This window comes from Littorina saxatilis, linkage group LG3, assembly GCF_037325665.1.
Source record: "Littorina saxatilis isolate snail1 linkage group LG3, US_GU_Lsax_2.0, whole genome shotgun sequence".
NCBI lineage: Eukaryota > Metazoa > Mollusca > Gastropoda > Littorinimorpha > Littorinidae > Littorina > Littorina saxatilis.
In genome coordinates, this window is record NC_090247.1 from 20219629 (window position 1) to 20363807 (window position 144179).

The window sequence follows — 144179 nt, forward strand, 5'->3', positions numbered from 1 at the left end:
ACCAGAAATTCTTGTCTTACATATATAGCATTGTTTCTGGTTTAATTTCACCAGAAATACATATATTGTTTCTGGTTCTGGTATTCTTTCTAGCTGATTCTGGTACTGGTAAATACCAGGATTCATAATTTCTAGTTCTGGTCTATATTAGAGTTCTGTTCATTATTTCTAAATTATAACTTATAGCATTGTCTCTGGTTGCTACCAGATTTAGCTAAACTGTTTTGGAACATTTCTGATTTAGATAAGCAACCTGAGTGGTTATTTCTAGTTACATTTTGCTTTAATAAAAGATACGTTAAAGCAACCTCTGTCTTCGGTGTCTTAATTGTATGCTCCTCTGCCTGTGCTATATATCCTTGTCCTTCCACCCGACATTCCCACAATGAAAAAAGAATTCCTTTATGATTTAAGAATTGTTGAGTAACAAGCTGTCAATTTATCATTGAGATTTTAAAAGTTAGGTCTATAGCACCAAAACGAGGCGTCCGATTGGTCTCACAGACAATCCGGCTGGCCACACACACAAAAATTCTTTGAAAATTGCTCGCTCTTTGCGGAGGGCACCTAGGTTGTTCTCAGACTTCTCAAGCGGTGAGTGTTTAAACGAAAGGGTGTTTGTACTGTGTGTAAAAGCCTGACAGTGTCTGTGTCCAGAAACTGATGGTTTACGGGCAGCTGAGTGTGCCTTTAACTTGCATTTGCGCTTCTGGAAAGATGTAGTGCTTACGAACTTTAAAGGCATTACTCCGCCTCATTAAAACAGTTCGCCTCGCAATATGAAATCTAACCCAGGTCATGCTTTTACGTGGGATTAGGATATCCCTCCACTTGGTAATAAAATAAACAGCCTAATCATTTAGATCACAATCACAAAAACTTTTTTTTTTTTTCTTTTTCTTTTTTTCCTTATTTTTCACATAGGATAACGAAAATAGCAAATGTCTAATGGAAACCGTCTCAACCATATCATTTACACACGCGCATATAAACAGACAATACAAAAAGATAAAGAGAAAAGAGAGAGAAAGAAAGAGGAGTGACAGAGGAGAATAGAGATCAGGGAAAGAAGAGAAAGAGGATAGCGAGCGGTGACCTTTGCAGTTTACCTACACAAATAATTTTACACACACAAAAATAAAAATAAAAAAAATAAAAAAATATCATTCAAACGCATGCCTGTACAGACTCCAGTTTCTGTTGAAAGAAGTTAACTTATTGTTAACCAATGCATTGTGCTTCTCTGCCAAAAATCTTTGTTTTAGAGTTAAAACAAGAACCTGAAAATGGGGGCAGGTCGCACGTATTTTAGATGTATAAATGTGGTATTTTGCGATTAGAAGGAACAAATCAAAGGTTTTGTCCGTCACACAGTTTGTTTGGTAGCCACAGATAATAAGTTGCTTATACAGTCTAACATTAGTACAATGTACAAAATTGTCTCGCATCCACTGAAGGAAATCATTCCAAAAAGCCTGTGTTTTTGTACAGTCCCAAAAAAGATGTTCTAGCGTTTCCTCCTGCTGTCCGCAGAAAGTACAAATAGGAGATTCAACAATTTTTCTCAGATGCAAAAAACGCTGGGTGGGTATAATTCTATATATCAGTCTATATTGAAACCATCTGAGACGTACGTCCTCAGTTGTTCTTTTAATTTTTAGAAAAACCTTATTGACATCTACATTACAGTTCAGTGCAGCTGACCACTTTTCAATACATTTCAGAGGATCAGTACTCTTAATCAAATATCCATAGACATGTTTAGAACCACCACTAGCCAAGCACTGCCAAACACATGGGTCACTTACCAAAAAGTTATCACAAAAGTCAATTTCTAGCTTATATTGATACTTCTTAACAGCCCGTACTATTCCTTGATATAACAAAAAATTAACAGTCACATTTGGGTATTTTCTGCTAAATTCATCATAGGTCAAAAATCCATCTTCCTTCAGCAAGTGACCAACAGAAACAATACCACATTGTGCCCAGCTTCTAAGAAACAACACCTTCTTGTCTCTGCATATATTGATATTATAAAAAAGACATTCAGATACAAAGTCATGAAAAGAGGATGGAATACATTTGTTACACACTTTTTTATAATGTTTAAAAACATCAACCCAAAAAGGATTAACAATTCTTTGTATCAGTACATTTGCAAACTCGCCCCCACGTTGTTTCACAACTCGGACAGCAGGACATAATGCATAGAGAATTTGTGTAATTTTTCCATCATCATGAAAAACTTTCATTAGCCAGGTTATCTTCAATGACGACAGAAAAACTCTCACGTTACCCATTTTAAGTCCCCCCTCTTCGTATGCCTGATACATAGAGGTTCTTTTGATTTTGTCAATTTTCCCGTCCCAAACAAAATTAAACAGTAGTTTCTGTAGATTAGCTAGAAAATCCTCATCTGGGTCCGGCAAATTCATAAATAGGTAGGTAAGTTTGGACAATGCCAAAGTCTTAATGACTGTTATTTTCCCGAAAGGGGTTAAATTCCTTCTGGACCACGAGTTGAAAATTCTCTTAATCTCCACAAACTTGTTTTCATAGTTTAATGGAACAATTTCCTCGATGTTTGTCGAAAACCAGATACCCAAAACTCTGAAAACAGTGGGATTCCAAGCAAAGTTATACTCTGGCATAAACTTAACGTTAGAATTTTTAGAGGCTCCTATCCACACTGCTGACGACTTGTCATAGTTAATAACTAGACCTGACAAAGAAGCAAACGTCTGTAGTGTTTTTACACATGCACAAAAAGAATCTTTGGTGCCATCAAGAAAAAAGGTAGTGTCATCAGCATATTGTGACAATAAAATTTCGACATCAAAAAAATTCAGTCCCTTGATTTTTGGATTCTGACGCATCATTATTGCCATAATTTCGGCACAAATTAGAAAAATATAAGGAGACAAAGGGTCCCCTTGACGGGTTCCTCTCTCCAGGTTAAACCACTCTGAATATTGTCCGTTTACTGCTACACATGATTTACTATTTCTGTAAAAAGTTAATATCCATTTTTTTATATCATTTCCGAAGTCAAATTTATTCAGTGCTTTTTGTATAAACGACCATGCAATGCTATCGAAAGCTTTTTCAAAGTCTACCATTAACAGAAGGCCATCAGCTTGTCGTTCATTAGCATAAATAATAGAATCATAGAGTAAACGAATATTTTCGCCTATATTCCTACCTTGCATAAACCCTTTTTGATCTTCATGAATTATGGTTGGGAGAACACGTTTCAGCCTTTCAGCAATGCAGGTGGAAGCTATTTTGTAGACAGTATTTAAAAGAGTAATAGGACGCCAATTTTTTAGAAACCTTTTATCTTTCCCTTCTTTGGGTATACAGGTGATCACACCTTGACGTTGTGTTACCGACATTTCACCTTTTCTAAAACCTTCATTAATTGAACGAAGCAAGAAAGCACCTAGATCAATAAAGAAAAATTAAAAAAATTCTGCTGAATATCCATCCGATCCGGGGCTTTTATCGTTTTTAAGTTGTTTTACTGCTTTGACTAATTCTTCTTTACAAATAATACCTTCAAGTCCATCACGTTCTTCCTCAGTCAAATCAGGATGTTCTAAGTTATTAGGAATGTCTTCATTCGTTATATTATGTTCCCTTGAAGCATACAACTGTGCATAGAAGGATTTAACTTCTTTAGTAATCTCATCACTGTCACATAAAAGTTCGCCATTGTCCTTTTCAATAAAGCACATAGCCTTTTTGACAAAGTTTCTTTTTTCAAGACTACAGAAATATTTAGAATTTTTTTCACCATCTGCAATCCATTTTGCTCTTGATCTAACAATCAACCCGTCTACTTTTTTCTGTCTTAACTGAAACAACTCTTGCCGCTTCTGTTCCAAAATAATTACATTCTCATCATTTAGATTACTTTCTAAAACCTTAATCTCATCCATCAGATCAATCTCCCTTCTGCAATTTTCTCTCTTTTTCTGCGCTGCAAACGACATAGTTTTACTTCTTATCTCTAAAAGTAGCATTTCGAAAAATAGTTGATCGTCAATAGTTAACTGTAACTCCTCATCATCAATCTCTGCAATGTTAACTGTATCATACACAAGAACAGCATACTTTTTAACCTCTAAAATACATTCCTTAATTAAGCGAACATAATCAATATCTTTTAATAAACCATTATTAAATTTCCAAAAGGATCTATGCCTTTTAACAACATCAGTTTTAAAACTCATAGATACAACAGAATGATCTGAGCAATATCCAGGTGAGATATTAACATCATCCACAACAAGACCAAGTTGTTCAGAGACAGCAAAATAATCAAGCCGGCTTCTCTGTGTGCTATTAGTTCTTCTCCAAGTATACTTTCTCACATCACCATGAATAGCTCTAAAAATGTCAACAACATCATGCTGTTCAAAAAAATCAGTTATTTCTTTTCTACTCCTATTTCTATACACATTGTTTGGATTGTTAGAGTCCAGTTTTGGATTCAAAGGAACATTCCAATCCCCCCCCATTACTATCAGTTCATTATCTAACAAAATAACACTGTTGAACAGATCAAGAAAAAACTCAGGATGATCTCCACTACTGGGACCATAGACATTCACCACTGTCATGCGTTTATTTAGAAGTTCAATATCCAACAAAATGTACCGCCCCGATTCATCTTTTATGGTATTGTGTAATTTGTATTCAAAATTATTTTTAAACAAAATCGCTACTCCCCTACTAGCTGAACTATCTCCGTTAACTACAACATCAAATCCCCACAGTGATCGGATGAAATTTTCATCTTCTGTTTTCCAATGTGTTTCTTGCAACATAAAGATATTATTATCAGAATTTCTCAAAAAGTCAAATAAATCTTTTCTTTTCTTATAATCATTTAGTCCATTTACATTGAAAGTGCAGATTCTCAGTTTTTCACAATTGCTTGCCATCATATTTCATAATCGGGTCTAGCCAACAATAACAGAGAATATTTATATAAAAAAAAAAGCAAAGACAGTATACTCCTGCACTCACATAAAGAAAATAGAGCATACACGCTATGTAATGCACTTCTGCAAACACAACCCTGTAATAGATTAAACCAGCAGTCAGCGTACAAACACACACATGAATGATTTGACCTAGTAAACGAATAATGTGTAAACTTGCACTCACACAGATCTGGAAAAACAAACAAGTCAAATATACTTTCACAAGCACAGCACTGCAACAGAAATAAACCATGATCAGAGTGTACATGCACACCTAAATATTCAGACCTGGACAACAAATAATGTAGACATTTGCCCATATGCTCTAAGGAAAAGTCACACCTGCCATACACACATTCACAGAAACAAGCCTGCAACAGAAGTAAGCCTTGATAAAGATAACTTAGTTTCTTTACAAACAGATTGCCAAAGAATGAAGCTGTACACATAAGACAAGCAAAACAAAGTGTGAACAGCAGTTGAACCCTTTACAGAGTTCATAACACACATTCATTTGTCATCTCAAAATTCACGGCGGTCTCCTGTAGTGCATCGCCCATATAGTCAAGGGTCAACCCGACGGGGTTGGGTTAGAGATGATGTTTTTTCAGAAAGCTTATTCAGTTTACAGCCGATGTTCAGTAAACGAAAAATGGCTCCGTTGTACCGCTTGTGAGTGAGGAGCGTCTTTGTAACCTAACCCATATTCTGCAAAAAAAACGCAGTTTTGACGCAGGGGGAATGTTACAAATAAACGTCGTATACTTCGTTTCGGTAAACGAACATTTGTAAATTATACATTAAACAAAAGCTAAGGCTTTGTTCTATCAGGCAATATACAAACAACATTCTTCCTATTTATACTTTTAGACATTAACCTGCGAGTACAACATCGTGTTGAGAAAATCAAAATATGTCATTCTTCCAAACGATAAGTAAAGATAATTCAGTCCCAGGTTAATATTGCAATCATAAATACACACACAAGTCGATTTTTCTTATAGATGAACTGACTTGGCATCATAATGGTTAGTTCCATTTGGCAGACACCAGCCATATGAAACAAAATTGAGTCAATGTGCATCAGCTGCAAAAAAGAGAAAAAGATCGACTGGGGAAAAAAGCTGACATAAACACAGCCCTGGAAGAAGATTGTTTTGTCCTGCCAGATGTCATTTGATGCATCATACGAAAGATGAAACTGTTGTAAATAAATATGTGTTTGATAAACGGATAATGTCGATTTCTAATTGTTCACTTCCGGTTTTGCCTCATAATGTCGAATTCTTTGTCTAAAATAAGTATTTTGTATTTCATAAAAATCGTATTTAATATATAGTGACCTTTTTTTTGGAACAAAAGTAATCTTTTATGAAGCTTTATGCATCTGTTTATTAAAGGTAACCGTTTTAAACTTTTGACATGCCGTTTCGTTATGTACAAATTGTCGTTTTGCACCCTACCCGTTTGGAAAACATGACCAAAAACGACTTATATATTATTAGAAAGAGACTCATTCACTGCTGTGACGACCATTGTATGTAAAATTCTATGCTCACAATGTAATTAGAGTAAATGATAAGTGATTGTAGCATTAGGTATATTTGGCATACCTGTTGTTCATTGCGCCAGCTTCAAATCTCAGAAAACGGTCATACATGTCTCAATGTCTGCATTTACTATGACAAAACAAGCTAAACTCCCCACAGCATGCATCCAACGGGTATGTAAGCAAATTACATTACACTAAAGTAAGCTAGGATCTTTCTTAGTTCTTAATTTGCCTTTTGGAAATGGAAGAAATAGACTTCTTATAAAGTGCAACCCTCAGTCTTGGGGTACCGATTGTTAAAAACATTATTTCTTTTTTTCAGGACTGGGTGGCCGAGTGGTAACGCACTTGCGCTCGGAAGCGAGAGGTTGCGAGTTCGACCCTGGGTCAGGGCGTTAGCAATTTTCTCCCCCCTTTCCTAACCTTGGTGGTGGGTTCAAGTGCTAGTCTTTCGGATGAGACGAAAAATCGAGGTCCCTTCGTGTACACTACATTGGGGTGTGCACGTTAAAGATCCCACGATTGACAAAAGGGTCTTTCCTGGTAAAATTGTATAGGCATAGATAAAAATGTCCACCAAAATACCCGTGTGACTTGGAATAAAGGCCGTGAAAGGTGAATGCTCGCCCTAATAGGCTTGAGGTTTGCTGGTCGATGTGAATGCGTGATATATTGTGTAAAAACTTCCATCTCACACGGCAGTAATATTGTAAAGCGCATTGAGCATATATATGATTATGCGCTATAGCAAATGTCCATTATTATTATTATTAAATTAATCCTGGACGTATCCCGGTTTCTTCAAAAAGTGCAAGTCTTCTGTTCGTAGTAGGCACTGCCATTGTTAAGTTAATTACATTGTACGTTGGAGTGTATGCATTTGAAATTGCCGAAAACGCTGGATAAAAGTTATTTTCGATTAAATCGCAACCTACCCTTTACTGTAAATTACGTCCTATGATTAGGGGGTATAGTTAAAGATTAAGGCATATGAGCTCTCCTTTGCCACTTATCTCATCAAAAAATATATATATGAGTAGGTAAGCCATACGAGATAAAAACCAGGAACTCTCAGAACGGTGTCACATTCGCATTTTATTTAACTTCCGGTTATCTACTAGCTGAAGCGCAATTTTCAGCTGTTCACACGTTATCTCAGGAAAAGCGTTTTCGCACAAAAGTGCATATGATTATGAAAAAAAGTACAATTTCTTTTTGAATCTTATGTAATGCATCGTCAATTCATATAGGTTTTAACTGACCGAAAATGTTATTGTCAGGGTTTCATGTATCCGGAATGTACTTTTGTTGCATAGTGTTCGTAGAATGTATATTTAGATTAAACCTAAATGACATCATTGTACGGTCAAAAGTAAATGTTTTAATGATCACACAAAGTTTGAGAATGTTTTAACAGCAATAAGCTACCGTATATATATGATTGCAAGCAGTGATTGAGTTCTACTTCCGGTTTCTTGAGTCTTCTTATCCTATTTCGTTTGTTTTTTCTAAGACTGGCGCTTAGTAAAGGCGTGTTTTCAAAGAAATGCAAAGTAATGTAATCACTGTATCATACTGACGTTTTGTCTGTTTATTCGGCATCAAAAGATATTCATTTCATATGGCAGAAAATCCTAGTGTACGCGATACGCACGTTACTGAGACCCTACCCTGCATAAACACACGTCAACACAGACCGGGGGTTGTTAGCTATAAAAAAAACGCTGGCGCTGGACCCGAGTACTCTTCAGACTGGCTCGCTCCCCCAGTATGAAAGTTTTTGTCTTGTGCACGTGGATTTAAAAAAAATTAAAAATTAAAAAAAAAAATTTATTTATTTTACACAATTAAAAAAATTATTATAGTAAAATAAAACATTAAAACGTTCATAATAAACAATAGTAAACAAGAATTTAACAACAACAAACAAAACAAAAATAGACCGCCCATGCCGGGAATCGAACCCGGATCACTTTGCCTTTTGGCCACCAAGCCACCAACTCTGACAATTTTGCCAGTGAACTCAAATGCCTAGGGTGCTAAAATTAGGTCCGCACAGCACGCGAAGTCAGTGGCTGACGCACGCAAAGCCTGGTGTCGCTGGCTTGGCGGTTCTTTTTGCCGAACTGCCTCCCACCGCCAAAACTCCCACCGTTAAGAGTCGTTTTTGTGATTTATTTCGCATTTAGGTCCCAGGTAACATTATGAAGTTTTAATACGATCAATCGGACCTATTATCAAGTTAGTGTATCAACTTTTGAACGAACTGCGCCCAGTAGTTTCCCAGCAATAAGCTGTTAAGTCGAGACAGACTCACACACAGACAGACAGACACACAATTAAAGTCTGCTGGACCCTCCAACTGCGTACTCGGGGATAAAAAACGCTGGCGCTGGACCCGAGTACTCTTCAGACTGGCTCGCTCCCCCAGTATGAAAGTTTTTGTCTTGTGCACGTGGATTTAAAAAAAAAAAATATTTATTTTACACAATTAAAAAATTTATTAGAGTAAAATAAAACATTAAAACGTTCATAATAAACAATAGTAAACAAGAATTTAAAAAAAATAAATAAAAAATAAAAAAATAGACCGCCCATGCCGGGAATCGAACCCGGATCACTTTGGCCACCAAGCCACCAACTCTGACAATTTTGCCAGTGAACTCAAATGCCTAGGGTGCTAAAATTAGGTCCGCACAGCACGCGAAGTCAGTGGCTGACGCACGCAAAGCCCGGTGTCGCTGGCTTGGCGGTTCTTTTTGCCGAACTGCCTCCCACCGCCAAAACTCCCACCGTTAAGAGTCGTTTTTGTAGATTATTTCGCATTTAGGTCCCAGGTAACATTATGAAGTTTTAATACGATCAATCGGACCTATTATCAAGTTAGTGTATCAACTTTTGAACGAACTGCGCCCAGTAGTTTCCCAGCAATAAGCTGTTAAGTCGAGACAGACACACACACACACACACACACACACACACACAGATACACACACAGACACACAATTAAAGTCTGCTGGACCCTCCAACTGCGTACTCGGGGATAAAAAACGCTGGCGCTGGACCCGAGTACTCTTCAGACTGGCTCGCTCCCCCAGTATGAAAGTTTTTGTCTTGTGGACGTATATTTAAAAAAAAAAAATTATTTATTTTACACAATTAAAAAAAATTACTAGAGTAAAATAAAACATTAAAACGTTCATAATAAACAATAGTAACCAAGAATTTAAAAAAAAAAAAAATAGACCGCCCATGCCGGGAATCGAACCCGTATTCCTTTGGCCATAGTCGGAAACGCTTTCCTCCAAGCCAACAAATCTGACATTCGCCAGTGAACTCAAATGCCTATAGTCCTCGCGCAGTGGTACACGCACGCAAAGCACGCACGCACGCAAAGCCTGGTACGGTGTCGTTGGCTTGGCTGGGCGGTTTATCAGCCGAACGGCTGTTCTGACCCACCGCGAATTGCGCCCTCCGTTAAGAGTCGTTTTTGTGGTTTAGTTGGCATTTAGGTCCCAGGTAACATTATGAAGTTTTAATACGATCAATCGGACCTATTATCAAGTTAGTGTATCAACTTTTGAACGAACTGCGCCCAGTAGTTTCCCAGCAATAAGCTGTTAAGTCGAGACAGACAGACACACAGACACTGGACCCTCCTACTGCGTACTCGGGGATAAAAAACGCTGGCGTTGGCCCCGAGTACTCTTCAGACTGGCTCGCTCCCCCAGTATGAAAGTTTTTGTCTTGTGCACGTGGATTTAAAAAAAAAAATTTTATTTATTTATTTATTTATTTTACACAATAAAAAAAATTATTAGAGTAAAATAAAACATTAAAACGTTCATAATAAACAATAGTAAACAAGAATTAAAAAAAAAAATTAAAAAAAATAGACCACCCATGCCGGGAATCGAATCCGGGTCACTTTGGCCATAGGCGGACGTGCTACCACCAAGCCACCAACTCTGACAATTCTGTCAGTGAAATTAAGGCTATTTGGCGCTGGCTGGCTGTTCTATGAGGCTGCCTGGCTGGCTGTTGCTCCGTTTGAATTCGTCCTGCGCCAAGTCGTTTTTGTGGTTTATTTCGCATTTAGGTCCCAGGTAACATTATGAAGTTTTAATACGATCAATCGGACCTATTATCAAGTTAGTGTATTAACTTTTGAACGAACTGCGCCCAGTAGTTTCCCAGCAATAAGCTGTTAAGTCGAGACAGACACACACACACACACACACACACACACACATACACAGTTAATAGACAGACACACAGACACTGGAATACAAAAATAATTTAACCAGAATACAAAAATATCGTGTCTACTGTATGCAGATGATCTAGTACTTCTTTCAAAATCAAATATAGGATTACAAAATAAGTTAGATTATCTGAATAACTATTGCCTACAGTGGGGTTTGAAAATTAACATAGAAAAAACAAAAATCATAGTATTTTGTCATATAAATCCAAAAATGCACACAATATTTAAATGTGGAACTGATGTAATCAAAGTAACAGATCAATATAAATATTTAGGGGTCATATTCAACAAGAATGGAAATTTTGATACAGCTCAAGATCATTTAAGTAAACAAGGTAATAAAGCAGCACATTCCCTCCGCAGAATTTTCAGCAATCAAAACGTGCAAATAGACACAATGATACAATTATTTGATTCACTTGTAAATCCGATATTAACATATGGCGCTGAAATCTGGTATCCGTTTACGTTTAATAATAAAATAAAACAAACAAATACTGATCATTTCTTTGGATCATGTTTATCTAGCAAAAATCCTCATGAATTTGTTTATATCAAATTTTGTCGATTCCTTCTTGGAGTTCATAGAAAAGCTATGTGGATACCTGTACTGGGGGAATTAGGAAGGTTCCCTTTAGGATTAAAAATGTTATCACAAACAATAGCATTCTGGGCGCATATTCTAGACTCCAAACAAGATTCGTATATACATCAATTATATGACTCAATGTTGCACCACCGACAGAAACGCCATGGCTACAATTTGTTAGACAATCTCTTTGTAACTTAGGTTTTAGTCACGTTTGGCATAACCAATCTACATTAAATGTACACAAATTAAAGTTTGCCATTGACAAAAAACAACAAGAGGAATATATAAGATACTGGACAAAAGAAAAATCAGATGCATATTCCAGACTTAAGTTTTATTCTATGATCAGTAAATCTTACGAAATGCAGTCATACTTAATACAAATTAAGAATAATAAACACAGAAAGATGTTAAGCAGATTAAGGACTAGCACACATTGTCTAAAAATTGAAAGTGGAAGACATCAGAATATCCCTAAAGAAAATCGTCTTTGTATTGAATGCAATGTCATAGAAGATGAAATACATTTTCTAGATAAATGCAATAAATATGTTAAATTAAGGGATGAATTTAAAGAAGATGCTTCACATATCAATATGAAATATGCTAACAAAAATCCAAGTAACTTATTTTTAGAAGACGAAGTTCAAGTTCGTCTTGGCAAATTTGTTATGGATTGTTTTAGCATTGTATAATGCATTATTTGTTGTTTGTTGTGTCAATAACTTTACTGGTTCATGACAATAAACATTATTCTATTCTATTATTCTATTCTATTCTATTCTATTCTACACACACAGACACACAATTAAAGTCTGCTGAGCCCAAGTACTAGCGTACTCGGGGATAAGTGCTTGTATACACCAATGGTTTTCACAAAGTGCGATTTTTATTATTAATAAAGAAATAAACATATTTTCCCCGAGTACGCAGTACCAGGGTCCAGCAGACTTTAATTGTGTGTCTGTGTATCTGTCTGTGTGTCTGTCTCGACTTAACAGCTTATTGCTGGGAAACTACTGGGCGCAGTTCGTTCAAAAGTTGATACACTAACTTGATAATAGGTCCGATTGATCGTATTAAAACTTCATAATGTTACCTGGGACCTAAATGCCAAATAATCCACAAAAACGACTCTTAACGGTGGGCGCGATTCGCGGTGGGATAGAACAGCCGTTCGGCTGATAGAACCGCCGAACACGTCACACAGTGACGAGAAAAGCATGATTTGCAAGCCAGCCAGCGGGTGGGGATTTGGTCTCGGCAAAGAAACTACAATGCAGTGTTTGGTCTCGGTGAGACTGAAAGAGAGACAGAGAGCACGAGAGAGAGCGACAGGGACACACAGTGATTCAAGGCGCACAACTCTAGTAAAGTTGTCGTAGCACGTCCGCCTATGGCCAAAGTGATCCGGGTTCGATTCCCGGCATGGGCGGTCTATGTTTTTTGTGTTTTTACATTTAGTCAAGTTTTGACTAAATGTTTTAACATAGAGGGGGAATCGAAACGAGGGTCGTGGTGTATGTGTGTGTGTGTGTGTGCGTGCGTGTGTGCGTGTTTTTTGTTAAATTCTTGTTTACTATTGTTTATTATGAACGTTTTAATGTTTTATTTTACTCTAATTTTGTTAATTGTGTAAAATAAATTTAAAAATTTTTTTTTTTTTTTTTTTTTTTTTTAAATCCACGTGCACAAGACAAAAACTTTCATACTGGGGGAGCGAGCCAGCGTTTTTTATTACATCATTGCAACATCCAATTTGGCTTTGAGGAAATGTTATTTCCGTCCTTTGCTTTTCTAAGCAGTCACAAAAGACATACGATTCAGCAGAATTAGGTCGTGCCAATGGATGTCTGTAGACTTAGTAATTTTACAATGATGTTTTGTTGAACATTTTGTAACAAGAGCGGACATCACATGCAACAGGTTAATCACACTTTTTACATGAAGAAACGGAGACGGATATCTGAAACGATATAATTATGTACATGCGTAAGGTGTGGTTGTGTGAGTGTGAGCGTGTGCGCGCGCGTGTGTGTGTGTGTGTATGTGTGTGTGTGTGTGTGTGTGTGTGTGTGTGTGAGGGTTCCTCTCTCTCTCTTTCTCTTTCTTATTGTTGTTGGAGACAAACCAGACTTACTTTTGGATGTTTCAGATCTAACACAGTTTGGATTCAGCTTTTCGCGACACGCCGCCAGAATACTAGCGTTGACTGATCATGCCGTTGTCAGCACGCCGCCAGAATCCGTGCGTTAGGTGCGTGAGTCACTTCGCCACACACCGCCATAATAGTAGCGTTGGAAGTGGAAAATACCACGCTGGGGATTTTCCATACGAAAACCCACGTGATAGGTTCAGAGGTCGGCTGCATTATCATACGCGACAAATAACTCCCAGAACAGTTGATTTCATTGGTTAGTTTGGATACTACAGGTCATTGACGGCACCAACCCATGCCTTAGTTTCATATTTAGGATTCCAAAATGTCGCGAGTTGTCAGTGTTGTTGTTGCGAAGCGAAGCGGCGTGCGGAAGGCAGGCAGTGTGCATCAAACAGTGTTGTTGTGATGGATGGATAAGTGAGTGATGAGGGTGAATGAGTTAGCCAAATCAAGAGCTCGAGGTGTCGATGCTACTTTGGCCAAAACCCAATGCAAGCGGACGGACGCGATTCTGGTGCCGGGAATGTGCTGTGGCCACATGGCTGTGGCGCTTTGTGTTGAGCCGTGCTTCGAAGTGTGGCACACAAAGAAGGATGTTCTCCGTGCATAAACCGAGTTCTAAACAAGTCATTTATACAAAAACTGTAAATACTGTGACAGCAAGTGTTTCTTTTCTTCTATGGATAAAACCCAACGCAATGGGACTCGATTCTGGTGCCTGGAATGTGGTGTGGCGTTTTGCGTTGAGCTGTGCTTCCAAGTGTGGCACTGTAAATACTGTGACAGCAAGTGTTTCTTTTCTTCTACATGGATATATTCATCATAGTCATCACCCAGTCATCTCATTGTCTCATTCAGGTTAGTAAATTCTTTTTTGAGTATTCACGAACAACATTTTGTGCATATTTTCAAACATGTCTGTAGTATTTATGTGGTGCCTCTGGACTTTTTTTTATTTAAATTGTTGACATTTTCAATAGCATACCACACAAACACAACAAGCCTTTTGACAAATACAAAGTACATTTCTGAAACAATGAAAGATCTTTCTTTAATTGTGTGCAAAAAGTAAGTCTCCACATGTACTAGTTTTTTTACAATATTTTTTTCAAAATACAATATTTTTTTCAAAATGTTCCAATTTTGGTTGTCAGCAGGCTATTTATTGACATTTTCAATAGCATACCACACAAACACAACAAGCCTTTTGACAAATACAAAGTACATTTCTGAAACAATGAAAGATCTTTCTTTAATTGTGTGCAAAAAGTAAATCTCCACATGTACTAGTTTTTTTACAGTATTTTTTTCAAAATACAATATTTTTTTCAAAATTTCCCAATTTTGGTTGTCAGCAGGCTATTTATATGCTTTGGCTCAGGCGTTCTGAGTGTATAGTCATGTCATAGGGTGGACGTGTTGAATGAGTAGGCTTGAAAACTGTCAGGCCCACCTTATAAATAAGATCGGGGCAGGCTTTTACATAAAATAAGAACATCCCTCCACTCTGTCACATACCAAAGAAACAAACAGTCTAAATGCTACCTGTGCACATAAGTAATTGTTTTGATGAATGAAGTGTTTAAATGCAACAAGTAACATTTGAAATGTAGTCACAAAAACAATTAAACTCACCGCGAAAAGCAGCCAGGGTGCTGTGTTTTGGCATGAGACAAATTGAAGGAATGGTCTTACCCCGAGTAAAAGCCTGGTCAGATCTAAGATGATAAGCCAGTTTTGATGTGATCATTAGTGTGCCTGTAAGACGGTAAATTATACTGAAAACTCTTTATTTCAGGGCTGTTTTTTGTTCGGGGATGAGTGATATATTGCTAAGAGAAGTAGACTTTTGGCGTCTTTGGTGTTGGTTTCTTCTCTGTTGTTCTAAGAACGTGTGTCTGATGACACGCCCTTTAGCTCCGACCCTTTCTAATTATGTACACTCGTGTAAATGTGCCACAGAAAAAACAACATGAAAACTGTCATCACTCACAGTATTATTTGCTATCCACTGATTTTTAAAGAACTGCTTCTGCACACACTGACTGCATGACGATTATTAAATAACTTGATTCACACCTTTGTGTGTATAGTATACATTATAAACCTTCACGTCAACTTACTTACGAAGAAACAAACCTGGGGAAAAGTCAAAATAAACTGGCTGTGGTGTGATAATAGCGTTGAAACACGTCATCACTTGAATCATTTGCAGCAAAGTTGTTGTCATTTTATCTCACTTAATTAACAATTATGGTACCTCTGATCATTTGCATTCGGCAGGTGTGCTTCCAATAAGCACATTGCTAAACGGGAAAAAGAAGTAAAAGAATGAGGGAATATTTGTATTCGTCCCAAAGAAGTTTCCCCCAATAACTCACAATCCAAACATGAGTTTTTTGGGGATAAAATGTCGACAACCATTACTGAAATACTGATTTCCCGAGATCAGCTTTTAGCACACCTTCCAAAGCACCAGTGCAGTCAAGATTAAGAAGGTGTGTATGTTTGTGACGTCACACGTAAACGTGCAAATTATAGGGGAAGGGCTCCTAATATGGACCACCTTTCGTTCTGGCAAACTGACGGTGCTAGAGCGCTCAGAACATTTTGCTCAGTTTCATTCGCTGCATGTATCCTCTCTTAATATGTAGAACAATTTGCGGACGCACAACGCACAAAACCGTTAGGTTTTGTTCTCTTTTTACATTTAGTCAAGTTATGACTAAATGTTTTAACATCGAGGGGGGAATCGAGACGAGGGTCGTGGTGTATGTACGTGTGTCTGTGTGTGTGTGTGTGTGTGTGTGTGTGTAGAGCGATTCAGACTAAACTACTGGACCGATCTTTATGAAATTTGACATGAGAGTTCCTGGGTATGAAATCTCCGAACGTTTTTTTCATTTTTTTGATAAATGTCTTTGATGACGTCATATCCGGCTTTTCGTGAAAGTTGAGGCGGCACTGTCACGCCCTCATTTTTCAACCAAATTGGTTCAAATTTTGGTCAAGTAATCTTCGACAAAGCCCGGACTTCGGTATTGCATTTCAGCTTGGTGGCTTAAAAATTAATTTATGACTTTGGTCATTATTGTAAAATTGTAAAAAAAAATACAAATTTATAAAACGATCCAAATTTACGTTCATCCTATTCTCCATCATTTTCTGATTCCAAAAACATATAAATATGTTATATTTGGATTAAAAACAAGCTCTGAAAATTAAATATATAAAAATTATTATCAAAATTAAATTGTCGAAATCAATTTAAAAACACTTTCATCTTATTTCTTGTCGGGTCCTGATTCCAAAAACATATAGATATGATATGTTTGGATTAAAAACACGCTCAGAAAGTTAAAACAAAGAGAGGTACGAAAAGCGTGCTATCCTTCTTAGCGCAACTACTACCCCGCTCTTCTTGTCAATAACACTGCCTTTGCCATGAGCGGTGGACTGACGATGCTACGAGTATACGGTCTTGCTGAAAAATGACATTGCGTTCAGTTTCATTCTGTGAGTTCGACAGCTATTTGACTAAATGTTGTATTTTCGCCTTACGCGACTTGTTTCTTTGTGTTGTGGTCTTGCATGGCCAACATCATGGGAAAACCGGAAACCCTTAGGCGTTTAACGATGACATTTAACCTTTGCCGGATGCCGCTTTTGATTACACACGCCCGACGATGCGGGTTTGTCTGAACCCATACATTTGAAAGAGGGTTTTTACCGTTTATTTCTCTAACGACGATGCCGGTTTGTCTGAACCCATACATTTGAAAGAGGGTTTTTACCGTTTATTTCTCTAACGACGGGGTGGGTTCAGGGAAACCCACAGCGCTACTTCAGTGGGTGCATCGAGTTTCTCCCTTCACCGACTTCTTGCAGGGGAGGGAGAGGGGGAGGGAGAGACTGAGAGAGACTGAGAGACTAAGAAAGAGAGAGAGAGAGAGAGAGAGAGAGAGAGACTAAGAAAGAGAGAGAGACTAAGAAAGAGAGAGAGAGAGAGACTAAGAAAGAGAGAGAGAGACTAAGAAAGAGAGAGAGAAAGAGAGAGAGAGACTAAGAAAGAGAGAGAGAGAGACTAAGAAAGAGAGAGAGACTAAGAAAGAGAGAGAGAGAGACTAAGAAAGAGAGAAAGAGAGAGACTAAGAAAGAGAGAGAGAGACTAAGAAAGAGAGAGACTAAGAAAGAGAGAGAGAGAGAGAGAGACTAAGAAAGAGAGAGAGACTAAGAAAGAGAGAGAGAGACAAAGAAAGAGAGAGAGAGAGACTAAGAAAGAGAGAGAGAGAGAGAGACTAAGAAAGAGAGAGAGAGAGACTAAGAAAGAGAGAGAGAGATTAAGAAAGAGAGAGAGAGAGAGACTAAGAAAGAGAGAGAGAGACTAAGAAAGAGAGAGAGAGAGACACTAAGAAAGAGAGAGAGAGACTAAGAAAGAGAGATAGAGAGACTAAGAAAGAGAGAGAGAGAGAGACAAAGAAAGAGAGAGAGAGAGACTACGAAAGAGAGAGAGAGAGAGACTAAGAGAGAGAGAGAGAGAGAGAGACTAAGAAAGAGAGAGAGAGAGACAAAGAAAGAGAGAGAGAGACTAAGAAAGAGAGAGAGAGACTAAGAGAGAGAGAATAAGAAAGAGAGAGAGAGACTAAGAGAGAGAGAGAGACTAACAAAGAGAGAGAGAGAGACTAAGAAAGAGAGAGTGAGAGACTAAGAAAGAGAGAGAGAGAGACTAAGAAAGAGAGAGAGAGAGACTAAGAAAGAGAGAGAGAGAGAGACTAAGAAAGAGAGAGAGAGAGAGACTAAGAAAGAGAGAGAGAGACTAAGAAAGAGAGAGAGAGACTAAGAAAGAGAGAGAGAGAGAGAGAGAGAGACTAAGAAAGAGAGAGAGAGAGACTAAGAAAGAGAGAGAGAGAGAGACTAAGAAAGAGAGAGAGAGACTAAGAAAGAGAGAGAGAGAGAGAGAGAGATTAAGAAAGAAAGAGAGAGAGAGACTAAGAAAGAGAGAGAGAGACTAAGAAAGAGAGACAGAGAGAGAGAGAGAGACTAAGAGAGAGAGACAGAGAGAGAGACTAAGAGAGAGAGACAGAGAGAGACAGAGAGAGAGAGACAGAGAGAGAGACAGAGAGAGAGAGACAGAGACAGACAGTCAGATAGACGGATAGACAGATAGACGGATAGACAGACAGACAGACAGTGGAACTGACAACAGACATACAGACAGAGAGATACGGACAGACAGACAGAGAGACAGACAGTCTCTTGGAGACAAACAGGCAGACAGACACTGTTCCGCCGCTTTCGTAATTATGGGTGTAGCAGAACCTGCGCCGTCGGCAGAGGGATAGTTACAATCACTACTACTCTTTAAAAGTATGGGTTTGTGTGAACCCGCGCCATCGGTAGTGTGTATGTAAATTATCATAATCAATTAATTTTAATGTTTTGTCATGTACACACTAAAAATTTGCAGACAGCGAGAAAATTAGGTGTGTGAGAGATACTTAAAATTTCAAAACGATACCTTTAATGGTTCCAGAGTTACAATGATTTTAGTGTGTCTCTGGGTACAGGTGAACCCAGGAAGCACGGCAAAGGTTAACAAAGAGAAGATTCTCTATTTATTGGAACTTGTAAAATTCTTAGATATAAGCTCAATGTCCTAGATTAACTCTCTTCTTGAACAGTCCGCTGTGTAGTTATTCCCCTTGAACATAAATGTACGGTTTACGGAAGGAATCGAACTAAAATACGAAACTATCGCGCTTTTTTACATTTAGTCAAGTTTTGTTTCTCCTTGTATGCAGGCACTGTAACTTAGAATATAAAGTATAGAGGTTGATTGTTCAAGGTACTTAGTGTCACAGCAGCGTTGAAATATCTTCAGAAAGAGTTGTAAATAGCCTTGTTTCTTCGACACGCTGTACTACGCACAGACTTACGACAGGGGAGGAGCTATCGTAGCGTTACGCTGAACGTTGAACACTTCGACACGCTGTACTACGCACAGACTTACGACAGGGGAGGAGCTATCGTAGCGTTACGCTGAACGTTGCACACTTCGCTCGCGTCATGACAGGCATGTTTTGAGGTTACGCTGTTCGTAGGCTCTGCGCATATTCTTCAAGATCTCGGCCCCATGTCAGTCATACGTGGCAAGGCATCGGTGAAGACTGTCCTATAAACTCCGCTTTGAAAGGTCTTTGTGGCCTCTACCTCTCATCGACACCAGACAAAGGCGTCACGTTTTCAACAACTTGAATTGCTGTACGTTTGTCTCCGGTTTTTGACGTTGTCGTCGTCGTCGTCGTCGTTGTTGTTGCTTTTGTTTTATTGAACACACAGAGTGTGAGTATGCGTGTTAAGTATATTGCCCGCGCGCAGGTGTGTGTTAGTGTGTGTGTGTTTGTGTGTGTGTGTGTGTGTGTGTGCGTGTGTGTGTGTGTGTGTGTGTGCGCGCGTGTGTGTGTGTGTGTGTTTGTGTGTGTGTGTGTATGTGTGTGTGTGTGTGTGTGTGTGTGTGTGTGTGTGTGTGTGTGTGTGTGTGTGTGTGTGCGTGTGTGCCAGTATTTGCTGTTTTGATATAATTGCTATTTTAGATAGAGTCGAACTAGCAGTGGCTACCATTTCTCCATGACAACCATTTGTCTATTACGACCACACAAAGGATCCCTTTTGGAACACCCTTAATGGCGGAGTCACACCAAGACGACGCACGGCCAGCGCACTGAAAATATCGCGAAAAATTGCGATTTTGGCCAGTGCGTTGTCGTTCGCTGGGTGTGCGTCAATATGCGTTACTCGTTCGTCGAGCGCGCTAGACCAACGCTACGCATTCGTTGTCATTCGCTGTGTGCGTTGGGATTTTTTGAGCATGCACAAAAATGTGCTTCTACAAAACCGCGGTCACACAACGACGCACTGATCATTATTTTCCATTTTTGATTCATTTTCAGTGCGCTGGCCGTGAGAGAAAGGGAGAATGTACGTTCTGGCTCACCGATTCCGACAGACCCTAAATATTAACGCAAAATAGGCTTCTGGACTAAACTTTTACTAAAATGAAACATGCGACAAAATCAGAAAATTACTGCATAAATCCATACAAAAAAAAATACAGTAAAGTAAGGTTGTTTTGAACCAATGCCGGGTCTGTCGGAATCAGTAACCCAGAACGTACATTCTCCCTTTCTCTTATACAACATTCTTAAGCTCAATACGCTCTCTCATTTACAAACTTTACTTCATATGTTCTTTCACTGTTAGAATTATATCTGATACATGCAATGTGACTGTCTAAACGAATAGTTAACTCTTTACAAGTGATTCTATTTTTACTTTTTCTTCCCGTCCTATTTGAATCCCCTTTTTTAAAAACTGCTTTTTCAGATCTTCTATATCGAGTGGCTTGTTATATTCAGCTCGTGTTTTTGTTTGAATACTTGCTTTCTTACTTTTGTAGTCATCAAAGTCTGTTTGTATCTGTTTGAATTCTTCGTCAGAAACTTTTGAATCTTCAAGTGCTTTACTGATAGACAGTTTTAGGCTAGACAATTTTGATGATGCAAGAGTGGAAATGGATTCGTGTTTTTCAAGCTTTTTCACAATTTTTTTCATTATAGCTGATGCTATAAATGATAAACCACCAACTGCTGCTGCGACACCACCTAGGATTAGAGAAACTGGAGTCCCTACTCCGGTAGCTAACAGAATTGTTCCCGTTACACCTGCAGCTGATGCAAGGATAGTAGAACCAGTGCTGGCATTAGAAAGGCTGTTGTAAGTTGTTGAGTACTTACGTCTAGCGCGAGAATATTTTTCTAATTCATCTTCTAGTTGTTTTTGTATATTACTAATGTGTGCCAGTCTGAATTGTTGACTTTCTGCTGCACTTTCATTAATATTAGGATAAAGCTTCACACTGCTAGTCATCTTTTAATGCAAAATATAAAATATTTATCTTAATTCTCACTGGCCAGTGTTTCTGCTAAGCTTTGAAGCTGTTCATTGCTTAACACCTTATCTGTATAGTAGAAAGCAATCAAATCAAGATAAGTAAGATTAATACTTCTTATTTCTGTTAAATTATTTATATCTGCGTTAACAACAACATTTTGGTTTGACGTCTGTTTTTTTATTGTGTTAGAATCCTTTTGAACAGCAATAAATACTCTGACTTCTTCAACATTTAATGGTCTCCAGTTGAGATTTATTCCTCTCATTAGAACAGTGTTTGTGGTTTCTTCCCTTTTCCTGACAACTATATCAAATATCATAGTTGCATTCTGCCCTATTGGAAGCTTGGGTATAAAATCGACAATGGTGTCAGCGTCCTTTTCAACACTTTGTTTTCTGTGAATGAGATAGTTGTTCTTATGGAAAGGTTTAACTGCAACTTCTCCCCTGCTGTTAATCGCAGGAACAAGGCTAACAATTAGTGGTTTAGCATTGATTGACTTACGGAATGTGTCGTCTTTTCCAACAAGAGTGTATGGACTCACAAATTCAAACTTCATTTCCCAGTCAATCTTTTTCATAACAGGACTAAGTACCCATTTTTTATTCTGATGTTTCCACATGTAGAATGTGTCATCGACAATTGGATCAGGTACATTAACATCACGGATTTGACCTAGTTTGAGGAATCTTGGTTTCTTTTCATCGTCGATTTCCTTTCTCTTGTAATAACCGGTGTCTGTAAACTCGAATGCATACACTGCACCAACTTCAGCATTGCTCTCAAAGTCGATAGCGTCTGCTAAATCTTTCAACTCTATAGTTGAACATGCAACAGGATAAGCTATTGTAGGTCCACTCGACATTTTAATACTCAATATTTTATGGAACTATTTCCAATGTAATGTTAAACAAACAATCAACTGGTTGTCCACTTTGATTTTTCAGATCAATGTGTAGGAATTCATGACACCCTTCCTCCAAGTCCTTGAACTGAAGTGTCTTAAATGTTGGCACGTGCATTTTACAAAAAGAGGCATCACTCGGTGGAAGAATCCTAAGCAGATCAGAACGCTGATCATTAAACAGATTATAGGATGTGTTAAGCTCTCTCATGTGAACAAACAGTACACTGTTAACATCCATGTCAATGGGACGTGTTCCCTTGTATATTTTTGTAATTCCAAGCATATCAAGGAGTTTGGTTGGAAAGTAAACGTTTACTTCTCTAGTTTTGGGCATAGTAAGAGTAGCAATGAGACTTGCATGATTTAAACTCGCTGTAATACCTACTGGAGCAAACAATTCTTTCTCTAAAGTGCAGAAGTCATAGTAACCATCTTCTACAGAATGTGTTTTACCATTAATTCTAACCCAGTTGTTATTCTTTTTTTTACTGATATTATACCAAGTAACCTTGTACATAATTTCATGCAGTGCAACTTTCATTCCTCCATTTTGATTGTTGATAGGGGTTGCAAGTTTAACTGGCACACCAGTCTTCACATTTGTTAGTGTGATAAACATTTTTTATTCAACAACAAAAATGAGTCAGTATAAATTCAACAAAGACGTTAAATACAAAACTGGACCATATTACAATCCAAAGACTATTTCTTTCCATGAGTTGGACTTTGCTGTAACAGAAACAGAATCCATTCGCGTTAAAGTGCCTGACCCATTCCATTCTTACCTAAATCCCCCAATCAAAAATGATAGTGTTCCAAAGATGTGGAACTCTCACCCAATTCAGTTCTATCAGAATCAGTTAAACTTTGCAATATTCTGTGCAACCACAGGATGTGGAGTGTCCTATGCAGACCACATGAATAATTCAAACTTACTGACAAAGTGTGTGTACACATTTCACGTTTACTATCAGTGCAGGAGAATCTTGTCTGAACTTCAGGCACCAATGCCGCATGAAAAGAGCTGGAACCCATTCAACAATAGGATAAACATGAAAGTGTATGAGCGTCTCTGCAATGAATTCAATATAGATTTTAAGACCGACTTTAGGCAAAAGCAAGACAAAAACCATGGCATGGGAACACTATATTTATGGGGTGTCCACAGGAGGTATAATTTTGATTACTGGCCAGGTCATACATCTTTTTCTTCAAATGTGCAGGTACAGTTAGGATCAATAGAACAACAGCACCACAATGCATGGACTACTTTTATATTAGACACCGGCAAAGGTTTCACTGGATCAGGTGTTGAAAGGATCAATGAATCTATCCGAACATATGCGTGGTGCTTGCTAGGCTCGCAGGCACAGACACGATCAAACATAATGAGAACAAGCACAGGGTTTGGTGCACAGAAACAGTTGTTATCAAATTTAGAAGATGTCATAAACTCTGCAGTTGATCTGCCTTCCAGCATCAAAAGGTATCAAGACTCTCTCCGTTATGCAAGATCAAAAGTTGACTTTGCTGTTGGTAACGGCCTTTACATGTTACCTTCTGATCTCCAGCTGCAGATTGGAACAATAACAAATTATAACAATGAAATCATTATTGCTAGTGACACCCAGCCGCTTGGAAAGGGTGAAGAACTGAATTCAGAAATCAGAACGATGTTACAGCCATATCACAATGAACAGAAACAAAGCGTGACAAGTGAAGATCACGCTGCAGGTGAAGATCATTCTGTCACTAGTGATGATCAAGCTGTTAGTATTAGTGATGATCATGAATCGCAGAAGACTGCTCTAGTAATTGGTGGAGTGGGTGTAGGCTTACTTTTGCTTTATTCTCGTTAGCAGAACACCTGCAATTAAAACTATTAGAGTCCAGAGATGTTCAGCCATGAAACCAACAACTTTACCTGCAAAAGATAACAGCCAGCTAACAATTGAACCAATGATTCCTGGAAGTGCATCCAAAGCTTTTGCTGCTAGTTTCTTTAATAGTTCTGCAATGTGTTTGAGTTGTTTCTTTACCCATCCCGGATCAGATGGAGGTGAAGGTGAAGGTGGAGGTGGAGGTGTGACAGTGCCACCTGTGAGTGTTAACACTAATGTGCTTATTGCAAATCCTAACGCAGTTAGTATACTAGCTATTGTGATTCCCTGCTCTCTGAAAAGCGTTCTAATTCTTTCAGCAAGAGTTGTGTCTTCGTAAAGGATTCTTTGAATTGTATTTTTTATTCTGCTGACCTGTGTTCTCAGTTGTTCTCTATTGTTACTTAGAACTTCTAACCTTATGGCTTTCTCCTCCTGCAAATCTTTTAAACGCTTAGAAATTCTGTTTTTTACTTCTTGTTCTAGGTTCAAATCATCAGCATCAGCAAGTTTTTGTTTCTCTTTGTTTATATCTTCATCCAGCTGACCTAGTTTTGACAGATTATTTGCTATTTCACCTCTGATGGTTTGTAGTGATTGATTAAGGGCTTCTATTTCTCTCATAGGTAATAGTTCCTGTGGAGTCTTCAGTGAAGTTTCCTCAGAAAAAGAAGTCTCTATCTCTTGTATAAGTTGATCAGCCTCATCTGCAAGTTTATTAAGATCTTGCAATGGAACAGATTCTATTTGAGTAGCAGTTGGTAGTCCTAGTTCTGCTTGTTGAAGTAAGGAAACAACATGGGAAGATGATGACCGTGTGCTAGGCACAATATCTAATTGCCTAAGTCGATTAGCAGTAAGTTTTTGTTTTAGTGAAACTTTTGATAGAAACTTAGCAGGATTAGATTTATATGTAAGTTGGACTTTTTCTCCTTTATCGCTAGTTGTATATAAATGATTTGCTTCCATTTTGAACTGGTTTGGATCTAAAACATCAGGTTCTTCTCCTAAACTTTTGTAGAAATCTCTAACTTTACCTTCCAGAAGTTCATGTCGTGCCACCTCATAATGCAGTGAATGATGGTAGGGAACCAAAGGGATTGCTTCGCTCATGTCGTCCGCTGGCTCAAATAAATCTTCAAATCCACCTTCTGCCATTTGTAACTTATTTTTTATTTTGAAAATAAAAAAAGATGGCACAATCGTTCGGTTCTGTTCTTGATCCTTACAGAAGGCTGAAAGAACCTCTCGGGGTAAAAGGAATAAGGCAAACAGTTATAGTTACAAATAATCCTTCTACTATTGATCAGAATGAAATACTTACTGTTAGGTTTCCTAATCTGGGTAAGAACGATGTTATTGTACCAGGCACTGTAAGACTATCATTCAAATTAGAATTAGAATCTGGCTCAGATGAAAATAGGACTTTGGCTTATAATGTAGGAAGAGCAATTGTGAGGAAGATTACTGTCAAACTGGAAGGGCGGGAAGTGATGTCATTGAATAATGCAGATGTATTTTTAGTTTATGCAGATAATTGGTTGACTGACAATGAAAAGAAAAACAGAGTGTTTCAAGGGATTCAGTCAGACAATGGGATAAAAGTTAGAATAGGAGCAGGAGATAAAGCTGACAACAAAAAAGATAACGCTGTCAATGTTGCTTTTGGAAACAAATTTTGTATTCCACTTGACTTTGAACTCATAAATTCACATCCTCCCTTCTATCAAGGAGCATTGCGTGACAGGCTGTCATACGACCTGACTTTCAATAGTTATGATCGTGTTATGCTTTCACAAGACCCGGAAGCAAAGTATAAGGTGTCTGGAATTTCTTTAGAGTTTGATGTTGTAAACCATCCTGAACTGGCTAGACTTATAGAAAATCAGTACAGTTCTAAGCTGCCTATCTATTATGAAAGAGTGTTGAATCACAGTACACTTTCAAAAAGCCAGGCTGATCCAATCTGGAACATTAACTTGAATACACCAGCTAGGTCAATGAAGGGAATACTTATGTTGTTTGAGGAACCAAAAGATCCATATGAAAGGCAAATAGAAAAGTTTTACAATCCACTAATCAATAGAGTATATTGCACAATTGAAGGGCAGCCAAACCAAATATTTGCATCTGGCATGCTGCCATACCAACACTATGATGAAGCAAGAAAGTACTTTACTGGAGGAAGATTGAAAGACCCAACATCTGATCTTGTGGCTAAAGATCTACATTTACACGGTGTTGGCGTAGAAGATTTCTTGACAAATAAATATGCGTTATGGCTGGATCTCAGAACAACTGACGACAACAAACTGCATGGAAGTGGAAGGCGAATTGAAAACGGATCAGAAGGAATCACAATACAAATTGAAAAGGAAGTAGGGAGTAGTAGTAAATCAGTTAAGATCTACGTGTTTGTTGTGTCAGATGCGCAGTTAAACATCTCTGAAAGCAGATTACAGGATATTGTTTATTGAACGTGTTAAAATGAAGTATCTAGATTTTCTTCCAAAAGATCCACACTGTTCTTTGATTTGTGGGGCAACAGGTTGCGGCAAAACAAGATATGTTTTGGATTTATTACAGACTGTTTACATAAATCACTTTGAACACATAGTCATATTCTGTCCAACCATAAAGCATAACAGAACATACAAGGAGAGAAAATTCATATGGTCTGATCAAAATATATTTATTGTAAATCCTTCTGATCGTCTAAATGTTTGCTTGGAGCATTATTTCGATCTTTTTCAGAACACGCCAACACTGTTTATTATTGATGACTGTGCAGCAGAACGTGACATTGTTAGAAAGAAAAGTGCACTAGCAAAGCTTGCATTCAGTGGACGACATGCATTAATATCAGTTTGGATATTAACACAAAAATACAATGCAGTTCTGAAAGACTTTAGAGAGCAACTCAAAACAATAACATTGTTCTATTCAAAGGACCGTGACAGTTTTGAAGAGTGTCTTCGAGAAAATGATGTCATTGAAAACAAACAGGAGAGAGAAAGAATAAAGAATAATCTGAAATCTTCTAAGCACTCGAAACTGGTTTTAAAAACTGATCAACCAGTTCAGTATGTATGTTTGTAGAAATCCTTGCTAAGTTCTTGTCAAGTTCTTACTCAAGTTCTTACTCAAGTTCTTACTCAAGTTCTTGTCAAGTTCTTGTCAAGTTCTTGTCAAGTTCTTACTCAAGTTCTTGTTAAGTTCCTACCTAAGTTCTTACTCAAGTTCCTACCTAAGTTCTTGTTAAGTTCCTACCCAAGTTCTTACTCAAGTTTAATTACTAGATTTTAATTTTATTCTGCATCAAAATAAAATGAACTGTGATGAATTGCTGATGCAGACTGCTACAGATATTGAAATCTGTGACAGTAGGACTATACCTGATAAAAAAGAAAGATTGTATTCACTTGCTGTTTGTGGAAAAACAAAACACTACCTTGGGCAGCAGTTAACTGTGGAAGAAGTACAACATCTTTCCTCAGAAGATATAGAAAAGTATCATGGACGGTATGAATCAGTGCTTGGTTCTAAGATGGTTAGAAGTATTGGACAGACTGTTATAGGTTTGTACACAAAGATTTTTGGACATTTTACACCTCTCGACTCGGAGGAAGACTTAACACATGATCTAACTCATGACCCTGTTGTTTCCAAGTCCCTCGAATCTCTTGCCTGTGGCCTGTATTATCGATTTGGTGCTTTATTAGTACCATTTGTTGCTGGATTAATTACTTTCAAACACATTAATTTTCAGAATAAAAAAGATGACGGATCAGTTGAAGCAGACAGTGGAGCAGACGAAAATACCAGAAGTGAACACAGTGACAAAGAAACCTGGTAGAGTAGAAGCAGGAAAAAAACTAGCCGAATGGAACAGACAAAAAAAGTTAAATCAAAAGGCAAAGCAGAACATTATGTCTGAAGTTGAGCAGACACCAGACATTCCTGAAGTGACTAAGGTCACACAAACTGATCAAGAATTAAAATCTTCATTTCTATCATACAGAAAAGTAGCTGTAGCAGCTGTTGTTGGAGGAGGTGGATACTTGCTTTACAAACTTTGGCAAGGCAAATATAAAGTGTCAGAAACACCAAAATCAGAAACACCAAAACCAACAAACAAAGCAGTACAAACAATAACAAAGCCCACAGTAGTACCTGCAGTGGATTCATTTCATATGGAATAATTTTAATATTTTAATTTTGATAACATAAAAATGAGTTCTGAAAAGACAATAGTTAATCTAGTTTATCACGCTGCAGTGATTGGAGGCTTGAGTGTAGGTTACACAATGCTGGGTAAAAGTCTCCTCAGAATGAAACCAGCCGACTTGGGAAAGTTAGACTTCGAAGACGGTGCTAAACTAATTGGTGTTGTGACAGCTTCCTTTGCAACAAAAGACTTTTTGGTGAAGCAAGGAATTATTCCAGAAAATATAAACATGTAAGACAATAAAATGGCTAGCTTGGTTATGATGGTGGGAGGTGCGATTGTAAATGCGCTTGCATTTTCTGGCAGCAACTATTTGTTTTCTAAACTGCAAAATGGTGAAGAGAGGGAAAGGCACAACAAAGCCATGGAACAACTGGCGAAAGCACAGGATGAATACGAGAAGAAACGAATTGCGCAGTTAGACTTTATGAATGATAAACTCAGGCAGCAAGGACATGCAAACAAAACCTTTGCCAATGTTGATGCAGCCATTCAAGAATACTATCTTGTAACTGGAAAGAAAATGAAGACAAGTGCTCCTCCAAAACTGGGTGACTTTTATCAGCCTTCAGAAGAGCAGAAGGTGGGCGAGATTGTTTTCATTGTTATTGGTATGGCTGTTGTTTACTTTATTGCGCGTGCTGTCAAATCTTAATATTCTGTCATTTAAAAAACCATGAGTGATGCTTTGTTATCTAAAATATATTATTCCCCAAAAGGATACTGGAAAGGAAGAACTGCTATTGACAAGCTCAGTGACGCAGCAGGTGTTTCTCAAGATATAGCAAAGAAATGGTTGTCAAAGCAGGCAGTTTGGCAGATCTATTTACCTGCACCAAGAAAAATTACACGACCACACTTTGTTAACATTAAACCGAATGACACTCATCAAATAGACCTGCTGTATTTACCGCATGACACAGTCAGAAGGAAGAAATATAAGTATGCACTGACTGTAGTTGATGTTGCAACAAGATACAAAGATGCTGAACCGTTGACAGAGAAAAGTGCTATAGCTACAGCTGTTGCCCTGCAAGAAATTTACAGACGTGGACCACTAAAGTATCCCAGAATGATTCAGTGCGATGATGGTAAGGAGTTTAAAGGAGCTGTCAACCAGCTTCTGTTAAAACATCATGTTACAGTGAAGAGAGGTATTCCAGGAAACCACAGGTCACAGGCTATTGTTGAGAGCTTTAACAAACAGTTGGCAGAAAAACTGTTTTCATATCAGTACCATCAGGAATTTTTGGACACAGAAAGTAAATTGCGTAACACTGAATGGGTCAAAAGATTACCATCAGTACTTAGAGCAATGAATCTGGAGGTATTTAAAGCTACAGGGTTAAGACCAGTTGATGCAATCAAACAGAAAACAATACCTGTTGCTCCAAAGTCAACAACACCAGTGGCATTACTACCTTTCAATCAGAAAGTCAGATATTTATATGCACCCGGTGAAGCTGAGGGTGACAGCAGGAAGCGTGCAACGGATCCAATCTGGAGTATTGACATTCATGAAATCAAGAGAGTAGTAGAGACAAATCCACCTATATATTACTTGAGAGAACCAGCACCGCAAAGAGCCTTTGTAAAAGAGGAATTACAATTAGTTCCACGTGGTACAGATGTTAAATGATTTTTTATTTCAGATTTTATAGTGTTAACAAAAATGGAAGCTCTGAGAAAGAATTCTAAGCAACTTCATTTTTTTGATTTATATTTTTATTTTGAGTTATAAAATCAAACTCACAGCGATGGAAGACTCTGTATTAGAATCTTTATCGACAGTATTTGACACCGTTGAATTACAAGTAACGGATCCTCAAAATGTGCAGTCCAGTGTGCAAGACGCCATTGAACAAATTCCAAACAATTTGTTGATTGAACCTCCAGTAAAAGTGCAGATAGTCAGTTTAATAAAATACAAAACAGTCAGTGATGAGGTGCTAGAAGTTCATGTTTCAACCAGACAACTAGCACTTAATTCTATGGCAGAATTGAATGGAAACTGGGCAGATGAAATGATGAAACGGTTTGAGCAAGCTGCAGAGGATGCAAAGATGAAAGGATCCGGATGGTCAGAAGGTGAAATTATAAAAATAGAATTGAAGCTAAGTAAATTTGCCCCCATCAGAGGTAGAAGTTACATACCTTTACCTCCTGCTCTTGTCAAAAAACGTGCTGTGCTGAACATAAAGAATGATGATGACAAATGTTTTATGTGGTGTGTTCTGGCAAGACTGTACAGTGTAAAGAAAAATGCAGAAAGAGTGTCTAACTATCATGCATACAGAAATAAACTAAACTTTACTGGTATTGAATTTCCTGTCAGCATTACAAGCATTGACAAATTTGAACAGCAAAACAAACCCATCACCGTAAATGTTTACACGTGGGATGAGGAAGATGAACTGAAACCAGTCAGAATATCAAAGAACTCACCAACGATTGGTGATTGTGATACTAACCATGTTGACATGTTACTAATGACTGATGGTGTAAAATATCATTACACTTTGATTCGTACAATGAGTAGACTGATGGCGAGCACAAGCAATCACAATAGTAAACAAGACTTTTGTAGGCGATGTCTCTTGCGTATTCCATCAATTCATGCAGCACTTATACACAAGCAACATTGTAAGAGCGTTGATGATGCGGTTGTGAAGTTAACAACACCACCGCCAGACAGCAAAGTGTATTTTAAGAATGTATGCAAACTACAGAAAAGTCCTTATGTTGTTTATGCTGACTTTGAATCTATCATTGTGCCATATGAAGGACCTTTACCAAAAGACCTACCTAAAACAGTAACTCTAAGTAATCATCAAGTCTGTTCATATGCATTTATTGTTGTTAGTTCAGATGGTAAACATTCTAAACCGCAATTGTACAGAGGACCTAATGCAGCAAAGAACTTCTTACAGCAAATGAACCAAGTGCGAAATGACTGCTCCAAACAACTGAATCTTTCAGACATTGTTATGAAACCTGAAGACCAAGAACAGTTTAACTCTACCACACAGTGTTGGATATGCGAACAAAGTCTAACACCAAACACAGACAATCCAATAGTAAGAGATCATGATCATGTAAGTGGGCAGTTCCGAGGAGCAGCACACAGCAAATGTAATCTACAATTAAAGTTTGATCCTAAGACTTGGAAGCTTCCAATCTTCTTCCATAACTTGCGCGGTTATGATTCACATCTGATCATGCAGGCAGTAACTGATGAATACAAAGCAAGATGCATTGCGCAGTCTTCAGAAAAGTACATGGCCTTTACTCTGAATAGTTTACACTTCTACGATTCTGCTCAACATCTGATGGGAACACTTGAGTCTTTATCTTCATCACTAACTGCTTTCCCAATCACATGTAAGTACTTTGACAGTGACTTAGTTAGAAAGGGAGTCTATCCATATGAATACATGGATTCGTGGGAGAGGTTTGATGAAGATGAGTTACCACCAAAGGATGCTTACTTCTCACGGCTGAAGGGTAAAGGTATAAGTGACGAAGACTATGAACACGCTAAGACTGCATGGAATAAATTAGGATGTAATACAATGGGTGATTATCATGATCAATATTTGTTGGCTGATGTTTGTTTACTTGCAGATATATTTGAGAATTACAGAAGAACATGTATGAAGCACTACAATCTAGATCCTTCACATTACATATCTGCACCAGGCATGAGCTGGGATGCATTTCTTAGATTTACAGGAGTAAAGATTGACTTGCTATCAGATCTACCTACACTTCAGATGATTGAAAATGGACTACGTGGAGGAATCAGTATGGCTTCACACAATTACTGCAAAGCCAACAACAAATACTTGGACGACTTTGATCCTATGAAACCTTCTAATTACATCATGTATCTAGATGCAAACAATTTGTATGGTTGGGCAATGTGTCAGACGCTTCCACTTCGGAACTTTAAGATCTATTCAGGACCATTTTCACAATGTGTTGTGCTGACAATATTAAAAGCAGGCCCAGACAGTCGAAAGGGATGGATACTAGAAGTTGACTTAGACTATCCACTATCACTTCATGATCTACATAATGATTATCCTTTAGCGGCTGAGAGGTTAAAAGTAAACCCAAGAGAACCTCCAAAGCTGGTGCCCAATCTGTTTCACAAAAAGAAGTATGTGTGTCACTACAGACTGTTACAGTTTTACATTAGACATGGATTAATTTTGAAGGCTGTTCATCGTATAATTTTATTTGATCAAGAACAGTTTATGAAACCTTACATCATGAAAAACACAGAACTGAGAACCAAAGCCGCTGATGCATCAGAGAAAGACTTTTTTAAACTGATGAACAACAGTTGCTTTGGTAAGACAATGGAAAACCCACACAAGAGAAAGGATGTTAGACTTGTTACAAGAGAAAATGAGGCCATCAAGCTGACATCCAAACCACAGTATCAAGACTTTAAATACTTTCATGAACAGCTGTATGGTATCTTAATGAAAAAACTTGTAGTCAAGCTTGACAAACCAGTATTCATAGGCTTTACTGTGCTAGAGTTGTCAAAACTGTTGATGCTTGAGTTTTTGTATGATTATTTGAAACCAAGATATCCCAAATCGAGAGTACTTTACACAGACACAGATTCATTCTTACTTGACATTCCAGCGGATGACATTTACAAAGATCTAGAAGCTGAAAGTCCTGCAGTAAAAGGAAAAGATTCTTTTTATGACACTTGCGACTACCCTAAAGAATCACCATTGCACTCAAATGTTAACAAGAAGGTTATTGGAAAGATGAAAGATGAAATGAATGGGAAGATAATTAAGGAGTATGTTGGATTGCGTGCAAAGATGTACAGTGTTGCAAGTGAGAAAGGGGTGGTTAAAAAAGCAAAGGGTGTAAGCAAACAGGTTGTAAAGTCGAGCATATCGCATGATAACTACAAGGAAGCACTGTTTCAGAAGCGAGTGTTTCACCATGACAACCCTAAGATCAGTTCCGCGCTTCATCAGATCAACACAACTATTGTAAACAAGAAATCTTTAGATGCTAATGACACAAAGCGCGTTTATTCATCACCAGAATATTCTTATGCAATTGGGCACTGGAGAACAAACGCGGCTCCAAATAGTCTGAGTGTGTAATAAGAATTTTTGTCAATCGGGAAAACCCACTATGACAGCTTTGTTTTGACTGCAGCGGGGAACAGGACGTTGCTTGCGTTAGGGAAGTGTTTGTGAAAGGGGAGTATGCTTTGTTGAGTTTCAAAGCAGCCACCAAGTACACTTGTCAAAGCTTGATTCAATAAACAAGTCATTTGCATAAAGTGCACTCGGCGGCCGCCCGAAGGCAGCCTTTGAAGCGAAGTAGAGCAGTGAAGCAGGGTGTTGACCTATTTTGGCGCAACTGGCAGTTGCGTGACCTGATTGCAGTGTTAGCTCTAACTCTTTTTTCCTACTCTTGTGATTGCTGTTGATGTATATTTGGAACCATTGACGTCACTTTCTCAGCCCAATAAAGCCTGATATCCTCATTCTTTTCAAACATGGTTTTGAGTTCTTTTCTCATGTTGAAGACTTCATAAAAAGACATCCCAACTGTGCTGAATTTGGCTCTGTATGGAAATAGTAAACGGGCAATCTCCCTCAATCTCCGTGCATACGTAGAAGAAATTTTAACGTTTCTTTCCAACCAGCCATCCCAGGTCTCATTATGAATGCCTTTCCCTTGTTCTGCTTCATAAAACTTAAATGCGATTTCTAGAACCATTCCATATTGCAAATTGAAGCCCATTGAAGTTGCCTCCTGCCTTTGTATGTGTCTATATCCCTCAACTAACTTTTCAATGGCACTTGCTGATGATGTGATATCTTCCGGATTAAAAAAGAACACTTCCTTCCTAACTTTCATGCTTACATCAACAATTTTTGACTTTAAATATTCGTGGAGTTCATTTAACGTCATTGTTGTTTTGGTTTTCTTTGGTTTTCCTCCATACAAATCTGAAAGTTTCCGTTTTGGGCGTGAAGGAAATTTAGGTAGTTTTCCACTCTGAGATGGCCCTTCATTTTTCATTTGCGATAATACTTCAACAAAATTGTTGAGGTAACTGAGGTGCTCTTCAATAGTTAAAAACTGCTCAGAATTCCATTCACTCAATGATTCCGGTATATCCATAGTTGGTGAATGTAAAATTAAAGTTGATGACTGTGTTGAAAAATCTAATAGATTTTGATGAGCAACTTGTGATTCAAGAATTTCTCTCTCTAATTCTTCAGAAATGCTATCTTGAGACATAAATATTTAGCAAATATAGTGACAGTAAAAACACTTCTCTCACAGAAAACACAACTGCACGGTAGGCGACTCCGGAATGAAATGACAAAATCACTAGGCTATGTTACTATCAACACACAGTGGTGGGCGGAAGTGACGTAACTGTTGCTATCACATGATTTAATCTTGTCTTGCCATTGGAGGAATATAGAAGACAAGCTTGCAGGCTGGCCTGGATCAAAACACACGCTGGCTGTTTGTCTTTACCAGATCAATACGACGGGCAGATTGGATTAATATTTCAATGGAAACTAAATTTAGCGTTGTATAAGAGAAAGGGGGAATGTACGTTCTGGGTTACTGATTCCGACAGACCCGGCATTGGTTCAAAACAACCTTACTTTACTGTATTTTTTTTGTATGGATTTATGCAGTATTTTTCTGATTTTGTCGCATGTTTCATTTTAGTAAAAGTTTAGTCCAGAAGCCTATTTTTGGTTAATATTTAGGGTCTGTCGGAATCGGTGAGCCAGAACGTACATTCCCCCTTTCTCTCCGTGCGTTGTCTTCTGGATCTGGATCTGGATCTGGATTCGTTACGTTGCAGGAACCACTTAGGGTCTTGGTGTGACTCCGCCATTAGCGTAGCAATGTGTGCACGTTCGTAGCATGCTGCTCCAAAATCCTAGCAGTTGGTAGCTTTGTTTTGGGTATCTATCTATTCATTCGTCATGCAGTTTTCTGTTGCAGTGATTGAGTCTGCTGTGTTACAAGGGATTTTTTTGACTGCTAATTGTTCATGTTTTTCAGTTGCTGATCAGTATATGGCATTTTCAACGATGGGGCTGACTACTACTGTGATGCTGTTGCTGGTGGTAACGATTGCACACGGGTGGAGCAGCAAGCAAGTCTGCAGGAGGAATGGTTGGTGTCATTTTCTGTAAATGTTCTTGATCAAATTCAAGACCACTGTCGATTATCTTCATTTTCATTTTCATTTTCATTTTAATTACTTAATTGTCTCATCGCTGGTAAACTCGGGTCGCTTCCCTGTGAAAAAACTGCAGCAACAGAGTCGCGCTGCCCAGGTGTATATAGAGAATACTAAACTTGGCCAAAACATTATTGCAACAAACTTCAAACCCAAATTAAAGCATTAATCCCCGTGTCAATTCATTAAAACTGTATATGCCAGGGAAGGCCGTTCATTCAACCTTCAGGATCACCTTTTGGATTAAATATTTATTTTACAGGGATTACGTGACCGCCGCTCAAGTAAGGCTACCCTCAAAATCGACGAGACAAAAACGGAAGAGCCGAATGAAAAATCGAGAAAAAAAAATCACAATAGGCAAACCTTTGCAACTTTGACATACGAGAGAAAGTCAACCCAATTATCTACTCTGAACAGATTGTTTTGTTTTGCTACCTTGCGTATTTCGCGTGCTATGCCATTCCTACTGATGCAGGTGTCGATCGCAAGAGCGGTCAAAAACGGGACTGTTTGCGTCATTTGTTAGCTGTTCACTATTTGAAAAAACAAGGAGTGTGTGTGTGTGTGTGTGTGTGTGTGTGTGTGTGTGTGTGTGTGTGTGTGTGTGTGTGTGTCTGTGTCTGTGTCTGTGTGCATGTGCGTGCGTGCGTGCGTGCGTGCGTGCGTGTGTGTGTGTGTGTGTGTGTGTGTGTGTGTGGAGGGATTACCAGAAAAACTCCTCCGACGATCTTGATAAAACTTTACATGAGAATTCCTACACATTCCGTAACTTAAATTGTATCTAAAAGACATTTTACGCTTACAAGAGCAGGTTCTGCCAAAATCCAAGGCTTAGATTGCAGGAAAAAGAAAACGTTCCTGAATTTAAAATCCTAAAATTCAACATCATAGTATGGTATCATTGCATGAAGGAACAACTTACAACTTCATTTAGAGAGAGAGAAAATAAGGAGAACAACAGTCTTTCATTGACCTCGGAGAGAAGGACCGTAAACTCACGTAGCAGAGGCCAACATCGCTATACCAAGGAGCGGCGGGCTAGAAATACCAAAATTAATAACTTACCAAAAACACATGCCACACGTAAATGCTAATAACTTCTGGATCTGTTCAACGAATGACACTTTGTTTAAATTTGGCGAGTGTGGCTACCGTTAAATGTCAAACCTCCTCCTGTTGAGTCGATCCCCGAATTTCAAGAGAGCGCACAAGTCAAACCACTTGACCTACAAACGTGACACTTTGTGAACTAATCATGTATAAGCTGAAGTTAATGCACACCAAATATATAAGATGCAGAAGGTATAAGCATTTTGTCTAGGTGTTTCTTTGTTGGGGGGTCACGCTGGAGACCACCATGTAAGCTGAGAAAGGAAACAAACTTGCATTGGTCCTCAAAAGCCTACAAGGTTAAAGAGATGTTTAAAAACAGCAACACGGCAGAAAGAAATGTTTGGTCTGGAGGCATTTCTGGATGTGACCAAGGTTAAAGAGATGTTTAAAAACAGCAACACGGCAGAAAGAAATGTTTGGTCTGGAGGCATTTCTGGATGTGACCAAGGTTAAAGAGATGTTTAAAAACAGCAACACGGCAGAAAGAAATGTTTGGTCTGGAGGCATTTCTGGATGTGACCAAGGTTAAAGAGATGTTTAAAAACAGCAACACGGCAGAAAGAAATGTTTGGTCTGGAGGCATTTCTGGATGTGACCAAGGTTAAAGGCACAGTAAGCCTCCCGTAAACACCCTTTCATTTAAACACTCACCGATTGAGAACATCCTCCGTAAAGAGCGAACAATTTTCAAAGAATTTATTTTTGCGTGGTTTATCTTACCCCTGAGCCATCGTGAACCCGTGTGATCCAGTTTCCCTTTTTCACAATGTAGTCGTCAGTTAGTCATTTGAATGCGACTCGATGTGAGCTTATCTACAATAGCACGTTTTTATGCACAAAACAAACGGCTGTGGTTCACAAGAACTCTAGGGATGGCTTTTGACTGTTGAGAGGAACGGCGATATGCATAACCCGTCGTCTGCTACGACCCTTGCGTGACCCTGCTTCCGGGCTTTTCTTTTTTCAAACTTTCACAACTTCGAATTGGACTGATCTGGTCTTGATGAAAAAAGAATTCTTTTATGATTAAAGAATGTTTGTGTAACAAGCTGTCAATTTATAATTTAGATTTTAAAAGTTAGGTCTAGCGCAGAAACGCACCACGGTCCAAAAACATTCTGATAATCATCGATCCACGGCTATCGCCAGTTTACATCGATAGAATGAGACCCGAAGGGAAGTAACTCATTTTTGACCTAAGTTCAGGATGGGTCCAAAAAGTGTTCGAGACAATCTGCAAAATTAATTCTTTACAAATTGCTCGCTCTTTACGTAGGGCACCTAGGATGTTCCCGTTTGGTGAGCGTTCAAATGGAATGGTGTTTGTACTGTGTGTAAAAGCCTGACAGTATCTGTGAAGGGAGGTTTACTGTCCGGGCGTGATTTCCGGTATTGAATATTCATAACAGCCGTCCAGCACCAAAACGAGGCGCCATTGTTGTAGAGGAGCAAGTCCACGAAAATAAATTCTTTGAACATTTCTCACGCTCGACAGAAAGCAGCCAGGATGTTACCGTTCGGTGAGCGTTCAAATGGAAGTATGCTTGTACTGTATGTAGACGCTCGGGGAGCTCTGTGATGGTTTACGGGAGGCTTACTGTGCCTTTAAAGAGATGTTTAAAAACAGCAACACGGCAGAAAGAAGTGTTTGGTTTGGCGGCATTTCTGGATGTGACCAAGTTTAAAGAGATGTTTAAAAACAGCAACACGGCAGAAAGAAATGTTTGGTTTGGAGGCATTTCTGGATGTGACCAAGGTTAAAGAGATGTTTAACAACAGCAACACGACAGAAAGAAATGTTTGGTCTGGAGGCATTTCTGGATGTGACCAAGGTCAAAGAGATGTTTAAAAACAGCAACACGGCAGAAAGAAATGTTTGGTCTGGAGGCATTTCTGGATGTGACCAAGGTCAAAGAGATGTTTAACAACAGCAACACGACAGAAAGAAATGTTTGGTCTGGAGGCATTTCTGGATGTGACCAAGGTCAAAGAGATGTTTAACAACAGCAACACGGCAGAAAGAAGTGTTTGGTTTGGCGGCATTTCTGGATGTGACCAAGTGCAAACTAAACTCGAAGCAAGTTTAAGGGCAAAGATAACCAAAAAGAAGTTGTCGGGTTTTTAAAAAGTAACACCAAAAAATAAACACCAACATTTCTCAAACTCAAAATCAACACCCTTCAAGGGTGCAATTTGGTGCAATCTGGGGCTATCTGAGCCTTAAAATTGGATTCAAACATGGCCCCAAAATACATACAAAATGAAGCAATCTGGTGCTCATTTGAAAGCAAATCTACTTCTTTTTCAGGCATTAAAAAGGGATTACAACAAGCTGGTATTGTCATGAAATATATATATATAGATATATATATAATTTTATATCACTGTCAGACTACTAGGGGAGGGGGGGTCCAGGGGCATGCTGCCCCGGGAAAAAAATGTCAGTGGGTGCAATAGAGAGAGAGAGAGAGAGAGAGAGAGAGAGAGAGAGAGAGAGAGAGAGAGAGAGAGAGAGAGAGAGAGAGAGAGAGTGTCAACAATCTACGACACGACTGCCAACTAGTCTCGGCCCGCTCAAAAAACAATGACCGAGACTTTCAGGCCTGACCATACTTAATGTTTTTTCCGCAACACACGCACTTCACCACGCCTTCCTCGTCCAATTTTCGGATAACGTCCCCAATTCGAACATCATCGATGTGTTTGTCCATCCAATCCCATCGGAATTTGTTATTGGAGCAGGTCCGGACTACCGGGGGGGTTATGGGGGTTGCGCAACCCCCCCCCCCCCCCACCCCTAGCCTAAACATGTACCTCACTTATTTAAAACATTTTTTATTATTGTTTATTTTATGCCGTTTCGTGCAAGGAGCGTCCATTTTCCTATCTCAGAATATGACCTACCCATCAGCTTCAGGGGGCAAAGCCCCCTGACCCCCACAAGGGGCTCTGCCCCTTGACCCCGCCAGGGGGAACACCCCCCTCGAACACCGCTGGCAACCCCCTCTCTCCTCTTAGCCTAGTCCGGCCCTGTGGAGCATGAATCGGGAAGTCGAACCTTGTCACGTTGGAGAACTTTCGCGCTCGCCATTTTGTTTGAGAAGGATGAGACTGTTCGTCTTTAAACAGAAACCGTACCGTAAAAAAACCGGAATCGCACAAATAAATCGGATGGCCCATTGAAACTAATCGGAAAAGTCGGAAAAAACGGAGAATTTTCATCCCTGTGACTGCTTGCTGGGGTGAGTTTCAATTTTTGTTTAAATGAATTAATAGCTCTTCTTCTTCTTCTTCTTCTTCTTCTTCTTCTTCTTCTTCTTCTTCTCCTTTGTTCATGGGCTTAGACTCCCACGTTCACTCATGTTTTTAGCACGAGTGGATGTTTACGTGTATGACCGTTTTTACCCCGCCATTCAGGCAGCATACGTCGGTTTCGGGGGAGGCATGCTAGGTATTTTCGTGTTTTTAGGACCCACCGAACTCTGACATGGATTACAGGATCTTTTCCGTGCGCACTTGGTCTTGTGCTTGCGAAGGGGGTTAAGTCACTAGCAGGTCTGCACATAAGTTGACCTGGGAGATCGGAAAAATCTCCACTCTTAACCCGCCAGGCGGCAGCGACCGGGTTTCGAACTCACGACCTTCCGATTAGGCCCAAAAAAAAATTGTCTGTTTAGGGTAACCCGACCGACCCTATCGATTTGGCGCCGACCCAAAAACTTTTTTTTGATTTCAAAAAAAAAAAAAAAAAAAAAGAGGTAAAAATGCTAAAAAGAGACATTTGGCGTTTCTTTCTCTCCCTTTCTCTCTGTTTTATTTATACGTTAGTTTTGAAACATGTATTCATCAAATATAAGAAGTGAATGTTCAGCCAACATAGCATTTACACACACACACACACACACACACACACACACACACACACACACAAAACCTACCTACCTACCGACCCTACTTTTTTTGGTCATGTTACCCTAAACAGACAATTTTTTTTTTTTGGCCTTAGCAGGCCGACGTCTTACCACCACGCCACTGCGCCCGTCGTTTAATAGTTAATCAATCAACAAAAACACAAATGTGCGCAGAGAGCACCTGACCAGATCTGAGACGAGGTTGGCTATGAGGTTTGTATTCTGTGTGATTGCAGCGTGGCTGGAGAAGCCGTGTGCGGCGCCAGAAGACTGCAAGGTGAAGATGTCGGAATGCTTCAAAGGACGATGTCTGTGCACACCTGGATTTTACTATTCCATCCGTAGCAACACCTGTGTCACACGTACGTTTTTCATTTGATTTACTCTATGATCCCAATGCTGGGGCATTCGGGTCGCTTCCTCCCAGTGGAAAGCTAGCAGCAACAAGACTCGCACTACCCAAGTGTGTGTGTGTGTGTGTGTTTAGGTGTAATCATTCGACAGCATTTATGGCAGAATTACTGAGGTCTTTTGCGTGCCACTGTGGTGACACGGGGGGTGGGACATGGATATCGTCTCTGAGTCTGCACATAAAGTTGACCCTTCTCCGTCCATGCCTGGATTCGAACCCGTGACCTCAGGATCAAATGTCCAGTGCTCTACCAACTGAGCTAACCCCCCTCCCTCCCACGCCACCCCTTGATGAATACGCTGCGTATTCCATGGGTACCGGAGCGTAATCAATGGGTACAGAGCCTCGTTTTCGTGTCACATGTCACCTGACGTTGGGCACATTTAAACCTTAGACGATAGATGAAGTTAGGAAATAATTCTTGTTTTTTTGTGGTCTGTGGAAGGGTTGTATTCCTTCAAGGCGTGGTTATCTATCCAAACTCTGCCAAAAAAATGAAACGGTCAAAAACGGGAGGTTTTTGCGACAATGTTGAGGGGTACCTTGACAAAAAGCGCTCTCTTTTAGCAAGAACACGGTAGCTTGCTTCGAAACTTTCAGGAGCGCATGCCTACATACGAGATGTACTTCGGTCAAAAGTTTGCATACTTTTTTTTTAATTGGTACCTGACGTTTTTGTCAGGTCGATTGATTGCTTGACCAAATTTTCAATCAATTTGATCTCAAATGAGGGTGTGACAGTGCCGCCTCAACTTTCACAAAAAGCCGGATATGACGTCATCAAAGATATTTATCACAAACATGAAAAACCTTCTGCGGATACCATTCTCAGGAACTCTCCTGTAAAGTTTCATGAAGGTTGGTCCAGTAGTTTTCTCTGTATCGCTCTACACTGGCACACACACACAGATACAAAGCAACACATACACCACGACCCTCCCGCCCTGATAGAAAGCTGTTTGGCTAATAACCATTACACGTGTAATAAATAATTCATACACGTGTAATAAATAATGTATACACGTGTATTTATTTCTTACACGTGTATAAATCATTTACTGCACGTGTAATTTATCTTTATATTTAGTCAAGTTTTGACTAAATATCTTAACGTAGAGGGGGGAATCGAGACGAGGGTCGTGGTGTATGTGTGTGTGTGTGTGTGTGTGTCTGTGTGTGTGTGTAGAGCGATTCAGACTAAACTACTGGACCGATCTTTATGAAATTTGACATGAGAGTTCCTGGGTATGAAATCCCCAAACGTTTTTTTCATTTTTTTGATAAATGTCTTTGATGACGTCATATCCGGCTTTTCGTGAAAGTTGAGGCGGCACTGTCACGCCCTCATTTTTCAACCAAATTGGTTGAAATTTTGGTCAAGTAATCTTCGACGAAGCCCGGGGTTCGGTATTGCATTTCAGCTTGGTGGCTTAAAAATTAATTAATGACTTTGGTCATTAAAAATCGGAAAATTGTAAAAAAAAATAAAAATTTATAAAACGATCCAAATTTACGTTTATCTTATTCTCCATCATTTGCTGATTCCAAAAACATATAAATATGTTATATTCGGATTAAAAACAAGCTCTGAAAATTAAATATATAAAAATTATTATCAAAATTAAATTGTCCAAATCAATTTAAAAACACTTTCATCTTATTCCTTGTCGGTTCCTGATTCCAAAAACATATAGATATGATATGTTTGGATTAAAAACACGCTCAGAAAGTTAAAACAAAGAGAGGTACAGAAAAGCGTGCTATCCTTCTTAGCGCAACTACTACCCCGCTCTTCTTGTCAATTTCACTGCCTTTGCCGTGAGCGGTGGACTGACGATGCTACGAGTATACGGTCTTGCTGAAAAATGGCAGCTACTTGACTAAATATTGTATTTTCGCCTTACGCGACTTGTTTTTCTTATGCTATGGAAAAGCCGTTTGGCTCATAACCATTACACGTGCAATAAATAATTCATACACGTGTATTTCATCATTTCTTACACGTGCATGAAATAATTATTTCTTACACGTGTATTTAATCATTTCTTACTCGTGTATTAATCATTTATTACACGCGCATTAATCATTTATTACACGTGTATTAATCATTTATTACACGTGCTTTAATCATTTATTACACGCGTATTTAATCCTTTAGTACACGTGTATTTAATCATTTCTTACACGTGCATGAAATATTTATTACACGTGTATTTAATCATTTTTTACACGTGCATGAAATATTTATTACACGTGTATTTAATCATTTGTTACACGTGTATGAATTATTTATTACACGTGTATTTATCATTTATTACACGTGTATTCATTATTTATTACACGTGTAAGAATCATTTCTTACAAGCGTTTAAAATGCAAGAGTCACGAGGTTAAGCGACTTAAAAACTCGGACTGGGAATCCACATGAAAAACACTAAAGTTGGCCAAAAAATTATTGCAACAAATTTCAAACCCAAATTAAAGCATTAATTCCTGTGTCATATAATTAAAACTGTATATGCCAGTTAAGGCCGTTTACTTAACCTTCAGGATCACCTTTTGGATTAAATATTTCTTGCACAGGGATCACGTGACCATCGCTCAAGTAAGGGTACCGTCAAAATCGACCAGACAAAAACGGAAGAGCCGAATGAAAAATCGACAAAAAATCACAATAGGCAAAACTTTGCAACTTTGACATACGAGAAGAAATTCAAACCAATTATCTACCCTGAACAGATTGTTTTGATTTGCTACCTTGCGTATTTCGCGTGATATGCTATTCCTACTGATGCAGGTGTCGATCGCAAGAGCGGTCAAAAACGGAACGTTTTACGTCAGTTTTTATGGGTATCTTGTCAAAAAGCGCTACATTTTAGCAATGACTTGGTGGATTGCTTTGAAACTTTCAGAATATTTTACCAACATACTAGAGATACTTCGTGCGAAAGTTTGGATCGTTACGGTTATTTATCCAGATGTGACGCAATGTTTCGAAAACTGTTGTTAAACTTGTCATAGGATTGTTCACTTGTGTCCAAAAAATTCATGACTTTGCATATCTACAGATAAATGATTGATACAGATTCTCTCCAAGTTTCATGTGCGTGTAGCCGCTGGCGTTAATTTACTAGTCATGCAAACACATGAGGAAAAAATGGAACGTTCACGCTGTTTCGCCCACAAGCCCGTCCTTAATTGAGCCCGTAGTCGACTACACGAAGCTTCGCGAAGTCTTTATACCAAAAACCCGCAGCTACGGCGTGATACTTTGACCCCAACATCGCTTCTCAAGTTTTGACATGCGAAGCTTCGCCGTAGCTCGCAACGAAGTTGGTTTTTTTGTAAGAAGAGTGCTTTTCGATTCAAGATGGACGACGAAATCAGACTCAATACCATAGTGAAGAATGCATTTATCGACTTTGGTTGACCCAAAGTACAAGAACTAACCTCCTACCTGTATTATTTCATACTGCGATGCATTGACATGTCGAATGAAACTCAAAATCCCAGCGCTCACGCCAACTGGTCCCGGCCGTGCTCAGTCAACGAAATAGAACACATACAATTAACTCATATGTTACGTCATCATCAAGTACGTAAAGTACAATTTGTGACGTAAAGTACTCAGAAAGAAGCACACCACGCGCTGGTCGAGACTACGCGCATTTGAGACGCCAAGACATGAAAAGATAACTCTCTTTTCCGCCATAGTGCCTTCTCTTGGACTGCGACGAAGTCTAGTTCCGGTAGCTTCGCGAAGTGAGCTACGCGTAGTCGACTTCGTCCAATTAAGGACCGGCTTAACAGCTGTTATTGCTGCGTGCCTCTTAAAACATGGTACGGTCACGCTTGGCTGGGCATCGCTGTGGTACCAGAATCATCGCTTAAATATGTACCGTGTTTAAAGGCCCAGCAAATTTGCGTCAGTGCTTACACGCACATAAAACTTTAGCAGTGTGTGTATCAATCATATTTCTAAAGACATGCAAAGTCATGAATGTTTTGGACCCAAGGGAACAGTCCTATGACAAGATTAAAAACTTCTTTCGAAAAATTGCATAACATTTTAACAAACACCTGTAACAATCCATAATTTCGCTCGAAGTATTTCGAGTATGTTGGTAAAATAATTTTTATTCTGAAAGTTTCAAAGCAATCCACCAAGTCATTGCTAAAGTGCAGACTTTTTTGTCATGATACCCCTAAAAAATGACGCAAAAAGTCCCGTTTTTGACCGCTCTTGCGAACGACACCTGATGGTGATCCTGAAGGTCAAGTGAACGGCCTTCTCTGGCATTAAAAGTTTTAATGAAATGACACAGGGATTAATGCTTTAATTTGGGTTTGAAATTTGTTGCAATAATTTTTTGGCCAAGTTTATATGCGTCTTCATCGCAAACTTCTTCTGGCTCATTACCAGACTGCAACAAATTGATGCAATGGTTCACCTTTTGGCGGGTCTGGTCCAAAAAAATCCCCTCTAGCGGCGTCGCCATTTTAAGAGATCAATCGCGCGCGAACCGGAAGTAGTATAGACGAGAGTTGTAGCTTTGCAAGTCGTGTATTTTCCGATTCAAGTTTTGATTTATTACATGTGTAATTAATCATTTCTTACACGTGTATTTAATCATTTACTACACGTGTATTTAATCATTTCTTACACGTGCATGAAATATTTATTACACGTGTATTTAATCATTTCTTACACGTGCATGAAATATTTATTACACGTGTATTTAATCATTTCTTACACGTGTATTAATTATTTATTACACGTGTATTAATCATTTATTACCCGTGCATTAATCTTTTATTACACGTGTATTAATAATTTATTACACGTGTATTAATCATTTATTACACGTATATTAATTATTTATTACGCGTGTATTAATCATGTATTACACGCGTATTAATCATTTTTTACGCGTGTAATGGTTATGAGCCAAACGGCTTTCCATGATATGGCCTTTCGTGGTCGGCTGGGCGTTAAGCAAACAAACAAACAAACAAAAACCTCGACCCTCGTCTCGATTCCCGGTCTATGTTTAAACATTTAGTCCAAAACTTGATTAAATGTAAAAAAAAGATTGGTTGATACAGAAAGCGAGCACATCCTAGCGTTCCTCGCGGCGAGAATTCCCCAAGATACACTACTTCCTCGCCCCATTCGTTTCCATCGACGGATCCTGTATAAGAAACTAGATGATTACCCGCTTCGCCGGGAAGAAGTAGAGCCGAATATCCGGCTTCGCCGGGAAGAAGTAGAGGAATACCCGGCTTCACCGGGATGAAAGCGTTGTGGACAGTGACCTTCTAAAAATAGTAATGGGAATATCCGGCTTCGCCGGGATGAAAGCGTTGTGGACAGTGACCTTCTAAAAATAGTAACGGGAATATGGATTGACGCCACACGAAGGAAGGGAGATAAACGCAAAACACTGGAGAAGATAAGGAAGAGTTACTTGGAATGGACCTGGGAAGATGAACAGAAAAACCAAAATCGGTTCAGCGCTGCGCGCTGAGAGTACGTGTTGAAAATTCTCATCGACCAGGTTGTGTCCGGGGTCTACCTGAATATGCCCACCAAATTTGAAGCAGATCCATCGAGAACTTTGGCCGTGCATCGCGAACACACACACACACACACACACACACACACACACACACACACACACACACACACACACAGACAGACAGACAGACACAAGTCGTATATATATATAGATATATATATATATATATATATATATATATGTATAGATGGGGGACTGTGCTGCTGGTCGAAGAACATTTGTCTTCGCTGCTTTTACACTCTTAAATGTCTGTTTTTGGAAAGAGTGCTGTTACAAAGTAGCACGTGTTTGGTGTTTTTTTGCATTTCGCCGCATTGACTGCCTTAGTACTTTGCTATAAACAACAACAACGACGACAACAACAACAACAACAGCAACAACAACAACAACAACAAATCATTACTCTGACAAGGGAAACAACCGCTGTGCATTGCTTTTTAATTTGCAGCAAGAGTATTGCCTCCCCTGGAGACCTTGTGCTCAGTTTTGGTCTTGACAGTCAAGTAGGCCCTATTACTTTTCATTGCTATTTAAACTGGATTCGTCCAGTAGTCAAGAGGCTAATTAGTTGGTGCATTGTACCGTAGATTGCGGATATCTGCTGCCCTGAGCCTGTTTAACGGTGGGTCTAATTTGAAAGTAGATTTAAGCTTTGATCTAACTTAGGTTTTAATTGAGATACGACGGCTCTGTTCTACCCGTCTTTTCTTACTGTGGCCGCTCGGCAATAACTAGTTTATTTCTGATCGGAGGGGGGTGTTTTTTTGAAAGTGTTAGTGACTAGACTCAGCATTTTAGTTTGACGCCGAATTTACCTCATGATCAAATTGAAAGTGAGTCATTCAAGCATCTGCTGTATTGTATTTGTTTCCTTCTCTGTTTTCAGAGTGCTCGCCCTCAGACCTATCAGACAGCTACCTCACTTACCTGGATTCTTTCCTTCATTCTTCACTGGCCTACTATGAACAAGAATCAGAGCTCACTGCCGACAGCCTACAGAACTGTTCCGCTCTGTGTCTCAGCCAACAGCTATGTCACTCTTTCGGCTTCCTTACTGGCATAGGCCTGCACGCCTGCCTTCTGTTTGATGTCATAGCGGCTGATGTAATTCCGACCCGTTTCAGTCGCGTGTTCTCAGAGACTTTTTCACACGTAGGTTTTCAGGCTACATCAACGTTTTATCAGCGGAAATGTGCGTAGAATGGTTACTGACTTGGTCATGCAGGCATTGTAGACACCATTGCCATCACGAAGAAGGCTTTGGAATTGAGCGCTAAAGGGAGGTAAACCAACAGTCATATTACAGAAGGAACTTTGTAGCGGTTGAACTTTGAGTCGATTTTTGACGGAGAGGCTTAAATGAATGAAGAAAAACACAGTTTGGACCCTAACTCAGACCGAACTGGTCCACGGTGTGTCAACTGATTTCCGTTCATCCACAGGATGTTTCCGTTCATACACAGGATGTTTCCGTTCATACACAGGATGTTTCCGTTCATCCACAGGATGTTTCCGTTCATCCACAGGATGTTTCCGTTCATCCACAGGATGTTTCCGTTCATCCACAGGATGTTTCCGTTCATACACCGGATGTTTCCGTTCATCCACAGGATATTTCCGTTCATCCACAGGATGTTTCCGTTCATCCACAGGATGTTTCCGTTCATCCACAGGATGTTTCCGTTCATCCACAGGATGTTTCCGTTCATACACCGGATGTTTCCGTTCATCCACAGGATGTTTCCGTTCATCCACAGGATGTTTCCGTTCATCCACAGGATGTTTCCGTTCATCCACAGGATGTTTCCGTTCAACAGCCTCATTTTCGTCACTTGCTTGGGGAAAAACGTTGTGGTAAGTCGTGTGGGCAGCGCGCTTGTGTGATATTGAAAGAATAAGGTAGCGAAATGGTTGGGCTATGTGTACGATAAGTACCAAGGTGCTAGTAATCCTAATCATAAACTTGACTAAATGTAAAAAGGACTGATAGAGCCTGGATAATGTTTTTTTTCTTGATTTGTCTAATTTCTGCTCATTATTATCACTGGTGAAGCAAATGGCATGACAGTAGTAAGTACAAATGTACGTGTCACTTATTTCAGTCTTAGCTGCAGTGCTGCAAAGCAAGCAAAACTGCATACATCAATCTTCGTTCTTATCAAAACACCCAGAAAGCTCCGTCACCGAACACATTACTGAAAAGCGTACGAACGGAAACAATTTTATGAAAGTGGTACGAACGGATACATTTTGTCGTCAAAATCAGTACGAACGGACACAAATTCAATTCATCGTATGGTTCACATAGGTCCAATATCACACGCATTCGTACATTGTGCTATCTGACAACCATTGGAACACACAGAACTTGTAGTGGGGGCCTGTTTCGCTCTGATCTAACGAATGTGTATGAACGGAAACGCTGTTCGTACGAACGGAAACATGCACTTTTGTACGAACGGAAACATGGTGTATGAACGGAATCTGCATGTTTTCAAAAGACAAGTGATTGTGCAAAACCCATGTGTTTCTATTAACTTCTGTTCAAGCGAAATGTCGTAACAGGCAATGGTTTTGGTGATCATGTGCAAATCAGGGGTCAGATTCGATAATAGAACGAGAAATACAAGAAAATGTTTAAAAAATCAGGCAATTCTGCCACGTTCGGCCTGCTTGTGTTATCATGAGGATTACTAGCACCTTGGTACTTATCGTACACATAGCCCAAAAAACCAATTATCTACCTTATTATTTCAATATCACACAAGCGCGCTGCCCACACGACTTACCACAACATTATTTCCCCAAGCAAGTGACGAAAATGAGGCTGTATGAACGGAAACATCCGGTGTATGAACGGAATCAGTTGACACACCGTGTGGTCATAATAACGCAGAATTATATGTTTTCAGTTGATCGCAACCCTTCGCCATCGTTCACAGGGCAGGCAACTCCCTAAAATCTTCATCAGAGTGAAGTCCCTTTTGTTGTCATTACTGCTGTTTGAACGACGTAATCAAACAAAAGCAAACGGAAGAGATAAAATTCCATTCTGCGCTTCAGTGATAGGTTCATGTACGTAAAGCTTACACCTAACTGGTCGCAATAATAAATAATTGATCACAGATGCCGTAAGCTGCCTGCTTCGCGTGTTATGAACGGACATGCAACAGCGACAACAAAGGGGGCTTCACTGTGGTGAAGGGTTCACGGGAGTTGCCTGCCCTATAAACGATGGCGACTTCCAGTTGCAAACAACAGACAATAATTAATTCTGCATTATTACGACCAGTTCGGTATTAGTTAGGTTCAAACATTATTATGCCTATTCTATTCATGCGTGTCCGTCCATCAAATCGAGCCAAACTGAGCTAAGCCCGCCCGCTGCAAATTCCCTTACGTTATATGACTTCTTCTAGATGGCTTTGGTGTAAAAGTGTGTGTGTGGCAAGTTTGTATCTGTTGGATATTCTTAGGATTGTATAACTGAATGGATTGATACAGGTCGCAATAGGATCAAGTGTGGGTCAATAAGTGGGAAGTGAACGGTTTTTTTAAGAAGGTAGAACAGCATTTTTTTTTTTTGGGGGGGGGGGGGGGGGGTTATGACAATAACTAGTTTGTTATGGGGGCCAGGAGGCCCCCATTCATACGGTTAGTTTCGAGGTTGACCATGGGAAGCGCCATTTTGTTGTGAAATACGTCATCAGTTTGTGTACACAGGAAGTTGTGACATCCGTCACCCTATGGGAGGGGTGAAGGCAACATTGTTCATCAGTAGAAAGTTGTGAAATCCGTCACCTTATGGGAGGGGTGAAGGCAAAATTGGTCATCACTGAGTTTGTGTAACACAGGAAGTTGTGAAATACGTCACCCTATGGGAGGGGTGACAGCAAAAAATATCATAGGTCGAACTGTGCAGGGTCAACCGCAACAAACTCAAACCATTCATACTATCAGAGACATACATTGAAGAGATGCGAAGCAAGGCCGCTCGCGTGGGCTCTTGGGGGTACCGCGCTCGGTCAGCGTGACCTCGCGCGATTGTCAGCCATCATCCCGTACTATGTTGTTGTTCGCTTGCTCTCTGACACCGATTTGAAGTGCTTTTTTGTCATATTTCTTTGGATATATCCAGCTTCAGACGAGAGATGTTCATCAGCTAAATATCACTGCAATTTAATGGGATATGGCAGGAAGATAGTACATTGGCTGAATTTTAAGAAAATCTAATTAGTTTTGTACATAACACAATATAAAGGTGGATATTTGGGTATAATTGTATTTATTGTTATCGCAGTTAATTTTGAAGGTTCACATGGTTCTCAACACACTCAGTCTCAACCAATCATTGTAAGTCTCCAATGATTTGCATAGCTTAAATTTAATGTTTGTTCTAAGGGATGAACCTCAGTCTCATGTATTTGGGCCTTAGGAACTCATTTTTCAGCTTCGCCAATTCCTCGTAAAATAGTCGATAAAATATGTGACTTCATAAATATTAAAAAAAAGCACATTATGCTTTTTTCTGAAAGATCAGAGGTTCATCCTTTAGCAAACAGTATAAAAAAGAAAAACCCAAAGTTTCTTTGCTATATCTCAAAAGGTTCTTGAGATATCCTTTGAAAACTGCCGACAAATGTGAATTTCGACTAATTTTTTGACCCTCAAAATTCAGGAAAACAATAGCATGTTTGATCTTGCCTTCAGCTCCTGTCCTAATGTCCACCTGGATTATAGGGTAGATCCTCCCTCTCAGCTTGCAACTCATTCATGGTCAGTCTTTGGCGCCTGCGGGTGATTCTGGCCTTCTGCCTTCTCAATCACTTTGTACATGATCAACAGTTTCTTCTGGGAAGTTGTGGGCGTGTCCCCTGTGAAAATCGAATCGATTTCAGTCACCAAATTGTCATCGCTCACACTCGCACTGTTGTGAACCGATGCCGGCGATGGAGTCGAACACTGTTCAAAACATACTTTCTTCGCTTTCGAACCTCCTGGCGTGTGTTGGTTTCCCATAAACTTTCTTTTCTTCGAGAAGTTGACACCTTTTTTTCTCTGAAACATTTTCGGAGGTGGTTTGCACACATGCAACACAATACAACTCCAACCTTGAATGAAAATCTCCACTGCAGAGCAAAACAATGTTGCTTCCGGTGGGAGAGAGAAGGGAGCAGCTTGAGATGAATTTCATGGATTGAGCCATTTAGTCAGTCAGTCACACGATGAAATCAGAACAGAAGTTATGTCTCACAGCTTCAATACGGCATGCACAGCACAAGACCAGTTGGGGTAAAATTCAAAAACAGTGTCCCAAATTTAAGGATGCTGTTGCAATCTACCAAACTTCACAGACAGAGAGGAGCATGGTACTGTGATGAAACTCATGCAAAATCGTGGTAAAAAGCGACGGTTTGATTTTGAAGTTCGATTTATTTCGTTATCTTTATTTGCATGTTCGAAGGGACATAACCAATATTGACGGACAGTTGATTTGGGACACTGTTCTTGGATGTTACTGGTTATGGTTTCTCCATGCGTATTCGGGACCACAGCGCGTGTTGGATTTTAGAAATGAAACATGTGTTGAAACACTTTCTACACAGGATAGAATGAAAGATGTCTACGCGCATGACATTGATATGACATGACGTGACTAGTGTCCTTTCTTGGAATGCTGAATCCGAAAATTGACAGCCTGAATTCCAAAACATTGATAGTCTTGAATTTTCCATGACCTTATTCCATTCTTCACGCGCGAAAAAAAAAGTTTATTTTACCCACAGCTGTAGAATGGCTGGACGTTGACTTTGTATGGTTCGGTACGTAACTTGTTTCACGAACATCGTACCTCGCTTCCAGTCGAGCGCGAAACTCTGTCCGAATGTTTCTCTCTCGTTCCTTTCCGCTGTATGTCTCAGCTGTACATATCTTTGTCGTATTAGTGCAAATCCATTGGTAACATAAGCAAGCCATTTTTGATGACAGCTTCCATTGTCAGTGAATGGAAACAGAATGTACTCTGTTGTGCCATTGTATGATCTTTTCGGTGTTGTCACATTTGTGAAGACAAGAAACAGTTGTTAACCCGTGATTTGTAAAAATGTAAAACATTTTACAAATCACGGGGCGGGGCGCGCCCTCGATTTGTAACATGTTTTACAAATCACGTAAATGCGACAGATAGTTTCTTGTCATCTCCAAAGTCAAGGGATTTTTCTTTTTTCATCTATTAGATTTTTTTGGATTTTATTTTATGACTTCATTGTTCCATCGCTGGGAAATTCGGGTTTGTTTTCTTTGTTATGCTAAAAATCGTAATATTTTATCCAGCGGGCCCAAACCACCCCCCCCCCCCCCCCCCCCACCATAGAGGCTCTAAACAACAAATACTAGTTATAATAAAAGGCATGTATTTCTTTGTGGATTGCGATATTTTTACATTTTTACAAATCGCGGTTTTAGGTTCGACGTAATTTGTAAAATGTTTTTACATTTTTACAAATCACGGGTTAACAACAGTTGAAGTGTGCACATTTTTTGTCCATATATAATTTTTCCAATTATTTTCGTAATTAAAATACAAAAGTGTACCAAATATATCTGATCATTTTTTGAATGTTCCCTGAAATACCAAAATAATATATGTTTCATTCAAAAATACATCAAAATTAATGTCCTTATAAACAAAATATTAACGAATTTTACAACCTGTAATCGCCTCTTGGCAATCGAAAAATATGTTAAATGGTGTTTAATTCATTACGAACCTCAAACTTATAATTATTTGCTTTTCTTAAACCCATCTTATCTAACAAAATATTGTTTGGGTAAATTCAGTGTATTTTTTTTTCAGAGCAACAGACGTAATCTATCTGTTTTTGTACATTATGTTTTATAGCCAACAAACAGTGTCAGTGTCTCATTTTCAAATATACCGTAAAATCCCTAGCATACGCCCCCCCCCCCCCCCCCCTCTCCGCACATATTTCGGGTAAAAGTAGGGGGTGGGCGTTTGCTAGGTATACACCCCTTTGCAAGATAAAGTGTCATCACATTTTCACGAGAAAAAAAGTGATACAACCATGTGATTTATGCAATTTTAATGAAAAATAAACACACCCGTTTACCCAAAGAAAGATCAACGTTCTGTGATAGAAAAAAAACAAGTCGCGTAAGGCGAAAATACAATATTTAGTCAAGTAGCTGCCATTTTTTCAGCAAGACCGTATACTCGTAGCATCGTCAGTCCACCGCTCATGGCAAAGGCAGTGAAATTGACAAGAAGAGCGGGGTAGTAGTTGCGCTAAGAAGGATAGCACGCTTTTCTGTACCTCTCTTTGTTTTAACTTTCTGAGCGTGTTTTGAATCCAAACATATCATATCTATATGTTTTTGGAATCAGGAACCGACAAGGAATAAGATGAAAGTGTTGATAATAATTTTGATAATAATTTTTATATATTTAATTTTCAGAGCTTGTTTTTAATCCGAATATAACATATTTATATGTTTTTGGAATCAGCAAATGATGGAAAATAAGATAAACGTAAATTTGGATCGTTTTATAAATTTTTATTTTTTTTTTACAATTTTCCGATTTTTAATGACCAAAGTCATTAATTAATTTTTAAGCCACCAAGCTGAAATGCAATACCGAACCCCGGGCTTCGTCGAAGATTACTTGACCAAAATTTCAACCAATTTGGTTGAAAAATGAGGGCGTGACAGTGCCGCCTCAACTTTCACGAAAAGCCGGATATGACGTCATCAAAGACATTTATCGAAAAAAAGAAAAAAACGTCTGGGGATTTCATACCCAGGAACTCTCATGTCAAATTTCATAAAGATCGGTCCAGTAGTTTAGTCTGAATCGCTCTACACACACACACACACGCACGCACGCACACACACACGCACATACACCACGACCCTCGTCTCGATTCCCCCCTCGATGTTAAAACATTTAGTCATAACTTGACTAAATGTAAAAAGAACACAAGTGACATTGATTTTTCTCATTCTCAGAATAACGTCAGCACAAACACAGTTTCTTCTCTTGTTTGGAGACCCTCTTCCAAGTATTCCATCACAACTTGTTCAACTTCTTCAGATCTAACTGGCGGTCTTTCAGACAACTTTCATTTTTCCTTTTCTTTCCCGTATTGCTGTTCGAATATGTTTCTGTGTTCTCTCCACTCTCTCATTCTTTTTTCTGTCAAAAGAAAACTCGCGGGCACATAACGAAACATTGCCTGCAGCTTTGTTTTCAAGATATCTCAGGGCTTTCAGTTTGTATGTCACTGTATTATGATTTGTGCTTCGGCATGGCTGAACATAAGCTTAGAAAGGAAGTGCTTGTCAACGAGAGAAGTGTTCAACACTCAATAAAAGACGTCACTGAACGACGTCACTGAAAGACATGACGTAACTTTATCCCCCCCCCCCCCAAAAAAAAAGGCGAACCTATGAACAGTGTGCACAAATCGTAGATACAGGAGGCCGACTGTCTTAAAACAAATTTAAAAAACAAACAAGAAGAGCAAACGCTCGATCGAGTCACTTTCGCAGTTCTGAATATTATATGAGGCATCAGATGGACAGGAAGAAATTGCTATTCACAACACAATGAGTCACGTTCACATAAAATTTGAGCCCGGTCACTTTTATAGTTTCCGAGAAAAGCCCAACGTTAAGTTGTGTGTTGCCGAACAGAAAAGGCTAGTTATCTCCCTTGTTTTTCTGATAACGTTCGTAAAAGGCTACAGATGTAAATACTTTGATGTAAAGAATAATCCTACAAAGTTTCAATCACATCCGATGAACTTTGTCAAAGATATAAAATGTCTAATTTTTCCTTTGACGCTGACCTGTGACCTTGAAAAAGGTCAAAGGTCAACGAAACCATCGTTAAAGTGTAGAGGTCATTGGAGGTCACGACTAAACAAAATATGAGCCCGATCGCTTTGATAGTTTCCGAGAAAAGTCCAACGTTAAGGTGGTGTCTACGGCCGGCCGGCCGGACGGACGGCCGGCCGGCCGGACGGCCGGCCGGACGGCCGGCCCGACAGACTAACACTGACCGATTACATAGAGTCACCTTTTCTCAAGTGACTCAAAAACCGGGGTGAGCGTTTGCTAGGTATAGTGACCCCCCTGCACAACATTTGGCCGAAAGTAGGGGGTGGGCGTTTGCTAGATAGGCCTACTGGGCGTTTGCCAGGGATTTTACGGTATATGTTTTCTTTGCCAACAAGTACAGGCGAAATTTGTACATCAAAATCAACTAAGCATGTTCTTACATACTTTGGCGTAATGTAACCAACTCATATTCTCAATAAACTCAAACAATCAGATGTGACGTCTTTAACCTGCTGTTATCTTATATTGAGAGGATCTGTGTGTGTGTGTGCGTGTGTGTGTGTGTGTGTGTGTGTGTGTGTGTGTGTGTGTGTGTGTGTGTCTCTCTCTCTCTCTCTGTTTCTGTATATCTGAGGTTTGGTTTGGTTTGGTTTATTGGTTGTTCTTGTGTGTTTTGTTGTTGTTTTAAAGTGTGTGTAAAGCTTCTTTTTTCATGTTTGAATGGGTTTGTTGGGTGTTTCTTTGTGTGGAGGGGTGGGTGGTAAAAAAATTAATTCTTTCTTTCTTTATTTGGTGTTTAACGTCGTTTTCAACCACGAACGTTATATCGCGACGGGGAAAGGGGGGGGGGAGATGGGATAGACCCACTTGTTAATTGTTTCTTGTTCACAAAAGCACTAATCAAAAAATTGCTCCAGGGGCTTGCAACGTAGTACAATATATTACCTTACTGGGAGAATGCAAGTTTCCAGTACAAAGGACTTAACATTTCTTACATACTGCTTGACTAAAATCTTTACAAACATTGACTATATTCTATACAAGAAACACTTAACAAGGGTAAAAGGAGAAACAGAATCCGTTAGTCGCCTCTTACGACATGCTGGGGAGCATCAGGTAAATTCTTCCCCCTAACCCGCGGGGGGTAAAAAAATAATAATAATAAAATAAATAAATAAATAAATACTAAAACAATTCTCTCGCACTAGCAAAACGAAGATAAAATCTACCATCGTGAAATATTCCAAATGTTCACCGAGTGTTAGAAAGGTGTTTTTAATAAACTTTTGTCCGTGAGAACTGCATTTTTATTTTAAAAACTAGATGAATACCCGCTTCGCGGGGTACCCAGCTTCGCCGGACCCGGCGAAGCCGGGTGAGTGGCGCACCATACGCGATTGACGCCACACGAAGGAAGGGAGATAAACTCGCAAAACACTGGAGAAGATAAGGAAGAGTTACTGGGAATGGATATACAGAAAAACCATAAAAACCAAAATCGGTTCAGCGCTGCGCGCTGAGAGCACATGTTGAAAATTTTCATCAACCAGATTGTGTCCGGGGTCTACCTGAATATGCCCACCAAATTTGAAGCAGATCCATAGAGAACTTTGGCCGTGCATCGCGAAGTGACAGAAAGACAGACAGACATACACAAGCCGTATATAGATCTATATAGAAGAAGATAGAAGATACAGAACAATGAGAACATTATTATGGTGTTGTAAGCATTAAAAAAGTTGTCAAGTAAAAATGGAATGTTCAAACAGAATAAAGCTTGTGCTTGTCAGGATTTATAAACCACAGACCTCACTTTACTGCAAAAAGAAACCTGATTTTTACAGTCCAAATAAAACTATCAAAATACAATGTAATATAAATACACCAATGTCTTCTCTAAATTAAACACAGACCCTGTTTACATCCTGTAACTCATGTTAAAACGAAGCAAAGTTCTGACGAAAAAAACCGCACATTCGCAGTCAAGATAACCTGAAAACGGCTATCGTTTCTTTGAGAAAAACCGAGCAGACTGGCCAACCTTACATAACTACACACAACGTGCTATTGCAGATCCATTCAAGTACATGCACTCTGTACAGGTCTGCAGAAATAATGTACCGCCCATCAAAACAACCACAGTGTTTCTTTCTTTCTTTATTTGGTGTTTAACGTCGTTTTCAACCATTCAAGGTTATATCGCGATGGGGAAAGGGGGAAGATGGAATAGAGCCACTTGTCAATTGTTTCTTGTTCACAAAAGCACTACCGGTAATCAAAAATTTGCTCCAGGGGCTTGCAACATAGTACAATATATGACCTTACTGGGAGAATGCAAGTTTCCAGTACAAAGGACCTAACATTCCTTACATACTGCTTGACTAAAATCTTTACAAACATTGACTATATTCTACACAAGAAACACTTAACAACGGTAAAAGGAGAAACAGAATCCGTTAGTCGCCTCTTACGACATGCTGGGGAGCATCGGCTAAATTCTTTCTCGTCCCAACCAATATGGGACTCCCCCTAACCCGCGGGGGCCACAACCACAGTGTTGAAACAAGCCCTATCCCAGTACAAAGCAACATCACAACGTGGCATACTTCTTTCTTCATTTTCAGAAACGACAGTGGAACCCCCTTTTTAAGACCCCTTGAGAAAATCAGGTCTTAAAAAAGATGAATTATTAAAATGGAGATAGATTTACGGAGGTTACAAACAGAAAATTGGAGAAAAAAAACAAGCAGGTCCAAATAAAAACAAGTCGCGTAAGGCGAAATTACTACATTTAGTCAAGCTGTGGAACTCACAGAATGAAACTGAACGAACTGCATTTTTTCACAATGACTGTAGTCCGCCGCTCGTGCAAAACGCAGTGAAACTGACGAGCCTGTTTAGCGCGGTAGTGGTTTCGCTGTGCTGCATAGCACGCTTTTCTGTACCTCTCTTCGTTTTAACTTTCTGAGCATGTTTTTAATCCAAACATATCATATCTATATGTTTTTGGAATCGGGAACCGACAAGGAATAAGATGAAATTGTTTTTAAATCGATTTCGGAAATTTTATTTTAATCATAATTTTTATATTTTTAATTTTCAGAGCTTGTTTTTAATCCAAATATAACATATTTGTATGTTTTTGGAATCAGAAAATGATGAAGAATAAGATGAACGTAAATTTGGATCGTTTTATAAAATAAAAATGTTATTACAATTTTCAGATTTTTAATGACCAAAGTCATTAATTAATTTTTAAGCCACCAAGTTGAAATGCAATACCAAAGTCCGGCCTTCGTCGAAGATTGCTTTACAAAACTTTCAATCAATTTGATTGAAAAATGAGGGTGTGACAGTGCCGCCTCAACTTTTACAAAAAGCCGGATATGACGTCATCAAAGACATTTATCCAAAAAATTAAAAACACATCTGGGGATTTCATACCAAGGAACTCTCATGTAAAATTTCATAAAGATCGGTCCAGTAGTTTACTCTGAATCGCTCTACATACACACACACACACACACACACACACACACACACACACACCACGACCCTCGTCTCGATTCCCCCTCTATTTTAAAACATTTAGTCAAAACTTGACGAAATGTTATGATGACATGATGTTTTGACCAATGGGAGCACAATCAATGTATATCCTGTAACCTTCTGACCCGAGTGACGCAACAGATTTGTCCTGTGAAATTAAAATACTGTTGAATAGTATTTTAGTTTCACATGAGAGCATTGGGACAATAACAGATTTATCCTTTATCAGTATTACCAGTGGGAAAGTCATGAATTTCTCAGTAATACAGTGAAAGCCCCCTTCTATTAGTCCCTCCAAATTAAGACTCACTCAGTTTTGAGACCGCGATTTTTCAGATTTCCTGTTCATAGGCACTGTAAATTTATCCTCCATTTTAGGACTCCCTCATTTTTAAAGGTGGTCGTCTACATTTTTGCTTTTTTTCAATAATTTTATGGTTAGATTTCGCTAAAAAGTTATGTCAGATGATGAACGGACCATGGGGAAAAAAGTTACCGTACTTTCCGGGTCATAAGGCGCGACTTTTTTCCTCGAGTTCGACCCCTGCGTCTTGTATAACGAAGCGCCTAATCCGTGTATGAAATACGAAAAAAATCAAAGAGACCGCCTGAGTACCAGTCAAACAACTTGTGATAATGCATGTTTCAGCTACTAGGTACTGCCCTGGCCAAGTTTCCTCGAGATCTCAAGCCACCCAGCTATCACAATGGACCTGCCTTTGATCTCGCCGCACACACAAAGCACACATATTTCCACTCTGTTAAACTCGGTCACTGACCCCGGTGCAGGAAGTGTTTCCTCTCTCAGATATGACAGGGGAACCACCTCTCATGGCAAAAACTGGGTCATTGACCCCTGGGAAGAAGGTCGTGTCTATAAACAAGGCCACCCAGCTATCACAATGGACCTGCCTTTGATCTCGCGGCACACACAGAGCATACATATTTCCACTCTGTTAAACTCGGTCACTGACCGGTCACTGACCCCGGTGCAGGAAGTGTTTCCTCTCTCAGATATGACAGGGGAACCACCTCTCACGGCAAAAACTGGGTAATTGACCCCTGGGAAGAAGGTCGTGTCTATAAACAAGGCCACCCAACTATCACAATGGACCTGCCTTTGATCTCGCCGCACACACAGAGCACACATATTTCCACTCTGTATTCTTCCTTTGATGTGCAGCTTATTTTCATTCTTCCACCGTTTGTTACCGGTATACCTTTTCAATTTTGGTGCGCCCTATCGGCCCCCTGCGCCCAATGGGTGACTGGATTACAATTTTTGTTAAAAAGAAGGGGGTGCGCCTTATGCGCTGTAGCGCCTTGTCACCCGGAAAGTACGGTATAGAAAAAAAAATGTATGTAAAAAAAGATTTTATTTTTGGGTAGCGTGACTCACGCTTCCAATATTTTGTTTTCTGTTTGCTGAGAACATGTGCTTTGCCTAAAAATACTGACCAATCAAATTCAAGTCACTATGCTTATAGCCACGCCCAAACAAGTGCAGCAACAGTTTGACACTGGAGTGCTGTCCACGCCTTTTTTAAACACACGAAATGCACGGGATTTGAGAGGAGTTTTGCGCTTGGCATTTCCCAAATAAGGATATCCTACTATGAGTACTACGCTGGAATACTAAAATGAATTTTCAAACGGCTACACTGGCTTCGTCTTTCCTGATCCAAAGGGGGTGTATTGTTGATATTTGTAGATAATAGACTCTGCATTTTAATGGTCAAATGGCGATTTCAGTATAAAAATGTAGACAAGGACCTTTAAGACCTGGTTTTCTCAAATTTTTGGAGGTCTTAAAACGGGCGTTCCACTGTATTCATGAATTTTGTCAGAGGCGATCATAGCTGACTTGAAAAACACCTTCATACTCACTGTCACATTAGTATCTCTCTGTCCCCACACACTTGGTCTTTATACAATAACTTGAAGTCACACTGAAAAGATGCAGTTTTGAAATCTTACTTGTTTTTGCAGTTTTCCCATACAAGAAACCAAACAATAACACATAAAAACAGCCTTATTTCCCAGAACCATTACTTTAGACCACAATTTCAACATTCCCATATGGGAAGCAAAAAAAAACACAAACAAAACACACATAAAAACAGCCTTATTTCCAAGAACCATTACTTTAGACCACGATTTCAACATTCCCAAATGGGAAGCAAAAAAAAAAACACACACACACATAAACACAGCCTTATTTCCAAGAACAACTACTCAAGACCAAGATTTCAACATTCCCATATGGGAAGCAAAACACACACACACACACACACACACACACACACACACACACACACACACACACACATAAAAACAGCCTTATTTCCAAGAACCACCACTTTAGACCAAGATTTTACTGGAGCAAAAGGTTATACAGCAGTTTATCTCTGTGTGTCCACTCGGAGTCAGAGCGTGGAGATATTACTCACATGAATCGGTACGATGGAAGATAAATAAACATGGAAATAAGCATATCAAAATCAAAACAAATGAGATAAAAATGGAGGGAAGAAGTATGTTCTTAACATAACAGATACATGTATGTATTTTTACGTATTCATTAAATCTATACATGGATATGTTTTAGATTTGATGCTCAACCAATGTGACAAGACATTTGGAGCATTTCTTTCTCTTTCTTTCCACACAATCACTGACTGGCTGACACACACACTCTATCTCTATCTTTCACACACACACACACTCTTTCTCCCTCACACACACACATGACACTCTCTCACACACTTAAACACTCTCTCTCTCTCTCACACATACACTCCCTCTCTCTCTCACACACACAAACACACTCTCACACACTCTCTCACACACACACACACACTCTCTCTCTCTCTCTCTCTCTCTCTCTCTCTCTCTCACACACACACACACACACACACTATCTCTCACACACACACATAACACGTGCGGGTGCACACACACACACACACACACACACACACACACACACACACACACACACACACACCAAGTGACCAATATACAGTATTTCTCTTCCAGTATTTTCTACAAAGAAAACATTACATAAAAAATATACCTGCTTAAAATTTAAACACTTGATGCCAAGCATAACCTTTTCAAGTAAAATAACATAACAATAATAAATTTATACATTAAAATACATAAAGAAAAGTACAATACACTTAAAAAAATATTTTTAAACAAAACTAAAGTTAAGTGGCATACAACTCTATCAAATGAATTTTAAGTAACTATTTAATAAATAAAAACGTAGGTTGATACATACCTTCAAACACAACATCAGACTGAACAATAGTAAATAGCACAGAGGGAATGTTAGTATCATAACTTCGGGTGTTGTAGTTTTTCTTGTGCTCTCCACAAAACATGACATATTCCAAGCAGACTGTCATTCTCTTCTGATAAAACTTAATGTGAACAAAATGTAAATTCTCCTTCCTCCTTTCGAAAATGCCCAACCCCATCCCCCCCCCCCCCCCCCTCCTCTTCCCACACACAGAAACATTTTAACAACCCCCTCCCAGTTTTTGACCACCAACGCATTTCCTTAAAGATCAAGAAAATGAGGGTTTCCTTTCCTGTACCAGAACCAAATCTTCAAAAGTTGATAAATATTTTTAATTTCACAGATTTAGTTTCCGGTCACTCCCCTTACACACTATTTCATGTTCAACATAGATAAATGTATTTCACATTTTTCAACACAAAGCAAAGTACATGTATACAACTGAGTCTCCTGCAGAGTTTGAAAAAAAAAGGCATTCAAGATAAATATCACAGCTCAGCAATGGATAACACTGAACAATTGAGTGTTTGTACCATAAACCACAAGTTGCCATGATGGACGCATTTAAAAATGGATACAGTATGACGATGTACAAGGTAGAGATCTCTGTAAATAGAACAGGTATTGGACGGAATTTGAATGACTTGACCTTAGAACTCGTCTTGTTTTGTATTGAAGATAAATTCATAACAAATAAGCAAAATTGCCATATACAACCCAAGAACTGACACAACACTGTTCTAGTGACAATAACTCGTCTTGTTTTGTATTGTAGATAAATTCATAACAAATAAGCAAAATTGCCATATACAACCCAAGAACTGACACAACACTGTTCTAGTGACAATAACTATTCATACAGGAAAGTTTATATGAAAACAAGAGGCGAAGCCTTCAAGGCTCACGTAAGAAATCGACAAACAGTAACACAAACTCAATCACTCCGTCACACATACACACACACACACACAGTAAGCATAGGTGACACTGTGCAAGAAAGCGAGACACTAGATCTAGATCTGTCTGTCTGCATGTAGCCTACTTACAGGGAGACTACTGCCAACTAGTCTCGGCCCGCTCAAAATAACAATGACCGAGACTTTCAGTAATTCCTTCGCGTGACGTCTAACCCTCTTACGTCATAATGTGACGTCTTCAAATGACGAAATGTTAAAGTTTCTACCACAGACATACACACGCACAAACAAACACACACACACACACACACGCACAAACGCACAGACAGACAAAGTTACGATCGCATAGGCTACACTTACGTGAGCCAAAAAGAAGTGACTTACGTTCAGTACATGTACTACATCTTTTATGGTATTATCTTTTTATGAAGCCCAGAATATATTCGAAATAAGCATGAAAGATTAACAGAAAGTACAACCTGTCTTATCAAAAACAGAGCCACGGAAAGACCACAATAAAAGTAATGGCAGATTTAACTTTCATGTTCTTTCCTGAAAGCAAAGCTCAAGACTTTAAATGTTGTATGAACTGATCACCCATGCCTCTCTGTTTTTCTTATGCTTCTTACTTAATACCAGTCCTGTCATGACAGTGAATACTACACATTGATCTAAGAAGCCCAACCACAGTCTCAATCAGTTCTCAATTAAGTTAATGTCAATAACAGCCCACATAAAAACAATCACAAAGTACAAAACATTGGCTATTCAGATTTATTTTTAAAAAAAATTAACTAAAATAAGCCCTGCACACACCCAGTTACAAAGCATGAACACATGTATTCCCTCTCCAGTACCAGGTTTTTTAAACCCGGATCAGATTTCACAGAAACTTCCCATTTCAGCAACAGCCAGTTCCACAGCAATTCACAAGACACAGGGAATTCCTGATTCAATGAAGGCCGGGTACATCAAATAGCCAATCTGGTAATCACAAGCACAGAATGATATCCCCATTTTGACAACAAGGTAAACAGTCAAACAAACTGAGGTATTTTTCTTCAAGAAGAAGCCATCAAACAACTGAGCTCAAAACACTGAACCAAACAAAATCTAACATCATCAAATCATCTGCACAAGTCTTCTTTCCTTAGTTAAACAAAGAAGTAATTGTGAATGGGAAGTGTGCCCTGGAAGGGTGAATGTTGGTATACTCCCATAGTCAACTACTGCGGCAAAAAAACACTGCTGTCCGATAACTTCTGCAACCACAATCATCCACTTGATTCACTTGCATACTTCCGCATGTTTAACCATTTGCTACGGTACACAGGTAAAAAGGGGGTCCATTAGATGTTTTCAAAAAATGAGTTTTCACAAAAGTTGAGTAGAGCAAAGGGGTGGTGAGAAGCATACATTCTATAGAGATTCATTCTGTCATTCTTAATTTTAAAATGTCAAAGTTTTGAACAGACAGGGGCCTGGCACCCAGCTGTGTGGGAACTCAACTCAAGACGGTATGGAATTTAAGGAAAATGTGAACATGATGATAGAGTTGTAAGCACAATAACCTGTTATGTTTTTCTCATTTCGTCAAAAAATACTATTTGATATTTGCATAGATTTGACCTTGTTGAGTTTCAAAAGCTGAACAGGTCTCACCAAGTCAAAAGTATGTTGCACGACTCATACCTCAAATGCTGTCAAATCTATGCCTCAAACTCTCTGTATATTCAAATATTCTGATAACCATGGTACAGTATTTCGTTGTCTTTGCTGTTCTGTGCAATTTGGTTTTTTTAGCACACAATTTCAAGCGCAGCCGTGGTACAGAAAAACATCTTCAGACTTCAGACGCCTATGTGCAGAGATCGGCAAACACAATCAGGAAAGTGATTGACGGTGATTCGCTGTTCAAAATCGCCTCATACAAAGAAGCTCAAACAACGACCAAACACAGAGAAGAAGAGATCAATGACGGGCGCAGTGGCGTGGTGGTAAGACGTCGGCCTCCTAATCAGAAGGTCGTGTGTTCGAATAGTGATCGCTGCCGCCTGGTGGATTAAAAGTGGAGATTTTTCCGATCTCCCAGGTCAACTTATGTGCAGACCTGCTAGTGACTTAACCCCCTTCGTGTGTACACGCAAGCACAAGACCAAGTGGGCACGGAAAAGATCCTGTAATCCATGTCAGAGTTCGGTGGATTATAGAAACACGAAAATACCCAGCATGCTTCCCCCGAAATATAGAGTGCTGTCCCTTCTGCGCCGAGCGGCTGCATTTCAGGGCTCTCTCATATTTTGAGTCGCCTTGTGGTGAAATATGTGCGCGATATAAATTCTCGTATTATTATTATTATTATTATTATTATTATTATTATTATTATGTGGGAAAAATCTCCTCAGACTTGCCTCGCCTCTCTGCAGGCAGTCCTGCTTACTGATATTAATTTTCTCTGCAGGCAGTTGCTTGCATGAATTTGATGAGTGCGCAGTCAGTGTCTTAACAAGTGTACATTAGACTAACAGGACAATGACAATGACAATTCTTGTATTAGACAGTGGAAAGAAGAGGTACAGTGGAACAACCATTCCCCCCCACCCCCCCCCCCCCCCCCCCCCCCTTGGCTTTTTCTTGAAAAATGTTTTGTGCAGATGATTTTCTCATAAACTGTGTAAATTGCACAACTTTTTCAAGACTCTTCCTTTTAAGACCTTATTTTCTCAGATTTGTTTCAGGTTTTTAAAATAAGAGGGGTGGGGGGAGTTGCAGTTACACTGTATAAAACTGGCCTATCAAATATCTCATATACTTTTGTCATATAGCTCTGTTGAGGCTTTTTTATGACAGTGACTGAGCTCCCACAAACATGCCTGTGTCTCTTCTGGAGACAAAACTGCACAGTTTTCCACTTCAAGCCCTAGTGAGTGAACATAAAGGGAAGTAATCTCACGCTTAACCACCCTCAATACAATCACGGTGATAAATAAGATGACTTTGAAGGAGTGAATACTGAAACTCCCAGCCAGTAGATGCTTGTGGTGAAAGGTCACCAACATGACGTGGGGTACCAGTAGTGTCTGAAGATTAAGTACAGCTGCCTGAATGGTCCAAACCCTCATCATAACACTGTACAAAATCGTGACTGGAAAAAAACAAAAACAATTAATTAGTATACGTCACAAAGAGTAATGCCCAAGATAACTCATACTCAGCCAAGACAAAGCTTCTGCAGTCACTTTGTCTCAGTCATGTAAAGTTCTATCGAACATTTAACTCATAGTCTCCCAGGTACGGATATATCCGCTCAGACTGTTAAGCTTCAGTCGCTGCCTGTAACGTCGATCTAACACCTGCATTCCAGCGTGTTAATACACAGGTACTACACAGTTACTACAATTCTGAGTGACCTGCTGCAGCACAGCTGGTTTCGGCTAAAAAAAAACTTGGTCAACATAGGTGGGGTAGAAAGTGTTAAATATAATTGCATATGTCTTTCTTGCACATTACCCAGGAAAAAAACTATTTATGTTTACAGGTATTGGATAAAGTCAACTTGAAATAAGCTAATTGTGCTGGTTCAAATAAGGGAAAGATAAGCTGAATTTGAGATTTGGGGCTACTAATGATTTGCTTAAATCAAGAATGCTTCTTCTTAGCTTGGCAGTTTTGGAGATACACAAAAACTTACCTTTTTCTTTGGTGCTGGTTCTTCCTTCTTTTCTTTCTCTTCTTCTTTTTCCTTCTTCTCTGTCTCCTCCTCCTCCTCCTCTTCTTCTTCGTCTTTGTCGCCCTTTTTCTTCTTTTTCTTTTTGTCTTTCTCTTTGTCCTTCTTTTTACTCTGAAAAACAAAACCAAATTTCAAACAAGTTAAAAAAATTTCTCTTCTAAATTATTCTCTACTGCCAAATTGAACTAACACTACATGTTCATTCATTCTGACATTCGTTTGGCAAAAAGCAACTTGCCTGATTAAATACCTGTTTTTTTGGTTAACTTTTTAAAGGCAAATGATCTGAAGTTCTATTTCTAATCCCAATAGCAATCTTCAATGACAAAACCAACCCCCCCCCCCCTCCATCCTCACCCCGACTCCCACCCCCATCCCAAACATCTAGCTTTATCCTTTTATTTGGAATAAAACATTTCATTTCTGCTTTGACTTTCATTACCCCACAAGTCTTCCCTTCACAATTTTCATCGGGTAACAATTTGTTCATGATGTAAATACTTTTTTTTTAGTTTAATTATAAGGGTAAATGATCTGAAGTTCTATTTCTATTCTCAAAAGCAATATTCAATGAAGAAACCCACCCTCCCCTGCTTTGACTTTCACACAAGTCTCTCTAATCTTCATCACATTCATCGGGTAACATTTTGTTCATGATGTGAAATCAATATTTGCAGAAAGTGTACCGGTAACTGACCTTTGTGTCCTCTACTTCCTCCTCCTCTTTTTCGTCCTCATCGTCTTCTTCGTCCTTGTCTTTCTTTCCTTTCTTCTTCTTCTTGTCTTCTTTGCCCTTCTTCTTATCTTTCCCTGAAACAACAAACATTGCTATCCAGGGCTGTCCGGTATTGAAAAACTCTCCCACAGATAGTGTGTGGCTGCCAGTATTGTAGGGTTACTGAAAACAGTTACTCCTAATCATCCCATTGGAACGACATCATCCTTGTCTTTGTCCTTCTTCTTGTCTTTCCCTGAAACCCTGTGGCCCCATGACTGAGAAAAGAGTTCACAATTATCAAGTTCTTTATGTTGTTTCTAGAACCTGACATGGAAGAGACACATTTATTTCTCCACAAATTATTTGTGTGACCTAAAGCTCTCTTTCTTCTCAGAGAAAATTGATATGACGATTCAAAGTTTGGGTCACCGAAGAAAAAGGCTACAATACAGCACAAAAGGCAGCCAGGCTGTTGAATTTTGCTATGTATCCATGTGGAAGGATGTCTTAGCTCATCCAGTCTTCTTCTCAGGCCTCGGTCTTCGGTGCATACTTTACAATCTGACCCCTGGCCGCTCGACCGTCTGATAGTTTTGACACGCAGGAGGTCATAGCCAGGAGATTTGGACCTATTCATATATATATTCAATGCATGTCCGACCAATCTATTGTCATCAAAGCCTGGGAACAACACTGCTCATGGATTTTTGATTGGTTATATGATTGTTTACATGTTTACATGATGGTTTACAAGATGGTTTACATGATGGTTTACATGATGGTTTAAAGATGGTTTACATGAGTCATGATGGTTTACATGAATGTTTACATGATGGTTTACATGATTATTTACATGATGGTTTACATGAATGTTTACGTGATGGTTTACATGATTATTTACATGATGGTTTACATGATGGTTTACATGATGGTTTACATGAATGTTTACATGAATGTTTACATGATGGTTTACATGATGGTTTACATGAATGTTCACATGATTATTTACATGATTATTTACATGATGGTTTGCATGATGGTTTACATGATGGTTTACATGATGGTTTACATGATTATTTACATGATGGTTTACATGATGGTTTACATGATTATTTACATGATGGTTTGCATGAGAAGGACGGTATCTTTAACCCAACATGTCTCACCTTTCTTTTTGCCTTTCTCTTCCTTCTCTTCATCCTCGTCCTCATCTTCCTTCACGTCTTCTTCATCTTCCTCGCCCTTCTTGCCTTTCTTTTTCTTGTCCTTTTTGTCCTTGTCTTTCTTGTCCTTCTTCTTGTCTTTCTTCTTCTCCTCTCCTTCGTCGTCTTCTTCGTCTTTCTTTTTGTCTGTTACGCAACGAAAATACAATCTGAACATGTACACATAAAGATACAAAACAAAGAACACTTTACACACACAAACAAAAACCTTTTTGATCTGTTGATAGGTAATTTGCTGTTTCTCACTGCTTTTCTCTAATGGACCTTTATACTTTGTATTCCTATTCCAACAAATTTCAGCAAAAAATACAACATGTATTGTATTCATTTTAGTTTTGCATTACTCAGTGATGACTGGGTCACTGCAAAAATGATTTTAATTTTCTTGCTCAGAATGTAAATTTCAGCCTCCATTCCCCTTTTCTTGAAATTGAAATAGAAATAGTGACTATTAGACGAGTATTTCTACAGTCACAAAATAATCGGCCAACTCTGACGACCCTCACCTATCTTTTTCTTGTCCTTCTTCTTGTCTTCCTCTACATCTTCCTCATCTTCCTCGTCTTCATCCTCTTTGTCCTCCTTGAGTTTCTCTGGTAACGGCTTCGGCATTTTCTTCAGCTGCAGCACAAGTGACAGCAGGTAAGTACACACACTTAAGAACACATACTTAAGTACAAACTTAAGCATTCACACTTAAGTACACACACTTAAGTACAAACTTAAGCATAAACACTTAAGTACATACACCACTTAAGTTCAAACTTAAGCATACACACTCAAGTACACATACTTAAGTACACACATTTAAGTACACACACTTGTGCGAAAAAGTCAGTGGTCGACAAGTAGGGTCAAAGTCATTCTTGAAAGTACTTAAGGGTACCGTTCTTTACGTGGCTCAAAGTCTCAGATCTGGAGTCAGGCTTTCACGTGGAATAAGACCAAACCTCCACTTGGTCACATACCCCAAATCAACTCCCTGGATGCTTGCTTTGGTCAATAAAATTTGTTTAAAGCCACTACTGGCTTTTACAAAATTAATTCATCTGAAAAATTGCCACTATGAACAGGAAGTACCCAGGCTGTTGATTTGGGGGTGACTGACTCAGTGACTATTAGGGTTTAACGTCCTCCGAGACCAACTGGTCTATATTGGGACAGGTATTGGTAATACGCTGAAGATATGGTGTGATACTTTGATTCGAACAAGCCCGCTGTGGCCGTCTTCTTCGACACACCAGCATTGGTATCAAAGTATCGAAATACGATCATGATAATCAGAGACGAGAGATGATGCATGTGTGTCTTCATGTTTTCCAAGCCCTGAGACTTTCGCTGTGAACGTGGGATATTTTTCGTGCGCATGTGTGCACACGGGGGTGTTCGGACACAAAAGAGAGTCTGCAGAAAGTTCACTCCGAGAAATAAATCTCTCGCCGAACGTAGGGATCGAACTCACGCTGATAGCGACCAACTGGCTACAACGCCAGCGCGCTACCAACTGAGCTACGTCCCCGCCCGATTTTGGGGTGTTTCCTTGGGTCCAAGTGAAGGGTTGGTCTCATCCCATGACAACTCTGACAGGTCCTGAGATAATGAGCTTTTTTAAATTTTTTTTATTTCCACCAAAAAAAATATACCCTTAATATAATGTGGTACACTAACTGCATCATGTCGCTGAGCAACATAAAATCTTTTTTACAATAAAAATAACCTCAAAACAGGGGGAAATACTACTGTACAAGAAAATCAAGCAGAAACAGAACTTATATGCAAGGAAAATAAGAAAGAGACAAAAGGCGTCATTCTGACATTAAAGTTAAATTGTTTCAAAACCAAAACTGCCCAGAAACAGAAACAGTCAGGAAATGTAAAGCAAGTTTAGAGACAGACTTTGATGAGAATGTCATTTATTAAGCTCAACATAACTTGCATTCTTCTGGATTGTTATCCCACCAAATTAATATATCTTCCCGTTTTTTCAGTGTTTTTACTGCAATTGCTAGTGCATGTGAAGAGAGAAAGTTTGAGAGTAAAGGTCAGAGGTGATTCTAATTACATCTCCCCTTCAGTGCAACATCAGGTGATAAATTCAAGGACTCTGGGTAAATATGAAAGCATGAAACAAAAACTTCCAAATAGAATCTAAAACGCTATACAAAGTGCCCAGTCCATTACATTATCAATTCTATCTTTTCAAAACAATCTTAAAATGTAACACAATAAACTGTTCAAAACTCAACGCAGTAGTAATTCAACATTGAAACAACATTCCACCCCCACCCTCAAAATAACATTCACAAATCGAATAAACCATCTCTCCTGTCTCACCTCCTCCCCTTTCCATTTACGGTTTACCATATTGTAGACCGCCATGATCGAATACCTTTCAAGATAATGGAATCAAAAAGTACTCAAAACTTAAATTAAATGTGCAGTTAACCAATGTGTTTTATATGTAAATTAGGATAAACTAAGAGGTAAGAAATAACACAGAAAGACATGTTTTACAGAAAGACAATGAAGTACTAGACGACAAACGAACTTAAAGTTTGATGGAAAGCAAGGGCAAGGAAAGAAAAAGAAACCAAAGAGCAAAAGTGTATTGTATGGGACAATGGATCTATCAACCAGTTCTGAAAGATTTCATTCTGGACCAAAAAACTTTTGCTGGTAAACTTGAGGATCAAATAAAAACTCAAGACTAGAATTGATACAGACCATAGACCATTTATCCTGGACCGCCAACTAGCTATCTCTCCGCTCTGTCTCTCTATTACGAGGTAGCGGCCTCACGCATTTAGGAAGCTACGCTTACTAGCCTTTCAGAAATCAGGGGGATGTCATATCCGGTGTTGATTGTAAACATGGACGAAGTTGCCGAGGTAAGTGCTGAAAATGCTAAAATAAACTCAGCTAAAGTGCATATGGAACATGTTTTTCGATGAGTTTTGTAAAGTTTAGTTTGGAGTTTTGGAAAATCCAATTCATTGTCACCTCCCATTATCACAAATAACTGGAGCGTGCTTTCTTTTCACTGTCTTTCAAACCGGACGCTAAGCGCCCCTGTGAAAGTCGAGCGTCGTAACCGCGAAGGGTCACGTGACGAGTTGGCGGTCCAGGCTAATTTGTCTATGTACAGACACAGACATATGGGTTAACAAGTAGTTTCTGTAGTTTAGTTTGCCCCTTTTTATAATACATGTAACTTGTAATTCACACAAAACAAAATTAGAGCAAACAATCTGAAAATCAAAAAAGCTATAAAAGTGATTAAATAGTCTTTTGAAAAGCCCTGACATGCAGAAAATCAGTAGAAGTCATCAAGTTATTATTCAAAAGAGATGAAGGTTAAAAGGGGAGAGGGGGTGAAGATATCACAGAGGCAACAAATAAAGATGGAAGCATTTGCACAACATAAAACTTCAAACCTGTAACTGTAAGAAACAATGCTTTTTAAAATCGGAATCAGTATTTTTTTCATGCAAAAACAGAAGCAAACAAGAAAAGTCAGCAACACACACCTAAGAAGCAAAGCAACACAGCACATACCGTATCAGCAGTGCACCCAGCGCTGAAGTGCGATCAAGCGTGTCAGAATGCAGACCAAAATCCCAAACTATTCTCACACAACAATGACTGAGGGGAGAGGGTGTTGGGGGTGAAACAAAAAGCAAAGAAATTATGCTGTGAAGGCTAAACAAAAAATTGTTTAAGTAGTGAGGCATGGCACTCAAAGGAAAAGTGGGGGGGGGGGGGGGGGGTAGTCTAACACTCCACTCAGTGACACTCAGGCTTACGTCTACCATAGCCTCCTCTTCTACTGCCGAGCCTTCCTCTTCTTCTTCCTCTTTTCTCTTCCCTTCCTCCTTCTCTCTCTTCTTCTCATCCTCTTTTTCATCCTCCGTTTCGGAGTCTGCATCGTTCGCTTTCTCATCAACCTCTGACCATTCGGCGTCAGATTCTTTATCGCTTTCGAGTTTGTCTACCTTGCTCTGGCCTTCCCCTTCCTCTTTTTCCGCCTCTTCTTCCTCTGCCGACTCTCCGTCTTTGTGGCTGTCATGGTGGGACGCGTGAGTTACGTCCCCGTTGGCCTCCTGAGGGAAGAAGGGTCAGGCACGAGTCTACACATGCTGCCATGCAAACTACAGGTACTAACGCTTAAAGGAGCTAACAAGCATTTACACTATGAGCAGTGGTTTGCAAGACCGGATTCAAAGCCACTGCAGGATTCCGGACTTCTTCAATATGCTTCATGCTTTTATGTGAAGTTCAGTATGATAAAGCAAAATCAGATCAAAACCAAAATTGACTGAAGACCATGAAAACAAATTGCTTCAACATTATTATGCTATATAATACAAGTTGTTCAGTCGTTCTTGTGATGTAGTCATAATGTTCTTTCCTTCTTTTTTTTCTGCTAGCCAGCATGCTGAAAGTACGGTATATTGCCGAAATAAAGAGCTGTCTTTTTTATCAGTCATGTATTTTCCTGTTTAGTAATACTTGATAGCTCCTCCAAGAATACAGAAAGTGTAGAATTTTGTGGCAAATCTTTATCAATAGTTCAAATAGTAAAGGACATGCCCATCTAACAGTTTTAGAAGAAACACCTGTGATTCCAATCAATGGATTTAAGTATGCCATCTAAACCTGTCAGGATGAATGACAAAAGCGCTGAGGCTAAAGGATGCAATTTTTTTTTTTTTTAAATCTTCAGTGTTCCTTGTAAGGTCTTTTCTATTGTGTATGCATGCCACAAAATTCTTACTGGAAAGTAGCTAACTTATAGCACTGATTTGGTAAATATTTCATTCCGGGGAGTAATATTTTGAAGCAATGGAAAAAGAGCAACACAAGTGTATTTTCTGGGTCTGAACACCCTGTGCCCTGATTTGTTGGATGATAGACATTACTTGTTTATGTGTTGCATGCCATAGCATCTGCCCACACTTTGACATCAAGTTTTCTATAATGTTGTACAGGAATCCTACCACATATTTGAACATGCATTCATGCTAAATAATTAAACACCAAGCAATGTATTAACTAAAGCATACCAAATAATTATATGTGTAATGTATACAGAAAAGACTCTTCTACTTACATATAGCTATTCCCTCGTTCTTGTACAGTACATATAACATGCAAAACGGCCTCTTTTTTTTTAGGAAAGCTTCATGCATGCATTTAAGCCCATAGTAAAGATACAAGTGTCTGATGTCAATAGAAACACACAGACACATAATTACATTCCATGCTGAATAATGCAATAAATGTTTTATGACATGATAACATTTTAAGAAGAAAAGTAAAAGAGAAAAGCTTATTTCTTCAAATGAAATAAAAACTTCTTTTTTTAATTGAAATTGCAGAAAATCGTAACATTTTGCTGTGTTAAAAACTATGGTTTAGCTGAATGCAGCATAGCTCATGCAGAAAACCACAAATTTAAGATAAAGAGGTGGGGTGGGAGAGGAAACAATAAGCATGGGAGAAGGGAATGCCGATTCCTTCAACATTTCATTTTTCATTTCATTTTCATTACTTTATTGTCCCATCGCTGGGAAATTCGGGTCGCTTCCTCCCAGTGGAAAGCTAGCAGCAACGGAGTCGCGCTACCCAGGTGTCTGCGTGTTTAGGTGTATTCAACCACCTGCACTTATGGCAGAATGACCAAGGTCTTTTACGTGCCATTGTGATGACACGGGGGTGGGACATGGCTTCCGTCTCTGGGTCTGCACATAAAGTTGACCCGTGTCCGTCCCGGCCCGAATTCGAACCTGCGACCTTCCGATCACAAGTCCAGTGCTCTACCAACTGAGCTACAGGGCAAGGAACATACAAGACGATGGGGCGGGGCAAACATTGTCACAGGGGTTTGACTGGGAGATGATGGGGGTGGAAGAGGGGTGGGGAGTAGGACTTACGGTTAAATGTTCAGTACATATGGTGGGAACCAACTGTTCCTTATATGTTGGGAATCAAATGTTCAGTACATATGGTGGTAATCAATTGTTCAGTACATATATGGTAGGAACCCAATTCTTCAGTCCATATGGTGGGTATGGGGCTAAAAATGTTAAAATCGGGATCATTACGATGGCTATAAAAACTGTGCTGCACATCCACACCACACAACGCTGTGTCTGTGTGACCCAAACCCACAAGCTTTGAACACATCAACACCGCACTCTCACTCTGCATGCAAGGACACACGCTTTCATGCGTAATCTTTCATGCGTAATCTTTCATGCTTAATCTTTCATGCCGCGAAAGGGTAAAAACATCTTGCAATCCATTTATTACAAATTAGCCTAAGCAGTCTCAACTGACTTTGAATCATGCAAAAATCTTATGAGCCTAGAAGACTAAAATCATTTTCAGCCTACAAACCTAAGCAAATGTCTACGCAGCCTAAACCTTGCTTTAACCCTATCTGATGCCCTCTGGGATTAAGCAGCCAATGGGCAAGCTATGCAGCATGCAGTCACCTGCGGCACTTACCGATGGCTTGAGAGGAACTTTTCTGGGCGACACTTTGGGTTTGGGCGCCTCCTCCTCCTGTTCACAAATTCTTTATGTCAACGTTTATTGAACAAAAGTTATTATCCATTATTTATGACATTTTACAAAGAACAAGACAGTCATTGTTCTCCGAGACCATGCTAGCAGTCAAGGAGAACAATAAATGTCAAGATATGGGTGAAATGGCATATTTTGGTCAAAACTACAAAAAACATTTATGTATCGATTCACTTTGGCAGACCTGCCTACCCCCCCAAAGGTAAATTAGGGAGATCCTCCAAAGCTGGCCGGGGTCCAGGGGCCGCAAAGGCCCCGGTGGGGTCCAGGGGCAACGCCCTGGTGGGGGGTTCAGGGGGGCGAAGCCCCCCGACCGAAAATGGTTTTAAGGATTTATAAAGTGTATTTTGAGGCCTTTCCTAACACCAAAGAAATGGGATATGCCTTTTTGAAAAGCTATGAAAAGTACAATAAAACTATAACAGAGCTTGGTTTTCTTTGAGAAGACAGCTCATATGACTGGTCTGGCAGTTGTAACAGAGACTGTAGAGTACACAGAGACGCTTCATTCGGCGCTGAAAATTGAAACAGGAAGCCCTGTGGCGCCACCACGCGGAAACATGTAAAAACCTACTTTCCCTTTCCACAGCAGTAGCGATATCGTGCAGCACAACCATGGCCGCACCAAAAAGAAAACACAGCGGGGCATTGTCTTTGGGCATCAATTGCTCAAACTCACATGCCAAAGGCTTCAGGATGTTCAAATTTCCTGAGGAAGAGAGCAAGTGAGGATTGTTTTTTGGTTTTTTTCTCTCGTTAAATGTCGGAAAATCAGTAAAAAGTGTAGCGTCGAACTGCGTGTATTCTACCAGAACAGAGAAAACACACACTGTACACAAGCTCAACAATGTGATTGCGCAGTTGTTTAATTACCATCAGGCTTAATTTTGTTTTGAAGGACAACTGAACAATTGATTCTATACTTCGCCCAAGCGCAAAAGTCGAAAACTTCTCAAACTAGAATACTTGTGACGATGCTGTTCAAAGTGTCATCCAGTCGGTCCGTACCTCGTTAATTCATCTCAATTCATGTGTGTGTGTGTGTGTGTGTGTGTGTGTGTGTGTGTGTGTGTGTGTGCGTGTACATCTATACAAATGAGGAAAAAATCTGTACACACTTGGTAACAAATGGAGAATTTGAAAAAAATGGGGATGCCAAAAAATTCCCCATTTTTTTCAACTATATTTCCTGAAAGTACATGCCTCAATTTGATGGAAAGAATGTCATAACAATGTTCAAAATGACATTCTTTCCGTCCTCTATAGGCGACGAAATAGGTCAAATTTTGTGCCTTTTTTAGTGTAAAATTCGTCGATGCCGGAGCGAGTACTGCACTCAGTGCCGTTGTAGTGCAAGTGCACTACAAAGGCACTGCGCCCAGTGCCGTTGTAGTGCAAGTGCACTACAAACGCACTATCCGTTGTGTGAATGTGTGTATTAGCAAGTCCTCATTTGTGACCTTATACACGTATGTGTGTGTGTATGTGTGTGTGTGTGCGTGTGTGTATGTGTGTGTGTGTGTGTGTGTGTGTGTGTAACTGACTCAGAGAGAGAGAGAGAGAGAGAGAGAGAGAGAGAGAGAGAGAGAGAGAGAGAGAGAGAGAGAGAGAGAGAGAGAGAGAGAGAGAGAGAGAGAGAGAGAGAGAGAGACAATGACAATGACAAATCTTTATTTTTCAAGGGTGACAAGAATAAGCATAGATATGCTTTTTTGCATCTGGCCCTCGCCCTAAAGAGGGACTAAACTATTTTACTATAACTATGACTAGGAAAAAAAAAAAAGAGAGAGAGAGAGAGAGAGAGAGAGAGAGAGAGAGAGAGAGAGAGAGAGAGAGAGAGAGAGAGAGAGAGAGAGAGAGAGAGAGAGCTTTCTGAACAAGAAAGAAGCAACCGATAAGAAATAAGACAATCATCGATCGATCAAGATTCTTTAATTAAAGTCAGCTAGGTCACAATAATGTTGTTTAAGTTGCTGTATTTTACAGTTTTCCTTACATGATAATTTCTTTGCACCGTGCAATTGACTACCCATTTCACTTTAGAGGTGCTGGGACGACGCCAAGTTGACTAAATGCCTTAGTTACCGATTTGACCGGGAACTATTTCGTTAACGATTTATTCCTGACATATTTTCTCAGGCTTGACCATGTATACAGTATGTATTTGTATTTGACTAAAACACACAAAAATAACGACGGTTAGTTCGTGAAAAGACACTGACTTGAATCATGTTTGCATAACTACAGCGATGCAGCGGGTATTGCCGCCTAAGTAAATTTGATTTAATTTTAATCTACACCATTTTCTGCGGTGTTTTTATGGTCATTTAAAAAGGATGTTCACAAACAAACATATTTTTTCGTTCAGTTACTTTTTGCAGCACTGTCAGCCGGACAGAACAGACAGTATGTTAATATAAACGTGATATAAACACAGCCGACAGCAGCCGCTATACGCGAACTTCCTTGTGCGGCAGGGAGTGGCTCTTTTCCCGCGCGCTGGCTGGCCGGTCTCACTTTCGCACCGCAGCGCAAAGAAGGATGAAGCGTCTCTGTATTCTCTATAGTCTCTGGTTGTAATCACATCTACATCAAGTGTATTAAGCAATGGCTTGAAAAAGACAGCATGTTGAACATGTTTTATGGTGTTTTATTTACTCCTAGGTACGAGGAGGAAGAAGAAGTTAAAAAAAAAATAACTATTGAAAAAAAAAAAAACTTACTTGCAGCGATTTCAGAATCGGGAAAGGCCTTCCCAACTGCTTTGTTAATCTTGTCAGAAAAAGCTATAGGCACGTTGTTCTCCGCCAGTAACTGCGTGAATGTGGCCTCGGCGTTGGTAACCCGTCTTTTAAAATCCGTTGCCTTTTGGAAACAGGTAGTCAGTTTCAGCTGCCTGTTCTTTATGCCCTCTTTGGCTGCCTCCTTGTGGGTTGAACTGGCACAGTGCTTGGTGATGTCGTTTCTACCGCCGTGGGATATCGAGAAATCCTGGTGGCAGACGCCGCAATGTTTTCCAACTTATAGTACTCGTCTTTCCACTTCTGCATGTATTTCTTCGATTTCACTTTCTGCTGATGCTCAAATGGTGCTGTCGATTCGTCGTCTGTCTCATGCAGACGTTTCTCAGATTCTTTACCCGCCATCGCGACAATCCGCGTCAACAGAGCTTCGCAAGTCAAGCTTAGCGATTGGTCGTTGTATCTGAGTAAACCAATCATAACAGCCGAAGCAAAAACGCTTGGCGGCACCAGAAGCTGTACTCAGCCCAGGCGTCTAAAAGCCCAAACCATGTACAACACGGAACAAATTTCGTTTTTTTTTTTACAGGATTCATTGATGAATTCGGGAGAATTCAAAGTCTAATCGGGAGGTCGGAAGTAACAGACATAAATCGGGAGTCTCCCGAATTTTTCGGGAGAGTAGGCAGGTCTGCTTTGGTTAGAATTCCTTTTATTTTTACGTTTGGACGCACACAAACATGCACTTTTTGTAGTCTTGGCCATTCGTCTAAAAATGAGTTTTAGTCACATGTTACAAAGAAGGGAATCCAATATTCAATCGATACATTATGTTTTTCTTTTACCGGTCCTGTTTCGTTTCTTATGTGCAGGGCTTGGCATTTCAGATTCAGGGGAGGCCACTGCTTTGTGCTTGAGTTTTAGACTGTTCAATCTCTGATGTTTGTGCTTCAAGCGTTTGAAAGCAAGACACAAGACTGTCTACAGTGCCCCCCCTCCCAACACCATCCCTTCAAGACCAGCTTTTTGTTCATAACGTCTGTAAATTTACCCCCATTTCATAAGACTCCCTCTTCTTAATTAAGACCTGGTTTACTCAGTTGCGGGAGGTCTTAAAGGACTTTCTTTATTTGGTGTTTAACGTCGTTTTCCTTAAAGGACTTGTTTCCACAGATGTAACTAGGATGAAACACAAAAATGTCTCAACACCTACACTGCTGGCTTTGTCAAAAAAGAATATAAAATTCCAGTGTAATTGAAACTGAATCAGACGGATAAATAGAAAGATAGTGCACATTTGGATTGCCCATATTTCCATAGATATATTATGTTCTTCTTCTCAATTCTTCTATTATCCTCAAGTGGAAGATGCTGCCCACTGGAGCAAAGAGCGTGTGCACCACATTACCTCTTCATCGCTTTCTTCTTCTTCCGACTCTTCATCCTCCCCTGCTGACCCTTTTTCTGCAACACAAAGCAAGGAATCATTACAGACGTCTTGCAGATAAACACCATGACTGCAACACAAAGCAAGAAATCATTACAGACGTCTTGCAGATAAACACCATGACTGCAACACAAAGCAAGGAATCATTACAGACGTCTTGCAGATAAACACCATGACTGCAACACAAAGCAAGGAATCATTACAGACATCTTGCAGATAAACACCATGACTGCAAGTTACACAAACCAGCTGCATAAATACAACACGCCTCTGCGTTATGTTCAAAATAAGTCAGTGATTGGCTTCAATCCACAGCGAAATGATCAGCAAGTTCTGAAAGACATAACACACAAAAACAACCTCATAGATGTACCAAATACTCACAGGTATAGCATTATCCTTAGCATTAGGTGCTATGTGGTTAAACAAATTCTGCCTGAACTGTTAGTAGTGTTGTTACTGTTAAGGTGGGGTTTTCTGTTCATAAACTCTGTAAATTGACCTCCATAAGACCTGGTTTTCTATTCATAAACTCTGTAAATTGACCTCTATAAGACCTGGTTTTCTATTCATAAACTCTGTAAATTGACCTCCATAAGACCTGGTTTTCTATTCATAAACTCTGTAAATTGACCTCCATAAGACCTGGTTTTCTGTTCATAAACTCTGTAAATTGACCTCCATAAGACCTGGTTTTCTGTTCATAAACTCTGTAAATTGACCTCCATAAGACCTGGTTTTCTGTTCATAAACTCTGTAAATTGACCTCCATAAGACCTGGTTTTCTGTTCATAAACTCTGTAAATTGACCTCCATAAGACCTGGTTTTCTGTTCATAAACTCTGTAAATTGACCTCCATAAGACCTGGTTTTCTGTTCATAAACTCTGTAAATTGACCTCCATAAGACCTGGTTTTCTGTTCATAAACTCTGTAAATTGACCTCCATAAGACCTGGTTTTCTATTCATAAACTCTGTAAATTGACCTCCATAAGACCTGGTTTTCTCAGATTGTTGGAGGTCTTAAAAGGGGGGTTCCACTGTACTGTCATTGGAGTCTTGCTTCACACCTGAACTTCTTCCAGGACAATATGATACCAAGAACAATACCAATATTCACTCTCTCTTTCTCTCTTCCCTAAATCCCCCAAACTCCCTCTCTCTCTCCCTCTCCCCTTCAAACTCACCAATCTTTTTCGCTCGTTCGAGTCGTTGTAACCTGGGGACTGGTTCGTTGCCGAGTGGTTTGTCTGACTTGATCTTGATGGCTGGCATGGTGGCGCTGAGAGAGGGTAGTTGTTTGGAACCGAGGGCTGGAAGCGTGCGATGCAACGGTAGGGGGCTCTGGTATCATAAAACATACAACACATAATTTAATTAAATTAGTACACGGATGTTACCAGGCTATTCTAAACTAAGGGTTACACCAAGGGGTATGGAAAAGAAGTGTGTGTGCGTGCATGTGTGTGTGTGAGAGAGAGATTGAGAGAGTGAGTGTGTGCAAGATAGAGAGAGAAAGAATGTGTGTTTGTATGTGTGTAAGTGTGTGTTGTGTTGTGTTGTGTTGTGTTGTGTGCACGTGAAGATGCATGCATGCATGCCTGTGTGCCACGCAGGTGCATGAATGCATGCATGCATGTGTGTATCTGTCTCTGCCCTCAACTCACAGCCTGTCTCCGCCTGTCCCTGGCAGAAAAGGTGCGACTGAGACCAAGTTCGTTGCTGTCCCTCAGGGAGCCGTTGAGCAGCGTCTTCTCCAGCTTGCTCTGTTCTTCCACATCCTCGTCCTCGCTCTCCACATCGCCGTTCTCCAGTCTCGGGGCCGCCGTCACGATCATGTGACACCCGCCACATGCTACCTGCAGCACAGGACAAAGCTGTGATCATTCTCACGTGCACACACACTCACACACACACACACACACCACAACACACACAACGCAACGCAACACACACACACACACACACCACAACACACACACAAACACAACGCCACCTGCAGCACAGGACAAAGCTGTGATCATTCTCACGTGCACACACACTCACACACACAACACAACACAACACAACACAACACACACACAACACACACACACACACACACACAACACAACACAACACAACACAACACAACACACAGATCCAGTAGAACCCCCTTTTTAGACCCCTCAATTTAAGACTCTCTGCGGAGACAGCACGCAAACACTACTGGCCAGAAGACACCAGCCAGGGCATCAATCTCTGGGGACCTGCTGCCAAACTGCAGACTTTATGGCGCCCACCATCCTGAGGATATGACGGCCATGAATATCGAACGCAGAAGAAGAACAAGAATACTAACTCCCTTTCAAGACCCCGTTTTCTCAGATTTTCTGTTTATAACCTCTGTAAACTTACTCCATTTTTAGACTCCCTCCTTTTTATATTTAGTCAAGTTTTGACTAAATATTTTAACATCGAGGGGGAATCGAAACGAGGGTCGTGGTGTATGTGCGTGTGTCTGTGTGTCTGTGTGTGTGTGTAGAGCGATTCAGACTAAACTACTGGACCGATCTTTATGAAATTTGACATGAGAGTTCCTGGGTATGAAATCCCCGAACGTTTTTTTCATTTTTTTGATAAATGTCTTTGATGACGTCATATCCGGCTTTTCGTGAAAGTTGAGGCGGCACTGTCACGCCCTCATTTTTCAACCAAATTGGTTCAAATTTTGGTCAAGTAATCTTCGACGAAGCCCGGGGTTCGGTATTGCATTTCAGCTTGGTGGCTTAAAAATTAATTAATGACTTTGGTCATTAAAAATCGGAAAATTGTAAAAAAAAAAATAAAAATTTATAAAACGATCCAAATTTACGTTTATCTTATTCTCCATCATTTGCTGATTCCAAAAACATATAAATATGTTATATTCGGATTAAAAACAAGCTCTGAAAATTAAATATATAAAAATTATTATCAAAATTAAATTGTCCAAATCAATTTAAAAATACTTTCATCTTATTCCTTGTCGGTTCCTGATTCCAAAAACATATAGATATGATATGTTTGGATTAAAAACACGCTCAGAAAGTTAAAACAAAGAGAGGTACAGAAAAGCGTGCTATCCTTCTTAGCGCAACTACTACCCCGCTCTTCTTGTCAATTTCACTGCCTTTGCCATGAGCGGTGGCCTGACGTTGCTACGAGTAAAATGGCATTGCGTTCAGTTTCATTCTGTGAGTTTGACAGCTACTTGACTAAATATTGTATTTTCGCCTCACGCGACTTGTTAATAACTGATTTTCTATGATTTGGGGAGGAACAAAAATGTACACATGTGACATTTTGAATCAGGAAAAATAGCTTGATTGCACAGCTCAAGCGTACCTGCCTGTGGATGGAAAAACAGAGGCGACTGGAAGGCACATATCATGTCAAGGCTCTTCCCCAAAATACACCTGGACACCAATGTTTATTCTTAAAACACCTGATGCATGTATATAGCTCTGCCCTCTAAGCCCCTGCTGTCCCACCCAACCCTTCTCAGTCAAATGAGAAACACCATGTTTCAACCCTTCTCAGTCATAGCAACGGCATCAGGTTTCCACCCTCTCTCATGGAGACGACAACAAAAACGTAAAGAAAGAAAGTACTCTCCATCACACACAAAAACAGAAAGAAACTGACCTGGGTGACGACGAACTTTTGGAACCTGTCGACTTTCTGTGGTGTGAACTGGTTGGAGAAGCTCTCCTGGCCCAACCCTAGCTTGCCATGTCGACCGTCCCCAAACGTATACAGCTGGCCTTTTTCTGGTGGACAGCACACGCTTTTAATGATATACGATACCAACTCATGCAAAGCTTGGCGTTGACCGTACGCTTGATTTTCTTCTGCTGATCTGACGAATCACAGAGACAAACTTTGTTCTTGAAATTCTTTGTCACTAACAAAATAAATGCTTCACCACAAAATAAGCATAGGAAATTAAACCTGACATGTGTTTAGCATACAGTGAAACCCCTCTAGACACCCCTCCCCCATTTAAAAAAAAACTAGCTTGCTTTCTCAAATTGTGTTCATCAGCTGGCTAAATTTACTTCTGTTTTAAGACTCCCCCTTTCCTAAGACCTGGTTTTTTCCCCAGATTGTTTGAGGTCTAAAAAGGTGTGTTCCAATGTATGCCACAAACTCTCACTAAAAGTTGTTTGATTAGAGAAAAACTGCTGCAGGATTAAAGAAAACCTAGCCCACCTGAGACAATGGCGGTGAAGTTTTCCCCACAGCACACCTGCGACACCTTGAAGGGCAGTTTGACCAGTGACGGGGACTGTGACTCCAACACCGACACACCCAGACCCAACTGACCGTTCGGACCGTCACCAAAGGTGTACAGCTGTCCATTTTCTGAAAACAAAACAGACACCAAAAATAGTATTTCAAAAGCATGCTGAACAGCTCCTGTACATTATCACCCAGTACGTGTACATGATTTCGTAACAACTAAAGAGTTACAATAACTTTCTGCCATAATTTCATGTCGATGTTGGTTTCATAGAACGTGTGTGTGTGTGCCAACATGTATGTATGCACATGGGTAATTGTGCCTTTCCAAACATCACAAAAACCACTGCAGAAAATTGTGTTGTACCATGAGAACACGTGTTGTGTTTACCTGTGACGTGTTGAGGTGTTTTGTTTACCTGTGACAGCGGCAGTATGTGACCCCCCACACGACACAGTTTTCACTCTGTCTGCTATGGACATGACGTGTTGAGGTGTTTTGTGTTCGTCTGGATTTTCCCCCAGACCCAGCTTCCCTGCGTCGCTTTCACCGAACGTATACAGCTCTCCATTCTCTGTTAACAGGAAACAAATTCATCTGAAAAATCTAGAAAATACAACACATGATAACACCAGAGTTCTAAAGCTGCCTGCTGCAATTCACACTGACAGAATAAGTTTCTCAAAAATACAAGAGGAAGCTTAAGCTCACAATCTTTTTCTGTGGTGGTTTTTTTCATGGAAATTCACAAAATATGATAAGCGTACTACAACTGTTTCATAAATTAACTACAGCTGGTTTACGGAACAAGCATAAATTAACTGCAGCTGGTTTATGAAACGAGCAATCTGGAGCAAGTTTGGCTAATCATAAATATGAGCTTTGTCTTTGTGATAGAGGAATCATTAACAATCTTTTTACCCCATAAAAAATGCCTCAACCAAAAGGAACTTAATCTAAAATTGATGAGAAGAACATAATTTATGTTAGGGTTAGAGCAAAGTTTCCTCAAATTTCAGACTCAAATTAAGAAAATAAACAGAAAACTAGATAAACATCTTTTTTTTAAACAACAACGATGAAACTTACCTGTAACAAGAGCGCTGTGGTAGTAGCCACAAGAAATACAGGTGACCGACTGACCAATGTCCAGCTGTTTGGGTACAGGTATCTCCAACTCTTCCCCCAAACCCAGCTGACCCTCCCCATTGCCTCCCCACACAAACACTCGCGCGTCCTCTGCACACACACACAAACAGACACGGTATCTGACACTGCAAGCATGTTTTGTGTGTGATAAAAACAATGGTAAGTTAGGGTTACCGGCCTAACCCTAACTTTCTATAATCTATTTCTTCATTGCAAAAAAACCATGCATATTTCAAATGGCAATAAAAATCAAAAGATGATCATAATACAAACACCAGATCTGCAAGATAAAAAAAATGTCACTGTTTACTCCATCTTGATTCTCTAGTCAGTTTAACCGACCACTGTTCATTCATGCCTCCTTTCACTGTCAACAATGAACACTGATCACTTACCATTGTTTGTTAAAAACAATTTCTAGAACTGATCTCTACCATTTCTCACACCTGTCAAGCCATTTATCAAGCCTGTCAATAATAATCACCAAAGGGACCACCAAAAGCGGTTGCTATAGACAGCTGGTCAATATATATAGGAAAGTGAATTATATATATAATATATACAAAATAAATAAATAAAAGTCGGGGATCCTTTCAAGTGATCATTCTGGGTTGGTCGTTTTTTCAGGTGGTCGCAAAGGCAACTTTGAACCAGAATGAATTTTTTCTGTCGGATGCTGATGTCAAAACTACCACATAGTTCAGAATTATGTTGAACTTATAAGTAGCCAACTAACGACTGACCAGTGAGAGCAATGGAGTGGTCACAGCCGGCGGCCAGCATTCGGTAGGGCGTGGGGTCCAGTGATGCGACGTGTCGGGGGAGGTGGCCATCTTCTCCCTCCGCGCCCAGCTGTCCCTCCGAGTTAGAACCGAACGTGTAGATATTGCCTGACTCTGCAAGCATCACATGCCTTATGCTGTGAGTCTCTGTAACTCTGGATATACAGTACTAATAGTAGATTTATTACAACATCATGCGTGAAAGTGTTGAAAAAATAGTGGAGAAAAAAAAACAACAGTATCAAGTTAGGAGCTGAAAATATTCAGCCGGTGAACATTTACTGATCTTGATATTTTGCACAAGGTGTGCTTCAAAAGACACCACAAAAGATTACAAAAAACACACAATGAACAACAACAACAAAATCACACATGACCTCTGCACGTACCTGTTGCAACGACCGTATGCAATCGCCCACAAGCCACCATCTTTGACTTTTCATGTTTCAGTGCTGCAAATGCAAGAAAACAGAGAGGTTCAGAAACGGCCCATATAAAGATGCAAACTTGCAAACGATTATTACAAAAAATCCAAAAACAGATAGACTGTTCCAAAATACAGAATAAAAAAACAGTGATTTTTGTTGGCGATGTTACCGGAAACAGACATATTTTTCTTTTTGGCCTTACACTTTGCTGAAACACTGTTCCGCAGTCAATAAGAACAAATACTTTATTGTCTGTCTATATAAAACAGAAATTTATTATAATAGCACTTGTTCAATTAATTTGTTGCCAGTAAAACTGTATTTCTTCAGGTGAGGTTTGTGGAAAAGATTGGCTACAAATGTCAAAGCACTCACTTTTGATACATGTCGGTCTGTTGGCAATCTTCTGAGCTCCAACCCCCAGCTGGCCCCAGTCATTTGGCCCGAACATGAACACCCTCCCACTCTCTGCAAATTAGTTCTTGATTTTTATAGCGGTAAAAAAATATGAATCAACAAATTGTCCTACTATTTATTGGACTCATGTTCATAAGCAAAGCAACACAGCCTTGTATGATTTCTGCAAAACATGCAATACACAATATTTGGATAAGATATGGGACATTTTGCTTCTAAAAGTTCTAGTTACACTTGCAGCAATAGTTTTGAAGCTTTATCTGCATGAAAGAGAACAAAACACTTCAAAATCACAACAGGTGTAAATTCAAGAACTAAAAAGAGCAAATCTATATAATATATATATAAATGCTTTTTTGTATCCATTCCCCAACATAAAATGCATAAACATGTGTCCCATGCACAGTCACAAGCATCTCTCTTAGTCTTACACATGAGTGACACGGACATTTATATGGTTTTTTTGTTTTTTGTTTTTTAAGCCCGAACATTAATTATGAACTCTGGGTATCTCAAGAATGATCTCTTGAACATTTCAAAAGAGGGAAATCCAAAATCACATGCTCTCTCTCAAACACACTCACATGAATCGATACAAAAACACACACAAGCTAACGCAGGACTAGCGTAACCAAGAGAATAATGATCCTACCTGCAACCAGAGCTGTGTGTTCATCTCCACAAGCCACCTCCAATACACGGTCATTTTTCACCCAAAACTTGTTGGGCAAATTCTCAGCAAACTTACTCTTGCCAAATGTAAACACAGCACCACTCTCTGAAAATATAAAGTGTGACAGATGACATCAACAGTAACCTAGAATCAAGATAAGGTCAAAAAAAAAAATAGGTCTGTTTACGGTAACCCGACCGACCCTAGTTTTTTCGCGCGACCCTAGACTTTTTTTTGGCATTTGGGAAAAAAAAAAAAAAAAAAATCTTGTTTTTTTGGCAAAATAACGTAAAAATATGTTTTTTTGAAAAAAAAAAAAAATCTCGACCTACCGACCCTATTTTTTGGGCCTATGTTACCGTAAACAGACCTTTTTTTTTTGTGCCTAACACCAATAACCTAGAATCAACTGTGCCAGATGACATCAATAACCTGGAATTAAGTGTGCATCTGACAGATAAACATGAATGACGGGGCAGCTCTCCCAGTCCCAAATGCTAGCTCTGAATCAGTGAATTTTATCAACTGAATGGGTGAATTGATTCAGTTGGTGAATTGTTACTTTCGTTCTGGTCAAAGTATTAATTATGTACCTTATGGTGCAGGTTCAACTGACTCTTGTTGTGCATGGTTGCTCAAGTGTGCTGCAGGCTGATTGTAATGTATGTGGTTTTCAGAGTCGAAAACACTGAGAGTGAGAGAGGGGAACTTTAGGTGAGAGAGAGAGAGAGAGAGAGAGAGAGAGAGAGAGAGAGAGAGAGAATTCTTTATTTATTTTACGAGGGTAACAGAATAAGCATAGGAGAGAGAGAGAGAAAGAGAGCGGAGAGAAGATAGAGAGAGAGAAGATAGAGAGAGAGAGACAAAGAGAGAGAGAGAGAGAGAGAGAGAGACAAAGAGAGAGAGAGAGAATGTCACGGTGTGTGGGGTGGTTTTTTTTGTGAGTGCTTGTGATTTACATAATAAGCCTTTCGTGTCAAAAAAGAGTGCGATAGATCTTTATAAATAATTGGAGACGATACTATGAAAAAGTGTCCATCGTTGAATCTGTCGTTACCATGCACTATCAGCAAGTGTCACCGAGCAATTTTGCAGCTAACGATGTATTTTGCTGTTTGTATTATCTGTTGCTGTTTTTATGCAGATTCATATCCATTCAACGGGCATGCCGGTGAAACCAACTGTATTTTAATATCATCTATTTTGATCAGGATCAGTCTTGTTTCAACAGACACAATGTAAGCGCGCGCAATTCAAAGCCATGCTAGCAGTCACATACCCAATAGTCTGAGAATAAACTGAGACGCGTTTGCTGCATCTCAATGGACAAGACCGTTTCGTAACCCTCAAACCTATGCTTGCTCAACAGGAAAGACATAATGTCATCTGAACCGCTTACCTGGGATATCAGAGTCGTCGGTGGCCGCCATGTTGGTATCCTAAACAACTTTCTAAAGTGCCCGGATGACAGGTTCTTGTAAACTTCCGGTGCAAAACATGTGGGTGTTTGTTTACTCTTTAGTTTCGTATTTCTGTTTGCTGGCTTTCACAATATCCTTGCATTATTTTTTTCAACGTTATGAAAATTGCTTTTGGGGAGGAAATAGCCTCGCATTAGCAAATCCTGCTGTTGGCTGGCAATATTTCAACCGTGCACTTACTGAGGTGACGTGTAAGTATCCTTGGCACAAAGGGTCAAAAATCCAACAAATAAGGCCTTATTTCTAAATTAAGGCCTTATTTCCTTAAGGCCTTAAAAAAATATGGGCTTAAAAAAATAAGCCCTTATTTAAAAATAAGGCCTTACGAGAAATAAGGCCTTATTTCTGTAAGGCCTTAATAAAAAATAAGGGCATAAAAAAATAAGGGCATACAAAAATAAGGGCTTAAAAAAATAAGGGCATAAAAAATAAGGGCATAAAAAAATAAGGGCATAAAAAATAAGGGCTTAAAAAAATAAGGCCTTATTTTTTGGACCAATCATGAAGCTGAATAGAGGCCAACACACATACTTCTGTCGAAAATCGTCATCTTCTGGGCCTGAATGCAGCTCCGTGCCACAAATCAACCAGGAAAAGAGCCGTTTCACAAAAGCGTGAAGCCATGCTGTGCCCGCTCGATGTTATGACGGATGTTTTGAACGAGAGCCGAGTTTGTGCGCGCTTTCGAATGTCCGGATGCGCAATAGCGATGCGCAGAAAAATAAGGGCTTATTTTTTTTATGCCCTTATTTTTGTAAGGGCTTATTTTTGTAAGGGCTTATTTTTTTAAGGTCATAACAGAAATAAGGCCTTATTTCAGTAAGGCCTTAACAGAATTAAGGCCTTACAGAATTAAGACCTTATTTCATTATGCCCTTATTTCCTTATGGCTGTAAATATTTAAGGCCTTATTTCTAAAATAAGGGCTTAATTCCAAAAATATGGCCTTATTTTTGTAAGGGCTTATTTTTTGGATTTTTGACCCTTTGTGCCAAGGATATGTAAGCAAAGAGGGTAGAAGCTTCTATCCTCTTTGGTGTAAGTGACTCGAGTGTGTCGGTGCCACAGAGATAATTATAGGTGGTCGGTGCTGGTGAGGCAGAAGGGGTGTAAGTCGACCAATAGGTGCAGGTGCATGTCCTGTAAATGTTGACTTGCCTAGGCGGACGCGTGTCTGTACTTTTTTTTACAATACAGGTTGTCGTGTTATGCCATTCAGCAAAGTAAACAAAACACAAAAAATATGGCTGTATATTGTTCCATTTATTACTACAATTTTACTGATAAATAGGCATATTCGCATCATTTAGTTTTTAGTTCACAAAACATATTATATCAAATCATGCACACATAACGTTTGGTGGTTGAAGCGTTTTAAAAGAAAGCATTGTTCTTGAAGACCAGAACTAGAATAACCGAGAGATACACTGACAGTTCTGAAAAATGGCTGAACAATGTGGATGACTATGAACAACACACTGATGCCCGACGATGGATACACTGGTCACAGTCCTCACACGAGAATTATGAAGTCCACTGTTAGAGAAAAGAGAGAGAGGAAAAAACATTTAGCGGGCGGTGTGTCTTCAGAATGACGAGTAACTAAAATCACTTGGAGCCAAGAGACTGAGCAGCAATATTTGTACATAATACGGATGGTGCATATAATTATATCATGTTTTAAACATCACTTTTTTGATTAACTTAGGCTGACAAATGATTTATTGATTCAGACAAACCTTGCATACGTCACTTCAGTCAGTATTTTAACATTGTTTTGTTTATTTTGGTGCTTCTGGTGAGTGACATACCATAATCCAAATAACAAGCTTGACTGAAAAGTCAGACTGAAATGAGTTGTTGAAACTGAATTTCTCGGTTATGCCTCGGTCTCACATACTACGATTTTTCGGAAGTGTCGGGGATAGTTAAGTCGGCTAGGTCGGAAGTGTCGGATGCAAATTCGGCTCCAAATTTCACTCCCGACCTGTCCTTACGACTGATCCGACCATGTAGCCGACAAGCAGACGACAACCACCCGACTTTAGGGCCGACAAATCCGACATGTGTCCAGACACTTCCGACTGCAGTAACGACAATTCCGACTGCAGTTACGACAGGCCCGGCTGAAAAACTTCCGAACAATAGCCGACTCTCACGACCAGTGTAACGACTAAACCGACTAGCTAACGACTGTCCTAACGACAAATCAGACTGCCCTTACGACTAATCATGTCCGAACGAAACTATGCAACCGACAAATCCGACCACCCTTACGAGTCTTCCGACTACCGCTACGACTAATCAGAATCGCCTTACGACTAAACCGACACGCTTACGACAACCACCCGACAAATTTCTATTCGTCTGAGTCGGGAGGCTCTTCCGACTGTTTTGAAAATTTCAAAACAGTCTGACGGGCCTTCCGAACTATCCGACTTTTCAAAAACAAAATTGCTAATTCTCACGAACTCTCCGACCTCTTCCGACTTCCAGCCGACTACCTAAAGTCGGGTGACATTCGTAGATGTGAGACCGAGGCATTACAGCCAAATCTTTTCTAAGTGCAATGGGGATTTGGGTAGGGGATGGGGGGTGGGCGGGTAAAGTGTGTGACTCTTCAAAAGACCCATGACAGAAACAGTATAGTTGGCCAGCATGATTTTCGATAAACGTGTTTCTTTTTTAAGCCTCAGCAAAGGTTCATAGTCCACAGCAAACTGATTCTCTTGTCATCTTGAAGCTTGAGCACGCCATTATAAAAATAAGCAGTTGTAAGCCGCAGTCATGAGCAACGTTTTGTGAGACAAAACAAATGAGTATAACTATTGATCATTAACACACACACACACACACACACACACACACACACACACGTACACACGTACACACACACACACACACATTGATAAAGTTACCGTCCTTTCCCCGTACACGGTCATATTCACTGCCACCGATCTGTCCAGGCTGTTCACATGTATGATCATCCTTTTACACACACACACACACACACACACACACACACACACACACACACACACACACACACACACACACACACACACACACACACACACATACACACACTTTTGATGTAATAGAGAGAATAACAACAAACCATTCTTAGAACTTATGTCGCTTTTATGCGAGCTGGAACCAGGGGAGGTTCTTTGGGTGGCAAGGAATCAATAAACTCCCGCATCCTTTTCTTCAGTATTTCTGCCTCCGTGTTCTGTTGGAAAATATACGTCTTTATTGAGCTAGCATACATGTACGAAACTCACTCACACAAAGAGATTCATATTATGACACATAAACAAATGCCACGCTAGTATAGAGACTCAGTTACAGACAGACAGACACTCACACGCACTCACACATTTTCTCACCCCACCACCCCTCCCCTTCTCTCTCTCTCTTTCTCTCCCTTCTCTATCTCTCTCTCTCTCTCTCATTCTACCCCCTCCTCTATCTCATTCTCCCCCCTCCTCTATCTCATTCTCCCCCCTCCTCTATCTCATTTCCCCCCTCTATCTCATTCTCCCTCCTCCTCTATCTCATTCTCCCCCCCCCTCCTCTATCTCATTCTCCCCCTCCTCTATCTCATTCCCCCTCCTCTATCTCATTTCCCCCCTCCTCTATCTCATTCTCCCCCCCTCCTCTATCTCATTCTCCCTCCACCCCTCCTCTATCTCATTCGCCCCCCTCCTCTATCTCATTCTCCCCCCTCCTCTATCTCATTTTCCTCCCTCCTCTATCTCATTCGCCCCCCTCCTCTATCTCATTCTCCCTCCTCCTCTATCTCATTCTCCCCCCTCCTCTATCTCATTCTCCCCCCTCCTCTATCTCATTCTCCCCCCTCCTCTATCTCATTCTCCCTCCTCCTCTATCTCATTCTCCCCCCTCTTCTATCTCATTCTTCCCCCCCCCCCTCCTCTATCTCATTCTCCTCCCTCCTCTATCTCATTCTCCCCCTCCTCTATCTCAGTCTCCCTCCTCCTCTATCTCATTCTCCCCCCTCTTCTATCTCATTCTCCCCCCCTCCTCTAACTCATTCTCCCCCCTCCTCTATCTCATTCTCCCCCCTCTTCTATCTCATTCTCCCTCCACCCCTCCTCTTTCTCATTCTCCCCCCTCCTCTATCTCATTCTCCCCCCTCCTCTATCTCATTCTCCCCCCTCCTCTATCTCATTTCCCCCCCCTCTATCTCATTCTCCCCCCTCCTCTATCTCATTCTCCCCCCCTCCTCTATCTCATTCTCCCCCCTCCTCTATCTCATTCTCCCCCCTCCTCTATCTCATTCTCCCCCCTCCTCTATCTCATTCTCCCCCCTCCTCTATCTCATTCTCCCCCCCCCCTTCCTCTATCTCATTCTCCCCCCTCCTCTATCTCATTCTCCCCCCCCCCTCCTCTATCTCATTCTCTCCCCCTCCTCTATCTCATTCTCCCCCCTCCTCTATCTCATTCTCCCCCCCTCTATCTCATTCTCCCCCCCTCCTCTATCTCATTCTCCCCCCCTCCTCTATCTCATTCTCCCCCCTCCTCTATCTCATTCTCCCTCCTCCTCTATCTCATTCTCTCCCCCCCTCTTCTATCTCATTCTCCCCCCCTCCTCTATCTCATTCTCCCCCCCCCCCTCTTCTATCTCATTCTCCCCCCCTCCTCTATCTCATTCTCCCCCCCCCTCCTCTATCTCATTCTCCCTCCTCCTCTATCTCATTCTCCCCCCCCCTCTTCTATCTCATTCTCCCCCCCCCCCTCCTCTATCTCATTCTCCCCTCCTCCTCTATCTCATTCTCCCCCCCCTCTTCTATCTCATTCTCCCCCCCTCCTCTATCTCATTCTCCCCCCCCTCCTCTATCTCATTCTCCCCCCTCCTCTATCTCATTCTTCCCCCCCCTCTTCTATCTCATTCTCCCCCCTCCTCTATCTCATTCTCCCCCCTCCTCTATCTCATTCCCCCTCCTCTATCTCATTCTCCCCTTTCCTCTATCTCATTCTCCCCCCTCCTCTATCTCATTCCCCCCCTTTTCTATCTCATTCTCTATCCTCCTCTATCTCATTCTCCCCCCCTCCTCTATCTCATTCTCCCCCCCCCCCTTTTTCTATCTCATTGTCTCCCCCTCCTCTATCTCATTCCCCCCCCCCCCCCCCATTTTCTATCTCATTCTCCCCCCTTCTCTTCCTTCTCCCTCTCTTTCTCGCCTCTCTCTCTTTCTCTCTTTTACTCTACCCCTCCCTCCTCCTACTTCATCTTCATCTTCTCCTACTGCCTCAACCCAACCCTTCAGCCCTAGTTTTAACATTCTCTCAACGCCAACCTACATTTTCTGTTCTTGAGAGAATACAGAGTCGCCTGGAGGTGAGGTATGTGCGCGTTATAAATTCTCGTATTATTATTATTATTATTATTATTATTATTATTATTATTATTATTATTATTATTATTAACACTCTCGGTGAGTCAACCTACATTTCTGTTCTTGAGAGAATACAGACGGACTAACACTTTCTGAACGTCAACCTACATTTCTGTTCTTGAGAGAATACAGACTAACACTCTCTGAACGTCAACCTACATTTCTGTTCTTGAGAGAATACAGACTAACACTCTCTGAACGTCAACCTACATTTCTGTTCTTGTGAGAATACAGACGGACTAACACTTTCTGAACGTCAACCTACATTTCTGTTCTTGTGAGAATACAGACTAACGCTCTCTGAACGTCAACCTACATTTCTGTTCTTGAGAGAATACAGACTAACGCTCTCGGAAAAGTCAACCTACATTTCTGTTCTTGAGAGCATAGAGGTTAACACGGCTGGCAGGGGCGGTGCTGTAGCTGGTGTCGTTGGTGTAGTAGCCGTCCTCCGGACCACCACCACCACCACCACCGGCACTATCATGAGTGTTTGCTGCAGCCAGCATGGACAGGGCACTGTGCGAGTCAGAGACAGTGGGAAGACCCGCCTTGGAGCTGCTGGCTTTCCTCGCGGTGAAGGTTGTGGACGTGGTTTTGCTGCCCAGCTCTGCACGGTGAGAACAGTATGAGTTATTTCTAATATGCTGACTGTTAGCAAATGATAACAGACCTGTCGAGAAAAAAGATATCAAGCATGAGCCTTCAGGCAAATGCTGATATCGTTTGTGAGACGGAGCAATGACTTGACTAGACTGTTTGGAGAGAACTGACCTGTACGTGAAAGGAGCGATGGGTTGCTTAACTGGAGCGCTTTGAGTGGTGACGACACGTAGCTAAACTGTGAACTGACATGTACGTGTGTGGAGCGATGGGCTGCTCAACGTGTAGAGCGCTTGGAGAGAACTAACCTGAACTGGAGCGCGGGGTTGCTGAATTTAAACGCTTTGAGTGATGGCGACACGTTGCGGAAACTGTGAACTGACCTGTAAGTGAGTGGAGCGCTGGGTTGCTCAACTTGAGCGCGAAGAGAGGGGGCGACACGTAGCGGCCACTGGGCACGGCTCTCCAGCGGGGCCTCTTGTACACCTCGGGGTCCGAGTGTCTGACCAGCTGAGCGCTGCCGTTACGGTACACCTGCTGGCACGCCACGCACCTGTCAGGATTGGGATAAGGATAAGATTTCATATCGTCCAGTGAGGTTCCCCTCGTGGAAATTCGGGCTCCTTTCTCTCTGGGGGAAACGAGTGCCGTACAGTACTGTGCTACCCATTTTTTAAATTCTTTTCCTGCATGCGCGTTTTCATGTTTGCAACTCCTGAGACGTTCGCTGTGAACTTGGGTTCTTTATCGTACGCATGCATGCACGAGGGGGGAAGGGGGGGGGGGGGGGTGGGTCCGACACCGAAGAAAGTTTGCACAAAGTTGACTCTGGGAAGTAAATCCCTCGCCGAACGTGGAAATCGAACCCACGCTGAGAGCGACAACTCAGTGGTTTTGAAGCTAGCGCCGCTACCGCCTCTATTCATGGCTCTTCTCGTCAATGCGTGGCCTGTCATTCTAACCCAGAAATAAATTCTTGTATACCTCGACGCCTGACTGCCTGACGTAGGTCGCAAGAGCATAACAGAGAAACACCGCAATCACCTCTTGTCAACGACAGCTCTCAAAAAACTCACAGTTATCTGCCCAAGCCCATTGCCCGTCAAGTAAAGAGAACACCTCATGCGGAGCTGTAGGGACAAGGGGATCACTGTTCACCCTGCCACAAGTGGCGCTTTTTTTTTCAAGCATTAGCTCCAAAATAGCACCAAAACACGATAAGAAATCGTTCTAAAGTCAGATTTTTTTTTTAAAGTTTGACAATATATCAAAACTGTATCACATTTAAGCCTTCTCCTGTTTGACTCTCTCTGCCTCCATTTATAGTCAGCGTGTATGGCGCACTATGCACTGTGTTCGACGATTTCTTCCACTATTCTTCGTCCTGTTTCTTTCGGATGACGAACAATGCAGCGTACGTACCGTTCTCTCAGCACTGGCTGGCTGGCGGTTCGGTTCCTGTAGCTGTTGTAGTCTAGCGGTCGGTGCATGGACAAGGTCTTCTTCGACCGGAACGGCGGGGGTTGCAGTAGGCTCGTGTCCATCTCGGGATTCCTGGGCAGGGAACACACACATTTATGCACACGCACGTGCACAACGACACGCGTGGTTGTGTAGCTGTTAATAAGAATATTTTATTGCACAAGTTTGGGAATTCGTTTGGACAGATGAGTGAAAACCGCATCTGTCAAAACGAATTCCCAAACCTGGGCAATAAAATATTCTGTATTCTGTTTTCTTATGTTATTACGTTGGACATCGGAGCACACTAGCTTTAAACTGTGTTACTTTTGCGACCAGTTTCTTAGTTTCCGGTGGATTGGTGAATGCGAGATAGAAGCATGAACTGACTAGACAAAAACAACGCCATTACGACTTATCAGTGTCGAACAAATTGCATGGCTTTTGTGCAAAAGCTGCTGGCGCGGATGTTCAGGTTCAGGTAATTTCAAAGCTCCTGCTACAATCTGAAACATTCCAATGACTGACTGGCCTGATAAGGAAGCTGAGGACTTTTAGGGCGTGTTTGAGTTGCTCAGTCCATCTCATTGTGAACGCCCTGCGCTGTGTGGTGCCTAGGAGCATGCCAACGCTCAAGCTATGATTTGAAACAACCCAGTCATTGATTGACTGACTCTGGCTGACTGTCTGTCTGAATTACTTATTGACTGATTGCCTGACTGCCTGACTAACTGGCTGACTGCCTGACTAACTGACTGATTGACTGACTAACTGACTGACTGACTGACTGACTGATTGACTGACTAACTGATTGACTGACTAACTGACTGACTGCCTGCCTGACTGACTGACTGGCTGGCCTGACTGGCTGGCCTGACTGACTGGCTGGCCTGACTGACTGACTGACTGACTGGCTGGCCTGACTGAATGACTGACTGACTAACTGACTGACTGACTGGCTGCCTGACTGACTGATTGACTGCCTGACTGCCTGACTGACCTGAGCACGAAGCTGAGGACCTTGAGTGCGTGTTCGAGCTGCTCCATCTCATTGTTAGCGTCGAGAGCGCTCTGCGCCGCGGTGTGGCTGGGCTTACGGTGCAGACCTAGCTGCTCCTGCACCTTGCGAGATCGGAACACCGCGTCGTCGTCCAGTAGGCCTGTACCTGTAGTGCACACACACACACACGCACGCACGCACGCACACACACACACACACACACACACACACACACACACACACACACACACACACACACACACACACACACACACACACACGAAATACAACTCTAAACCACGGGTCTTCAGTCGGCAGTAAGCTGCGTGCAGAAACACAGTGAGAGAGATATACTGAGAGACAACAGAGAGACAGACAGAGAGAGGTACTTGGTTGTTGAGACTAACAACTTGAGAGAGGGGGGGGAGACACATACACCACACACACACACTCACACACACACACACACACACACACACACACACACACACACATATATATATACTCACACACACAAACACACACACATACACCACATATATACACACAAAACACACACACACACACACACACACACACACACACACACACCGGCACACATAAATAGAGAGAGTGAGAGAGAGAGAGACAGACAGACAGATAGACAGACAGACAGACAGACAGACAGACAGACAGACAGAGAGGCCATCGGAGAGAGAGAGAAAGAGAGAGAGACTCAGACTCAGACCTTTATTACAAAAGGATAAAGGTTTTAGGCAAAGCCTATTCTTCCAACCTGTCCTTTATACCACACGTAAAGACGGACGCACGTACAAAATATAGATTGAATCATATAAAATACAGAAATACATTGTATGGAATGCAACACAATGTGCATTTAAGGAATTACATAAGGAGAACTCAAAGATTACAGAATTACATTGACAGAGTTATATCTTTCATTTGGGAATGAAGTTGCTCAGACCAGCCGTTAACACCAGTACAAAATGTTTAGCAAAATAACAATCGAACAAGACATTTCATTCACGAATGATGTGTGAACGTGACTGTCTCTTAAACATTTTCACTGAAGTTGCATTTCTTATCTATTTGGGGAAGGAGTTCCAGAGAAATGCTCCTGAGAAGGCTAAGCTCGATTTGTAGAGGTCTATGCGAGGTATAGGAGGGATGATTTTTTGGGACCCATATTTTTTTGTGGCATGTTTGAAATGTGATTGCAAATATTTAGGTCAGTCGTCATTTAGAATTTTATACATGAACACAGCCTTGTTTAACGTCAACTGATCTTTCAAGGGGAGGAAATTCAGGAGCTTTAGTTTATCATCCGTGGACCTATTCAAATCATACAGAATAAGTTTTGCAGCTCGGCGATGCAGGGAATTGAGTCTTTTTAAATGAACATCACTGCAGTTATCCCAAAGTGTTGAAGCGAAGTTTATATGAGGCATTATGTGGGCGTAATAGAACATTTTGAGTGCTTCAGAATCTGCGTAATGCCTTAAATTTTGATAACAGGTACAAATTCTTTGATACTATTTTGCAGATATTACTCAAAATAATGAGTTTGCCATTTCAACTCTTGATCAATGGTAACACCTAATAATCTATGTTCCCTAACTTGCTGCACTTGAGTTGAACCAACTGACAGTTGTAATTGTAAAGGACTTAATTGGTGTTTTTGTCTCGTGGTTATCACCATACTCTTTGTTTGAGAGAGGGGGAGAGACAGGCAGACAGACAGAGCTTGAGAGAGAGAGTTCACAGCACACATAAAAACAAGTCGCGTAAGGCGAAATTACTACATTTAGTCAAGCTGTGGAACTCACAGAATGAAACTGAACGCACTGCATTTTTTCACAATGACCGTAGTCCGCCGCAAGTGCAAAAGGCAGTGAAAGTGACGAGCCTGTTCAGCGCGGTAGCGGTTGCGCTGTGCTGCATTGCACGCTTTACTGTAGGCCTACGTCTCTTCGTTTTAACTTTCTGAGCGTGTTTTTAATCCAAACATATCATATCTATATGTTTTTCAAGGAATCAGGAACCGACAAGGAATAAGATGAAATTGTTTTTAAAACGATTTCGGAAATTTAATTTTAATCATAATATTTATATTTTTAATTTTCAGAGCTTGTTTGTAATCCGAACATAACATATTTATATGTTTTTGGAATCAGAACATGATGAAGAATAAAATAAAGGTAATTTTGGATCGTTTTATAAAATAATTATTTTAATTACAATTTTCAGATTTATAATGACCAAAGTCATTAATTAATTTTTAAGCCTCTGTCGAAGATTGTTTGACCAAAATTTCAATCAATTTGATTGAAAAATGAAGGTATGACAGTGCCGCCTCAACTTTTACAAAAAGCCGGATATGACGTCATCAAAGACATTTATCCAAAAAATGAAAAAAACGTCTGGGGATTTCATACCCAGGAACTCTGATGTACAATATTATAAAGATCGGTTCAGTAGTTTAGTCTGAATCGCTCTACACACACACACGCACAGACACACACACACACACACACACATACACCACGACCCTCGTCTCGATTCCCCCTCTATGTTAAAACATTTAGTCAAAACTTGACTAAAAATTAATGTAAAAATCACGGATCACAACCAGAAGAAAAGAAACAATGTGATACTTCTGATATTTTTCCTCAGTTGATGACTGCTGAGATCAGCAGAATTGTCGTTCTCCTCGACGTTGATGTCACTCTTGTTGACGTGGTCTAAGGACGGCCTGACCAGTGTTGCCTTACTGGTGCCAGGGCTGTCATCTCGTTTAGTTTTGCCCATCACATATTTCACACCTTCACATGACAAGACAATGACAAATGTATGTAAGGAATGTCTATGTTAGTGTACATGTGCGTATAATTGTAAGTCCAATGATAGTAAATTGCTCTTTTCGGTCCCGAAGTCCTGAGACATAGTTCTACTAGCCAAAGAGGCACACACAATAAACATACATTGTAGTTAAGTGTTCAAAAGTGTTCATTTGAACACTACAGAACACTATGTGTGCTACTTTTGCCAGAAGAACTATGTACAATGTCACAAAGCGTTCAAAACTTGAAACAAAAATGCGTTCAAATTGTGTTCACAATGTCAAAAAGTGTGCAAAACTTGTCACAGAAATGTGTTCAAAACATGTTCACTGCTGTCTAGAGTTCACTGCCACTGTGATCACTCACCTGAACAGATCTTGACGATCCTGGAATCATCATCTACTGGGGTCATCATCGTACAGAACTCTACCACTGGGTTAATCATCGTACAGAACTCTGCCACTGGGGTCACTCACCTGGTGAGATCTTGACGAGCATCAGCCTCCTGGGGTCATCGTCGTACAGAACTGTGCCACTGGGGTCGTGATCGTACAGAACTGTGACACTGGTATCACTCACCTGGAGAGATCTTGACAAGCCTCAGCCTCCTGGGGTCATCATCGTACATAACTCTACCACTGGGGTCATCATCGTACAGAACTCTACCACTGGGGTCATCATCGTACAGAACGGTGCCACTGGTATCACTCACATGGTGAGATCTTGACTAGCCTCAGCGTCCTGGGGTCATCATCGTACAGAACTGTGCCACTGGGGTCGTCATCGTACAGAACTGTGACACTGGTATCACTCACCTGGTGAGATCTTGACGAGCCTCAGCCTCCTGGGGTCATCATCGTACAGAACTCTACCACTGAGGTCATCATCGTACAGAACTCTACCACTGGGGTCATCATCGTACAGAACTGTGCCACTGGTATCACTCACATGGTGAGATCTTGACGAGCCTCAGCCTCCTGGGATCGTCATCGTACAGAACTGTGCCATTGGTATCACCCACCTGGGGGAGATCTTGACGAGCCTCAGCCTCCTGGGATCGTCATCGTACAGATCTGCGCCACTGGGATCATCATCGTACAGAACTGTGCCACTGGTATCACTCACATGGGGATATCTTGACGAGCCTCAGCCTCCTGGGATCGTCATCGTACAGAACTGTGCCACTGGTATCACTCACCTGGGGAGATCTTGACGAGCCTCAGCCTCCTGGGGTCATCATCGTACATAACTTTGCCACTGTGATCACTCACCTGGTGAGATCTTGACGAGCCTCAGCCTCCTGGGGTTATCATCGTGCAGAACTGTGCCACTGGTATCACTCACCTGGTGAGATCTTGACGAGTCTCAGCCTCCTGGAGTCATCATCGTACAGAACTGTGCCACTGGTATCACTCACCTGGTGAGATCTTGACGAGCCTCAGCCTCCTCGGATCGTCATTGTACAGAACTGTACCACTGTGATCACTCACCTGGTGAGATCTTGACGAGCCTCAGCCTCCTGGGGTCGTCATCGTACAGCCCTTTGCGCTCGTCCCCGTTGGAGCGGTACCTGAATCCAGGGATGATCCCGGTCAGCGGCCAGCTCTCCTTCCGGGGGTTGACGTCGTAGTGCGCGGGTTCGCTGGCCAAAGACTTGATGGACAGGCTGACCTTTTCCTGGATCTTGGCGATCTCCTTCTTCAGGTTGCGTGCGTGGTGCTGCTTGTTCTTCTCGTGCTCCTCCCACGACCTGCAGTCACGACTGGGACTTTGTTTCTTGGCTTTGTATGGGTACTACTTGACTCCGAAACCCCCAGAAAACCCAGAAAAACCCCGAAAACCCCATCTAAAATTACTACATCTTACTTCAAATTGAAGTTCTTGACATGTCTAATACAATTCATGCCTGATTTAAGCTATCTGCACCCTTATTTGTGTGTTAAGAGCCTGATCCTGTGCTTCAAAGACCCACTCCGCCAAGTGAAAACAGATTCGCCTCAATCTCCGTCTCAGAACTGGTCAGGCTTTTACATTGGATAAGACCACATCCCTCTTCTTGATCACATACCAAAAATGAACAGCCTGGGTGCTCTATGTGCACTGTGGTATTTTTTTTGTAAGGTATTCATTTTGTGAAAGGCATCGGTGCTTTTTTTCGGAAATAAAATACATCAAACAATTCCACCTCACCCTAGCGAGCAGTCAGGGTGTTGATTTTTGGTATGTAACCAAGTGTAGGGATGGTCTCATCCAACGTTAAAGTATGGCCAGATCGGAGACAGTGAGACAATGGGAGCGAGAAAAAGACACACACACACACACACACACACACACACACACTGTGACAAACACACACACACGCACGCTACGCACGCATGCACGCACACATACATACAAACACACACACACGCATACATAAACACACACACACACACACGCACGCACGCACGCACGCACACACACACGGCAAACACAGTTCAAATCGGACCTCTTGAGCCTGTTGTGGGTAGGGATGTCAGGCTTGAGTTCATGCGTGACCTTGTCCATCACAGCGTCCGACACTCTCTTTGCCACTGCATTCATCTTCACTCCTTGCATGGCCTCACAACATGAAACACCAGCGACCCATCGAGAGTACAGCTGTTTTTGTCACTTCTTCGAGGTGTTGTGGCTCTCAGACAGTATCTACTCTGCGATTTTCTCCAGGACAACATGCGATTGAAGTCATTGTTTGTAAGACGGATTTTCTCACAGGAAAAATCTTTCTTTCTGGATAAAAGATCGACGAGATGTCTGGCACATGTTTTTGTTTAGACTGGCCATGTTGTCTTGTCAATGTTCTGACGCTCGTCATCACAGTGTGTGTCGTCATATTACGTCCAAAATCCTGTCTAGTATGACGTCTGTGCTTGTGGATCTTCGCGTCATCGTCATTTCCCTCACCAAATCAGTCATCAGCATATTTGGTAAGTTGGTTGGCACGCACGCACGCACGCACGCATGACGGTGTCTACTCAGTAATGAATAAACAAAACAATGGCCTGACTAATTGTAACTGTAAGTCGGTCGGCTCTTCAGAATACTGAGGAATTTCCACTATGGAGAGAAAAAAGTCAGAAACATATCAACAAGAGGAAAATTAAAATCAAGAAATTTGACGAAACCCTACCAAAAGTTAAAGGGAGCATCTCGTTACTCCCCCGTATCGTTACTCCCCCGGCTCGTTACTCCCCCGTATCGCTACTCCCCCGGCTCGCTACTCCCCCGTGCCTTTTTTTTACACTTAAGTAATGCAGTTATTACTTAATTGAGTTTTCAAGAGAGAGAGAGAGAATTGAATTGAATTGAATTGAACTTTATTTAACAAGAGAGAGAGCATGTTTAAAGAACTTACAACTGTCAGATCTGCCTGTATATTCGTGTACAGTAGGTACATCTTTGAAAAAAAGTATATATTTTAAGCAGAAGAGTTACTATTTCAGAATGGTTGACTCTGTCATGCCTGTGATAGCTCTTGGTGATGTGGTCTTTTATAGGGGAAGGGCTCCTAATATGGACCACTTTTTGTTTCATGCTAATAACTAGCTTGTTTTCTTGCGAAGAAGTTTTGTGTTTGGTAGTCCTTCTCTCTTAAGTGAACCGTTAGGCCTAATTAGAGTGAAATAGCTTTGATAGACATTCAGCAAAAATTAAATACAGAAAAAATCACAAATGGTCCATATTAGGCGCCCAGGCTCCTAATATGGACCAGTGAAGCGGCCTTCACGAATCACTGTCAAAAGCCCCCTATACTTCAAAATAACGATACAACTTATTGTGCATGTCAGACTAATTCAAATATGCTTTAGATTTATCTGTTTCGGGTTGATGAGAGCATTATTTGAAGCACACCAGGAAACTAAAGAAGCATATCAAAAACAGAGTGAAAATAAGTGAAATTATCAACTTCCACAAAAAGAAGACAATTTTATATATTTTTTGAAAGCTCGAGGGCTAGTTATAGGTTATTTTCAGCAAGCTTCTTAATGAATTAATGAAAATAGCCTTTAGCTTTTATTTTCTTCGATTTGTTGAAGGTGGTCCATATTAGGGGACTCACACATACTTTGAGATTTTGCTATTATTTTTTGTTTGCAGGAGAAACGCGGGGTCAAAACTGCTAAAATGTAACAAATACGGTCTTAGCTCTCATATATAGCAATTTTTGTGTGATAAAAGCTTTGGCTGTGGACAGAAACGAGTCCGTTTTAGGCGTCAAATTTAGAGTGAACGCTGCCAAAAGTGAAAAAAAAAGATAAAAAGCCTAACGGTTTTGAGGTTTGTGTTTCTGCAACTGTTTTGACATGTGCAAGTTATCCAGAGAGGGTGAATACAGCGAATGAAATTGTTTTTAGCGCTCTAGCGCCGTTAGTTTGTCAGATCAAGAGGTGGTCCATATTAGGAGCCGGTCCATATTAGGAGCCCTTCCCCTAAGAGGGAAAACATCAATACGACCATTCATTAATTTGAGTAGTCTCTGGTCACATTTTTCAGGTGGTCTCTGCGGGTAATGTTAAAAAGGAATCCGGTCCAACCATAGCCTATATTGTCTTTTAAACGAGGTGGCCTCTGTTGGCAATGGTTTCTCAATGCAAGTTTTAGGCTACTGTATGGATATGACGTCATCAAATACATTTATCGAAAAAAAGAAAAAAACGTCCGGGGATATCATTCCCAGGAACTCTCATGTAAATTTTCATAAAGATCGGTCCAGTAGTTTAGTCTGAATCGCTCTACACACACACACACACGCACAGACACACACACACACACACGGCACACACACACACACACACACACACACACACACACACACACACACACACACACACGGCACACACACACACACACACATACACCACGACCCTCGTCTCGATTCCCCCTCTATGTTAAAACATTTAGTCAAAACTTGACTAAATGTAAAAAGCGTGTGGGATAGTCTGTTTTACATGTATGCAGAAGTACAAACCAATGAAGGCTGTGTATTTTCATAATCACATAATACTGTGTTATATGTAAGTTTGTGTGATAGAGTTTTATGATTTTTCAATGAAGACAATATTGACTGACAATGTAGAAAGCCTCACTCGGTTTTAAATGCCACGTCAGTCCTTTCATTGCACGTCCGTAAATAAAGGTTTCAAACAGCAGCCGCCGGATCTGGGGGGGGGGGGGGGGTGTGTTCCTGGGGTTCCGGAACCCCCCCCCCCCCCCCCCCCTGGCCATCCAATGTACCTCTCAGAGAAAAAAAAATGTGGACTTTGGACCCCTGCCTTCAGTTGGAACCCCCCCCCCCCCCCCCCCCCCCTCAAACGAACTTGGTCCGGCCCTGAACAGGGTCAACTTTTTCATTTTTCTTCGAGGGATGCTTTATTTTGTAGACTTTGATATGACTAATGAGATAACGACTGAGCAGAAAAATCCTGAATAGGTGTTATGTTCGTTTTCTTCTTTTTACATTTAGTCAAGTTTTGACTAAATGTTTTAACGTAGAGGGGGGAATCGAGACGAGGGTCGTGGTGTATGTGCGTGTGTGTGTGTGTGTCTGTCTGTGTGTGTGTGTAGAGCGATTCAGACTAAACTACTGGACCGATCTTTATGAAATTTGACATGAGAGTTCCTGGGTATGATATCCCCATACGTTTTTTTCATTTTTTTGATAAATGTCTTTGATGACGTCATATCCGGCTTTTCGTGAAAGTTGAGGCGGCACTGTCACGCCCTCATTTTTCAACCAAATTGGTTGAAATTTTGGTCAAGTAATGTTCGACGAAGCCCGGACTTCGGTATTGCATTTCAGCTTGGTGGCTTAAAAATTAATTAATGACTTTGGTCATTAAAAATCTGAAAATTGTAAAAAAAATATTTTTTTTTAAAAACGATCCAAATTTGCTGATTCCAAAAACATATAAATATGTTATATTTGGATTAAAAACACGCTCTGAAAATTAAATATATAACAATTAATATGAAAATTAAATTTTCGAAATCAATTTAAAAACACTTTCATCTTATTCCTTGTCGGTTCCTGATTCCAAAAACATATAGATATGATATGTTTGGATTAAAAACACGCTCAGAAAGTTAAAACAAAGAGAGGTACAGAAAAGCGTGCTATCCTTCTGAGCGCAACTGCTACCCCGCTCTTCTTGTCAATTTCACTGTATTTGCCGTGAGCGGGTGACTGACGATGCTTCGAGTATGCGGTCTTGCTATTGTATTTTCGCCTTACGCGACTTGTATTCTGTGAGTTCGACAGCTACTTGACTAAATGTTGTATTTTCGCCTTACGCGACTTGTTACATTTAGTCAAGTTTTGACTAAATGTTTTAACATAGAGGGGGGAATCGAGACGAGGGTCGTGGTGTATGTGTGGGTGTCTGTCTGTCTGTCTGGGTGTGTGTGTAGAGCGATTCAGACTAAACTACTGGACCGATCTTTATGAAATTTGACATGAGAGTTCCTGGGTATGATATCCTCAGACGTTTTTTTCATTTTTTTGATAAATGTCTTTGATGACGTCATATCCGGCTTTTCGTGAAAGTTGAGGCGGCACTGTCACGCTCTCATTTTTCAACCAAATTGGTTGAAATTTTAGTCAAGTAATCTCCGACGAAGCCCGGACTTCGGTATTGCATTTCAGCTTGGTGGCTTAAAAATTAATTAATGACTTTGGTCATTAAGAATCTGAAAATTGTAAAAAAAAAATAAAAATTTATAAAACGATCCAAATTTACGTTCATCTTATTCTCCATCATTTTCTCATTCCAAAAACATATAAATATGTTATATTTGGATTAAAAACAAGCTCTGAAAATTAAAAATATAAAAATTATGATCAAAATTAAATTTTCGAAATCACTGAAGTTCAAAAACACTTTCATCTTATTCCTTGTCGGTTCCTGATTCCAAAAACATATCGATATGATATGTTTGGATTGAAAACACGCTCAGAAAGTTAAAACGAAGAGAGGTACAGAAAAGCGTGCTATCCTTCTCAGCGCAACTACTACCCCGCTCTTCTTGTCAATTTCACTGCCTTTGCCATGAGCGGTGGACTGACGATGCTACGAGTATACGGTCTTGCTGCGTTGCATTGCGTTCAGTTTCATTCTGTGAGTTCGACAGCTACTTGACTAAATGTTGTATTTTCGCCTTACGCGACTTGTTCTTTATTTGCCATGTCAGTGTATTAACGATACGTTTCCCGGCTGTGGTTTGGCCGGGTCAACTGAGTTAAACTGTCAGAAAAAAAGCGATGTGACTTGCATGCTTAGTCACTATATATAATAAAGAGCAAGCAAAAACACACAAAGGACAAAAGGGCCCCGTGTCCGCTGGTAGCACTGATATTTAAATAATTAGACCAGTGGCAGACAGTCACTCTTACTCGACCCATGATGAAAGCAATTTTCTGCTGAGACCTCATTTTCTCATAAACACCCAGGCCTTCTCAGCTTCTTCTTCAGCGTTCGACAGTAATCCTTCTCAGCATTGTGACCAGTCACTATTACTGGAGACAACATCCTCACAAACCTTGACTGATAGATATTTTGCTTTGTATGCACATTTTGAATGAAACAGAAGCCAAAGAAGAAGCTGAAAAGCGTGTCATCTGAGAGCAGACGACGCAAATTCCTCAAGGGAGACCAGTCTTTTTCAAGAAACAAATTCGTTTGCTTCAGTGCTCCTTGGCTCTTTTTTTCGCAGGTTTTGCACACGGCCCTGTTTTGTTTTGTGCGTTACATAGCAGTTTCAAGTCGAAGAGCCTGATTCATTGACTTCTAGTTCTACATTCAGACAGCCATAATGGTGAAGGCAGTGTGTGTGCTTGTCGGCAAGGTCCAGGGGACCCTATGCTTTACACAGGTAGGTTAACAGCGACTGACATTGGTTTTCAATATGTATTTTTGCGGTCATATGAAATACTGAAGAAAACATGTTTCTATAAAAATAAGGGATGTATCCATGGCGTTAAAGTGTAAGTTTGCAGGAAGGAACGCAGGCAGGAATTGAACGGTCGGAAAGGAAGCGTGTTTTTCTCGTGTCCTTGTGTATCGTTCACTGGACCACTACTTACATTTCTATCGTCCAGTGAACGATACCTTCCGCCTGTGGACACACATGCAACAGATAACTTTAGCCTTGAACTATTTCTCTGTGTGTACCGGTGAGCACAGCGCTGTACGATAGTCGTTGACAGATTCAAAGGTCAACATGTAGTCTTTAGTACTGTAGCTACATAAAACTAATGTTTCCATTCTCCCCATTATTCTTCACGTCGGTTTCATTGTCTGATCGGGTCTGTTGTCGGAGACATGTGTTGTAGATGGCATTTCCAGAAAACACGGTAAATTATCAGTATCACCAAGACTTGTTTTTCTTCTTCTTCGTTCATGGACTGAAATTCCCACGTTCACTCATGATTTTGCACGAGTGGGTTTTTACGTGTATGACCGTTTTTTCCTCACCATTCAGGCAGCCGTACGCCGCTCTCGGGGGAAGCATGCTTGGTATTTTCTTGTTTCTATCCAGGTTTCCCAATTGCTTCGTTTCCGGCCGATTTATGTGGAGCACGTGATGCGCACAAAAAATATGGGCAGTCTAGAAGTGTCGTCTGCGCAATGATCGTGGCGGCTTTCTTGACCGCCAAGGACGACCGCGCACGTTGTGAGACGTCATTCGTTAGACCTCAATATCCACCGAACTCTGACAGGGGTTACAGGATCTTTTCCCTGCGCATTTGGTCTTGTGCATGCGTGTACACACGAAGGGGATAAGGCACTAGCAGGTCTGCACATAAGCTGACCTGGGCCCGGAGATCGGAAAAAATCTCCACCCTTATCCTACCAGGCTGCCGTGGCCGTGATTTAAACTCACGACCTTCCGATTAGGAGGCTGGTGTCTTATCCACTAGGCCACCAAGCCCGTCTGTTTTGTTTTTAAACTGCCCTTTATTCACAAATGTCAAAGGATGGTAAAGCATGGAGTACTGTGTTTTAGACTTTATAGGGGCAGTGCAGGGGTGTGTTTTTGTCACAGATATAAAACAGCCAAAAGCTTTCTAGAGCGGTCTCGGAGGAACACTGTCAGTCTCAATCTGTGTAAAATGTCATATTTTGGTCAAAAATACAAATAACGTATATTAACTATTCCGGTAAACATGTTTTGGGGCTCAAGGCTGTGTGCGGTATGCCAAAATGGACCCACATTCCATCTTTTACAAGTTTTTTACATATTCATACACAGTCTTGACGTAAAGTGCCCAAAATAAAAAGATTTCTCCCACTCGCCAAGACTAATAGACGTCCATATATTTGTTAGCATTTGATGTAATTAGTTCACATGCGACTCTAGCCTGCCCGGTGACAGACCAAAATGAATTCGTAAAAAATTTGCAGTTTTTGACTCCTTGCATGAAAGTCAATAAAAAAAAACCATTTCAAACAGATGGCTGCCTGAGGTGTGACTGAAAGCCCTAGGGGCTCTGTGCAGCTTGATGTGCCAGTGTCAATAACTTTAAAATAGTGCTAATTGAGGGGTAAGAGCTTTGGGATTATCAGTCCAAAATTTACAATAATTAATGATTGCTGTTTCATCTTTGTTTTATTTGTGTGTTCAGGAGGAGGGCACGCCCACCAAAGTAGAGGGAGAGGTAACAGGTTTGACGCCAGGTGAACATGGATTCCACATCCACGAATTTGGTGACGCAACAAATGGTGAGTTTCGCGCAGAGAGCAACTAATTTGTGTGTGTATGTAAGGCCTAAAAAAAAAAATAGGTGTGGTTACGGTAACCCGACCTACCCTATTTTTAGGGGCCGACCCTATAACTTTTTATTACATTTGTCAAAACAAAACAAAAAACCAAGAAAACGAGTGCAGAAAACGCAATGAAAGCGAAATCGCCCGAGTCGCACACTTATTTCCCTGTCAAGTAGGTTTAATTTGTACACATTACAAAAAAAAAGTAAAACAAAAAAAAGTGATTGCCTACCTTCCTACCCTATTTTTTTTGGCTATGTTACCGCAACCACACCTTTTTTGGGGGGTGGCCTAATTGGGGGTTGTGTGCAGAGAGAATGGCTGTGAGTGGTGCGTAGGCGTGTGTGCATTGCCAGCCAACAGATCAAACAATGTAATTGTGTTTTGCATGGATATATGCAATGATAGCTCAAGCTGTTACAAATGAGTACAATGAATCACTATCAGGCCAATTCATTTTCAAAAATACCCACAGCTTGCTGCTATTTTTTCTACTGGGTGTGTGCGTGTGTTTTGTTTTACAGGTACAGGCTAATGTGTATTTTGTGTTGGTGTGTATTTTATATTGTAGGATGTTCATTATTTTTAAGACTGAATATGATATTTTTCCTGGTACAGGTTGTGTGTCAGCCGGTTCTCATTTCAACCCCAAGGGAAAAACACATGGAGGTCCTACAGATGAAAACAGGTATATACTATATAGTTGTTTGTAATTGTTTTCGGTTGTGCATGGATGAAGGGTACCATAAAAAAAATCAGGAACTCCTGAATAAAGGAAGGATTTCCTGATTTTTAAACTATACAGGATGTCAAAATCACACATAGAACCCCTCTAAAAGTCGGGACCAACAGTGTATGTGCAGATTCCTGATTTGAATGATCACAACAGTTATCCCTGGTTGTTTGTTGTGAAAGACAAGTGATGACTAGTTACAGTGCAATGACTAGTTCAAAGTTGAAGCTTTTCACTTTGTGTTTGACAATGACAGTTGTAATGTTTCAGACATGCAGGTGACCTTGGGAACATCACTGCCGGTGATGACGGCATTGCCACGGTCAAAATCGAGGACAAGCAAATCCCCTTGATTGGGCCCTCTTCCATCATTGGCAGGAGTCTGGTTGTAAGTACATGTACAGTCGAACCCACTTAAAACGAACACGCTAGTTACGAATTTTGACTTATAACGTATTAGTTTTAAGTTCCCAACTGAATACCTCTTTCTTCATGCTTAAAAAAAATGCTTAAAACAAATTCTTTGTAACGAATTTATGCTTATAACGAGCACTTTTTGGATCCCCAAGCATGCATAATGTCTGTAATTTACTCACGCTTATGACGAAATCTTTAAACTCGTCCCGAGATCGACATATCATGGGAATTTGAGAAGTTTGAATACATGTCAAAGTCTTCCCTTGCGTCGACTGCTTGAACCATTGCTCAACCGATCACTGAATAAAGTTAAACTGATTACACTGTACTCACAAAACAATTTCAAATTTAGAATCAAAGTGATTGATAGCTCAGACACTGAACATGAATGACTGACTGACGTTTATTTCCTTCGCGAATACCAAAAACGAAACATCAATGTTTTGAACGGACGCCATTGCCAAAAAATATAGATGCCAGAGTGGTTTCCCTTGGACAAGGGAAACCACACTCTCAACGTTTGCATTCGCCGGTTCGCGATAGTTTTATCAGTCAGTCAGTGCTATCGATTTGGATTTGAACATCATGTTGCAACAAAACAAAACAAACTAAATTGGCCAAGGTTTGCTACCCGTCGCCAAGATAAGTGATTCCGGACAAATGATAGGAACACCGCGAATGTGGACAGTGTCAGTGTGTGCGTGTGTGTGACCAAAAACGTAACAACTGGATGAAACATCTGTGTGCTCACTCTCACTCAAACTCAACAATCATCACTCAACATGAGACACACATGAACATGTAACTGAATATGTCACTTTATTGTCTAAACGTGAAGCAGCATGAAAGTTGCGAAAGAAACAAATTGAAACACCATAAAATGTACAAGACTTAAAAAAAATAAAAATAAATCAATCAATTTTCTTAATACGAATTTTGGTTAAGACGAACTTTTTTTCCGATCCCCAGTGATTCGTCTTAAGCGAGTTCGACTGTACATATATATATATTTCTCCCTGTCTCTTCTGCCAAATGTCTGAAGGGCTCGTTTTGAGTACACTACAGGTGAAAGGGTTGTTGAGCACCTTAGAACCAGACAAGGGAACAAGCTTAGTCGGTTGCGGCGCTAGCTTCAAAACCAGTTGTAGCTATCCTCATGCAGGGGCTCACATCTACGTCGGACATTGGACATTCACGAATATTTTTCCCAATTGTCCTATACATTTTTTCATGCAAGAGGACATATGTCTTATTGTTACATTTAGTCAAGTTTTGACTAAATGTTTTAACATAGAGGGGGAATCGAGACGAGGGTCGTGGTGTATGTGTGTGTGTGTGTCTGTCTGTGTGTGTGTGTAGAGCGATTCAGACTAAACTACTGGACCGATCTTTATGAAATTTGACAGAGTTCCTGGGAATGATATCCCCGGACGTTTTTTGTATTTTTTCGATAAATGTCTTTGATGACGTCATATCCGGCTTTTTGTAAAAGTTGAGGCGGCACTGTCACGCCCTCATTTTTCAATCAAATTGATTGAAATTTTGGCCAAGCAATCTTTGACGAAGGCCGGACTTTGGTATTGCATTTCAGCTTGGTGGCTTAAAAAATAATTAATGAATTTGGTCATTAAAAATCGGAAACTTGTAATTAAAATTGTTTTGTTTTTTAAACGATCCAAAAACATCTTATTTTACATCATTTTCTGATTCCAAAAACATATACATGTTATATTTGGATTACAAACAAGCTCTCAAAAATTAAAAATATGAAAATTATGATTAAAATTAATTGTCCGAAATCGATTTAGAAACAATTGCATCTTATTCCGTGTCGGTCCCTGATTCCAAAAACATATAGAAATGATATGTTTGGATTAAAAACAAACTCAGTACGCTAAAAAGAATAGAGATACAGAAAAGCGTGTTATCCTACTCAGCACGACCATTACCGCACTATTCTGGCTTGTCGATTTCACGGCCTTTGTCACGAGCGGTGGACTGGCGAAACTACGAGTATGCGGTCTTGGTGAAAAAATGCAGTGCGTTCAGTTTCATTCTGTGAGTTTGACAGCTTGACTAAATGTTATTTCGCCTTAAGCGACTTGTTTTTGTCACAAAGTGGTCATTGTCCGATTATGCTTTCATTTGATCCGGACATTGTCAGTACTTTCCAATTTACAGTAGTTTGATTTGCTATTTTATCGATGTTTTGCGAAGCGATGTCTCTCCAAGCAGACGAAACTTGGGGAGACTTAATGTCCATTTTATAGAGAAGAGCTTCCAAAGGTCGCAACTCTGAATGCTCCAAGCCGGTTGACAGTTGCCTCCCTTCGCTGTTTTTCTCTCGGAAAAAGCAACAATGAACATGCCGCCGAAACAAAAATTGGTGCCAAAAAAGGGCCAGCAGCGTTTGTACTTAAAATCTCTGCCCTCATCAGCGGCTAGTACCACTGAAACTGAGCTCCCTTCGGCCTCTGAGCAGCCGGAGCCAGATGAAACCATCGCTCTAGAAAGTGAAACTTCGGTGCCAAAGAAAGACGTTTCCCCCTCCCCCCACCCCCGCGCGTGGCTTCGTTTCAAGCTGGCCGACTTCATTCCCGTGGGTGTCGCACGACGCAAAGAAGCAACTGACGGTTTTGTTGCGAGAAAAAAAAATGTCCTATTGATTTTTTTTTCCAGGACAAAATAATGTCCTATCACTTTTCCATTGTCCAGGACATTTGTCCTATGCCACCTCTCATGGATGTGAGCCCCTGCTCATGGGTTCCATCCCCATGTTCAGCGAGTGATATATTTCATACAAACATTTGGCAAAACTCATGTCTATTTTTGATGTGCAAATACTGTTACTGCTTCTGAAAAAGCTGCTGCACAGACTTGACCCTCCAGCAAGTGCCTGAAGCCTACAAAGCCAGAAACTAATCTCTAAGCTCTTAAAATATTGATAGTCTTCACCTTTCAGGAGCAAAGATCTTGATCTGTACATCTTTTCTGCTGCTGACTTTGTCTCCTCCCTGCTGGCCAAATTCCACAACTTCTGGATGCATGAGCCCAATTTATGGTCAACCCTATTCACACGTTTCTGTTAAAATAAAGCATCGGGAGGGAGAGTACACATTTAACAAAAATATGTCCTCATATCCTGCTTTTCGTGCTGTTAACATGGCTAATGAAATCTTTCAGGTGCATGAAAAGGGCGACGACCTTGGAAAGGGAGGTAACGAGGAGAGCCTGAAGACCGGCAACGCAGGGGGACGCATTGCTTGCGGCATCATCGGCATCACTAAGTGAATATCTCCCATCATCTTAGCAACAAGCTGTCCACTACTTCATGTCCATCCTAGCCAGCAGGTGTTTCGTTGTTGTGTATAACTGTCAGCGTCTCGCGGAGACTTCATGAAGATCAAGGCTCAGTTAATTCTACCCAATGAGGACAATCTTTTCTTAGTGGTATGACCCTGTTTGATGTGTCAGGAATCGTCATTCCAGTTCAGGTGCATTTACATAATGTCAGTATGTGTGATGATAGATTTTCTTTTCTTTCATTGTAAAGTTTATGATGAATAAAAGAACTTCTTGTGAACAGAGATTCTTCTGGTATTTGTTTGATTCTTTGTGTTTTGATTCCTTGAATTACGCTCAGAATAGGTGGTTGGTATTCCTCTGCAGGCAATAGACCAGGACAGTAATCATGCACACTTACCATGAACGGCCGTTGGATCGTTTCATTTTACCCTGCATCCATACGCCCAGAGTTTTCACACTGTCTGGGATTCGTTTATTATTTTCCATCCAATTTAATTGTAAGGAAAGCAGACTGTTACTGTTATTCCTGCATTCTGGTGTAGAAAGGGACATAGCTGGTTACTAGCAAAAAAGAACGATGATTAAAGTTTGTCCAAAGTTTTACAAAACCAAGTCAGATAATTTACATGTACGTCATTCAGAGGGCAGTTGATCATCTAGCCTGTAAATAACTAACTCGTTAACTGAAGAATATTTTGTTGTCTTTTATGACAAATGTTAGTGTGTTTTTTTTATTGTAATCTAAACTCTTGCACATTTAGCCAACCGTTTCTTAATTATCCTTACACATCACATAATGATGACAGACTTCATTGTATTCGTCGATTCTCTTATCTTTCCGCGAGAATTGAAACGATTTTCACATCTGTTTCAGGCCTTCAGCCATCCCTGCAAATTTGTGATCAACACCTAGGCTACTTGCAATCGGGCATTCATATTCAGTCTTTGTAAAGTGATGTGCTGTATTTGTCATAGGAAAAGAAAAACAAATTTCAATTGCGCAATGAATAAGGGTTTGCATTTGTGTCTGTTCGTGTCTTTCCAAAGCATTAAAGAGTACATGTGTCATATTTACTTGCTTCTTTGTCATGCATTTGTGTGTTGTACAGTAATTATGGCAACAGTTTGTAAACTTGAAGATCTCGGGCACAGGGCACTGAAATCTAAATTGGGTTTTAAGTATGCACCCTGATGTTTTCTTGAAATCACGAGTCCTAGGCTTACCCCCCAGACATTTTCCTTTCATTAGGCAGATCATAGACCATTTATCCTGGACCGCCATCTAGCTCTCTCCGCTCTTCCTCTCTATTACGAGGTAGCGGCCTCTCGCATTCAGGAACCTACACTTACAAGCCTTTCAGAAATCGGGGGGACGTGATATCCGGTGTCGATTGTAAACATGGACGAAGTTGCCGAGGTAAGTTCTGAAAATGCTAAAATAAACTCAGCAAAAGTGCATATGGAACATGTTTTTCGATGAGTTTTGTTAAGTTTAGTTTGGAGTTTTGGAACATCCAGTTCATTGTCACCTCCCATTGTCACAAATAACTGGAGCGTACTTTCTTTTCACTGTCTTCGAATCGCTGGCGTTTCAAACCGAACGCGACGCGCCCCTGAAAGTCGAGTCGTAACCTCGAAGGGTCACGTGACGAGTTGGTGGTCCAGGCTATTTGGTCTATGGGCAGATGCAGTGTGCAAAAGCTCAGCATTTGGTTGAAAAGTGAAACTTCCCACAGGTGTCACGCACAGAGAACTGTTGGACTGCTGCAGTGGAACTCCCCTTTTAAGACACTCCAATGTATGCAGACCTGTTTACCCCCATAAGTGTTTTGGAGTAATGCTCAGCCCCAAAAATAGTAATCCTGACACAAAAATAGTAATCATTCAGCATTCGTCGCCAATTACAACGCACATGACAACTGTCTGCGAAACGCAATCATGCACATATATCCCTCATTCACAAACAAAACACATCAGTCAGTTTATGTATTCATCATAATTTCAAAGATCACATCAAAAGCACATGCATCACTGATTCTTTTTCTTTTGCTCGTAGTAGGCCTTTTTCAGTGTGTCAAGCGCTTCTCTACTGTACTTGCGCTTGCCGAATGAGTGAGGGCGAGACTTCACCACTAGAAGGCTCTCCAGCGTCTCATCAGACAGACATGATCTCTGGTCAGTCCTGTGCTTTTTCACCCCATTTTGCCATTGAAAAAAACAATGCCAAACATGTGAATTAATAAAAATATATATATTTTTTTTTTAAACATTTTTATCATTTATGAAAATCGTTGTCTTGACACGGATAGCGGAATGGCGTATATTTTGCAGAAAATCTTAATAAATTACGCCAAAATCGTAAGGGTAAACGGGTCTGTGTATGACTTCCTTCTTTTTAAGACCCTCCTTTCTCAGATATTCTGTTCACAACCTCTGTAAACTAATCTCCATTTTAAGACCCTCCTTTCTCAGATATTCTGTTCACAACCTCTGAGGCTCTGAAAACTAATCTCCATTTTAAGACCCTCCTTTCTCAGATATTCTGTTCATAACCTCTGTAAAATAATCTCCATTTTAAGACTTCTTCCTAGTTTCAAAGTCGTGAAAAGAGTTTCACTGTTTCCCACTCAACACATAACGTAAAGCAACAAGTTTTTGTTCTCATCATATTTTATTCAAAATACCAGTCGGGTTCTTCATGATAGACCACTGTTACACAGCATCCTGCACTCCGAACAGTCAACTGACACACAATTCAAAGAAAACAAACCGTACTTCAAACAACATCCACGCAGCATTAAAACCACTGAACTGTACAAATAGCTGGCACACGAATGGCCTTTCTGTACATGCAAACTGTACATACACACAGAAAATATCTTTACCAGATAAAAAAAACAAAAACGCACACACACCATGAGCACATTGAGGTGATTATTTATTCATTGTCCTAACGGCATAGGACTGAAACAATGAGTGATGTTCACAGACAGCACACACACAAATCACAGCCTGAATTACACACCCCAACCCCCTTTTCAAAGCCTTGTTCATGAAAAATGAGGTAATCTACCAGTCAACAGCAACTTTCATACGCAGTCCCAGTCCCTCAGAGCGTCATAATTGTAGAACACAAGAAAGCAGCCTTGAACTTGCCTGATTGACAGAACCAAGCAGGCAAGCTTTTATAACTTAAAATATTTGTCTGAACCAGTTATGTATAATAATGTAAACCAAGCTGTAGCTGTTAGGCATGCAGCATGTTTGCTATAAATCAAGGGTGAGTCAATATGACTAATAACACTACAGGGAGAAAAGAAAAGGTCATGATTATCTTAAATCATTTCATCATACTATACATGTAAAGTTATCCTACAATTCAGTTACTGCACCACTCGCTAGCTAGAAAATGACAGCCTCATGCATGAGATCATACAATTAAAATTAAAAACACCTGAAAGCGGACAGTCTTCCTGTAAACTCCTACATGTGACACTACAAAATCTTTCTCTTCTACAAATTATGTACAAATATATATTTTTTAAACGGCAGCATATGCCAAAGAACATAACTTATTCCCTCAAATGACAAATCAGTGCTGCCTGAAGAAAAATATATTTGCTGATGAACACTCCTCAGATCTTGGATGTTGATCATCATGGATAACGCTAAACAAACATTGCTTCATCCCACTTATTCTCAATTACACCCTGTACATCTCATGAACTTGCTCAGTTACCAAACGTTGAGCTAGGACATTTTTGAATTCCAGTAATTCATGACAATTCCTTATACTAGTGATAAACAAAAAATACTTTAAAAAAAGTTGTTTTGCCACGAATTGATAATGAATAGGTAAGAAAAGTTCTTGTTTAAGCGATGCTGCTCCTTGGATGGAACCCCATGAAGCATTACCCTCTTGAAAGGTGTTAGCATTCCCACGTTACAAAATGTTTGTTTTATTACGTACTTACGCGTTTAATTTGCCCTTCAACTGCCTGCCATGAAGATGATGTGAAGCATCCAAGTGAGTCAGGAGCAGCCAGGTTGCAACAACAGTACTTACCCTCCCCGACTCGCAAAGGCTTGTCAACATAACTGTTCTTTTCATTGTTTGGAACAGAAACTTGCTTTCGTTCACTTCATTGTTTGAAATATACTAACTTCTGCTCAGTGTTGTTCCCAGACACAAAAGACAACAGGTCAGATGAACCTAGATTAAAAAAAATATATTGGTCAATGTCCTGGCTGCAACAAAAAAAAGCTGGTTAGAAGACATCCACATGTCACAGCTGGGACAGGCCTGAGGTCACAACAATGCCTCAGTCAGATCAAAATGTTATGCGTAAATGTCTGAAGAATAAGGCCTGGGAACAACACTGTCTGCTTCACTCTGACCCTGTGCTTTTAAAATTTGAAGTAAGTTCGATTTTCCGATCTCCCAGGTCAACGTGTGTGCAGACCCGCTAGTGCCTTATTTTTCCCCCTTTGTGTGTTCACGCAAGCACAAGACCAAGTGCGCACGAAAAAGATCCTGTCATCCATGTCAAGAGTTTGGTTGGATATAGCAACACGAAAATACCCAGCATGCTTCCCCCAAAACCGGTGTATGCTACCTGAATGGCAGGGTAAAAACGGTCATACACCAAAAAATCCACTCGTGCAAAAACAGACAACATGTGAGTTTCAGCCCATGAACGAAGAAGAATTCAGTTCTTATCCACCTCTGGTAATGTCCCATTGTTATTTAAATTATATTTGAAATTTTGATGAAAAAGCCAAAAGGATTCACTTCTTGAGAACTGCTTTGATTCACTCTCTGAGAACTCAATAATATTGCGTATCGGCTATTGCGTGAATAGTTGTACCATTCCTTGCTTCTTGTTTTAGTTTTGTTATTATTATTATTACTTTCCCCCCTTTTTTATTTTTTAACCCTTACTCTGGTGCAATTCCGTAACACATGTTACATAGCCACTGGTGAATTAACAGAGAGAAAAACGGTTATATAGGTTTTCCCACCCATGGGAGGTAATCGGAACCGACCAAGCAGACTGAGCCAGTAGTGCGACAACCAGCGTAAGGGTCAAGCCTTGGGCTGTCACACTTGAATCTATCTTCTATCACATTGAACTAGCAAAACTTCATTCACACAAACAGGAATAAACAAAATTATATATTGCTCAGCATAAACAAAATTATAGAAAACGTTATAGTCACAGAGGATACCACTTGCGTGCTTGTAAATACTGTTCTCTTTTTGTTTGAAGCATGCTGATCTGATTGTGCAAGAGTAGACAACACCAACATTCACTCAACACACTACCACAAACATTTACACTAGCCACTCATGAATTCAAAACAAATTCAAGCAAGCAAGCATCTTTAAGTTCAACTTCATATAAATTTAATAACAGCGACACCTTTCATTTCTTTCAACAAATTCAATCTTCACCACTCTGATCACAAGAACAGCAAGCACCACATTCACTCACAACATTCACATTCATGCAGTTTTACCCTCCTTCACAATCACATCATATTCTACCCATCTGATGCTCCTTCTGAAGCGTCAGGTACTGTTTGATTTGCATTAGAAGCTGCACTCGAACTGTCCTGAGAGGCAGCAGGGATAACGTTTGTGTTGGGAGTGGGGCCGTTCGTGTTGGCAGGGTTCGAGTTGTCGCCTTCACCACTGCCCCAACGAGAGAGTCGGCGAGATTTGGCCAAGTCTGTCTCACTATTGCGAAGGTCTGTGTCTTGAGGCCGCAAGTCAGTGTCAGTGCGCAAGTCTGTGTCTCCTCTGAGGTCTGTGTCTAGAGGCACTGCTTTGCCGTTTTCTTTTTCGTTGAAACCTTCTCCGTACTCAGGGCTGTCTGCGCCCACCCCGTACTCGGGACTCTTGTCCCCCGGAGCCGCCCCGACGAAGGGCAGGGGCAACCCCCCCTGAGCACCGTCCATCACCGGTTTGTCCAGGGCAGGGCCACGCATGAAGTCTGGTCGCGGACCTCGGAAGTTAAGGCCACCGGGACCGAACCTGAAGCCCCCGTTGACCGGCAAGTTGGGTCTGGCCCCCAGCAAGCCAGGGCGACCCCCTCGCAGCGCAGCCAGGCCGGGGAGAAGGCCGTGACCCTGGGGCCCATTGTTCGGGTTGGGGCCAGATGGGGGCCCTTCGTCCATTGGATTTCTGTCGCCCTGATTAGCCTGGAGGTCGTTTAACTGCAGACGGGGGTTGTCGAAACCAAAGGGTCCTCCCGGCCGCACCAGGTTTGGTCTCTGTCCCAGCACAATGCGAATGGGTCCCTGTCCCGGCCCCAGCCCCCTCATCCCGGGACTGCCTGGCATGCCCAGACGCTGACCCAGCTGTAAGTTTGCGGGGCCGAGACCTCGGGGACCCTGGCCGCCCATCCCTAGCCGCATGGCCATGGCCCCCTGACTCATCAGCCCCTGGGGCATCTGCTGGCGCATCATGGCCTCTGAGCTGACCGGGGGCTGGCCTGGCTGCATCATGCGAGGTCCCATCATGCCAGGCCGGCCCAGCATGCCTCCAGGCCCCAACGCCATCCCCGGACTGGACACTGGCTGACCCAACTCCACCATCATGCCCGGCCGCGGAGAGCCTCCGGGCATCTGCATTTGACCGCCTCCAGGCATTTGCATTTGACCGCCTCCGGGCATCTGCATTTGACCACCTCCAGGCATTTGCATTTGACCTCCTCCGGGCATCTGCATTTGACCTCCTCCGGTCATCTGCATTTGACCACCTCCGGTCATCTGCATTTGACCGCCTCCTGGCATCTGCATTTGACCGCCTCCAGGCATCTGCATTTGACCGCCTCCAGGCATCTGCATTTGACCTCCTCCAGGCATCTGCATCTGAAGACGCGGGCCCCCGGGGCCAGGCATGCGCATCCTCATGCCCATCATGGACAGGGACATGAGGTGTGGGGAGGGCGCGGAGGGGGGGAGGTCCATGGGGCGGTGGTCCATGTCCTCATCCTCCATCTCGGCCAGAGCCTCCTCCTCCAGCTTGTCGTCGCTGGGCCACTCCTTGGGCTCCTCCATCTCCTGGGGCGGGGGTCGCATGGGGAAGCGCATGTTGTGCAGGCCAAAGGGCGAGCCCTGGGGGTGGCCGGGAAAGCCGGGGCGGGACGGGGTGCCTGGCTGCTGCCCGGGCATCATCATGGGGGCCGAGCTGAGCGGGATGCCTGGTGGCCGACCCAGAGGAGAGTCCATGTTCATTCCCATGGGCGCGGAGGTGTTCAGCATGCCGGGGGGACCGGAGGGCATGGAGCCAGGCATGGACACCACCTGTATCAACACAGGAAGCTGTGTAAAACACACGTTACAGCATTGTCAACTGCACACACTACTTCATAACTAAACTCCACCCGTAGACTTTTAACGCTGCCATGTTTCAAGTTTAAACAATCCTTCCTGCAAATCTCAAAACAGGACCAACACAACAGTCTTCCCTAGAAATGCTACATCAACTGCTCAAACTAAGAATGTATGAGTATGAAAGTAAGGAATGAACAGTACTTTTCCTTGGTTCAACCCTTTCCTTTCTACTGGCAAGACATGCTACATCAACTATAGAAATGCTACATCAACTGCTCAAACTAAGAATGTATGAGTATGAAAGTAAGGAATGAACAGTACTTTTCCTTGGTTCAACCCTTTCCTTTCTACTGGCAAGAACACTTAACAAAATCAACATTCCACCTTCAACACAGCCACACACACTGTGAAAACAGTTTTTCAAACTGTCATTTACAGCCAGCACCTCAGCATAAAGGTCACTTGCAGTCCACTGACCTCTTACTTTACTCAAAGTGTCCTTCACAAAGGACACATGTTATGTATTGCAGGGGCAATCTTTGATTACAGACATCACTGTACCTACAAGTGAGACTCACCTGAGCTAGAGAGACGCCAGCCGGGAGAGACATGGGTACCGACCCGGGTCCTCCAGGGGGATGGAGCATGTTGGTGGGGAGCTGAGGGGGGTTGCCCTGCTGCATCATGGGGCCTGGACCAGGCATCTGACCCACGTTGGGGGGTGGTAACTGCACTCCAGGTGGCAGCTGACCGGGTGGGGGCATCATCATGTTTGGAGGCATCATGGACAACTGATGTGGAGATGGAATGGCTGCAACAGACAGGATAAGGATAAGATTTTAGTTAGTCCTGTAAGGTTACCCTCGTGGAAATTAAGGCTACTTTCTCACTGGGGAAAACGAGCTGCCATTCAGTACGGTGCTACCCATTTTTTTTCTTTTCTTTTTCCTGAATGCGTGTATTCGTTGTTTCCAAGCACTGTTCGGACACTGAGGAGAGTCTGCACAAAGTTGACCGGGAAATAAATCCCACACCAAACGTGGGGATCGAACCCCGGCCAATAGCGACAATTGGTTTTGAAGTCAGCGCCGCTACCGCCTGAGCTATTTTCCCACCCATAAGACAGGTGTTTCATGTCAAATTTGCTTATCTAAATGCACCAGAAAGGTGTTCAACATCAAAATAAGCTTCTCATTGTTGCATCAGATCATCAAATGTGCATGTATACACTTTCTTCATCTCAGTTCGCTGTACAAATGTCTGCAGTGAGGCTGTGTAAGCTATTCCCTATTCCAAACACAGTGCAGAAAAGAATAGAAAACCACAGAACTTAGTGGAGTTGGTGAACCTACATGGATTATGGCCGCTAAAGCTGGGCGGAGGCTGGTTGATGGGGGGAGGGTTGTGGTTGTCGGTCACCATGGCTGGTCTCATGTCACTGTCCTCCTCGGGTCGCTGCAATGGAGCTCCTGCACGCACACACACACACCATGACAACGTCACATCACTAACACCAAACATTCACTTCAACTTCGACCTAGTAGGTTTTGAAGTGGACAGACAGATAAATACTAATTAGAAAATGAACAAAGTATGAGGACTTAATTCCGTCTTTCTTTATTTGGTGTTTAACGTCGTTTTCAACCACGAAGGTTATATAAGGAGGGGAAAGGGGGGGGGGAGATGGTATAGAGCCACTTGTTAATTGTTTCTTGTTCACAAAAGCACTACCGTACTTTCCGGGTGACAAGGCGCTTCGTTATCTAAGACGCACCTCCTTTTTAAAAAAAATTGTAATCCAGTCACCCATTGGACGCAGGGGGCCGATAGGGCGCACCAAAATTGAAAAAGTATACTGGTAGTCGAAGAATGAAAATAAGCCGGCGAGATCAAAGCCAGGTCCATTGTTTATAGACACGGCCTTCTTCCCAGGGGTCAATGACCCAGTTTTTGCCATGAGAGGTGGTTCCTGTCATATCTGAGAGAGGAAACACTTCCTGCTTCGGGGTCAGTGACCGAGTTTAACAGAGTAGAACTCTGTGTGTGCAGCGAGATCAAAGACATTGTGATAGCTGGGTGGCCTTGTTTACAGACACGACCTTCTTCCCAGGGGTCAATGACCCAATTTTTGCCATGAGAGGTGGTTCCCCTGTCATATCTGAGAGAGGAAATACTTCCTGCACCAGGTCAGTGACCGAGTTTAACAGAGTGGAAATAATTATGTATGTGTGCTCTGTGTGTGCGGCCAGATCAAAGGCAGGCATTGTGATAGCTGGGTGGCTTGAGAGCTCGAGGAAACTTGGCCAGGGCAGTACCTAGTAGCTGAAACATGCATTATCACAAGTTGTTTGACTGGTACTCAGGCGGTCTCTTTGATTTTTTTCGTATTTCATACACGGATTCTTCGTTATACAAGACGCAGGGGTCGAACTCGAGGAAAAAAGTCGCGCCTTATGACCCGGAAAGTACGGTAATCAAAAAATTGCTCCAGGGGCTTGCAACGTAGTACAATATATTACCTTACTGGGAGAATGTAAGTTTCCAGTACAAAGGACTTAACATTTCTTACATACTGCTTGACTAAAATCTTTACAAAAATTGACTATATTCTATACAAGAAACACTTAACAAGGGTAAAAGGAGAAACAGAATCCGTTTGTCGCCTCGTACGACATGCTGGGGAGCATCGAGTAAATTCTTCCCTCTAAGCCGCGGGGGGTCTTAACTCCGTCAGACGCTGTTTCTTCAAACAAATTTTGTTAAATAAATCTGATGACCACAACTCTTCCACACGCACTGTATTGTATTGTATGGGGAGATTTATATAGCGCTTGACGTTCTCTAAGCGCTTTACATATTAATTTCTGCCGTGTGAGATGGAATTTTGTACACAATATATCACGCATTCACATCGGCCAGCAAACCTCAAGCCTATTAGGGCGAGCATTCACCTTTCACGGCCTATATTCCAAGTCACACGGGTATTTGGTGGACATTTTTATCTATGCCTATACAATTTTGCCAGGAAAGACCCTTTTGTCAATCGTGGGATCTTTAACGTGCACACCCCAATGTAGTGTACACGAAGGGACCTCGGTTTTTCGTCTCATCCGAAAGACTAGCACTTGACCCCACCACCTAGGTTAGGAAAGGGGGGAGAAAATTGATAACGCCCTGACCCAGGGTCGAACTCGCAACCTCTCGCTTCCAAGGCAAGTGCGTTTACCACTCGGCCACCCAGACCCCTGCAATCACATAATTTCACCACTCTCCACAAATAGAAGTGAATGGATAAAGCAACCACTGCATCACCCATTTCTAGTTGTAAAGAGTGGTGATTAACAGCATGTGCCAGTAGGGGTCAATACAGATAACTTGCTTCCTTTTGGAAAGAAATTCGAAGAAATCCCAAACAGACTGCCAATATACCAAAACCAGGACTCGAAAACTCTGGATGAAGACGGGAAAAGCCTTGGTGAGTGAAACAAGGTAGTACTGCAAGACCCACCTTTGAGATGTTCAGGCAGCGTGTCCTCATCGAGGGTGGCCCCGTTCAACAGCGGCATGAGGTCGGCAGGCATGCGGCTCCAGGGGATGTAGGTCACGCCCAGCTCCACATCCCACTGGTCCTTGAAGGCAGACTCCTTCACCCCGATGTTGGGAGCCCACGCCACCTGAACACAGGACAACTTTATTATCTGTTCTGTGGGTACAAATAATACTTAGTACACACAGCAAAAAAAATCCTTGAAGGCAGACTCTTTCACCCCCGATGTTGGGTGCCCACGCCACAACTTTATTATCTCTTCTGTGGATACAACTACAAATAAAAAAAATTTTAAAAATTTAATTTTCATTACTTCTTTGTCCCATTGCTGGAAAATTTGGGTCGCTTCCTCCCAGTGAAAAGCTAGCAGCAACTGAGTCGCGCTCGGATCACAAGTCCAGTGCTCTACCAACTGAGCTACCAGGCTAATAGTAATTAGTTTATGACCTGTTCTGTGGGTACAAATAGTCATTAGTACACACAGCAATAAAATATGCATGCACAACCCTCATGACCACCTTCTAGACCCTAGACAACCGTACAGTTGCTGTGGCTGCAAACACAACAGCTGTATCTGAATGACATTTGTGGCTTTGAGGAAACACTAAACAGCCCTGAAAGTCCAAGAAATGGTGTACTCGCCTTTGGCTAGTGATTCTGAAAACTTACCAGCCAGAGAGCAAACTTTACTGGCCAAACCAACAATTTGTTTCAGCAACTTTACTCACATTTGGCGAGTAGATGAACATTTCTACTCGCCAATTATATGTTTTTACTAGCCATGCCACTTTCAGGCCCATTAAATCAAGCTATGAAAAGACTGCTGGGTACATACTCACACACACATACCAGGTATGCTGTTGGGTGCCAGCAGTCAGCAGAACTTATTTCAAACTGTTAAAACCTTTGCTACAGTTGTCTGTTTGGCCATTTTCGCCAACTTGCAGATAAAAACAAATCCTAGCAATACCCTTGAACATACACACACACGTCAGCATTCCCAGCCACATCTACATGGACACTTCCAGTATCACACACACAATTCTATGAATGCCTCGTTTCTGTGGTCACTGGCATAAAGCCCAATAGGCACACTCACCCTGAGAGCACTTGAGTTGAGTTTGAAGCCTTTCATTCTGTCGAGAGCTTTAGCGGCTTCCTTGCGAGCGGTCATGCTGACGAAGGCACACCCACGGGGAGGCACCATCTGTTCCCAAACACACAAACTGTTGTAAGCTGTCAGAAGCATACTTTCCTGAAAACTCTTCCTTGAAACGTGCTCAACCCAATCTATTTTCTCCATTTGAACCAATCAGCATGTTGGAGTGCAATAAGAAACAACCTCATTCAGGATATTCGTATTATAATGTTCCTTCACACAGACAACACAAAATTGTTCCCTCACCTTTATAGTTTCTGTGGTTCCATACTTTTCTATCTCTGAACGCAGTTCATCTTCTGTTGTGTGCTTGGCTAAATGGCCGAACCATAATGTTGTAGAACATACTGAAACAGAAAGCACCAGTTAGACACCACACAGAAAACTGGCTATCGTCAGCAACTACTGAAGTCATTTTAACATATGAAGCATCTATTTTCTAATACTATGTGGTACGCCGAGGATGTATTAAGGCTTCACAAGAACACCAGAAATATAACAGATAAATAGATAACCCTACAATTATAACATAAATGAAAAACTTTGTATCACACATCAAAATCGACAACACAATCCAAACTGTACTCACTACTGAGATGCTTATCCTTCACAGGAGGAAGACCCAGTTTCTTTCTTTCTCTGTCCTTTTCTCTCAGTCGCTCACGGTCATTATCCCTCGACCTAAACCAGAATTACAGAAAGACACGTCATTTGAGGAAAAATAACATTCTCAACAAATGTCAGAAAGCTTGACTAGCAAACTGCTTCACATTGCAAATGTCTTTGAGGATGTATCTAGCATTCAAGGACAAACTAGGGAGTGAAAGTGAGTGTGTGTGTATGTGCATACTATGCTGGTCGTTGAATAAATAATACTTTGTGTTTCACCATCACAGATATGTCATGGTCAACCTATTGGACTGGAGATACCTCAGTTCTGGATCACCTCACCAAAGGGCTGGCTAAAAATGAGCAAAATACTGTATGACAAACAGCTACACTGGATCTGCACACTCCCTTGTGCACTGTTCATTTGAAACTTGCCAGAATGGTGGAAGAGATGTTTACTTTCAGCTGACTGATATAAAAACTTGTTGCTGAGTGACATAATCACGTTCTGAGTTATCTTGGAACCCACAAAATTCACCAACCGTGATCTTCGATGTCGGTCTTTGGATCTGCGTCTTTCTCTGGAACGCGACCTTGAATGTCTCCTTCGTCTTGGAGACCTGCAAAACAACACGCATGATTCTTTAAACTTGTAGTAAACTCATAATGACACAAGACTTCACAAAACAACATGCATGATTCTTTAAACTTGTAGTAAACTAATAATGACACAAGACTTCACAAAACAACACAGGCTGTAAAGATGGGCAAAATGGTAGATTATATACTGTTACAAAGCTAATTGACAGCTCTCATCCTTCTGGCGGTCCAAAGAGACAATGGAATCACAGACAGTTAGTTCACAAGTTCAGTGCCTTTCCAAAATCTACATTTGATTTACTTGTTTTGATTTCGTTATATTTTGCTTTTCTATGTGACTTGTTAATCTGTGGAGGTCTTGAAAGCTGAAAAGTAAAAATCTCTTCTGTTGTTGGACAGTGGTGTTGACTTTATCTTGGTGAGTAAAAATCTCTTCTGTTGTTGGACAGTGGTGTTGACTTTATCTTGGTGAGTAAAAATCTCTTCTGTTGTTGGACAGTGGTGTTGACTTCATTTTGGTGAGTAAAAATCTCTTCTGTTGTTGGACAGTGGTGTTGACTTTATCTTGGTGAGTAAAAATCTCTGCTGTTGTTGGACAGTGGTGTTGACTTTATCTTGGTGAGTAAAAATCTCTTCTGTTGTAAACAGTGTGCGTCTCCATCAGCAGTCAATTTGAGTAGGATTTTTTTTAGACCTACAAGTGCAACACATCTCTTCTGTGACTTCATCCGTCATTCTTCCTCTTCTTGAAACTGACGCACAACCCACCTTGATCTGTCTCTAGATCGTCTGGAGCGTCGTCTGTCGCGGTCGTAGTCCCTGCTGTCTCTATCATCCTGGTCCTCAACCACGATCACGTCTGGGTCCTGGTTGTAGCTGGAATACTGACTCTGTCACATACACCAAACACAACATTTTATTATGTTTGATACAACTGAAGCTGGGTTGGAAAAAGAGGCTGCTGGATACTGAAATATTTTGCTTTCGCCTAACACACAGAGAGAGAATGCAAAGGAGAGCGAGAGAGAGAAAGAGAGAGACCGAAAGTGAGAGCTTATATCACTGCTGCTGTAAAACATGCCCCCAAACATGTGATTTCAACGAATCAGGTCCTGCGGTTTGTTCTCACCCGTTTGGGTGGCTTCCCCTTTTGCTTGGTGCACCTCAACCCAGGGCTCCCCAAACTGTGCGTCCCTGTGTCCTATACACAGTACTTACATTGGAGCAGAAAAAAAAATGTACTAGAAATTGTTGATGGGGGCCGTGCGACGCCCTGAACTAGAAAAGAGCAGCTCCTAGGACACACTAAATTTGCCTATCACTCGTACCGACGGTACTGATCAAATTGTCCGCTAGTCAGTGTCCTATTAGAATAAACAAGCACATACACTTAACAAGGAAATTCGAAAACGAGGAAATATACTGCCAGATTCCTTCAGGCGCAAAATCTAACTGATAAGACAAATGCCGTTTTTGTAAAGGTCTCGCAGAACTTCCAAAAGTTATTGGACCCTCGAAAGTACTGCTAAACAAGAAGAGCAAACGCTCGATCGAGTCACTTTCGCAGTTCTGAATATTATATGAGGCATCAGATGGACAGGAAGAAATTGCTATTCACAACACAATGAGTCACGTTCACATAAAATTTGAGCCCGGTCACTTTTATAGTTTCCGAGAAAAGCCCAACGTTAAGTTGTGTGTTGCCGAACAGAAAAGGCTAGTTATCTCCCTTGTTTTTCTGATAACGTTCGTAAAAGGCTACAGATGTAAATACTTTGATGTAAAGAATAATCCTACAAAGTTTCAATCACATCCGATGAACTTTGTCAAAGATATAAAATGTCTAATTTTTCCTTTGACGCTGACCTGTGACCTTGAAAAAGGTCAAAGGTCAACGAAACCATCGTTAAAGTGTAGAGGTCATTGGAGGTCACGACTAAACAAAATATGAGCCCGATCGCTTTGATAGTTTCCGAGAAAAGTTTGTCAAAGATATAAAATGTCTAATTTTTCCTTTGACGCTGACCTGTGACCTTGAAAAAGGTCAAAGGTCAACGAAACCATCGTTAAAGTGTAGAGGTCATTGGAGGTCACGACTAAACAAAATATGAGCCCGATCGCTTTGATAGTTTCCGAGAAAAGTCCAACGTTAAGGTGGTGTCTACGGACGGCCGGCCGGCCGGCCGGACAGACTAACACTAACCGATTACATAGAGTCACTTTTTCTCAAGTGACTCAAAAATATAGTCGAAGGTCCCGGTACCCTCTAGTTAGAACATCTGTGGGGAGCCCTGGATTTTACATACGCTGCACAAGACACTACCAGCTCAGCTCACCTGGCCGATCTCCTTGTTGAACTGTTCCTGCTGCTGCTCCAGGTGGTGCTTGCGCATGGCCTCCGAGTCATGCATGTGGTCCCCCGACTTGAGGCTGGTCACGTTGTGCAGGTGCTGCATCATGCTGGGGTCACTCAGCAGCTTCTGGACACCGCTAAACAAACACACCTTGCACCATTAGACTGTGTACAAGTTAATAAGTTTACAGGTGTTGCAACATGCTTGGGTCACTCAGCAGCTTCTGGACACCGCTAAACACACACACCTTGCACCATTAGACTGTGGATCGTTGTGGAACAAGTTCAAATATCATGCATGGGAATGGCTGCTAGAAAAAAACACCTCTGAAATCAAGGGGGGGGACTGGACATTTTTTTAAGGCATGATCAAAATCTATGCATTCTAGACCAAATCCAGAAAAGGTGGTCGAAAGTCAACTACTTGGCTCACCAAAACGAGCTGCAGTCAATAATCTTTTCCGCATTTGGAGCTGTTCTGTTCAAAGACACTTGAGCGATTCAAGCATATAAAACCCTCTTAGACAAGTTTAGACTTTTTGTCCTCTGAAAATGTATTTTCATCCTGTGAAATTTCATTTCTAAACCTCTGAAATTAGCGGATCCGAGGATCATTCCCATGCCTGCAGATACTGTCATGCCTTTCATTAATATTGTTTTAACAGCTTGACACATCAACAAAGGAGCAAGACAAATCTGACTGAAAAGTATTTAAGGTCGCTGAAACCAAGGGATGATTTTCACACTTCCGAGATTCAGATCTTGCTGATCAAAATGCTGAAATTCCATAATGGCCAAAGCACCTCAGTCTCAATGCAAAAATATTTCATTCACAGCTCTGAAATCTTTGATTTGCTAACTTTGTAACATGTAATTTTCAAGTGGCATGCATGAAATTGTTAGTAAACTGGTTGTGCCTTGGTCCAGAGAGCAGACTTACCCTGGCAAATGAGGGTGCGTGCCCCCGCCGTCCTTCCTGTCGTCCTCATCGTCACTGTCGCCGTAGTCAAAGTCCAGCAGTTTCTGTCACAACAACACAGCACACAGTTAGGTGTTGCACATAACAGCTACACACATTATTCACTCCAAAACTGCTGTCTTCTGTTTAATTCCGATTACCACCATATACTATCATGCTTGATTCTACAGCAATTCAACCCATTTTTGCAATTACTGAGCAGACTTTAATTTCTTGTGTTCTTCAATAACCTTCACAACACTCCCATTCCTTCAAAATTCTCACAGCAAGGCAATACTCATAGCTGGGCAATAGCGCGCGCACACACACACACACACACACACACACACACACACACACACACACACACACTCTCTCTCTCAAATCCAGATTGCACATACAAAAAGAAACCCGTCTGCACATACACACAGAACACATGCAGACACCAGAAGAGTATCCTCACCCTGTTAAATCCTGGCTCAGACTGTAGTTTCCTGGCGTCCCCTCCCCCGCCCTCCATGCCCCGATCTGAGTGTGACTGGTCTGACACTGTAGCAGGGGCATCTGTCTTGTTGAGCACCTGGTCGGTCAGCAGTTTGATCTGGGCCAGGAGGTTGTTGTCGATGACCGGCGGCGTCTGCTGGGGCTTGCTGGACATCATCTCAGTGTGCATCACCAGCTGTTGCTGCAGTAACTGGAGCTGTTGGAGCTGCACCTCCTGTCCTGACGCCAGTAGGCTGCCCTGTGCACACACAGCCACTTGTACATACACCTTTATCAAGTGTGAATCTAGCCCTGTGCACACACGGCCACTTGTACATACACCTTTGTCAAGTGTGAATCTAGCCCTGTGCACACACGGCCACTTGTACATACACCTTTGTCAAGTGTGAATCTAGCCCTGTGCACACACGGCCACTTGTACATACACCTTTATCAAGTGTGAATCTAGCCCTGTGCACACACGGCCACTTGTACATACACCTTTGTCAAGTGTGAATCTAGCCCTGTGCACACACGGCCACTTGTACATACACCTTTGTCAAGTGTGAATCTAGCCCTGTGCACACACGGCCACTTGTACATACACCTTTATCAAGTGTGAATCTAGCCCTGTGCACACACAGCCACTTGTACATACACCTTTATCAAGTGTGAATCTAGCCCTGTGCACACACGGCCACTTGTACATACACCTTTATCAAGTGTGAATCTAGCCCTGTGCACACACAGCCACTTGTACATACACCTTTATCAAGTGTGGATCTAGCCCTGTGCACACACGGCCACTTGTACATACACCTTTATCAAGTGTGAATCTAGCCCTGTGCACACACAGCCACTTGTACATACACCTTTATCAAGTGTGAATCTAGCCCTGTGCACACACGGCCACTTGTACATACACCTTTATCAAGTGTGAATCTAGCCCTGTGCACACACAGTCACTTGTACATACACCTTTATCAAGTGTGGATCTAGCCCTGTGCACACACGGCCACTTGTACATACACCTTTATTAAGTGTGAATCTAGCCCTGTGCACACACAGCCACTTGTACATACACCTTTATCAAGTGTGATTCTAGCCCTGTGCACACACAGTCACTTGTACATACACCTTTATCAAGTGTGAATCTAGCCCTGTGCACAGTCACTTGTACATACACCTTTATCAAGTGTGAATCTAGCCCTGTGCACAGTCACTTGTACATACACCTTTATCAAGTGTGAATCTAGCCCTGTGCACAGTCACTTGTACAAACACCTTTATCAAGTGTGAATCTAGCCCTGTGCACAGTCACTTGTACATACACCTTTATCAAGTGTGAATCCAATAAAACAAATCAACAATCCTTGACAAATACCCATGAGATTAACCAAAAGTTATCTTTTTTCTTCATCCAGAAAGAGTTAGAGACGTCAGCGAGTACCAAACTTAATCAGGACTATGCACTGTCATCATTTTGCACTATTATGCCATCCTAACTACAGGGATGTTGTTAGGCGTCGGACATCGGACATAGACCAATTAAGAGGCTCAAATGTCCGATTCACATAGCCGCATGGCATTCAGATGTCCTATTGTTTTGAACTGAGCGCTGGCATTGTCCGATAAGAACTCAATTCTTTCGGACAGCGCGATATTCGTTAATTTTCCTTTTAAGATACACCTTTTTAAAAAGGCGACCAAGCACTCTCGCGTACAGGTGCACTGAAGTTGTACAGCGTGGATCTTGCGTTTGGTTGACACCCGTCTGCAGCACATCAAAGTTAAGAGTATGGGAAACAACTCCAACTGACTAAGTCCTGCGTCTGCTTTTGCTTTCAGTTCGAGACATTTTGACGTAGCGCACTGAGTTATGCTACAGAAAAATAAAACTTAAGCCTGCCAAAGTTCAACATAAGCTGAACACGTTTGGCTATTCAACGGCATCCTGTGCTATATTAGGGTCAAAAACGGGGGGGGGGGGGGGGCGAGCGTCATTCTTGAAAATGAAACAATTCTGACGTCCTATTGACATATCTGAAAGCGGTCAAATGTCCTATTGATGCTGAAGAGCTAGGATATTTGTCCTATAGGTATGAATTTGTTGCAACATCCCTGTAACTAGCACCAACTTTCCTGACCAACTAAGCGTTCAAATAACAATAGGTATGACATATTCAAGGCTACTGTTTCAGGGCTCCCATGGAAGGATAAAGATTAGATAAAGATAAGATTTCATATAGTCCCAGGGATGTTGTTAGAAATTCACAACTATAAGACAAATGTCCTGGGGCCGAATGTATAGCCCCTCCATACTTTTAGGATTTCATAGCGCTGTAGAGCGCATAGCTATGAAACGCACTATAGAACTCAGCGGTCCGCATGCATGAGTTGAAATAGTGCCTGCCATAGCTAAGAGCGGCTCTATTTTTAACACGTAGATAGTGGAAGGGATTCCCCGTCATCCTGTGTCTCTGCGCATGCGTCAAGCTTTGTGATGCTTCGCGGCGGGTCAGTTGTACACCATTTGCCGCAGAGTTTGGAAAGCCCGTCTCCTGATAAAACTTGCTGGAAACTATATCCATTCCGGTACCCTCGCCATAAAGGTATAAGTCACTCTCTTGCTGGTTCTGCATGCTGTGTTTGATGTTATAAATTCCCGTATTATTATTATTATTATCATTATTACTTATGTACCGCGATCAGTTCGCCACACACATCTTGAAAAGATCCGCACGCGTAAAAACTGACCCAAAGTCAAGATAACCCGCAGAACCGGCGGCAATGCACCCTTTCGATTCGGCAGTTCGAGTTGCTCTTACAGTTCATCCGTGATTGCAAGAATGTCCTGCTGACGAAAGCGGAATTTTCTGTACAGTTCCACGTCGTCGTAACGATTCAGTGGATGTAGGCGGTCAAGAAAGATCCGGTTGCTTCTCAAATTTCTTCTCATCCTGAATCGGCATGAAAGCAGCCGCCATTTTAAACGCTCCAATAGCGGGTTCCATAACTCTTATTGGAAGGAGGGGCCTGCTATAACTTTATGGCCGACATAAGGCTCTATGCGCGGTCCATGCATTAGAAATAAGAGACTTTATGGAATCCACAGACTTTATTGCAGTGACGTCATCAATTTAGGCTCCTATGGAGGGGCTATGCATTGGCTTCCTGGTCTTTTCTAAATCAATAGGACATTTGACCACTTTCAGAAATTTCAAAAGGACATCATAATTTAGTGCAAAACACTGTCCATGGAATGGTTCCCAAATCATGTGCACACACACATGCTTTAACACACACACATATAAGATATATACACCAAACATTTGTGCATACATTGTTTTATTAATTTAGTTCCAAATAGGACACACACAAAAAGAAACATAAAAAGCAACGAAAACCTTCAGCACTCTTTTTTTGATTGTCTCACAAACTGCATAATTTGACTAAGAAATGAAATACTGAGAAAAAAAAAAAAAAAAAAAAAAGTCCGGTTCAACACAGATTTGACAAAGCAGTATGGTCTCTTTGCTGTCAAGGTCTAACCAACCGAACAGGGTCAGCCATGAATAGTTAAAAGGCCGTTTCTACGAATTTCCTGTCGTGCCAACAACATGTCCTGTACAAAAGACAAATCTTCTCTTTCCGTGGTTGTGTCAGCGACGACGCTGTCATTGGCACTGTCATTTTCAAGAATGACGCTCACCATGTTTTCACCTGTTTTTGACTCAAACGTAGCACAGGATGCCGTTGAAAAGCCAAAGATCTTCATCTTTTGTTGATCTTTGGCAGGCTTTAGTTTTATTTCGATGGCATAATTCAATGCGCTTCGACAAAATGTCTCGAACTGAAACCAAAAGCAGACGCAAGACTTAATAGTCAGTTGGAGTTGTCTCCCGTACTCCCAACTTTAGTGTGCTGCAGACGGGAGTACTCGAACGGCTCATATCGCAAACGGTTCGGAATTCCCGAAAACGCAAGATCTGCACTACACAACTTCAGTGCACCTGTACGCGAGAGTGCTTTTTGAAAATGTGTATCTTGAACGTAAAATATCGAATATCACGCTATCCGAAGGCATGGAGTTCTTATCGGACAATGACAGCGCTCAGTTCAAAACGATAAAACATCTGACCGCCATGCGTCTATATGAATCAGACATTTGAGCCTTTCAATCGATGTCCGATTTCCGACGCCTGACGACATCCCTGTAGTCCTGCACAGGGATAGGGTTTCCCTCATGGACATTTTGGCTGCTTTCTCAATGGGGAAAGCAAGCTGCCATACAGTACGGCGTACAGAAAACCTAACATTCCTTAAAAGCTCCATCAGTCCAGGAACATGTTGAAATTCACATTCAAAACGATACAATCTGACGCAAATCCGATCATGTTGATAGGCTTCTGATTGAAAATACAAATTCACAGAAAAGATGGGAGCCCTGTTTCGAATTTCAAAAGAGCCCTTCAGATGATCAAGCAATCTAACGTGACCAGTCGACTGAAAGGACAGACACTCTCTGTGCGATGTTGACATGGCTTACCTCCCCTGTCTGTTGCAGCAGCTTGGTGAAAGTGTTGACGATGTCGCTCTGCTGAGCCAGCAAGCTCTCCTCAGTGTTGCCGTTGCTGGTCTTGCCCTGGCTGCGTGCGTGAGCCTGCACCACCTTCTCCACCGCTCGCTGGGCTGGGGACACAGGCAAGTCTTGCTTCCTCACGTTACCTCACACATAGGTACTGTCTACTCTTATCTCATTTTCACATCATAGGTCACACCCCTGATAATATTGTTTTGTCCTCTTGTTAGGTCACACACCTCTGTTGTCTACCCTTCGCTTATTTTCATATCATAACAAGTTTTCTACTTTCTGTATCAGGAGCAACTGCTTGTATTAGAAAGTCAGCGTTACAAAAATGTAATCTGAAGGGAATAATGTATGACAGTCTGATGAAATCGAGGAGTAAGAAACATTGTAGACGTGCTGAAAACTTCTCACTGCTAAATACATGCATCAGGCAATGACATATTCAAAGGAAAACTGTTTGTCTGCGGAAACGCTTTTTTTGGCCAAAACACTGGCACCATAGCACAGTACAGGACACATGATCATGCTCAATTGGTACAGGACTTAAGTTTTCGCTCCATGAGCAGTACTGCTTTAAATGTCGGGCTATGAATGTTCGAAGCCAGCCTTGTGTAGAAACAAGGTAATGGTATCCCTTTCACTGTGCTTACCAGCCAAGACAGAGTCGGTGCTGGTGGGGTCAGCAGCCATGTCCAGCAGGGGCTGCACCACCTCCATGGGGAAGACGCTATTCTTCTGCCACAGGTTCAGCACTCGCACCACACGGCACTGCAACACACACACACACATTATTGATACAGGTATCACAGGGGCTACACCACCTCCATGGAGAAGACACTGTTCTTCTGCCACAGGTTCATCACTCGCACCACACGGCACTGCAACACACACATTATTGATACAGGTATCACAGGGGCTGCACCACCTCCATGGAGAAGACACTGTTCTTCTGCCACAGGTTTAGGCCCCAAAAAAAAATAGGTGTGGTTACGGTAACATAGCCCCAAAAAATAGGGTAGGTAGGTAGGCAATCACTTTTTTTTTTTTAAACTTTTTTTTCTAATGTGTACAAATTAAACCTACTTGACAGGGAAATAAGTGTGCGACACGGGCGCTTTCGCTTTCATTGCGTTTTTTGCACTCGTTTTTTTTTTTTTTTTGACAAATGTAATAAAAAGTTATAGGATCGGCCCCTAAAAATAGGGTAGGTCGGGTTACCGTAACCACACCTATTTTTTTTTTAGGCCTTAGCACTCGCACCACACACACACATTATTGACACAGTGGAACCCCCTTTTAAACACCCCCAACTTCAGCCTTCCTCTTTTCTAAGACCTTATTCTTTTGAGATTTTCAGAGCATAGTCTGTACATTTAAAATCATTTTAAGACCTGATTTTCTCATATTTTTGTAGGTCTTAAAAGGGGGATTCCACTGTATCACATCGTCTTAAGAGGTAACCCTCATGAAAACATGGGCTGCTTTCTGCCTGGGTGAGCTGCCATAAAATACGACGCTACCCCATATTTTTCTTCTCCTGCATGCGTGTATTCGTGTTTCCAAGCCCTGAGACTTTCGCCGTGAACTTGAAATCTTTATTGTGCGCATGCATGCACACAGGCGTGTTCGGATACTGAGGAGAGTCTGCACAAAGTTAACCTCTGGGAAATAAATCTCAACACAAGGTGATAGCGACAACTGGTTTTAAGCCAGCGCCGCTACCAACTGAGCTTTCACCCCGCCCCCTCATTATTAAGTCTACAGAGCAGACACTATCTTTCTATAAACATTTCATTTCAATCAATTATATATATCTACAGTAAGCTTAAATCAATTGTTCTCTCAAGACATACTACTATTGCAGCTACATCAGCCGTCTACAATAAAAACCATTTTGCACAAAGTTATGTCAGTCTTTGAGATGCTTCTGCTGTTACAAATCTTCAAAGCTATATTTTATCGGCGGGCAAAGCTGTACAGTGCATCGATAACATCACAAAGGCTCCGAGTGTTATTTTAATACTGCACCCTCCTTTACCTTTTCATCAGGGGGACATTTCAACAGACTCTGAAAAGTGGTGACAATGTTCTTGGTGAAGCGCGGGCCAAACATTTCCTTGTCGGGGCCAAACTGGTGGCGTGACTGTCTGACGATGGAGTCGATGACGTACAGGCCAGGGACCTTGTACTCTGGCTTGCACTGCAAGGAAACAAACAAAAGTCCTATGTAGTCTATAATAAACAAACAGAAGCCCTTTGTAGTATATCACACTGGACTTGCAATCAATGACTGGGCAGATGCACCAAAAAGTTCATAGAAATAGCAACTACAGACTCAGCTCTGAACTTTTCTACTTCCTGCTTGTTTGATCTTTGGCGTGTGGATGGCAGACAAAATTTACCCAGCCCACAAGTTGCAGGTTGGACAGCTACACTGCCTCTGTTGCTAGTTGGACAGCTACACTGCCTCTGTTGCTAGTTGGACAGCTACACTGCCTCTGTTGCTAGTTGGACAGCTACACTGCCTCTGTTGCTAGTTGGACAGCTACACTGCCTCTGTTGCTAGTTGGACAGCTACACTGCCTCTGTTGCTAGTTGGACAGCTACACTGCCTCTGTTGCTAGTTGGACAGCTACACTGCCTCTGTTGCTAGTTGGACAGCTACACTGCCTCTGTTGCTAGTTGGACAGCTACACTGCCTCTGTTGCTAGTTGGACAGCTACACTGCCTCTGTTGCTAGTTGGACAGCTACACTGCCTCTGTTGCTAGTTGGACAGCTACACTGCCTCTGTTGCTAGTTGGACAGCTACACTGCCTCTGTTGCTAGTTGGACAGCTACACTGCCTCTGTTGCTAGTTGGACAGCTACACCGCCTCTGTTGCTCGTTGGACAGCTACACCGCCTCTGTTGCTAGTTGGACAGCTACACTGCCTCTGTTGCTAGTTGGACAGCTACACTGCCTCTGTTGCTAGTTGGACAGCTACACTGCCTCTGTTGCTAGTTGGACAGCTACACCGCCTCTGTTGCTAGTTGGACAGCTACACTGCCTCTGTTGCTAGTTGGACAGCTACACTGCCTCTGTTGCTAGTTGGACAGCTACACTGCCTCTGTTGCTAGTTGGACAGCTACACTGCCTCTGTTGCTAGTTGGACAGCTACACTGCCTCTGTTGCTAGTTGGACAGCTACACTGCCTCTGCAGATCACAACTTGCACTGCATAAACCTTCTTCTCCAGTGTTCGATCCTGCATAAACCAAGGTCAGAAATTACCCAACAAACTTTTGACATTTCTACAACTCAGTCTTTGCCTCTGTCAATAGTTCTCGAAACAAGTTTCAACTGCAGAATGAAGCACTTTGGCTATAGCCAGACAAACTATGGAAAACACAAGTTTTTGGTCTCTTCGAAGGTGTCTCCTTGAAAACTTTACCTCACACAAGGCACTACTGTATTGACAAGCGATACGCAGGCATCAACTGACCTTCAAGACAAACTTCTCCACACTTTGCACCACGTGCTTGTAGAACTTGATGGCCTTGATGGCAGTCTTGGTGACCGACGCCATCTTCGCCCGAGACACAGGCGGCCGGTTCTCATACAGCGAGGATAACTGCAACACAAGAAGAGAAAAATCTCAGGATGGAATAATAACTGAATAAACAAAACGAGACCAAAGGCTTGTATGACTCGCCTTCACAATACATACGGATCAGTCTAAACAAATTATCTGCTGCTCCAGACATTTAAGACAAGAGGACCAAATGAACATAGGAGTTAGGGACTCACCTTTGTCATATGAATCAGAAACAAATTATCTGCTTCTCTAGCTCCCTAAATGTTATATTTCATCTTGAAAAACTTTGGAGAAACTAACAATTGTTCATCTTGTGGCCAACATTCGACCACGACATGACCATAACATTTGACAATGGTCAACCAGACTTGGGTCATGCCTGGAGGTCATCAAACCCTAGATGTAGAAGTGTGTACAGATTCAAAGTTCCAGCTTCAAAAGCATCCAAAACAAATCTTTTTGTACGTCTTAGGCCTAAAAAAAAAATAGGTGTGGTTACGGTAACCCGACCTACCCTATTTTTAGGGGCCGACCCTAAAACTTTTTACAGTTTGTATTACATTTGTCACAAAAAAACCGAGTGCAGAAAACACAATGAAAGCGAAAGCGCTCGAGTCGCACACTTATTTCCCTGTCAAGTAGGTTTAATTTGTACACATTAAAAAAAAAAGTGATTGCCTACCTTCCTACCCTATTTTTTTTGGCTATGTTACCTTAACCACACCCTTTTTTTTTCTTTTTTCCTTATTAACCACTTGACTGCCTTAGGACAGGTATACCCGTCATGCGCTTGTGTAGCCGCAGCGTCTTAGGACGGGTAAGCCCGTCTTCTCCGTTACGGGATTTTCCAGAAATGCTATGTCACTGCTGACACACAAATAGCAGCCAATGGCTTGGTAGGATACCTCATTCTCATGAATAAACATAAATGGTGACGCGGTTTTGCGTCTGAAGGCTATTTTTGGCCTTGGCGACAGGGTAGGGGAGAGAAATCTCGACTCGTCAAAATGGCTAACGGTGACAGTCGACCGGGCCCTAGTAGGGAAAAACAAAGCCGGACTGACGCTACAGGCGGTGCAAATGATTATGGATACTGACAGGGGAGATCTTCTTTCGGACGATTCGTTGGAAACAGGTAGATGATAGTGATTATAATCCTTCTTGGAGCAAGCAAAACAGCCACCTGTGTTTGATCCACAGGCACCGGAAGATGCGCCGGACTGATTTTTAAAAAGTTCATATTTAAACATCATTATAAGACAAACTAATTATCCCCGAGTACGCAGTACTAGGGTCCTGCAGACTTTAATTGTGTGTCTGTTCGTCTCGACTTAACAGCTTATTGCTGGGAAACTACTGGGCGCAGTTCGTTCAAAAGTTGATACACTAACTTGATAATAGGTCCGATTGATCGTATTAAAACTTCATGTTACCTGGGACCTAAATGCGAAATAAATCACAAAAGCCACTCTTAACGGCGGGCGCGATTCGCGGTGGGATAGAACAGCCGTTCGGCTGATAAACCGCCCAGCCAGCGACACCACACCAGGCTTTGCGTGCGTGTACCACTGCGCGAGGACTATAGGCATTTGAGTTCACTGGCGATTGTCAGATTTGTTGGCTTGGAGGAAAGCGTTTCCGACTATGGCCAAAGAGATCCGGGTTCGATTCCCGGCATGGGCGGTCTATTTTTTTTTTTAAATTCTTGTTTACTATTGTTTATTATGAACGTTTTAATGTTTTATTTTACTGTAATAATTTTTTTAATTGTGTAAAATAAATTTTTTTTTTTTTTAATCCAAGTGATCCTGGTGGAAAGCGATTCATCTATGGCCAAAGTGATCCGGGTTCGATTCCCGGCATGGGCGGTCTATTTTTTTTTATTTTTTATTTTAAATTCTTGTTTACTATTGTTTATTATGAACGTTTTAATGTTTTATTTCACTCTAATAATTTTTTTTAATTGTGTAAAATAAATAAATAATTTTTTTTTTTTTTTTTTTTTTGGTATAAATCCAAGTGATCCGGGTTCGATACCCGGCATGGGCGGTCTATTTTTTTTTTTTAATTCTTGTTTACTTTTGTTTATTATGAACGTTTTAATGTTTTATTTTACTCCAATAATTTTTTTAATTGTGCAAAATAAATAAATATTTAATTTTTTTTTTTTTTTAAAATCCACGTGCACAAGACAAAAACTTTCATACTGGGGGAGCGAGCCAGTCTGAAGAGTACTCGGGGCCAGCGCCAGCGTTTCTTATTATTTGCATGATTAGACACTAAAAACAGATTCTTGGTTCAGTTTCCCTTAAAAATAACATAGGTTTTACTTACCTACCTACTGCCAGTTTGGAGCTAGAATTTTTTGTGAATTATTACACCCCGAACTCCAATATTCCTTGGCAGTCAGGAATGCACATACGCAAGTTTTGATTGGCAGCGAAAGGGTTAAAAAAACAACAACAAAAACATGGCACCGCTGTGATATTAAAATTTTATGAGGGTACACCAGTCACTTGTTTCTCAGCGGCAAGATTTGGTGAGTGAAAAAAGTGGGACGATTCTTGAAACGAAGTACTGCTCGTGACTAAGAACCACTGAAAAGTTAAATGTAATCCTTTTTGACCTGAACTCGACCGCACTGTGACCTTGAAATATGTTCAGAGGGAACCAGACTTGGATTGTGTCCAGAAGTCATCAATCCCTGAAAGCGTGTGAAGTTTCATAGATCTAGCAATTAGCATCAAAAACGGGGACAAATTATACCGTTTCATCTTTTAGACCCAAACTTCATCACACTGTGAACTTGAAATTTGAGGAAGGCCAACAAGACTTGGGGCATGTTTGGAAGTCATCATAGTATGGGATTACATGAAGTTTGAAGGACTAGCTTCAAAACTGCTGAAGAAGACAATTTTCCACTTGTGTACCCTTACATGACCCTGGTGTGACCTTAAAATTTGACATGGGTGAACCTTTCTAAGGTCATACTCGGAGGTCATCAACCCATAGATTCATCAAATTTCATAGTTCTACAACTTCTAGCTACATGTTCAAGAAATAGATTATTGTCCATGACCCTGCCATGACCTTAGAATGTACGTTAGGCACAACAAAAGTTATTTGTTTCCGATTCCCCAACCAACCCTTTTTTCCCTTCGGACACACATTCCAAAAATATTTTATAATAAAGAACAAAATTTAAATTTGCAGACTTTGCAAAGAGTCACTTTCCCTCAGCATCCAGGGGAGACAGTTTGCCAGATTTCTGGCTATAAAAACAAAAAGCCACATACACATGTGTAAAAAACAAACTTCAATCAAACATGTAAAAAATAGGAACCGACCCTAATCTTTTTAGCCTTGTCATTGGAAACAAACATCAATTTTTGGACTTATCAATTCTATTGTTTCTAAGTTCAAACCCTAAAAATATGTGAAGACCTAAAGCTCAGGCATTCCAAATGTTGAAGAAAATGAACTTTTTATTTTGTGACCAGCACATGACTTGCTTTGACCAAATTTTATTAAAGATTTATCAGATTTGAGTCTCGTCTGGACATAATTGACTCATGAGTCATGATCAGCAATTGATGAAGTGAATAATACCAATCATCCCTTTGGACAACACAATCTTGATCAAATTCATTATTCAAAACCAATGAAAGTGACAACATGACAGAGAGAGCTGGAGCTCCTTCCTAATGCGACATTGGTTCGATGGCTGATTGGTCTCAATTGGAAGTACAGGCAAGAATTGCTCACGGTTCGCCTCTCGTTATGCAAGAGAGCAAGAGTGTATATATATATGGAATGGTTTGATGGGAAGCAAGGCAAGAATCAGATATGATTGATACAGAAAAGCCCTTCTGCACTGGTCGGTATCTGAGCAGCTCTCGCGAGACACGCTCTTTGTTATGCTTTGAACATCGCGAGAACTTTGAACCTTGGCTTGTGCAGCTCGCATGAGATCGCTGTACCGCATGCTTTGCTATGCTCTGAAGTTTGTGAGAGCTTGGAATACCGATAGGGTCTATTGGCAGCTGTGTGGCTGCTATTTATTCTAGCATAGCGAGCACCTCCAAAGAATGCTGGCATACTCTCGCCAACTACTAGTGTTTCTTATGGCGAGAATTCTCCAAGAAACGCTACTGAGACTGTGCCAAAAGGTCAGGTGTCATGTCTACTGTCCCGAATGACACACGATTGCTGACATTTCACCATTGCCAACAGAATAAACAAATAAGAAATAGGTAGAAAATGAATGTGAAAACTGACTTTAATTGTTGAT

General features: G+C 41.1%; 5 protein-coding genes across 5 annotated transcripts in view; 2 read left to right on the forward strand and 3 right to left on the reverse strand.

Annotated features, from left to right (window-relative positions):
* The first annotated feature begins 19419 nt into the window (after positions 1–19419).
* LOC138961124 (uncharacterized) lies at positions 19420–49426 on the forward strand. The gene is made up of 5 exons (XM_070332725.1): positions 19420–19908; positions 35616–35729; positions 41060–41185; positions 47701–47966; positions 49364–49426. The coding sequence occupies exons 2-5, from the start codon at positions 35630–35632 to the stop codon at positions 49424–49426; spliced, it is 555 nt and encodes a 184-aa protein (XP_070188826.1). The 5' UTR covers positions 19420–19908; positions 35616–35629.
* A 13303-nt stretch (positions 49427–62729) lies between these two features.
* LOC138961833 (X-linked retinitis pigmentosa GTPase regulator-like) lies at positions 62730–89039 on the reverse strand. Its single transcript, XM_070333505.1, has 19 exons — positions 89009–89039; positions 87589–87714; positions 86895–86987; positions 86481–86543; positions 86053–86205; positions 85250–85399; positions 84579–84734; positions 84130–84282; positions 83563–83687; positions 81564–81755; positions 81084–81240; positions 79858–79913; positions 75631–75687; positions 72924–73220; positions 69627–69741; positions 69064–69246; positions 67877–67989; positions 67141–67290; positions 62730–66594 (listed from the first exon to the last, which is right to left on the reverse strand). The coding sequence occupies exons 1-19, from the start codon at positions 89037–89039 to the stop codon at positions 66571–66573; spliced, it is 2394 nt and encodes a 797-aa protein (XP_070189606.1). The 3' UTR covers positions 62730–66570.
* Positions 89040–90334: 1295 nt separating this feature from the next.
* LOC138961835 (uncharacterized) lies at positions 90335–103283 on the reverse strand. The gene is made up of 9 exons (XM_070333506.1): positions 102903–103283; positions 101905–102164; positions 100229–100396; positions 97575–97740; positions 96536–96667; positions 95497–95666; positions 94879–95120; positions 92209–92322; positions 90335–90626 (listed from the first exon to the last, which is right to left on the reverse strand). Exons 1-8 carry the CDS (start codon positions 103010–103012, stop codon positions 92221–92223), a joined length of 1350 nt encoding a protein of 449 aa, XP_070189607.1. The 5' UTR covers positions 103013–103283; the 3' UTR covers positions 90335–90626; positions 92209–92220.
* A 4881-nt stretch (positions 103284–108164) lies between these two features.
* LOC138961837 (superoxide dismutase [Cu-Zn]-like) lies at positions 108165–114956 on the forward strand. Its single transcript, XM_070333508.1, has 5 exons — positions 108165–108322; positions 110076–110172; positions 110836–110905; positions 111221–111338; positions 114551–114956. Exons 1-5 carry the CDS (start codon positions 108263–108265, stop codon positions 114656–114658), a joined length of 453 nt encoding a protein of 150 aa, XP_070189609.1. The 5' UTR covers positions 108165–108262; the 3' UTR covers positions 114659–114956.
* A 5101-nt stretch (positions 114957–120057) lies between these two features.
* The window catches only part of LOC138961836 (SR-related and CTD-associated factor 4-like), a 25065-nt gene continuing 943 nt past the window's right edge, over positions 120058–144179 (reverse strand). The window contains exons 2-17 of the mRNA XM_070333507.1: positions 139796–139924; positions 138353–138514; positions 136965–137082; positions 136273–136415; positions 131704–131982; positions 131223–131305; positions 130266–130419; positions 128698–128819; positions 127872–127949; positions 127310–127401; positions 126967–127067; positions 126661–126768; positions 125523–125688; positions 123367–123483; positions 122593–122825; positions 120058–121984 (exon numbers count right to left, since the gene is read on the reverse strand). Coding sequence (XP_070189608.1) covers positions 120218–121984; positions 122593–122825; positions 123367–123483; positions 125523–125688; positions 126661–126768; positions 126967–127067; positions 127310–127401; positions 127872–127949; positions 128698–128819; positions 130266–130419; positions 131223–131305; positions 131704–131982; positions 136273–136415; positions 136965–137082; positions 138353–138514; positions 139796–139924 — 3852 coding nt within the window. The 3' untranslated portion in view covers positions 120058–120217. The remainder of the gene's footprint in view (positions 121985–122592; positions 122826–123366; positions 123484–125522; positions 125689–126660; positions 126769–126966; positions 127068–127309; positions 127402–127871; positions 127950–128697; positions 128820–130265; positions 130420–131222; positions 131306–131703; positions 131983–136272; positions 136416–136964; positions 137083–138352; positions 138515–139795; positions 139925–144179) is intronic.

Bases quoted from the DNA above. Each gene is read 5' to 3' on its own strand.
- LOC138961124 (XM_070332725.1), top strand. From the start codon at position 35,630: ATGGCATTTTCAACGATGGGGCTGACTACTACTGTGATGCTGTTGCTG. The intron at 35,730-41,059 runs GTTGGTGTCATT...GTGTGATTGCAG, and splicing joins GCAAGTCTGCAGGAGGAATG to CGTGGCTGGAGAAGCCGTGT. The intron at 47,967-49,363 runs GTAGGTTTTCAG...CTTCTGTTCAAG, and splicing joins TCTCAGAGACTTTTTCACAC to CGAAATGTCGTAACAGGCAA.
- LOC138961833 (XM_070333505.1), bottom strand. From the start codon at position 89,039: ATGGCGGCCACCGACGACTCTGATATCCCAG. The intron at 81,756-83,562 runs GTCAGTTTCTTT...CCTGTGCTGCAG, and splicing joins AAAAGTTCGTCGTCACCCAG to GTAGCATGTGGCGGGTGTCA. The intron at 75,688-79,857 runs GTAATGTGGTGC...ATTTGTGAACAG, and splicing joins AAGAAGAAAGCGATGAAGAG to GAGGAGGAGGCGCCCAAACC.
- LOC138961835 (XM_070333506.1), bottom strand. From the start codon at position 103,012: ATGCAAGGAGTGAAGATGAATGCAGTGGCAAAGAGAGTGTCGGACGCT. The intron at 97,741-100,228 runs GTATCACATTGT...TGTGCACTACAG, and splicing joins ACTGAGGAAAAATATCAGAA to GTACAGGCCTACTGGACGAC. The intron at 92,323-94,878 runs GTAGGTTGACTT...ATTTTCCAACAG, and splicing joins ATGCTCTCAAGAACAGAAAT to AACACGGAGGCAGAAATACT.
- LOC138961837 (XM_070333508.1), top strand. From the start codon at position 108,263: ATGGTGAAGGCAGTGTGTGTGCTTGTCGGCAAGGTCCAGGGGACCCTA. The intron at 110,173-110,835 runs GTGAGTTTCGCG...TTCCTGGTACAG, and splicing joins ATTTGGTGACGCAACAAATG to GTTGTGTGTCAGCCGGTTCT. The intron at 110,906-111,220 runs GTATATACTATA...GTAATGTTTCAG, and splicing joins GGTCCTACAGATGAAAACAG to ACATGCAGGTGACCTTGGGA.